Source organism: Sus scrofa, chromosome X (assembly GCF_054392235.1).
Source record: "Sus scrofa isolate SSC_HxYL_T2T_F1_AM1 chromosome X, Sscrofa_HxYL_maternal_Yorkshire_Landrace_v2.0, whole genome shotgun sequence".
In the NCBI taxonomy this organism is placed as follows: domain Eukaryota; kingdom Metazoa; phylum Chordata; class Mammalia; order Artiodactyla; family Suidae; genus Sus; species Sus scrofa.
Window position 1 is genome coordinate 105,087,582 of NC_139401.1, and position 144,179 is coordinate 105,231,760.

Sequence of the window (144,179 nt, forward strand, 5' to 3'; positions counted from 1 at the left end):
GGCAACCCTCTTAAGGTGCCTCTTCATCACATCTGAGGCATTAAATTTCAGAGTCAGGTTTTATAATTTAACATTCTTTAAAGAACAATCGAAATATCAGATCATTATGTTATACCCCTGAAACTAATATAAAATTTTTCTTTCTTTTTCTAATATAAAATTATCCATCAATTATACATCAATAAAAATCTAGTCCAAGAAAGTTACTCCATACCATGCCTAGCTGTACTCGAGTTGATAATGACTATACAGAATATCAACTATTTATTCAGTGTTTTTGATAGTTCTCTCCATTTTCATGGGACACTGCAGTTTGGGAGAAGCTTGGTTTAGTATTTCTCAGTGGTATTCAATAAGTATTTGCTGAATAACTGAAAAAAAAAAAGAACAGTCAGGATTCTTACACTGCCATGTGGAGAAAAAAATAAGTGCTGTTTCCTTGACTATAAAAAAAAAATTTTTTTGAGGTGTTCCGTCAGTGGTTAGTGAACCCGCCTAGTATCCATGAGGACACAGGTTCAATTCCTGGCCTTGCTCAGTGGGTAAGGATCTGGTGTTGCAGTGAGCTGTGGTATAGGTCACATATGCGGCTTGGATCCTGCATTGCGTGGCTGTTGCATAGGCTGGCAGCTACAGCTCTGATTCGATCCCTAGCCTGGGAACTTCCATATGTCTTGGGTGCAGCCCTAAAAAAGAAGTCAAAAAAAAGCTGACATGTGTTCCAATACTTTTCTAAGGTTTAGGGTGGTAATAATTTCATCTATAGAATTTAGATTCTAAGTTTCTATGCAGTATCAACCGCAATGTTAGAGTAAGTTCTAGGTTTCTAAGTTTTCCGACTATCCATGGATCCCCTGCCTTCTCCACCAGGGCCCCATGTCTATTAATACCACACTTTCTGTTGCAATGAGCTAGAGAAAAGGGAAAACTCAGGAACACCCTTGCTATTAGTCCTGGCTCAGTGCGCACAATGCGGTCTCTGTGTTTGCTTCACACTTGCTGAGCAACAGAGGGTTAAAATCTTTTTCAATATGGCCACTCAAATTGCTGTTTATCATCTAAAGTACAGGGTACAGAGTGAGGAGAAAGGCCACAAGGGTCATTATGCTTTGGTGGCAAAAGACCTATCATTATTTTCATTCTATTCAGTGCCAACAAACCATTTATTAAAGGACAGAATTGGAAATTCTCTGCTTTGCTCTTTTTTGAAGACTGTTTTATTTCCACAACCTGAGGAAAAGAAAGAAGGCTTTACAGATGGAGCACTGCAATGGTCAGGGTCTTCTGGTGCCCACAGGCTGCCCTCATCCAATGACACTATGCTCATTGTTGAGACAATTGAATTTCATTTTCCTTATTATTAAGTGGAAACGTTTTAAAGTCTTACTGCTGAAGCTGGCTTCATGAAGCTGTCATATCATTTGTTCGGTCACTGAGGGAAACTAATCGCATGTGGTTTTCAGCCTGGAGGAATCTCTCCCTTCTCTGAAGATTCAGTCTTTCATTTGTACCAATTATAAGGCATTTAACCTTCTATGCTGTGTATTATAGTTGCTTGTGGCTTATCTCCCCTATTCAAGAAGAGACTATGCGATATCAGCAGGGCCCATGTTTACTCATCTTAATCCCTTCATCCAGAACTTCACATTGCATATTGTAAATTCTTGATAAATATTTGTTGGGTGAATGAATGTGTGAACGTGTTTTTATTTTGTACTAACTATAGCTATGGCATGATCATACCCAGATGTGTATCTCAGAAAGGAGGTTTCTTCCCTTTTATTAAGTCAAAATAAAAGACAGCAGTTCTGTTATCTGAAACTATTTAGATGCAGAAAGAGGAGAAACATTTTGGCATTTTCCTCACTGAGAAAGCCTACAATGTAAATAATGCTCAGAAACTAGATTCTTGGGCCCCTGTGGGTTTAGCTGAAGTTACTATTGACTGTGACTGCAGTGTATTCTAAATCTTAAAACAGGCCTCTTATCATCCTCTCAAAGCCAAGTGGTGAAAACTCCAGCCTCTTTGGGATCTCATCCATAATTAGTTGGGTTTTAGGTCAGTCAGTGTGTTTTTGTATATCTGTAGAAAGACTAAAATGTGGCCAGAAGAGGATGACAAACACTGACGGGCTAGAAAAACTACTCTGGAATAAGGGGAGGGGAGATTTAAAAAAAAAGCTTTAATACAATAGCAGGGTAAATAATGCAAAATAAAGTTTCAAAAGGGGCCACAAAAAAAAGTGGGAGGCTAATTTAGAGAAATATCTCTGAGCAGAAGACCAGGGGAATAGATTCAGTATTCAGGAGGCTAAGGACACAATTTGTCATCTGGAGAGAAGTGGTCCCAGATTCCAGAACAAATGAACCTGGATTCGTTACTGATAAAGGTGGGGCGTTTCCATTGTGGCTCAGTGGGTTAAGAACCCAACTAGTATCCATGAGGATGTGGGTTCGATCCCTGGCCTCACTCAGAGGGTTAAGGATCTGGTGTTGCTGCAAGTTGCGGCATAGGTCACAGGTGCCTCTCGGATCAGGTGTGGGTGTGGCTGTGGAGTCAGCTGTGGCTCAGATTCCACCCCTAGCCCAGGAACTTCCATATGCTGCGGGTATGGCTGTAAAAAGAAAAGGAAAAGGACATAAAGGTGGGAGGAAGGGAGAAAACATAAAAAAGACAAGTGACAAGTGACGGACTGAGCAAAAATGGCTAAAACTAGGGAGGAAGAATTGTGGATCCCAAAAGATCAGGGCTAAAACAATGAGTTTAGGCACTCTATTAGAAAATCAGATACAATTTATTTAAATTTTATTGAAGTATAGTTACTTGACAGTGTTGTGTTAGTTTGTGGTGTACAGCAAAGTAATTCAGTTATATATAAATATATATTTTATATATGTATATTCTTTTTCATATTCTTTTCCATTATGGTTTATCACAAGATAGTGAATATTATTCCCTGTTCTTTATAGCAGGACCTTGTCGTTTATCCATCCTATATACAATAGTTTACATCTGCTAATCCCAAACTCCCAATCTTTTCCTCCACCGTTCCCCTCCCCACCTTGGCAATCACAAGTCTGTTCTCTATGTCTGTGAGTCTGTTTCTGTTTCGTAGATACGTTCATTTGTGTCATATTTTAGATTCCAAATATAAGAGGTATGGTATTTGTCTTTTTCTGACTTACTTCACTTATTGTGAGAATCTCTAGGTCCATCCATGTTGCAGTGAATGTCATTATTTCAATGAATTATTGAAAATTATTTAATCAATTAAAAAAGGATACCAAGTACCTACTAGGTACCAGTGACTGTACCAGTTTCTTTTACTAGGCTATCTCACTGAATCCTCAAATAACTATTGAAACAGACTTTTTTTTCTTACACATAGTAAGAAATTGAGAGAGAATTCCAGCTCAGGGGAAATTCAGTTGGTTCCTGACATACCGAAGCCTACGCTCTTTCCACTAAATGAATAGAGTTAGCATTGGCCTGATTCAAATAACTATATATATATATCTACATTTACTACTACATAGTGTATTCGTTACCCCCTGAGGATTTTTTTTTTTTTTTTGGCTTTTCAGGGCTGCAGGTGCAGCACATGGAAGTTCTCAGGCTAGGGGTCAAATTTGAACTACAGCTGCTGGCCTACACCACAGCCACAGCAAGCCAAGATCCGAGCCACATCTGTGACCTACACCACAGCTCACCGAGGTGGCCAGGGATCAAACCTGCATCCTCATGGATACTAGTCATCTTCCTTACCACTGAGCCATGATGGGAACTCCACCCCCTGAGATTTTAATAACACTAGAGTATATTTAATTTTGTAATAAAGTCAAATACAATCCTTCAGAGATGTCAAAGGGGCAGTTAGATTGTTCAGAAGGCATATTTCCAATTTCCTGAAGTTGTGGCAACAGAAAAGTACATACTTCCACTTCCCTTAATCCCTATAGCCCTCAGTCCTCTAATTCAAGGAAATAGTTTAACTTGGTCACCTCTTATAAGTATGTCCTTCCCTCATACTTTGCCCCAATTCTGATTCTAAATGGGGTTGGGGGGGAGTTCACTGGTGGCCTAGCGGGTTAAGGATCTGGTATCACTACCGTGGCTTGGGTCTCTGCTGTGGCATGGGTTCAATTCCTGGCCCTGGGGAATTTCTGTATGGCCAAATAAGTAAATGAGGTTGGGGGCGGTGTGAAGCCTGAGATCTTGGTGGCTATTATATCTACAACACTCAGTGAGACTCAGACCACTGAAAAAGCCTTACAGCTTTGCTCCTTCTCTAATGTAGGTCTGCAATCATTTGTGCTCCTTCTACTATAGCCCTTCAAATGTCGTCCTGCCTCCTCCCTCTCCCCACATCCCTGCCCTCAACTTCAAGTCCTTCAGGGACTGGATTTCTTGACCTTGAACACTAATGACTCTAATGAGTTGCTGGTACCTGGTGCCACATCTTCCAGATGCTGCCCACCACCAGCACTTCTTTTGATTCTATTATTAACAGTAAAACCTATGAACTTTATAAAGCCTTATTACATTTGTTATTTCACTTGGCCATTACAATCCTGTATGCTTGGACACATGTATTTCTTATCCCAGTTGTAAGGATAGGAAGCCCGAAGAGTTGTGACTCACCCTAGGACACAAGGATATTAAGTAGCAGAGCTCCTTTTTCTGATTTTCTGGCCAGTGCTCTTTCATCTATGCCCTGTTGCATTCTGACTACCCTTTCTGCCTTTTGGCTGATGTATTAGTTCCAGATCTATCTTTGACTTAAAGTTCTCAAATGCCTGCTTTTTGGTTTTTTTGCCTCTGTGGGTCCCACTTCTTAAACCAATTTTCCTCTCTGGCCCAGAGATTCTTAAGCTTTTCAGTGCACCAGAATCATTGGGATGCTTGTTAAAATGTGGCTTCTGAGGCCTCCACCCCAAGGGATGTGATTTCGTATGTCTGAAGGGAGGACAGGAATTTCCATTTTAACACTTTACTCTAAGTGATTATGATAGAATGGAGTCCAAAGACCACCCCTTGAGAAATGTCATTTTAACTATTCTGAAATAAGGCTACAATCAGATAATCCTCAAAGTGAAAACTGCTGGGGGATTCTTCAGTTTGAGTGTTGTGTTGCCTTGAGTTACGGAGCTCTTAACACAATGTGAAGTGAATAATGTGGAACATTCAATCAACACAGTTGTTCCCTGCAATAAAATGTCAACATTTCAAGTCCTTTTTTCAAGACTTCTTAAGAGTCACTCTTTCTATACATGGTCCTGTTTAAAAGGAATTACAGCTGCTCCTACTTTTGCAACTAAAACTTCCAAATCTGTCTATAAAATATTTCAAATCAACAACATGCAGCTATAGCTATATTTGCAGCCATGTAGAACAAATCCATTGCTTTCAAAATTATGTCTAACTAATTAAAACTAACAGTAAACTCTACTGAATAAGAATGGAATCTTCAAGCATGGAAGAAATTGCAAATGGAAAAAAAATCAATAGATTTGGACTATACAAAAATGGAAAAACTTAAGGCTCAAAAGCCATTACTAAGTAAGAAAACCTAAAAGACAAGCCACAAACTGAGAGAATATTTTCAACAAATATAAAAAAGGAATGATTGATTTCGATTTTTTTTTTTTTTTTTTTTTTTTTTTTGGTTTCTAGGGCTGTACCCATGGCATATAGAAGTTCTCAGGCTAGGGGTCAAACTGGAGCTGCAGCTGCCAGCCAACGCCACAGGCAGAGCAACATCAGATCCGAGCTGCATCTGCGACCTACACCACAGCTCACAGCAACACCAGATCCTTAACCCACTGAGCAAGGCCAGGGATCGAACCTGTGTCCTCATGGATACTAGTCAGATTCATTTCCACTGTGCCACAATGGGAATTCCGATTTCAAATATTTTTAAAGTTCACAGAAATCAAAAAGGAAAATGGGTAAAGGACAAGAAAGGAGATAAATATGTACATGAGACAAAGTCAAGAACATAATGGATATATTCTGTAGATGTTCACTATTTTAAAATACCAGTGATATTTACTATTTTTGTCGATCAAATTAAGAACTTTTAAATGATTATTTGGGAGAGAGTTCAGTGAAATAGACAGGCACACTCAAACACTGCTGGTACAAACTTTCTTTAAGATACTACTTTTTTCTGGCCACGTCCCTGGCATGTGGAAGTTCCCAGGCCAGGGATCAAACCCAAACCACAGCATTGACAACTGCTAAATCCTTAACAGCTAGGCAAGCAGGGAACTCCCTAAGATACTTTACAAATTCTTATCATGAATGGTTTTTGAAAAAAAAAATCACACACTGAGACCCAGTAAGTCCCTTTGTAGGATTCTAGTCAAATGAAACAATCAGAAATTCAGACAAAGATTACAGAATTATTAAAGTGGAAAAATTGGAATCAAACTGAATGCCCAAAAATAAAAGCATGTTATTTTTAATAAATAGACCATGGTATATTCACATGACAAAATGTTATATAACAATTTAAACTGATATTTTCATATACTTAATGATTCTTTTTTTTTTTTTCTTGTCTTTTCTAGGGCCACACCTGCAGCATGTGGAGGTTCCCAGGCTAGAGGTCCTATCGGAGCTTTTGCCGCCAGCCTACGCCACAGCCACAGCAACACGGGATCTAAACCACATCGGCAACCTACATGACAGTTCATGGAAACGCTGGATCCTTAACCCACTGAGTGAGGCCAGGGATCGAACCCGCAACTTCATGGTTCCTAGTCGGATTCGTTAACCACTGAGCCACGACGGGGACTCCTTAATGATTCTTGAAAATGATTCAGATGTCAGGACACTTTAAAAAGCCAAGATAGGAGTTCCTGTTGTGGCACAGAGGAAGCGAATCTGACTAGGAACCATCAAGTTGAGGGTTCAATCCCTGGCCTTGCTCAGTAGGTTAAGGATCTGATGTTGCCATGAGCTGTAGTGTAGGTCGCAGATGCAGCTCGGATCTGATGTTGCTGTGTCTGTGGCATCGGCTGGCAGCTGCAGCTCCAATTCGACCCCTAGCCTGGGAACCTCCATATGCCACGGTGAGGCGCTAAAAAGCAAAAAAGAAAAGAAAAAAGCCAAGATGTAGCATTATGGATATAATATGATCCTAGTTTTCTTTTAATATAATTTATATAGACATTAAAAAACTGTAAATAACTACATCAAAATGCTAACAGCTGTCATCTGAGTGTTGAGGTTTTAATTCTCCTCTTAGTACTTTTCTATACTATCCATTCTCTGCAATGACCATATGTTACTTTTATAATCAGAAAATGCAACAAATGGTATTTCAAAAGTCCCTCTGAAAGCATAGCATAAAAAAGGAAACGTTGTCAACTTAATTAATTTATAGTTTGCAAGTGACAGAGAACATTCACCACTTGTTTCTGTAGCAGCACTGGAATTCATTTATGGAATGCCAGTGACCTTATATTCTAAGACAACTGCTTATCTGTCTCCCTAATTGAAAGAGGGGGATATGAACTTAAGGCAACAATCTCTGGGAACAGATGTCTGAAGGAAGATAAAACAATTATCAGGATAAAGCAGAAGGGAATTTTTACTAACGATCCTTGTCTAACTATTCTAACTTAGGACTCTTAGACAAAAACATTTCTTCTTGAACAATCCGGTACACCAGTTGACCAACATAACACCATTAATATTTAGGAGTGTTTTTTTTTTTTAACAAGAAACACTTTCCTTTGAGAATTTTAAATGGTAATCATAAGAGAAATCTTGTATTCCTTCCTTGACAATTGGATGGTTGAGTATGGGTTAATTCTGGTAATTAAAAGACTGAAGGAGTTCCCATCGTGGTGCAGTGGTTAACGAATCCAACTAGGAACCATGAGGTTGTGGGTTTGATCCCTGACCTTGCTCAGTGGGTTAAGGATCTGGCATTGCCGTGAGCTGTGGTGTGGGTCGCAGACGCAGCCCAGATCCCGTGTTGCTGTGGCTCTAGTGTAGGCCGGTGGCTACAGCTCCTATTGGACCCCTAGCCTGGGAACCTCCATATGGTGCAGGAGTGGCCCTAGAAAAGGCAAAAAGACAAAAAAAAAAAAAAAAAAAAAAAAAAACTGCAAAGGAAGATAACACAGGCTGGGATACCTGACCCACCCCATCAAAGACCAACTTCGCAGGAGAAAATACTAAAGAATCTTTGACATCCATATGAATTTTGTATGTATCATGCTTGATAGACTGACAGGACAGAGATAATTCTGGTACACCACTTACTAGCTGAATACCCAACTAGAGCCCAAATTTCTTCGTACTAAAATCAGCATGGAAAATGGTCCCTTCTTGGTTGCTTGGCAGGTGCAACTAAAGTGGGAGTCACTTCAGGTAATCTGGAAGGGAGTTAGAGTCAAGATTTTCCTCCCGGGTCCATAGGCAGTCACTACTTAAGCATTCCCAATCTCAAAACTGGGAATTAGACATGGAGAGTTTAATTCTCCATATTTAAAAGTTCAGGTTCAAAACAGGGATTTGTCTAATTTATCACACCTCAGCCCAGGGTTAGACATACCAGACAACACACTGGGTATCCATATGCAGTGTAATTTGAAAGATATTTTAAGGACTATGCATCCAATCTCCCCTCCCCTGTCCCCTCGAAACAGGCTGTCTTTTTTTGCTACAGCCACAGCAATACCAGATCCAAGCTGGGTCTGCAACCTACACCAAAACTCACAGCAACACCAGATCCTTAACCCACTGAGCAAGGCCAGGGATTGAACCTGCATCCTCATGGATGCTAGTCAGATTTGTATCTGCTGAGCCATAACGGGAACTCTGAAACAGACTGTCTTGAAGCCTGATATACTGCTATTCGCCAGGACATTTATATTATAGCTGGATTGAGGGGTTTATTGGGAGAGATGGCAAGGAGTTAGCTAATAATACACCATCAGAGATAAATTTATCTAATTCAAACCTATCATTTGGTACTTAGTGAAAGAAAGAAGAGACTGAAAGCACACAAGGAATTATAGAGAGGGATCCTGGGGTGAAGGGAAGAGTTACTCAAATAATAGAAAAAAAATGGGTGAAAGCCCCAAAGACAGATTGTTGCCTACCTTAATTCAACAGACATTTATTGAGCCAGACACTGTGTTGGCGCTGCAAATACAAAGAAAGGGGCTTTCCCTTAGATTTCATGGTCTAGTGGGGAAGGGGGGAATAAGTGAATTCAAAAGTTTAGTCTAATCTCACATTCTAGTAAAAACTCTGGCAGACAACCCAGTCTCCATCTTTCATCAAACATTTATTTACTCTAATAACCTGCTTAGAAAATAGGGACACAGAGCCAAATAAGGTGGAATCACTGCCCTTAAAGAGCTCCCTATACAGCATGGTGCTCTGAGAGCTAAGTATAAGATGTTATGAGAATGCAGAGATAGAATCTTAGCTCTTCCTTGAAGGGGCTGGAGAACTTATCTCCAAAGACATGTCACTGGATGTAGGACTTGAAGGATGGTTAGGGATCTGCTAGGTTAAAAGGGAACTTGAAAGCAGACCTCACAGAGAGATAGAGGGTAAATGACAGAGGTACTATTTATTAATACTTATATATATTTGATCATTCAGTACCAGTTAACTGAGCCCATGCTGTATACCTGGCACGATGCTGAAGTGCTAATTCTCTGAATTTTCATATGAGGATACCAAGGCATACAGAGACTAAATGACTTCCCCAAAGCCACACAGATAGCAAGAGACAGATCCAAGCCAAGTTCTGACTCTCTCCTAAATACACATGTTTTCTATTCCACTGCCAAAACTGAATTATATAGGTATATAAGCATATTTGGGAAATGATGAAATAGCTGGTTTGGCTAGAATATGAGGGAATGTGTGGGTAGGGTGGGAAGTGGCAGCAGACAATCTGTGGAATGTTTCACTAATTTGCATGTTAAGGTTTACATTTGCATTCAATTTTAGAAAAGGAAAAATAATTCCTTTTTGTGCCTTTTCAAGAAAATCCTGGAACAGGTACAATAATAACTTTTTAAAGTTTTTAGAAACTTATGACCCCACAATGTTGAGTGGGAAAATATACCAAAAAGGAATTAAAATTGATTCTCAATGCAACCATTTTTTACTTGCAATTACATTTTAAAACGTGAATATTTATCACCCAGCTTTCCAGACAATATGCCCAAACCCAACCAAGGATAAGGAAACAGCTGTCTGAAGCAAATATGGAGAAGAGTACCAAATAAAAATGACAGCCTTGGAGTTCCCGTCGTAGCTCAGTGGTTAACGAACCCGACTAGGAACCATGAGGTTGTGGGTTCGATCCCTGGCCTTGCTCAGTGGGTGAAGGATCCGGCGTTGCCGTGAGCTGTGGTGTAAGTTGCAGACGCGGCTCGGATCCCGTGTTGTTGTGGCTCTGGCATAGGCTGGTGGCTACAGCTCCGATTCGACCCCTAGCCTGGGAACCTCCATATGCCACAGGAGTGGCCCAAGAAATGGCAAAAAGACCAAAAAAAAAAAAAAAAAATGACAGCCTTGAAGTTCCCTGATGGCCTGGCAGTTAAGGACCTGGCATTGTCACTGCTGTGGCTGAGGCTGCTGCTGTGGTATAGGGTGCAGACTCCTGTCCTAGGAACTTCCACATGCCATGGGCACAGCCAAAAAAAAAGCAAAAAACAAACAAAAAAAATCAAAACTGAAACCAAAAAACAAAAACAACCACCTTCATCTTGCATCATAACTATGTTGCATTTATGTAATTTCATGTTTTCATTTTCCAAAAAAAATGCCAAATACTGCATACACCTTGAAAATTCATTTCTCAAGTCTCATTAAATGAACTGTTAATGTATTAAGTAGTGTTACAAAAGAAAGTGTTTTGCAATGAAGATTGAATTGTTGAGAGCTGCAAAGCACCAGTTTCATGGGATTTCGATTAAGCTTTCAGGGCAGTAATTGAAAAAACCTATCTTAATGATCTTGGAAAAGAACTGTCCCCTGTACTTAGATTTAAAATGTTGGTCTTAAATTTGTAGATGTTAATGTTTAAGCAAATATTTAGCTTCCATGAAACACCAAAGCATTATAATTAATTTAATGGCTTTTAACAGGTATAACTGAAAACACAGAAATTAGCTCTGAGCATTGTGCTTTCATTTTACATAACTCTAAGCAATTGAAAATAAAAACCTACTAATGGTTATGCATTTTCTGGATTTAGATAATACTTTCACACATGTCATATACATTTTTATAATTTATGTATCAATTTCCCTTTTAGAAACTGAATTGGTATTTCTAATTATCTATAAAATACCATGAGACATTTGGAAAAAAATGTAGTGCTAACCGGTAAGCATTCAGTTAGCCCAGTTTTCTGACCTGCATGTTGGAGGCTGAGAGGTTCCAAACCTTCAGAGGATTTTCTTTCCTCCACAAAGAAAAATGGGTTGATATAAATACTAATGGAAGTATTGATTCATTTTTGAAAAATTTATATTTAATTCAAAATGTATTATAAGATGGAGGAAAGACATTAATGTTCTGAATGACTTCTGGTAAAAAGAATGACATATGTTACTATTTTAAATATTCCAAGATAAATTTTAAAGAAGAAAGGCTACTGGACAACTGGTTCTGCTCTGGCACATCCATCCGTTCTGTGCATCTGGAGAGTTCCAACACATAATCATATGTCCCTAAGGAGGTAGGAGAGGCCGGTATTCATATCTGGGTTTAAAGAAGTATTGCCAACCCTTTGTACAGCAAAAGAAACCATAAAAAAAAAAAACACAAAAAGACAAGCTACGGAATGGGCGAAAATAGTTTCACATGATACAACTGACAAGGGCTTAATCTCTAAAAGATGCAAACAACTTATACAACTCAACAACAACAAAAAAAACCAACAACCCAATTGAAAAGGGGTCAGAAGACCTGAATAGACATTTCTCCAAAGAAGATATACAGACACCTGAAAAAATGCTCAACATCACTAATTATTAGAGAAATGCAAATCAAAACTACACACCAGCCAGAATGGCCATCATAAACAAATCAATAACAAATGCTGGAGAGGATGTGAAGAAAAGAGAACCCTCCTCCACTGTTGGTGGGAATGTAAATTGGTACAACCACTATGGAAAACAGTATGGAGGTACCTCAGAAAACTAAATATAGAACTACCATATGACCCAGCAATCCCACTCCTGTGCATATATCTGGACAAAACTCTCCTTGAAAAAGATACATGCACCCATATGTTCATTGCAGCACTATTCCCAATAGCCAAGACATGGAAACAACCTAAATGTCCATTGACAGATGAATGGATTAAGAAGATGTGGTACATATACACAATGGAATACTACTCAGCCATAAAAAAGAACACAATAATGCCATTTGCAGCAACATGGATGGAACTAGAGACTCTCATATTAAGTGAAGTAAGTCAGAAAGAAAAAGACAAATACCATATGCTATCACTTATATCTGGAATCTAATATATGGCACAAATGAACCTTTCTGCAGAAAAGAAACTCATGGACTTGGAGAACAGACTTGTGGTTGCCAAGGGGAAGGGGGAGAGAGTGGGATGGACTGGGAGTTGGGGGTTAGTAGATGCAAACAATTGCATTTAGAGTGGATAAGCAATGAGATCCTGCTGTATAGCACAGGGTCACTTGTGATGGAACATGATAGAGGATAATGTGAGGAAAAGAATATATATATATATGTATGTATGACTGGGTCATTTTGCTGTTCAGTAGAAATTGACAGAACACTGTAAATCAACTATACTGGGAAAAATAAAAATCTTAAAAAAAGAAGTATTGCCAACCCTGTGCAATGTATTACTTATGCCTCTCTCCTTGATGGGTTTTCTGCTCTAAGTTGAAACTGACACTGACCCAGAAAGATTGTCATTTTAATGAGCAGTACCTGCATCAATCAAGGTAACAAAGAAACTGGAAAGGATAAATAAGGCTACAATCTGTTTGTCACATTTGATAAAGAGAAAAGGTTTACTCTCCTTTAACAGACGAGAAGGACTTTTGTACACTCAACAATGAGCTAAGGGAGAAATGAGAATTAAAGAGGCAAAGTAGGTGAAGTCCTTTCTTTGAGGGGCAGAATGACCTGCCAAGTGACCTCCTTGAAGACATGTAATTGTTCCTTCTGCTGTGAATAATTTACTCCAGCTTCCCCAGGAATAATGTCATGATTTTCATGTCTCTTAGAATCAGAGTAATTAATTAGCAAGCTGACTTAAAGAGCAATCCGAGTAAGAGATCTTTGCCTCGTGTCACCTGTAGGGGGCACTGTCTCGAAAGCAGCAAAACATTTCTACACGGAGCCGTCAGTTTTTTCCTTGCCTTCCCTTGCTTCCTTGTCAAGCCCCCATATTGCATTAGGTCCTTAAAACCTGGATTTTGCATTTCTTTGATCGACAGTGTTCCTGATCTTGGTCAGTCCCAGCCCTACTTTTGCTCTGTAAGGGGAGGGCTTTGGAGACCCACTTACACCCTGCCTGCTGTTTGACCTCAACCAGTACCTTACTGTTGATGTCCCTTCTCCAGGAAATTGACAGCTAAAAGAGACTCTATTCTGCTACATGGCCTGAGTTAAGGCAAGGTCACTGGAATGCATCATTATCTAGCATATTTGCACATCCCTACCTAAAATTGAATTACATAGAAAGATTATAATCCTCAAAATGCCACCTAGTAAGGTAACTATAAAAGGACTTTGAAAGAACCAAAAGATTATGGCAAGTCGCTTTGCTACTATGGGCCTCTCTTACTAATTGGTAAAGTAAGGGGTATGGTCTATGATGTTCCTTCTAATACAAAAATTCTACTATTTTCATTATCAAACTATTTTAGTTTTAAAACTTGATGCTTCAGGAGATCATATATTAAACAAAATTGAGGAAAATGTCAGCCATATGCTAAAGATGTTTTGTCACCAACACATTTATTTTTAGAATATAATTTGTTAAAAACTACCTCCCCCCTCATACACAATGTGACCCATAATTTGAAGTTCATCAGATAGGACAAGTTGAGCTATAATAGTGCATTTTCTGGAAATTTTGATAAATTAGGCCTTTGTCTATGTCCTGGCTAGAGGATACACTGAAACTCTGTTAGTTTTTTTTTTTTGTAACAAAAAAATAGCTTGACTAAGCTTTTCATTGAAATTATCCTATATTTTAATATCCTATAGAATATAGCCTGACAATAAAACACCCTTTGGTTCCAGTCATCATAGTATTAAAACATATATGTTATTAATCCTGGATATCACCTAAAATATTGCCAAAAAGGAAAATAGAATTATATTCTTCCTGCTGCCATCGATATATAAATTTCTATTACATGGATCCACTGAATTACTCTTCAAAGTTGAGCGTGGCATTTGCACCATGTATAGAATTATAAAAATTGGAGTTCCAGTTCCTGTTGTGGCTCAGTGGTTAACGAACCTGACTAGGAACCATGAAGTTGCGGGTTCAATCCCTGGCCTTGCTCAGTGGATTAAGGATCCGGTGTTGCTGCGAGCTGTGGTGTAGGTCACAGACGTGGCTCTGATCCCGCGTTGCTGTGGCTCTGGCACAGGCCGTGGGCTACAGCTCTGATTAGACCCCTAGCCTAGGAACCTCCATATGCCGCGGGCGTGGCCCTAGAAAAGACAAAAAATTAAAAAAATAAAAATAAACAAATAAAAATAGGAGTTCCTGTTGTGGCGCAGCAGAAACAAATCAGACTAGGAACCAGGAGGTTGCAGGTTTGATCCCTGGCCTAGCTCAGTGGGTTGAGGATCTGGCGTTGCCGTGAGCTATGATGTAGGTCACTGATGCGGCTCAGATCTGGCGTGGCTGTGGCTGTGGTGTAGGCCAGCGGCTGTAGCTCCGATTAGACCCCTAGCCTGGGAACCTCCATATGCCGCAAGTACGGGCCTGAAGAAAAAAAAAGAATTATAAAAATAAATACATACTACTATACAAAGCTAACATTAGATTAGGCATAGCTTTAATAAACATGCCTGTTAGCAACAAGGTTTTCCACTAGTGGGCTAAGCAATTTTGCATGGAATTAAGAAGAAAGGTAAAATCATCAGCTGTGTTCCCATGCTTTATTTCTTAGTATACAATATGGTGAATATTTCATGTAAGATCCTATGGTTTTATTCACAAGCTGTGGAGTCAGATACGAGATGCAATATCTCCCCCCCCTCCATGCTTGCACCTCCCAGCATCTACATTACAAGCCAAATGATCTTCAGCAAAAGTTACTAATTCTACAAGCCTTAGTTTTCTCATTTGAAAATGGGGATAATAACCTTTCATTCATGGAATAGTTAATAGCCTTAAATGAGATAAGATACATAAAGTTCCTAGTACAAGTTCACCCACATAGAAATTCGTAAGAGATAGTTTTAGTTGTCATTTTTTCCCTTCTGTGGAATTCTGCCATTGTGATTATTATTTTTTTTTCCTATGGCAGCACCATGGCATATGGAAGTTCCAAGGCCAGGGATTGAATCTGAGCTGTAGCTGTGACCTATGCCACAGCTGCAGCAACACCAGATCCTTTAACCCACCCCACAGGGCCAGAGATTGAAACCCGCATCTCCACAGCAACCCTAGCTGCTGCAGTCAGATTCTTAACCCACTGGGCCACGGTGGGAACTCCCACATTCAAATTTGAAAAGTGGGAGTTCCCGTCATGGCTCAGTGGTTAACAACCCAACTAGTATCCATGAGGACGCGGGTACAATCCCTGGCCTCGCTCAGTGGGTTAAGGATCCAGTGTTGCCGTAAGCTGTGGTGTAGGTCGCAGATGCAGCTTGGATCCTGCGTTGTTGTGGCTCTGGTGTAGCTTGGCAGCTGCAGCTCCGATTCGACCCCTAGCCTGGAAACTTTCATATGCCACAGGTGTGGCCCTTAAAAAGATAAAAGACAAAAAAAATTGAAAAGTGAAAAATAAAAAGGATATAGCCATATCTATCTGTTGGTTGGTATTAAAGATTGTGAAGTCCTAAGATTATAAAGAGCAAAGGGTGCTAATTTCTATCTTAATCTGTTTCAAACCTTAAGCAGTGAACCAACATAAATATACCCCTTTAAGAACACAACTCCATCTAGACACCAAGTCCATATTGGGGCAAGCATAGAAACCTAGACAGAGTCAGCAAACTAAGTGCCCTAGGCCCAACCTGTTGCCACTTGATCTTGTAAAGTTTTATTGGCTCATCACCAAGGCCCTTTGTTTACCTATTGTCTATGACTGCTTCTGTCATAGATGAGCAGTTGCAAGAGACCATATGGCCTGTATGCCAAAAATATTTACTATCTGGCCCTTTATAGATGTTGACTCCTAACTTAGAATATTCCTAGGGGTCTGATCTCATTTCACATAATATCCTTTCCAGCAGACTCCCAAATATTAAAAAAAAAAAATGTGTAGGAGTTCTTGTTATGGCACAGCAGATTAAGAGCCCAACTAGTATCCATGAAAATGCAGGTTCAATCCCTGGCCTCACTCAGTGCTTTAAGGATCTGGTGGTGTTGCAAGCTGCAGTGTGGATGGCAGATGTGGCTGGGATCTGGCGTGGCTGTGGCTGTGGCTGTGGCATAGGCCGGTGGCTGCAGCTCCAGTTTAGCCCCTCGCCTGGGAACTTCCATATGCTGCAGGTGCGGCCCTAAGAAGAAAAGAAAATGTTTGAAGCTTAGTTAGTTATAGGCCTACTCCATTCTATCTACTAAATGAGATATATCTTACCATAATGGTGCCAGTATGTCAAAGGGAATCTTCTCTTTTTTTTTTTAAGTTTTATTGAAGTATAGTTAATTTACAACGTTGTGATAATTTCTGCTGTACAACATGATCGTTATACATAGACACCTATCCATTCTTTTTCAGATCATTTCCCCATATAGATTATCACAGAATATTGGGTAGAGTTCCCTGTGCTGTACAGCAGGTTCAAAGGGAACCCTCTCTGAATGGATAGGTTTACACTCTATTTACACACTTGTTCAGGTGACTCTGTCATATTGATAAAGAAACAAACCAGTGGATGCATTCTTGCTTCTGAATTAACAAAGAGATGTTTGTTGGTTCTAAATGAAACTTCTTGTCCTCAACCCTCTGTGACACTTTCTAAGGATACTCTTGGTTATTTAGACCAAATGTCTAATCTTTCTGCCTGCAATTTATTATGAAAACATTGGTATGATTTAATCCCTAAACCAATATAGTCACATGATTACTTAAAACTTTCTAAAAGCATCAAAGAAAATATCGCTTTTTGCTATTCGGGTTCTGTTTCTGGTTTATTTGATTTGTCGAAAACATTTCTGCAATGTCTAAATCTCTTTGGTAAATTGAAGCACTTTGTCCTTTGCAATGACAGTGATAAACAAGAGAACATGCTGAACAAGAAGTAGATGACTTTATTTTCCAAGGCCCTTTTGATTTCTGAGTTTAGTTTGTCTCTTGCAATATAGATCCTTTCTTACTTGTTTCCTGCCGTCACCTGTCATATCCTCACTAGTATGATTTTCCTGTGCTTAAGCAGCCTAATTCCCTCTCTTTCTCTCTCGGCCGCACCTGCACCTTCAGCCTATGGAAGTTCCCAGGCCAGGGATTGAATCTGAGCTGCAGCTGTGACCTACATCACAGCCATAATAATGCTGAATACTTAGCCCACTGCGTCGGGCCAGGGATTGAACCTGTGACACAGTAGCGACCTGAGCTACCACACACAATGGTGGATCCTTAACCTGCTGTGCTCTTTTATTTAATACCGGTTTTATTGAGATATAATTCACAATACCATGCAATTCACATGCTTAAGTGGTATCTACAGAGTTATGCAACCATAAATTAATTTTACAACATTTTCATGGCTTCCAAAGGGAACCCCTCTAGCAGTAACTCCCCATCTTCCTTCAAATCTGCCCGCCCCACCCCAGCCTCAGGCAATAACTAATCTACTTTCTGTCTCTATGGATTTTCCTTTTTTGTACATCTCAGATAAACAGAATCATACAATATGTGGTATTTTTGTAACTGCCTTCTTTCCCTTAGCATAATGTTTTCAAAGTTCATCCATATTGTAACACTGTCAATCTCTTTAAAGTCACATTTTACATGTTTAGTAGACACAGACTCAAATATTTATGGTATTTCAAAATCCTCTTAATTCCCCCCTTTCACACACACACACACACACACAAATACACAGATATACACTCTTACACACGTTTTAAAATTCACTAAAATCTGGCCTAACATATTCGAAAACCAAACAGTCAAAAATAATAGGCTAGGCAGTTCTCTTGTAGCACAGCAGGCTAAGGATCTTCCATTGTCACTGCTGTGGCTTGGGTTGCAGCTATGGCATGGGTTCAATCCCTGGCCCAGGAACTTCCACATGCCATGGGCATGGCCAAAAGAAAATAATAGGCAAGACCTGACTGTTTCTTTAGGAGCCTGACTAGTGGTATGAAAAGTTATGGATAATCCCTATGAATGTGGGGATTTACAATTTATTCTGAGGTGTCTCTAGTGTATCTTCACCAGGCCCTTCTCATAGGAAACCTCCAATATTTGAAAGACATTTTGATGAAGGTTTAGGTTGGTTATTTCATCCAAAACAATGCTTTTATAACTGAGATACACAAAGTTAGGAACTCAAGATATGTATGTGAGTCAGTACACCCACATACCTTGCCCTATAATTAATTTACAGGCATGTTCATTTTTCCTCTACAAACAAAATGTGATGTAGTCCAATTAGCTCTATAAATATCACAGGGAGGGAGTTCCCGTCGTGGCGCAGTGGTTAACGAATCCGACTAGGAACCATGACGTTGTGGGTTCGATCCCTGGCCTTGCTCAGTGGGTTAACGATCCGGGGTTGCTGTGAGCTGTGGTGTAGGTCGCAGATGCGGCTCGGATCCTGTGTGGCTGTGGCTCTGGCGTAGGCTGGTGGCTATGGCTCCAATTAGACCCCTAGCCTGGGAACCTCCATATGCCGCAGGAGCGGCCCAAGAAATAGCAAAAAGACCAATCAATCAATCAATCAATCTCCCAGGGAGATTAATAGGGCTATATCCAAAGTAACTTTCACAATTGTCCCCAAAAGCAAGACCTTCTGTAATTTGCAGTTTAATCATTATAAAACAAGATTTGGAAATCTGTTTAAGATTTAGAAGTCTGTTCACAACAAATAGATTAAATAGATGAGATTTCAAGCAATCTTTTTTTAATGTTATCATTAGACCTTTAGGACAGGCAAATGTGAAGCTCTTATGCTGCAGATGAAGTAGAAGCCTGGAAAGGAATCCCAGTCCCAGAAACTCAGCTGAAGCTCCCCTTTGCTTTCTATCCAGGAATGGAATGCCTTTCATTTCCATTTAGCCTTACCAAGTCTTATGTATCTTTTAAAGACTAGCTCAAGTCCCATTGCATAAAAGATGCCTTCTCTGACTGCTTCAGCCCAATCATTCTCATTCTTTTCAAAATTCCCACAGCATCTCTTATGTATCCTATCTTGAATGGTTTTCTCAATATTTCACATATGTTGCTTTCACTATTGAATTCTTATTACACTATTAATTCCAGGTGTGCTGAGATCATACTTTTTCTATGTTACTTATAATAATTAATGCAATACTGAGAACATAATAGGCACTTAGAAAAGAATATATATTTAGCAGACTGCCAAATTGGGGGGGCATTTTAATTTTGAGCATTTCCATTGATGATAGTGGCCCTCATGGGATATACATGATAGAAGATTAATGTTGATCAAATATCTTAATCCTAGCAAAGACATTTCATTTGATTTTTTTGTCTTTTATTCTTTTTTTAAGCAAGTGAAAAATCTGAAAATACTCTCAGACGTCACAATAATTTCTTTATGTGATCATAAGATAATTGGCATGATTTAGCAGACATTCAGATTGAAAGTAACCTCTAAGGCTTGAAAAAATATTTGAAAATGCCTATTCAAACAGTAATTAATTTGCACATTAACATATGTACATTTTGAGTTAGAAACAAGAAAACACTCCTTAGTAAACAATGGAAATAACTGTTGGAATTTTTATATTCTGGATCAAAAAAGTTCAAGAATTTTCTAGGTCTATCAAGATTATTTCCATGCCTAATATTTATGGATAAAATAAACCTTTTAAGCTACACTTAATTTTTTAAAAATTTCATGTCACTGGGAGTTCCCATTGTGGCTCAATGGCTAATGAATCTGACTAGCATCCATTACAACACAGGTTCCATCCCTGTCCTTGCTCAGTGGGTTAAGGATCCGGCATTGCCATTGCCCGAGAGCTGTGGTGTAGGTTGCAGACGCAGCTCCAATCCTGCGTGGCTATGGGTGTGGTGTAGTCCAGCAGCTACAGCCCCTATTTGACCCCTAGCTAGCCTAGGAACCTCCATGTGCCACAATGTGGCCCTAAAAAGCAAAATAATAATAATAATAATCTCATGTCACTATTTGCTTTGGATATTAAACTATTTTTAACAAGATGTACTATGTTAAATAAGAAGGAAGAGGAATGGAGGGTCAATCCAGGAACCTAAAATATCATAATATGGAATACAATGATCATATAAACCAAAAGATGAAAGAAAAATAGATTGGTTCTTGGAAATGAAATGATATATTAAGAAGCAATTAATTAAAATTGGTACATAATCATATATTTAGATATTGAGAAAACAATTAGGTGAATTGGAAGAACTTATTTAGTACTGAATTGATCAAGATACTTTATTCCTTACTTCTACTATATAATGGTTGTGTAGCAAAGCCACATTTTAATAAACCATCAAAAGGAGGTTTTTAAAAAATGTATAAAAAAAGATAATTTACCCTAGGGAAATTTTGGGAAAAAAACTCAGACTATGTGCACATAATAAACCATTAACCCAAGAATATTGATTGGAGCTATAGGAAAAAGAGCAAAGAAAATATGCTGGTGGAAAGGAAGAAAGAAAAATAGGTTGGACAGAGATAAAATCTACGGGGGAAATTGGAGCTTCCAATGTTATCAAAGAAATACAGGAAGAAGAAATGGTTTTCAAAATTTTGTGACTTTTTAAGTTATTAGAAAGATATGAGGGGTTACAAATTGGAGATGGAAGAAAAGGGCAAAAACTTTTAGGCTATCGATTCACAGAATCTGTAAGAGATTTAGGTATATAGCTTTTTGTCTTTACAAGAATAGAGCCATAAAATATCCATTAGTTTAACGAATATTTACTGAACTCCAATGTGCCAGGTGCTATGCATCCTGCTGTTAAGACGAATCAGAGCCCATACTATCATCAAAAAGTTGGTAAGGATATAGAGAAAAGGGAACCCTTAAGCATTATTGGAAGGAATATAAATTGATACAGCCACTATGGAAAACAGCATAGGAGTTCCCGTCGTGGCGCAGTGGTTAACGAATCCAACTAGGAACCATGAGGTTGCGGGTTCGATCCCTGGTCTTGCTCAGTGGGTTAATGATCTGGCGTTGCCGTGAGCTGTGGTGTAGGTTGCAGACGTGGCTCGGATCCCACGTTGCTGTGGCTCTGGTGTAGCTCCGATTCAACCCCTAGCCTGGGAACCTCCATATGCCATGAGAGCCACCCAAGAAAATGGCAAAAATACAAAAAAAAAAAAAAAAAAACCAGCATAGAGGTGCCTCAAAAAACTAAAAACAGGACTATAACACAATCCAGCAATTTTACTTCTCAGTGTCTATCCAAAGAAAATGAAAACATTAATTTTGAAAAGATATATGCACCCCTATGTGCATTGCAGCATTATTTACAATAGTCAAGATATGAGAGCAACCCAAATGCCCATTAATAGATGAATGGATAAAGAAGATGTGGTATATATACATACAATGGAATATTACTCAGCCATGAAAAGAATAAAATCTTGCCTTGCCATTTGTGGCAACATGGATAGACATGGAAGGTATTATGCTAAGTGAAATAAGCGAGACAGAGAAAAACAAATACCATATGCTTTAATTTATATGTAGAATCTAAAAAACAGAGCAGGGAGTTCCCGTCGTGGCACAGTGGTTAACAAATCCAACGAGGAACCATGAGGTTGCGGGTTCGGTCCATGGCCTTGCTCAGTGGGTTAAGGATCCAGCGTTGCCATGAGCTGTGGTGTAGGTTGCAGACGTGGCTCAGATCCCACGTTGCTGTGGCTCTGGCATAGGCCAGTGGCTACAGCTCCAATTCAACCCCTAGCCTGGGAACCTCCACATGCCGCAGGAGCGGCCCAAAGAAATGGCAAAAAGACAAAAAACAAAAACAAAAACAAAAACAAAAAACAGAGCAAATGAACAAACAAAACAAAACAGAAGCAGACTCAGATATACAGAGAAAAAAACTGGTGGTGGTTGCCAGAATGGAGGAGGATAGGGGGCTGAGTAAAATAGGTGAAGAGGAACAAGAAGTACAAACTTTCAGGTATAAAATAAGTCAGAGATGTAATGTACATGTAGGGAATATAGTCAAAAACATTATAATAATTTGTGACGGACAGTAACTGAACTATTGCGCTGATCATCTTGTATAAAAGTATTGAATCACTATAGCAGAAATTGACAGAACATTGTAAATCAATTATAAAAATTTTTTAAATATTGAATCGGAGTTCCCGTCGTGGCTCAGTGGTCAACAAATCCGACTAGGAACCATGAGGTTGCGGGTTCAATCCCTGGCTTCCCTCAGTGGGTTGAGGATCTGGCGTTGCTGTGAGCTGTGGTGTAGATCCCAGACGTGGCTTGGATCCCGAGTTGCTATGGCTCTGGTGTAGGCCAGTGGTTACAGCTCCGATTGGACCCCTAGCATGGGAATCTTCACATGCCGTAGGAGTGGCCCTAGAAAAGGCAAAAAGACCAAAAAAAAAAATTGAATCACTAGATTGTACTCCTGAAACTAATATAATATTGTATATTAATGATAACTCAGTGTTTTGGGGTTTTTTTTTTTGCCTTTTTCTAGGGCCACACCCACAGCATGTGGAGGTTCCCAGGCTAGGGGTCTAATCGGAGCTGTAGCCACCGGCCTACCCCAGAGCCACAGCAATGGGGGGGAGGGGGATCTGAGCCGCATCTGCCACCTACACCACAGCTCACAGCAACGCAGGATCCTTAGCCCACTGAGTGAGGCCAGGGATCGAACCCTCAACCTCATGGTTCCTAGTCGGATTTGTTAACCACTGAGCCACGGCGGGAACTCTATAACTCAGTTTTTTAAAGATGGATTAGAGCCTATATCCTGCCTATAGGCTTCTGAAAAGGACCCTAAAGACCATCTGTGCAAACCACTTTCATATATAGGAAAACTACCAACTTTGGGTTACTTTGTGAATGATCCTGTATGAGTTAAATGGATGGTGTGAAAGATCAGAAAGATATGCAGTTTGAATAGAGCTTTGAGTTTAAGTCTCCTTTCTTAGAGCAAAATGCTAACCTCCGAAAAGGCCTTTAGATTTTGGGTAACACAAAAGTAGCTTAGTTATAACAAAATGTGTGTGTGTGTGTGTGTGTGTGTGTGTGTGTGTGTGTGTGTGTGTGTGTCTGTCTCTTTTTAGGGCTGCACCTGTGGCATATGGAGGTTTCCAGGCCAGCGGTCGAATTGGAGCTGTAGCTGCTAGCCTATACCACTGCCACAGCATTGCCAGATCCAAGCTGCACTCACGGTCTACCCCGCATTTTGTGGCAACCAGGGATCCTTTAACCCACCAAGAGAGGCCAGGGATCAAAACCAGCATCATCATGGATACTAGTAAGGTTTTCAACCCACTGAGCCACAAGGGGAATTCCCAAAACAGCTATCTTAACAGTATTTATTAAAATGGAGTTCTACGTGGATTCTATTGTTGAGCTTGTTAAAGGGGAACCTCAACCAGCATCCAAAGAAGTGCTTCTGTGTTTAGGGCAGGTTTTACCTGTTGGAAACTACTGAGGCAATGAGGCATAGGGCCACTGCTCGGGTACTTTGTGATTTTGAAACTATGGGCCACTGCACTTCCATTAAAGTGACATTTCTTAACCACAAACTCTTGCTGAATCCTGATCCTCAGTGTTAGTAAGTAAAGCTTATGTAAGGCTTCTATGTAACTTTTTTTGAATAAGAAAACAGGAAGGCATAAATAGTATATGAATAAGATTCTTAATATTTTGACTTTCTAAATTCTAATACTTCAAAAAAAAAAACTAAAATAGACTACTAAGTAATTGAGACAAAGATATTCATACTTGAAAACTTAGCTTGCCGAGTCCCTTCATACAGACATTCTAGGTCTGTAAATTTAAGGTTTAAAGTAGGTGGAAGGCCTTCAGTGGTGACTTACAGACACCATAACAGGTAGAAAACCAAAGTACTATATTCACATATCTAGAAATGTTGTGTAAAGAATTCCAGAAACCATCTAAACCTTGGGCCAATTATTGAAAGCCAGAAATCTCACTTTGGAACCTCTTGTGAATGTGTGTGGCAATGTACTACACAGTGGACAAAACACAAACATGTTGAAATCAGTATTTTTGTGTTGACCCAAACCTGACCCAGCACAAAATCTCTCACAACAGAAATTTAATATTTCTGAAAGCATGATTGCCCTCTCATTTCTTTTTCACCTTTCTGTGCCTTTCCTATGTTCTTCCAGTTGGTTAATCATTAATTAGTATTTAACAAGGCTTCTTCCCAGCGCCAACTCCTTCTCTGCCAACCTAGCCTTTAGGTAGTATATGAACTCCCCTTTCCTGCCCATTTAAGAAGCTCTGGCACTCGCTATAGGTTAATTTTGCTAAGGAAGTTTGTAAAAGTAGATGAAGCCAGGGTTCCTTGACAAGACCATTCAGTTTTCCAGGCCACTCTTAATTTAGCAATTTTCCTAGCTCATATAAAAATGAGATGTCATTGAACCAATTTTAAATTCTTAAAAAATTTCCACCATACATTTCCTGAACAAAATGGTTGCGACTGAAGCGGGAAAGGGCTTAACCTGTCTCTTCTACAGCTGTCCCCCAAGCCAATCTCTTGACCTGGGGAATCCGTCAAACTCTGGTCCTCTGACCTGATTCTGGACCTGGCTCGAGCCAAAGCACTGGAATGCAGATAAAGAGGGGAAATCCCTGCCCGAATTAAAGAAAGAGGCCAGCTAAGAGGCCAAGAAGAAAAGGTACTCTGGGAAGCAGGAGCACGTCTCCAAGTTTCCTCTGGGGAAAGGAGACTGATGAGAACTGACATCCATTTCCAGTCAAACGAGTGGAACCACGTTACCTCCACCATCCCTTCCCACCTCCACCTCTCTCTTTTCCGCATGGACAAACAGACCAGACAGGTGATTCTGGTCAACAATTTCCTTGGCACGAAGTCAAAAACCAAAAAACATGAGAGCCGCGTCCTGATCTATCCATCTGCTCCCTAGACTTGCTAGGAAAGGGAAGATTGCTGAGGTTTTCCTTCGGCGTTGTTCCTCACGCGGAGCAGAAGAAACAGACTAGCAAGGTCCCTTCCCAAGCCAAGATTCTCTCACGCTTCTGGGGTGAAACTGTACCCTCCAGAGACTTCAATAGGGGCTTCGTGAGGTTCAAACTCTCGCTCCAACATTTTCATCTTTTCATTTATTCCGCACGATTATCTGCAACTTGGTCCCCGAGCCAGGCTCTGAGGACTTCTTTTTAGCCAGGGTGCGGGAGAAACGGGAGTAGAGGACCAATCTCGGCTCCCTGCCGCAGAGTTACAGTCCCCATCCCTTCAGGACGCCCATCCCGGTGCCTCTTCACCCAACTCCCCACCCAGTTGATGTGACAGGCTCGTGGCCCAATCCCCTTCCTGGTTCCCAGGCCGACTGCTAGCACCACCCGAGCCAATGGCGGCGTCCGAGGGGCGGAGGGGGCTGGCAGGAGGGGAGGGAGCGCTGGCTTTAGAACCGCAGCCGCAAAGATTCCGAGCCGCAGAAGTTGTCTGAGTGCGTCGGTCGGAGGCTGTCGGGCCGGATCCGGGACTCTGCGACTTTATGTAAGTGCTTTGCAGGCTCGGGAGGGCACGGAGGGAGCGGGGTTCCTGGGCGTGGGCGGGAGTGGGTCCTGGGGAGAGCATCTCCGAGATCCTCGGCCGGAACGTGCCTGGCACGGGGGGAGGGGGGGAGTGGGGCTAAGAGGGAAGCTGGAGAAATTTCAGTCTTAGCCCTTGGGCGCCAAAGCGGTCGGTCGCATCGAGGATGGGTGGGAGTGACTGAGTATTCCCCACGACCACCACCCGCCGCAAACGTTTTTTGCTTTTAACTGGATAGATGGTGCTTTCTCACTAGTTGCTCTTAACTTGTTGCCAACCTTGGGCTGGACTCCTTGACGCCAACCCTTGCCCTTCTCCCCTTCCGTGGCCGCGGCCCCGAAGTGGAAACCCAGCGCCTAACTTCCCTCGGTCGTCGTCCTTCTCCAGCTTCTGCCACCCTCCTCCCTCCTCCTCCGCCGGCTCCGGACTCAGGAAATCCCGGAGCCGGCCGCCCGCGACGCCTCCAGCCCCCGTTCACCGGCCTCGGGTGACCTCGCGGGCTCACTCCTGCCCCGCGACTCCGCAGGGTGCAGTGGCCCTGGGAAGGAACGAGGCTCCGGTTGCCTGCCTTCCGCCCGCTTCCCTTGCCATTAGCGAGCGAGAGCGTCGCGATCGCATCGCGTCTCCCTATGAGTAAGCACTTTTTTTCCTTTCAGTAGCAGGACATCTCTGGGCCATTAGGGCAGTACCTTTCCGTTCTCCTCACCCCCCCCGACTCCGCGCCACCCGTCCGCTCCTTTTTCTCAGCTTCTCCGGCTCTGCTGCAGGGGCGCGCGATCCGGGCAGCAGCGGCATGGCACTTCTCCGGGCTCCACGGGAGGCAGAGGCGAAGGGGCGGTGGGAGGGGGGCAACGTCCCCCTTCCCCCACTCAGCTGCACTTGCGGGTATTTACTTTTCCCCACCCGCTGTACTTAGGCGCACTAATGAGAGGCCGGGGGACGCCGACCACCCCCGCCCTGGCTTCTGGCCAGCCCCAAAGTTGCCGCCGCCGCTGCTGCTACTTGTTCTGATGTGCTGGCGGCTTCGACCGCCCGGCTCCAGGGCAGAAGATCCCAGCCTGGGAGGTGGGAGTGGGTTTAATGCTTACTGACACTTTCCCCAGTTAGTAACGCTTCCTGCTCCGCACCTGATCTGCACAACATCCCGGGTAGTGCTCAGGGTTGAATTTAGAGCTAACTGGGTTCGAGAGCCTCGCCATTTAGGATCAGATGGATGGGATGCTGGGGATGCCCGACACGTAACCGGGGGCGGGGGTGGGGTGGGGGGAGAGATCCTGACTGGCCGCACAGTAGGTAGAAAACATAGGTGGAATCAAAAACTACTGAGAGGTTAGCACATACTCCGCCATACAGGATGTCCACAGTGTATTTGGGAGCCTAAACTTGATCCTGAAGATGCAATTTACAGTGAATTCCAACATAGTGGCCGAAGCCCCACACATGCCAGTTGACATCACGTGCCCCAAGTCTCTGATGCCCCTAGGCTAATGGTCACACGACTTTTTTTGCCTTTAAAACTGGAATGTAATGGCTGAAGTCCATTTTCCCAAAACTACTGCGACAAAAAAAAGGGGAGGGGGGGTGTGTGAACCAGCCTCTACTCAAGGGAATTCTACTTGGATTTGGATGGAAGGAAACAGAAAGGGAATTTGGTGCTCAGATCTTATCCAAAATAAAAACAGGAGCTGTTTTTAAAATAAGGGCTTGAAATATGTTTGTGCTGAGATATATATCTCCCCTGTGGCCTTTCAATCTAGTTATGGCTTTTCTCAATTTTAAAAATATCTTACTAATTATTTTCTAGGAAAATGTCTTTATTCACGCCCTATTTCATTCTGAAATGATAGATTTGAAGCCATAAGATAGTGGGTTTTTTTTTTTTAAATTGGGCTTTGTCTGTGTCCCTGGGTCTGGCCTATATTCCAATTGAAGTATTCTCTCTATATTAGGCATATGCTTGAAGGTGGTGAATAATCTTGGCTAAAGTTAATTATCAGTCATTGTGGTTCGGATCAGAAATCAGGCACGACAACAGTAGACACTAAATTTGAGAAGTCGAGCTAGTTGGGTTTTTGCCTGTCAGTACCTTAGTAGAATAATGTGAGGTCCCAGAAACAACTCCCATAAAGACCAATACCCACCCATGTGGCCCAAGTTAAGATTGCTGTTGGAAAAGCATGGCAGTTTTGTTATTCAGATTATATATTGCAGAGTACAGAAATGGGCAGAGCAATCTCTGAGGGTGAGAGTTTAAAAGCTTTACTTATTTTTTAAAAAATGGACCCATTTGATGCATAGCCTTGAAAACAACTAGGGCAGCTAAAAATGAAACTGGGAACATTGAAGAGATTTGGGCTTTGTATGGGTTTAGCCAAAAACCCTTTGTCTACTGCAGCAACCTCTGAATGACTTGAGCACTCCATTTTCATGCTGTGCATGGATTTCTGAGCCTAAAAACTAGAACAGCTTTAAAGCACATAGTTCTGACCGCAAGGCTAGCCTTTCCGCACAGATGAGCTGGAAGTGGACTCAAGCTGCACCTGAGTTAATTAGAGTTAACTACACTGGTAGATAGACCCCCCCTAGTGGAAGTGAGATGATAATATAATTTTAGATTGAACGCCTAATAAATATTTAACCTTAAAAAAAAAAGAGTACAACTGTCCAACTAAATTAAAGTGGCAGAGAGATAAGCTCATTTTAAAATAGTATTAACTCATGTCAAAACAGGTTCCTCAGAAGGCTCTCAGTCCACACAGCCTTCCATTGTCTTGGGGTGTTTACTTATTTAAAACTGACTTTTATTTTTTAGTGGTATGATCTAATGAACCCAGGCTTTCATTAAAATTAGGGGATTGTGAGTGTAATTCTTAATTTCTACTATTACATGCTACAAGCTATCAAGTTCTTTCTTTACCTGGGGTGGGGAGCTGAAGAAATTATGCTCTGCCTTGATTTAACACAGACAATCAACACGGGGGTCCAAGGTCTCCAATCTGATGCCATCATTTAGAGTCAATTGCTAAAAATGTCTAGGCCTAATGCATTTGGGGTAGAAGGATTAATTATAACTAGTGAGTAATATTTGGGTTGAGATTAAGTCTCTTCTGCAAATAGTTACAAGCACATTAGACTTGACTGTGACTATTTATACTGGCAGAATGTCAGTATCCAGGGTACTATCAGGAACCGCATGAAATTTTGTTCCTAGGCAAAGAGCGTGACTGTTACTGAAAAGAAGGGGGTTAGTAGCTTGGCCATGGTGCCTGAGCACTAAAGTGATTCTTTTTGGTGAAACTGACAGGGAAGAGGAAGAAAGTCCACTTGCCATTTTTCCATATCGTTTTAGGCATTTCTATTTACCTTTCCAAGAAATTGACTGACATAATATTATTAGCACATAGGATAAATTCATGAATTTGCTATTGTGTTCGCTATTGCTATAATCTAAGTGAAATGTCTATGCCAAACTGTTTTGTTTTTGATGTTTAGTACAGATTCCAAAGGTAGCTGGTACAAAATTGAAAATGTTTATCAATACATGACAACTTGAGTATCTGCTTTGGGAATAAATTTTTTTTTTGTCTTTTGTCTTTTTTTTCAGGGCTTCACCCATGGCATCTGGAGGTTCCCAGGCTAGGGGTTTAATCTGAGCTACAGCTGCTGGCCTACGCCACAGCCACAGCCACGCAGGATCCGAGCCACGTCTATGACCTACACCACAGCAATGCCGGATCCTTAACCCACTGAGCGAGGCCAGGAATTGAACCTGCAACCTCATGGTTCCTAGTGAGATTTGTTTCCACTGCACCAGGACGGGAACTCCAGCTTTGGGAATAATTTTGCACTTGCTCATGTGACATCTCTTTTTCTTTTGGTGAGAAGTAATCCATTTGATCTGTGAAAATAATAAAATTCATTTTAGAAGAAAACAGCTAGATCATGGGGGCTTTCGGGGGGGGGGGGGTCGGTTGTTTGTTTATTTGTTTTTTAGCCATGCCTGTGGCACCCGGAAGTTCCTGGGCCAGGGATTGAGCCCCAGCTACAGCAGTGACAATGCTAGATCCTTAGACCACTGAGACACCAGGAAACTCCTAGACCATGTTTTTAGTTTAGTTTTTTCTTTTTTCTTTTTTTTCCTGTCTTTTTCTTTTAGGGCAGCACCCGCAGCATATGGAGGTTCCCAGGCTAGGGGCCGAATTGGAGCTGTAGCCACTGGCCTACGCCACAGCCACAGCAATATGGAATCCGAGCTGCTGTCTGCAACCTACACCACAGCTCACAGCAATGCCAGATCCTTAACCCACTGAGAGAGGCCAGGGATTGACCCTGCATCCTCATGGATGCTGGTCAGATTCGGTTCCACTGAACCATGACGGCAACTCCTAGATCATGTTTTGAATCTATATAATTATTCTAGAGATTGACTCACCCTATGATGTATATTCAATGTGTTGAAGGTTTCAGAAGTGTTTGGGGGACATTATACTCTTGGAAGGTCTTTTAGATACCAGTGGTCACGACTAGCTGTTTTTAGTTATGAGAGAGCTTTGGTTAAAATTATGGCCTAGAAATACAGTATTTAAAAAAAAACCTGTCTAATCATGAAATATCAGATCTGATGATACTTGGGCCACCTGGTAGTTACGGAGGTAAGACAGTTTCCAAAAATTCAGTGTGTTCAATAACATTGAATTCACCTTGTTAGCACTTGAAAGACAAATATTAATGAGTACAAACTGTTTTAGGGATGAAAAAGCATTGCTGTTAAATGAAAATTACAATTCTATGGGGGACTTGCTTCAGAAGAACTAGAATGTAGACATGGCTCCACCCCTGACTCATAGTTCGACCTTGAGACAGTCACTTAAGATTATTATATTGGTAACTAACATTGAGTACATACATGTGCCAGACACCATACATTTTCTCATTTATAAAATGAGGGCATGGCTCAAGGATTTGGTTTGCTGGGATTTTTTTTTTTTTACAGATATAATCTGGCTCATTTCAGTTATAAGTTGATTTTTTTTCAAATTTTAATGCAGCTATATTGGACCAAGATAAATACCTTGTTGGCAAATTGGTGACTATCCATGAAGATGATCACCAGTGGCTTATTCCGTGGCTAATGTTAGTTCTTTAAAATATAGAGGTGCCATTTATATCATTCCTTATCAAGGATTTTTGGCGCATTAAACCTACTGATTTTATATTATGAGAAAGCCTAATTGTTCTTAACAGTCTAAAAATTTGTTTGATGATGAGGTAGTATTGTTTATTGGAAAAGGGTCTTTTTGTCCTCTGTCGTTAGAACAGATAGACCATCTTAAGTAAATCATGGAAGTTCTCTGTGTTCATATCTGGATTTTACTTTATTTGTAAGCCATCTGTTTCCAATCTATGCATTTCACAGGCATGCTGAAAGGATAAACGAGCTATGTAAGCCTTGGCTCTTCAGCAGACAGGTGCTATATAAATTCAAAGTACTGTAGCAGTATATCTTAGAAACACTAAAGCTTTAACAAGAGTTTACAGAAATGGTAGAATTCTCATCACTTAAGTCTTGCCACATTTTTACTTTCTGTAAATGTTCTCCAGCCATCCGCTTTTACAAGCTAAGGAGAAATAAAGCCAGACATTATATAATGAACAATAAGAGACATGGCTGATAACAAGAGAATAAAAGCCTATATGTGTAATACTTTCTTATATTTTTTCCTTCAAATATTATGCCAAGTAGCCGGTTAAAGCCATTAATGTTTGGTGGTATTTTTTTTTTTCCACCTTTCCCAAGTAAGTATTGAGCAATATTTTGGTGTTCATTGGTAATCATTAAAAAATACTTTGGCTTATCATACTTCATTCTTAATTTTGATTGCCTGTAATAGGAGGTTTTGTGTAAAGTTGCTCATGAAAAGTCAAATGTTTCTCCTTGTAATTGCACTCTAAAATTGCATATGCAGGTATGGGAAAGCGCATAATGGAGGGAGATACTCTGTATATTTAAGTGGTATGCCTTCATTAACACAGAAAAATCAAGAAGTTAACGTAGATCTTTATTTGAAAAACAAACATGAGAGGCTGGCTGATTTCGAAGGGGGTCATTTTCAGGCACCACCCTGAGAAGTACTAACTTGGAATTAATTTTCAAAGTCTGTTCTCATCTTGCCAATTACACGATGGGTCTTTAACGTTATCCTTTGCGTTATTGTGCATTTTTATCTTGTTGGTTAAAATTACGTTTGATAATGTTTGTTAAAATATCATTTGCCAAGTGATTGTACTTAATGAAAATTACATAAGGAGAAAGTCCTGAGTTAAAGGACTTTTGAAATAATTTGGTATCATATGACTAGTTCTGAAGAGAGGGTTCTTCTTGCTAATGGAAATAATTTTCTTCTGTAAAATCTGATCTCTTATTTATTTCTACCTTCTCTGGTTTAAAAGATTGAATAACAAATCTTTTTTTGTAGTCTTATAACTCACTCATTGAAAATATGACTGATTCGCTTAAGCTGTTTTTAGTTTGTATGTATATATTTATATACAAAGTACATATATAAAAATTTCATTTCATATAAAAGAGAATTTGTGAGGTCACTATAATAGCTTTGAATGTTCATATTATTGCATTCTACGTTATATGCCCTTACTACATAGTGTTGCACTCAGATAGACATTCTGTTATTGATACTGAATTAATGCATTGTCCTTTATGAACAAATGTAATTTTTAAGCGTTTTTTCTATATTTCTTGTTGTATATTCCCATTTTTGCCACTTCTTATTGTTCTTTTTGATATTTTGGACCTTGTATTTCAGGTCAAGGAGAATTACCTTTTAAGACTGTTTTCTCATGGAGTTCTTGTAGTGGCGTAATGGTTAACGAATCTGACTAGGAACCATGAGGTTGCCAGTTGGATTTCTGGCCTCACTCAGTGGGTTAAGGATCCGGCATTGCCTTGAGCTGTGGTGTAGGTCACAGACGCTGCTCGGATCTGGCATTGCTGTGGCTCTGGCGTAGGCTGGCAGCAACAGCTCGGATTAGACCCCTAGCCTGGGAACCTCCATATGCCTCAGGTGTGGCCCTAAAAAGACAGAAAAAAAAAAAAAAAGACTGTTTTCTCAGAGGTGAAAATAATTAGAAATGATTCCTAGGGTATATCCTATTGCTATAATAGTCAATATGTATATTTAGTTAATCTGCTGGAAAATTGTCTTAAGTAGTGTATACTTATGTTTCTAATCACCTTGGATTTAAAAAAAAATACAAGGCCATTGTAAGAATTTTAGAAGAAAACAAAAGCGTTTATAAGGAAGAAAAGTAAAAATTACATAATTGTACCACCTTGTTTATATATTTAAATCTGTTTCCTGTGTAGAAAGTTAGATATTTTAAAAATCGGGATCATACTGTATATACAGTTTGTATCCCATTCTTTTTTTTGGCCACACCCAAGGTGTGTGGAGGTTCCCGGGACCGGCATCAAACCCTTGCCGCAGCAATGACCCAGGCCACTGCAGTGACAATGCTGAATTCTTAACCCACTGTACAAGAGAACTTCTCCTATTCTTTCTACTTATTATATTATGAACATGTTTTCATGTAATCAGATGTTTAAAATTACTACATGATATTTGATATAGTGAATAGTTCATAATTTATTTCACTAATTCCAGATTGTTGGAAGTTTGTGTTCTTTCAGTATCTTACAGATAATGCTTCAGTGAACATCCTGGGGCAAAAACTATTTTGTGAATCTGATTATTTCTTTGAGATAAATATTTAGTAGCAAAATTGCAAAGAATTTTGTTTTTAAAGACGAATTCCTTTGGCGATCTCTGAAATTTAAACATTGGCTTTAGCAAAAAGAGCTTTGACTTCAGACAGTGGCACTCCAAAAAAAAGGGCCGTTCTTTATATAGTGTTTCATATGTGACTAAACTGGAGCTGGTTTAGGTAAAGTATATGTCTTGGAAATATTTTGGTTTCCTCTGATCTAGTTAGCAGGTGCAAAGCAGGATGAAGTAGAATCCTGTGGGGTATACAATCAGAGGAAGTTCTCTTTTTTGAAACGGGAACTGATAATGGGGGAAGGGAGGCAGGTTTGTATTTAATTAGCCTTTAGCTTTCAGATAGCTATAAAACCCATTTCAGGTATACAAACCTTATTTGTGAACGTCAGTATCCTAAAGAAACTTTTAACCCTGAATTTGGTTAAATGGCTGTTTGTTGATAGGCTTTTTAATCTCAGGCTGTGGGTCTCTTGAGGTACAGCCATACCTCATCAATATCTTAGTCGGATTCCAGACTATAAAAGTAAAGTGAGTCAGCATTTTTTTTGGCTTCCCAGTGCATATAAAAGTTACATTTACATGATACTGTAGTCTATTAAGTGTGCAATAGCATTACGTGTTAAAAAAAGGCTAGTTATCATCTGAGCCTTCAGTGAGGCCTAGTAACATCAAAGTTCACTGATCATTATAACAATATAGTGATAATGAAATTTGAAATATGGTGAGAATGACCAAAATGTGACACAGACACAAAGTGAGAAAATGCTATTGGGAAAATTACGCTCATCGACTCACTTGATGCAGGGTTGCCATAAAGCTTCAATTTGTAAAAAGTGCAGTGTCTGGAAAGTGCAATAAAATGAGGTATCTCTGTACTTGGCCAATTCTCAATAAACTCAAAATTTTATATTTCATTCAGGTTGCTTAAACACACTAAACTGAGGTCCAGTAGTGCTAAAAACTTCTGATGCCATCAGTTAAGTTGTGCCCAGCTTCAGTACATGGTGAATCGCCAAATTACAGCAATTGCCTTAACAAATATTTCGTATATTTGAACGGCTCGTTGTACACTGCATCTCTCTCTAAACTCATCCCATTCTGCCTCCCAGGCTCTTCCCAGATATTTGTCTCCTTCCCTCAGTTGGCATTGAGGGACCATCTTAGTCTGGGCGTCCTATGATGACCGGAATTGATGTGGAAAGTTTTGTCTGGACCAGACGACTCGTTCTCACCACCTCATTTTTTTTGTTCTCAGAGGGATCAGGTACATGCTATGTATCTCATAGGCAGAATGGATTTTAGCATAAAATGTGGGTTTTACTATTTTATATCTCTGTGATATCGGGGAAGTTCTTTAACTCCCGTAAACCTCAATTTCACTGCCTGTAAAATGGGAAAATATCATTTGTTGTCGGAGTTGTCCTCACAGTTAAATGAGAACATTTATAAAGAAACGCTCAATCAGCTTTCCCATGTATAGGTCAATTGATGTTGCTGCAGGTGATCTTTATCAGGTATCTGTAGCTACCTCTTCATTTTCCTCTAACTTAAACTTTCTATCCTGAAGTATCGCCATCGAAGATAAATAAGCTAGTTGATTTTTTCTGTTTTAGTTAGTGATACTGTGAAAATACGACTTTCTAATGCTTTTCGTTAACAATGTTCCAGGTTAAAGAAGCTTCTTGGCTTATCTAAGAAACCTCTTTACCATTTCATTTATCCTTTTATGAGGCTATGCCATCCAACAGTCTGAATTCACTCTCCAAGGAAAACCGGAAACATGACTCTTTAATACATTAGAGAAACGTTTATAAACTCGTTGCCACTAACAAATACAGCTTAGATCAGGATGAAAAGTAATTAACGTAGGTGATGTCAATGCCTGTTTTGAGGGGGAGGAAAAAAAGCTTCAAGTTCTTCAGTGTTTCTACAATAGTAGAAATAGTATAAATGTGAATATCAAAAAGTTTACCTTTGAAAAAATAGGAGAAAAGAGAAAATAAATTAGTGGAAACTTAAAATGTCGGGGAAGGCATCTTTCCAAGATGACATGTAGCCTTTAGACAAGGATGAATCCAAAACATATTAATTTTAAATTTACGATGCCCATTATTTCCTCCAGTGGAAGTTTTCAAAAGCAAAAACCAGGAAATGATGAAGGACATTGACACATTCGACAAATATTTTGAGCAGTTTGTGGGTCTCCAGTTTAAAGCTACAGTGGAATCATTTTTGCAAGTGGTTATAAATAATTAAAATTTTATGTTTGCTCTTATGATAATTAAAAAACAAATATGGCCAAGTTACCATTAAGTATAGATAGCCAAAAAGTAATACTGAAAGATTTACAGGTTTTAAAATATAAGCCAACCTAGACATTTGGTTATCTTATCCTAAAATTACTGTGTTGCAGCATTAGTTGCCTGCCCCTGCCCCCCAGCCAGAGAAGGTTTGTGTAAAGATGAAGGGAAAGTTGCTTTGTAAACACCTTGAAATATGTAAGGATCATATAAAAGAAAAGCCTATAAGCCATTTATAAAGAGATGGAAAACTTTAAAATGCTCCCAAAGTTCTCAAGGATATATTGAGATGTACAGACTACAGATGGAACAGTAGTTAGCCAAAGATAGTAAATTGGACAATGCCTTAATTAGTTTATTTGTGGAATAGCTTCATCATTAAACTAAGTTTAATGAAGACTGTTAGGTGCTAGAGTCACAACGATGGATAAGATACTCCTGCAGTCTAGTAGAAGAGAAAATGTAATACTGGATTTCATGAAACTTAAAAATATTCTTACTTGTAGAAAAGGAACTTAAATATGGCCTTTTTTCCTCAACATAAAATAATTTCTAAATTTAAACCTTGTGTGAACAAAGACATTCGGGTGTATAACCCAATATAATCAGATCTAAACTAAGAACAAATCAAATTTAAACATTGTTATTTCTTTGCAATAATTATTGCGTCCTAAAAAAAGTGCCCACCATGAGTTAATTTTACTTAAATAGAGCATTGCTCAGCCTATAAATGAAGGTCAGCAGACACCAGTGTCTTGGAATAAAATAGCCCTTTGGCAAGAAAGTGAGCCACACCCCATTTAGTTTTTACAAAAATAAAATTCTTTCCAGCTTTACTAAATTGTAGATGTTGTGCACAGCATGTCCTTCTGCAGTAGCTGGTTCTGCAGCTGTGGAAATATCCATGTATGCAGAAGCCCTAAAAAACATTGATTCGCCATTACTTGTACTTGTGGCTCTCATGCTTTCTGTAGAACAGCGTTCTGTTAAGCTTTAACTGACTCAAGAAAAGCAAGTAACCACAGGTGTAGCTGACGCCTTAATTTTCTGCCTGGAATTTCTTGAATGCCTCAGACTTTAAAAAGAGCAGGAAAACCGAGGGTTTTCACTTTTCTTTCTTTCTTTTTTTTTTTCCCCCTTTTCTAGGGCTGCTTCCCACAGCATATGGAGGTTTCCAGGCTAGGGGTCGAATCGGAGCTGTAGCCACCGGCCTACACCAGGGCCACAGACACGCAGGATCCGAGCCACATCTTCGACCTATACTACAGCTCACGGCAATGCCAGACCCTTAACCCACTGAGCAAGGCCAGGGACCGAACCCGCAATCTCATGGTTCCTAGTCGGATTCGTTAACCACTGCGCCACAACGGGAACTCCGGTTTTCCCTCTCATTGTGAGAACTGCTTAATGTTAGAATCAAAGAGGAGATTGGGACATAGTAATACTTCTGCCCTTTTTAAAGCAGTTTTATTGAGATATAGTATTCATATTCTGTACCACCCCTGTAAACTGTACAGTTCACTGGATTTTATTCAGTATATTCACAGGCACAACCATCACCAATTTTTGAACATTTTCATTGCCTTTGAAAGAAACACCCGGGTCGTCCCCTTCCCCCAAGTCCCCTCGATTTCCCCCAGCTCAGTGGGGCTTCATCTCTCCGCCTTGCTGCTTGGCCCACATCTAGGGGATCCCCGACCCCCTTGCTCAAGGTGCCTTCTCGCGGGCATGGCAGCTTCTGTCCTGTCGGCTTCTGTACTGTGGACAAAAGCTGGCCTCCGGCGGCGGCGGCATCATCCTCAAAGCCTGGGGAATGATCATGTCGATAATTCTTGGAATCTTTTTCAACGTCCATTCCGCCGTGCTCATGGAGGACATTCCTTTCACAGAGAAAGAGTTTGAGAATGCCTCCCACAGCATACACTTCCTCTAGGGGCAAGTCAACCGTTTCATGGCCCGTGGCCTTGCCCGGGGCTTTAACGCTTCTCTCTCCACCAAGTTCCTGGGGTTCAGTAAGCTCAAGGAATACAGGGTGTGGGGCGCTAGAGCACCAGCGTGTTTCCCCTCTCCAGCCCTCCCCGCTGTTTACTCTCCTAACCCTGTCATCCCCTGCCCCCCCCCCACATCCCCCATTCTGGCGCCTTCTGTAGAGGGGGTTTCCCTGGCTAGAGATGGAATCACTTCTTCTCCAACCTCTAGCGCCTGGCTCCAGTGGAGGGAGGCTGGGGCTGGCTTTCCGTGTCCCTCTGGCGTCCTTGTCTTGGCCGGTTCCACAATAAAGAGAAACTGCTAGAAAGAAAGAAAGAAAGGGATGGAGGGAGGAAAGAAGGAGGGAGGAAAGGAAACAGGAGTTCTCAATGTGGCTCAGTGATAATGAAAAACCCGGCTAGTATGCATGAGGATGCGGGTTGGATCCCTGGCCTGGCTCAGTGGGTGAAGTGCCCCTGAGTTGTAGTGTGTGTAGGTCGCCGTGGTAGCTCAGATCTGGCGTGGCTGTGGCTGTGGCATAGGCCAGCAGCTGCAGCTACAGCTCCCATTTGATCCCTAGCCCGGAAACTTCCATATGCTGCAGGTGCAGCCCTAAAAAGACCAAAAAAAAAAAAAAAAAAAAAAGAGAGAGAGAAAGAAAAAAGAGAAAGAAACCCCATATTCTGAAGGTATCCCTCTCTCTGGCATCCTATCTCCTGACTCCTAAGCAATCGCTAATCTACTTGGTGTCTCTATAGATTTCCCAATTCTAGACCTTCATGTATGAATGAAACTTACGGTCTTTTGCGACTGACCTCTTTCACTTAGCATACTGTTCTCAAGGTTCATTCACATTATAACGTGTGTCAGTACTTCATTCCTTTTTATGGCTGAGTAATAATCCAGTGTGTGGATATACCACATTTTGTTTATCCATTCATCCATTGATAGACATTTGGGTTGTCTCCACTTTTTGGCTATTATGGATAACGGGACATATTAACATTAAATGTCTAACAGGTCAGCTAATGGGTTAGAAGTGGTACTGACAAGATAACATTTCATTTATCACTACTCTTGCTGTTTATGTAAATCCTTACTTTGAACAGTATTGATTTCTGTAAGTGTAGCTAAATTATTCTTGTTTGCTGATGCCTAATAGTTTATTATCATTAAGTTGTTCCTAATACTACCATTTTCCGTACTAATGTTTTTACTTGACTTATGGAAAGCCAGTAAAAAGTGCATAATCACCCTTTTTAAACTTGTATAATAGATTTATCCAAAATTCCTTGTTTATGCATATTTATCAAATACCTAATGGAAGGAACAAAAGTAAGCAGTATTAGGTATTGCAGAAGTAAATGATAAATGCTTTGAAATACCATGTCAACCTACAGCATTATTGAGCACATCAAATATATTTTTTAGTTTACTCTTCAAATATGAAATGTATTCACAGAACAAAATTCAAAAGTTATGAGATCATAAAAAAAGGAAAGAAAACTCCTGCCCCTGATTGCAGTCCCCCATTTGCCTCCCCAGGAGGTGGCCATTAGTACTAGCTTCTTGTGTATCCATGCAGAAATAATACTGAGTACATTTGACACTTGACATTTTTAGAAGAGCTTGGTGTTGTACAGTTAGAAAGTACAGCAGTGGGAGTTCCTGTCATGGCTCAGCGGTAACGAACCCAACCAGTGTTTATGAGAATGCGGGTTCGATCTCTGTCCCTGCTCAGTAGATTAAGGATCCAGTGTTACCAAAAGCTGTGGTGTAGGTCACTGATGAGGCTCAGATCCTGTGTTGCCGTGGCTGTGGGGCAGGCCAGCAGCTGCAGGTCTGATTTGACTCCTAGCCTAGGAACGTCCATATGCTACAGGTGTGGCCCTAAAAAGCAAAGCAAAAAAAAAAAAAAAAGTACAGCATTAACTTTTTGAGGGAATCTTTACTTTTTTGGCTTTTTAGGGATGAACATGAGAAGGCAGGATTATTCAAGAGTGAGTGAAAAGAATCACCTTCAGTTACAGATCAGAGTTTTTTGTTCAAGCGCCCTTCACCCCACATTCACCTGCATAGCATCAGGTCAGAATAGCTAACGACACCTAGAACTGACCTCTGCCATTATCTTTTGTATCAGCCCACAGAGAAATTTCTCGACCCAGTTCCCTTACTCTTCTGGGCAACTGGCACCTTGCAGGCCCACTAGAAAAGGATAGGCGTCCCTCAGAGAGGAGGGCTGTAGTTCAGTTAAGAAAAGATACAATTTCCAGGAGACCCATTTAGAACTTCCTATTTAATCACTTAATTGACTTAACAGGCCTTTATTATCACAGTATTCTAGGCACTGTTATCACTAATGTAAATAAAATAATGTGCCATCATTTGAAGAGCTCAGAGTCTGGTTAGCCACTGATTTTTACAGATGAGGTAAATAGAGATCTAATTGATTTTGATCACTCCAGCATGCAGTGGTCAAGAACAGTGCTGGGGGATGGGGTCTCTTGATGGCTAATACATCACTCTTCTTGCCATAAAGTTAAACACCTCATCCAGAATCCAACGTTGTTTAATAGGAATGCTTATTCCTCCCTGAATCAACTTACACTAACTGGAGTTTTCTTTTAAATGTTAACAAAATGGCAGGTGCCATGTCATTAAAGTCAACACAAACTCTGAAACTCACTTCACCTATAACGTAATCAGCTTGGTTAAACTCAACCAACTCTTGCATCGCTAATGGGAAGTTCCTTAGTAATAGCTTTAAAATGGTAAATTATTTTCTAGGTTTTATCTTCAAAGGACTCTTATGCTTACAAGCCTGCCGTCCTAATCACTGATCTTAAAGAGATTCCTACACTGTCTTGATCCAGAAGATTTTGAGGAGTTGCTGCTGTGGCACAGTGGATTAAGGCATTGGTCTCTGTGGTGGCTGGGGTCACAGATGCAGCTCAGATTCGGGTTTTTTTTGTTTTTTTGGGGTCGTTTTGTTTGTTTTGTTTTGCTTTTAAGGGCCATGGTATATGGAGGCTCCCAGGCTAGGGGCAAATCCGAGCTGCAGCTGCTGGTCTACACCACATCCACAGCAACTCGAGATCCAAGCCAAGTCTGTGACCTACAGTGCAGCTCACAGCAACACCGGAGCCTTAACCCACTGAGCGAGGCCAGGGATCAAAACCGCATCGTCATGGATACTAGTTGGGTTCGTTACTGTTGAGCTGCAATGGGAACTCCTGGATTGTTATTTAATATTGAGTTTTGAAAGGTATAGTTTTGTACCTATTTCCTCCTAGTCTGTAGCTTGTCTTTCGATCCTCTGACCAAGGTCTTTGACACAACAAAATTATTTATTTTGACAATATTTCCTTTCATGGATTGTCTTTCTGGTGTCATGTCTAAGGCCTCCTCATCAAACATGGTTCCTGATGAATTTAAAAAATTTTTTTTCTAAAGTTTTATGGTGTTATGTTTCACATTTAAGGCTGTGGTCCATTTTGAGTTAATTTTTGTGTGTGTTTACACAAAATGAGGTTTAGCTCAAAGTTCTTTTTTTTTCCTCCTTATGATTGTCCAGTTTCTCCAGCACCTTTCCTCCACTGATGTGCTTTTGCACCACTGTCAAAAATCAATTGAGCATATTTTTGTAGGTCTATTTCTGTATTCTCTAGCCTGTTCCATTGTTGTGTATCTGTTGCTCTGTAACCACACTATCTTGATTGCTATAGCTATACGAGGTATGACAACACCAGGCAGAGTGAGTCCGCTCTATTTTTTTTTTACTATATTCACCTGTTCTGTTTCCTTTCATGTAAATTTTTAGAATAAGCTGGTCTATAACTGCCAAAAAACTATGCTGTCGATAGGAATTGCATTAATAAATTAGAATTTTGAGATTGCATATATAATGCTAGTGAAGTTAAAATGGTAATTCTATAAAGGAAGACAATTTAATTTCTTCTGTAGTCTCATGCTAGGTCTTTTTTTCTAAAGTGATGCCTATTTTGTATGATTTTTAGGTCATTGAACAAGTGTTAATTGGTCATTTCTCTTCAGAGATAACATGGATGTCTTTTTTTTTTCCCACTGCCAAAATTGAAACTTTTTTTCCCCCAAAGGAATGACATATTCTTGATTCAGATATATAACTTTCAAGTTCTAAAACATTGATATGTTTTTGAATTTTAAAATTATTTGGGAGTTCCCCTCGTGGCGCAGTGGTTAACGAATCCGACTAGGAACCATGAGGTTGCGGGTTCGGTCCCTGCCCTTGCTCAGTGGGTTAAGGATACGGCGTTGCCGTGAGCTGTGTTGTAGGTTGCAGACGCGGCTCAGATTCCACGTTGCTGTGGGATCTGAGCCCACAGCTCCGATTCGACCCCTAGCCTGGGAACCTCCACATGCCGCAGGAGCGGCCCAAAGAAATAGCAAAAAGGCAAAAAATAAATAAATAAAATAAAATAAAATAATTTGAAGAGTTATTTCCAAAATTTTTAAAGGCCCCTCCTACCCTTATTTTTCTGTTTACAAGACTCCTGAACCTATTGTTCCTCCTTAAGGAAACTATAGTTTACCTCTTCTGTTGTTGCAAACAAGTGCGTTTCCCCAAATAGCAAAATAGAATGTACCACTTAATTACTGGGCTTTAGGGTATTGGAGTTTGGGATGTGTTTGTTATTCGTGAATAGTAAATCAAAAGTTTTTAAGGGAAAACTTGTGTGCATTCTCATTATTTTTCAGAATCTTTGATTCTAAAAAATAAAATCTTAAAACATAAAAAGAATCTGGTAAACCTCTTAATTCAAAAAGGGCACTTAAAAACTTTCTTTTGGGGTACAAAAAAAGAGTGAGAGAACTGTTAAACTGATTAGGACTGAAGAAGCAAGCAAGCAGAAATGTCACCTTGTTGCTTTGGGGTGTGGCAAAAGTAAAAGAGATCATGCTTTCACTTCTGTCTTGCTTTCTCAAGATAAAGCTTTTCCACCCTTCTTTCTACTTCATGGTCCAGGATGGAGGCACCAAAAAACCTGGCTCTCTTTCCCATCCTGTTTATAGTCTAAATTGGCTTTTATTGTTTTAATAAATATATCACTGGTGGCCTATAACATTATGAATATGGTATTAAGTGGTTACACTCATAAAGCAGGAATTTGAAAATCACAGTCCAGTTAGACTACCTTAAACACAATACAATTCCTTCTCAATCAGGAAAACTTACCTAAGTTACCCTGTGTGGCCGATAGTTTTAGTGTAATTATTTCAGTGAAATTTACTACCAGTAAGATCAGTGATTTGTTTCTTCCCCACCTACTCCTAACTTTGTTGAGTAGTAGTCACAGCTACAGCAAAACCTGTCTTGAGGTGGAAAAACAGTGTAAATTTAAGGAAGAGTGCCGTATAGTGGTACTCTTCATAAACAGATATTCCAGATTTTTTTTCTGCATATGTAGCTTATATGCATTTTTTTGGTATTTGATCTGATGAGAGACTTTTTTTTTTTTTCTTTTTTAGCCATCCCACGGCATATGGAGTTCCCAGGCAAGGGTTCAGATCTGAGCCACAGTTGCCACCTAAGCAACTGCTGATCCTTAACCTGGCTCCTTAACCCACTGTGCTGGGCATTGAACCTGCATCCCAGAGCTTCCAAGACAAGGCAGATCCCATCATGCCACAGTGGGAACTCCTAATGAGAGACTTTTAAAAGCTTATTCTCTAAAGCAGTGAATTCCCAGAGCCAGTGAGCCCATCATAGTCTACCCCATCAAAAGAATCCTGCTATGGAGTTCCTGTCGTGGCGCAGTGGTTAACGAATCCGCCTAGGAACCATGAGGTTGTGGGTTCGATCCCTGGCCTTGCTCAGTGGGTTAAGAATCCGGCGTTGCCATGAGCTGTGGTGTGGGTTGCAGATGCGGCTCGGATCCCGCATTGCTGTGGCCCTGGTGTAGGCCAGTGGCTACAGGTCCGATTAGACCCCTAGCCTGGGGACCTCCATATGCCGCTGGAGTGGCTCAAGAAAAGGCAAAAAGACAAAAAAAAAAAAAAAAAGAATCCTGCTAATGGCTTTAGCCAGTTTCTGAAGTACCAGGGAGAGGGAGAAGCTGGGAGAAGGAAGAAGTTGCTCTCTTGTATGGATGACTTTTTGCTAACAATATGATTTTTAGCAAATGAAGGCCACAAAAGCCGATTGATTGTGGCAGAATTAGTTATAATGAGACTGTTTAGCTGTACCAGGTTAGCAGACTGCCAAATAAAATACTGAGCAAGCAAGACTGGTCAGTTACAATTCAGCCTCTAGAAATCTGAGCCAGCATAGTGTTATGTTTATGGATTCAGTTCCATCCTCAAAGAAATACAGTCGGAGTATCTCAGCAAAAAATAAAATAGAAGTTATGGAGCATCTCCCAGACATTTGAATAGTAAGGGCATATAACACTGTATGAGACCACGCTATTTTTGCAGCCAATCTTAAGCATAAATCTACATTGTATTCAGGATGCTGTGTTGGGCCAAACTTAACAATGACCATTATGTGTAGAAAATAGCAACCATTGTTGTTGCATTAAACTCTCTGGAGATTAAAAAACATTTTTAATTAACCTAATAAAACCTTAATGGCAACATGAGCAAAGGAATTTACATAACCAGAGAAGAATGGGTAGAAGTAGAAAATATAGTGCAATTGTTGCCTTATACCAGGCAAAGGAACCCTAAGCCATGTGACGCTGGTGACTGTTTATTTGCCTAAAAAAGAAATTCCAGAAGTGTGCACACTCACACACATATTTGGATTTTTCAGCTAAATCTTTAAATGGGCTGTTAGATGACAAGCTCCCAAAGAAATGGAATTAATTTGTGTTGTGTTTTGAAAGTATATATGAATGTGTTTGCAAGAATTACGTGGACGATAAATTAGACTGACAGTGCTTGGTGGTTCTTGAAGTGAATATTGGCGATCTTAGAGACATTTTATTCGACAACAAGGCAACAGTTTTTCCCTGGGAACATGTCTCCACAGTAAAAGCGGAAGTCAGAAAATATTCCACATGCAGATATATCTGAACCTCTTCATTTAACACTTTGAAGTGATAGCAACATCTGGTAACAAGTAGAAACCAGCGCCTTATAAACGATGGCTTCATGTTACCACTTCATCTGAATTAGTCATTTAAAAGGGTTTTATAAGTCTTCCTAAGAACTGAAAAGGTTAATCTTGGACCAGGGCAGGCAGACAGGAAATGCTGAAGCGGCTCTTTCTTTTGAAGATTTTGTGATTCCTTGTGAGGTCAAAAAGTTGTTTTAAAATTTAGAAAGCTAAAGCATTGAGATCTTGACAGTTAAGTGAGATTTTTCTTCCTTTTTTTCTTTGTGTGCAAGTCTGGGGGAAAACTTGATGAAGTTTGGAGTTCTTTATACTTTTGATTCCACTTTTCTCTGAAATGCCTTTATTTTCTAAAAGTGGAGAATTAGAAAATCACTTCAGTTGCCAAATATGATCATGGATTCAGTGCCATTAGAAAGATGAAACCTACCATTTCTTTGGCTAGATTAGCTCTCAGGAATCATCCTATTCCCTAGAGTTGCCCAATGGGACAAGAGTAGCTCTCTTTTATGTTTATGTGATTTGCATTAAAAGTGCCAAAAGTTTGCTCTTGATTATGTAATAAACCACTATAGCAACTGACAGCTTAATTCCTTTAGGGTGTAATGTTGTTATCATATATTTAATAGATACTTTTTTTAATTTGAAAGTAAATATTTACTCCTGAATTTTTTCTTTGATCTTCTCGAGACATAATTGACATATAGTACTGTTTAGGGTGTACAGCGTGATGATTTTACTTAACATAAATCGTGAAATGATCATCACAGTAAGTTAAATGAACTTCTGTCATCTCATATAGGTACAAAATTAAAGAAATAGAAAAACCTTTTTTCCTTGTGATGAGGATTCTTAGGATTTGCTCTCTTAACTTTCACATATAACATACAGCCATGTTCATTACATTTCTTACATTGTACCTTACATCCCTAGTACTTATTTATCTTATAGCTGGAAGTTTGTACCTTTTGATTGCCTTCATTCATTCCCCTCTCCCCCAACCCTCCTTAACAGATTCTTATCGAGTGCCTACTGTGTGCCAGGCACTCTTCTAGGTGCTTGAAATAGATTGGTGAACAAAGACAAATCGCTGTCCTCATAGAGCTTAATAAATATTAAAGATGAAAACGGTAGAGCAATTTTCAATCATTTAATGCTCTCACTCAACTTTTAAAGACCTACATTGAATGTGTTTTGAGAACTCTTGCATATTGTACCTGAGGTTGGACTAGGGAAAAATTGACAGTTTGTTTGAAATATATGGCAATAAGCTGGAAGCTGATTAAAATTAAAGTCCATATTTGATTTTTTGATTCTGGCTTTTATTTTTCATTTATCAGCATTATAAATGGACTCCTAGAGTAACTGAAGAATGTTACTGATTTAACCTGTGGATTTATTCCTTAGGGTGGTCTTAATTTATAGGGGGGGGAGGGTGTTTGTGGGTGGATACAGTAGCCGTGGAAATTAAAACATGGCATTCGTGAACATCGTTTTCTGTCACTTGAAGAATTATAGAATACTTAATGTATTCGTGTTCACTATGGAAAATGAATGTATTACTCAGTTATTTTTGCATATGTGAGTAGTACAAGAGCTGACTCAAAGGAGATGACATGATGGTTCCTGTCCTGAAGTGAAATAAGATGATGGGGTTGTGTTGGAAAAATGATGTGGTCATGCCCATATTTGTTCACATCGCTTGTTCCTTTCCTTTTATAGAGGAAAACCAAAGGGAGTCTCATTTCTTATTTTTTATGTTTCCTTTTTGTATTTTCATGCCATCCCCCCCTTTTATTTCCCCTTAAAATTGCACTATCATGATTTGCAATTCAGTTTGCACAAGTCGTGCTTTGCTATATAAAATATATAAGTACCTCTTAGAATGGTCATAGTGGAGACATTATACCCATTTTACGGAATTGATTATATATGTGGACACAGCCACTCTGAGCTCCTTGGGTATAAAAGGCACGTTTCATAAATCTATTTCCCGATGCCATAGCGAAGTGCCTTTTACAGCATAGATGTTCATTCAGTGTTTGTCTAATGAATGGATACAAGTCAGGAATTTTATTTTTGCTTTCCAAAATACCAAACACTTTCTTATAAGCGCACAGAACTTTTTAAAAACTTTTCAAAAAAATTCTTATGGCCACATCCATGGCATATGGAAGTTGCTGGGCCAGGGATTGAATCTGAGCTGCAGCTGCCAGCAATTCCAGATCCTTTAACCCACTGCACTGGGCCAGGGAGCAAACCTGTGCCTCTGCAGCAACCTGAGCTGCTGCAGTCAGATTCTTAACCTACTGTATCACAGCAGGAACTCCCTTTAAAACTTTATGGGGAGTTCTCACTGTGGCTCAATGGGTTAAGGACCTTATGTTGTCTTTGTGAGCATACAGTTTTGATCCCTGGCCTCATTCAGTGGGTTAAGGATCTGGCATTGCTGCAAGCTGCAGCATAGGTTGCAGATGTGGCTCAGATCCAATGTTTCCATGGTGTGGCATAGGCCACAGCTGCAGCTCCAATTCAACCCCTAGCCTGGAAACTTCCACATGCCACAGGGGTGGCTGTAAAAAAAAAAAGAAGAAGAAGAAACCAGCGATAACAGAAAAAATAAAAATCATTATTAAAAAAAGAAACTTATTTTTATGGAAAACTTCAAACATAAGGACCCCCCCCCCCAGTTTCAACAGTTTATCAATAGTTGATGTTCTCGTATTTCATCTTTTCTTTCCTCTTTTTTATTTCTTGAGATTTGCTTTAAAATAGCCCGCATATTATTTTAAACATAAATAGTATGGTGCACTAGTATTTACTAATTTAAAATAGTAATAATATAAAATATAATTTCTGCATTTCATACAGAGTTTAACTTCCAAACCCTTTCTGTTCTAGTGTATGTGTCAGAGAAGGAAACTTACTGATTATCAGAAGAAAAATATGGTTTGCTACATATGAGCTGAATGTTTTCAAGTAGTTTTGTAACAAATATATTGCCTTACTCTTTTAAAAAGCGTATTAAATGGTGTGAAATCACCATCACAACCAGGATAATAAACATACCCACCAACCTCAAAGAAAATGTATTAAATGGGTGTTCCCCGGTGGCCTAACGGTTAAGGATTCAGCATCACTGCTTATGGCTTGGGTTCAGTCCCTGGCCTAGGAGCTTCCATGTGCCACAGGCACGACCCCCCAAGAAAAGTATTAAAAGTTTCTAAAAACTATACTCTCATGATAAGTTACTGTCTTGTGGGCATGAAGCTGATTCTGCAAAATATTCTTTTTTTTTTTTTTTTTTTTTTTTTTTTTGTCTTTTTGCCATTTCTTGGGCCGCTCTCGCGGCACATGGAGGTTCCCAGACTAGGGGTCCTACGCCAGAGCCACAGCAACGCGGGGTCCGAGCCACGGCTGCAACCTACACCACAGCTCACAGCAACGCCGGATCCTTAACCCACTGAGCAAGGGCAGGGATCGAACCTGCAATCTCATGGTTCCTAGTCAGATTCGTTAACCGCTGCACCACGACGGGAACTCCTGCAAAATATTCTTTGGAGTAGATGAGTTGTATAGATTGGTCCCCTCAGAAGTGATATTAATCAATTTTTCTTTTCATAATTCAGCACCACAGAATTCACAATAAAACCTATTCTGGTAATTGCATTCTCAGTTTAAAATTTTCTTGTTAAAAACCTATGGACCTTATGTTTTTTGTCCCTCTAAAATTGGATGGCTCCATCATAAATATTGCTAAATAAAGCACCAGTTCTCAATAAAAAAAAAAGTATGTCATCTAGTCCCTTGGAGATCAAAATTATTTGCATACTAACACTAAGATGTTCTTTGCTTTTTCACTGTATTGACAAAAGCCATGGTAGTTTTGCTGGTGCCTCAGAATGCAAGGCAGCAGCCCTACACTGTATTAGTAATCTTCAACACCATACCCTTCCTTTTAGAAAAGGACCTACAACATGCAGTTCATTAATGAATGTTCTTGATGAAGGAGGAAAAAAATAATTTTATTAAATCTAGACTCTTGGGTATACATCTTTTCAATATTCTGTGTGATGAAATGGAAGGTACATAAAAAGCATTTCTGCTGCATATGGATATACAGTGATTGTCTTAAGGAAAAGCACTCGTGCAGTTGTTTGAGTTGCAAGCTAAACTAGCCGCATATTTAAGTAATAGAAAATCACTTTTACTTGCAAGATCGAATGACACATTAACTGATTATTGGGACCCGAGATAATTTTATCAAAAATGAACCAAGTGTGCTAGTCACTGCAGGGAAAACAGTTGAGAGTATTTGTTGCCAATGATAGAGATTTCAAGCAAAAATGCAAATTCTTGAAAGCTTGCATCAGCCATCTTGCATCAATACTTTAATGAGATTGGTGGTGTTTTTAATGACAGTGATTTTGTTAGATATTGTAAAATGAAGCGTGACAACATTGGGAAGATCTGTATTGGTCAAACAGTATTGTTCCAGATGAGCAGTGCATGATGTTATGAAATCAAGCATGGGTAAAAGGTCTATTTAAAGTGCAAGATAAACCAATGGATTTTAGTGCAACAGAGTGCCAAAGAAAAGTCATTGATCCAGTATCAGATTCCACACTGCAACTAGCATTTAAGAAACTATCATTTCTCCGGTTTTGGCATAGTCTTATAATGAAGAATATTGGTAATTATCTGGAAAGGCTCTTAAACCGCTCCCTTTTTCAAAAAATCTGTGGGAGGCCATGTTTTCTTCATATACTTGAATCAAAACAACATATTGCAACAGACTGAATGCAGAAGCAGATAGGAAAATCCAGCTGTCATTGTGTTAAATTAGGCAAAAATGTAAACAATGTACTCTTCTCACTTTTCTTTTTTCTTTTTTTTTGGCTGCAAAAAGCTTTGCTGTTTCCATTTGGTCTACAGCTTGGGTGAGGGCCCCAGGGTGATTGATTACAAAGCTGCCTACTGGCTGCAGGGAAAGGCCATTACACCTAGGGGGCAGAGGGGCCCCTCAAAGGCTGCTGGGCTTCAGAGGCTCTGGTCTCTGTAGGAGGGGGAGCCTTTCTACAGCACTGCCTGGGGGCGGACAGCCTAGAGAGCGCGGGGTGGCGGAGGAGGAGGGGGTGGGGGTGGGGGTAGGGGGGTTGATCAGGTAGTCGCCATCTTCTTGATGCGTTTCACCTGCTCATCCCGAAGCGGCTCTCCAGGAAGTCACAGAGTTGGGGTTGTGCAGGCTGGAACCCAGGCTGTGCAGATCCACAAGGGCCTGGCTCAGGGACTTCTCCAGGGCTGTGGCAGTTTCCATCGTGTCCGGGGTTTTTACCCCATTCATCTTGGGACAGCTTCTGCACCTCCTGGAAGAGGGCGTGGCCACCACACTGGTTTTGCATCTTCAGGAGACACTGGGTGCCCTTGAGCCACTCCTCAGCTGAATCACAGAAGGTACCCACACCCTCTACAACCACATCACCACGGTGGAAATAGAAGCCCAGAGAAAGGTAGGTGTAGGAGGACCCAGATGCAGGTCGACCCCGCAGTTGACCGCAGCCTCCAGCCTTGTGGAATAATTCTGACAAATATACGAGCTCATGGTTGAGCAGCCCTAAGGAGCTCAGCTCCAAAAAACGGTGTTGGCCGGTTCTGGAGACTAAGGAGGGCTGAGTGGTTGGTTCCTAAAGTTGCTACTTCAGAAGTTCAAGGGTAATGGGAGGCTGGAAGAAGTGGCATCCGTGGGTCTCTTCCCTTCAAACACGGTTGAAGCAAGAGACAGATCCCCAGGGGCTTGGCCTCATCCCACTAAATATTTTACAAATAGATTTTTCACTTAAATGTTGCATTAGCATGCAATGAGTTTACTGTTGTTTTTCCAAGAAATATCTTTAAAATATTCTAGTTGTAGTTTCTAATATGATAAAGCCACTGATAGATCTAAAATAAACCACATATCCAAAACCTCTTTGGGGTCCTCACGTTCTGAGGCCAAAAAATTTAGAAACTGCTGAGTTGAGTTGGTTGGGTTTTTAAAAATATTGTTTCTGGTCCTTCTTTTCCTCTTTCCTATCTTTTTTTTTTTTTTTTTGAATGAGAGAACCTCAGGATAGGAAGGTGTAGAATATATGAGTTATTTCTTTGTATGATTTTATTAGCTATGACCAGAACACAGATGTCTCCCCCAGTTTCATTAAGATATAATTGACATATGACATCGTATTATGTGAAGGTGTACAATGTGATGATTTAATATATTTATATATTGTGAAATGATTACTCCAGTAAGTCTAATTAACATGCACCACCCCACATAGATATACTTTTTTTGTTGTTGTGAGAACTTTTAAGATCTACTCTTAGCAACTTTGAAATAAACAATTCACTATTGTTAACTCCATATACTCACCACAGATGTCTTTTTAAGTCCGTTCCCTACCCCATGTATAAAAGTTGATAATTTTTGGAGGACCTGTGCTTAAATCCTTCTATTTATTTCAATTTTTTGTTTTAGTGCGTTAGGACAAGGTATATAATTTAATATATAATAAGACATGCTATTTTATTTTTGACTTTCGTCTTTTTAGGCCGCTTCCCGCGGCATGTGGAGGTTCCCAGGCTAGGGGTCCAATTGGAGCTGTTGCTGCCAGCCTACGCCACAGTCACAGCAATGCCAGATCTGAGCCGCGTCTTCGAGCTACACCACAGCAACACGGGATCCTTGACCCACTGAGCGAGACCAGGGATTGAGCCCATAACCTCATGGTTCCTGGTCAGATTCTTTTCCACTGTGCCAAGACAAGAACTCTAAGACATCCTATTTTAAAATGTGGATTAGTTTATTATGCAAGGACAGAGCTAATTAACATTTGCTGTTGGGAAGGCATCCCTTGGAATATTGAATTTAAGGTATTTTGTGGCTTATTTTCCCCCCAGATCATCACATAAACTAGATCTACTTGATTGTTAAAACTGACCCATCCACACAACAGGAAGTTTGTACCTAATACTGTGCCTAGTATAAATCCTAAAATTTCCAGTATAGTCTGAAATTACAGTAGGGATATCCTCTGTGTTAATTTGGTGCTTATTTTATGTTGGATCCCTTTGCTTCAATGGTTTACACACTGTGGGTGTTATTTTTTTGTTTGCTTTATAAGTCATGAAGATGGGTAAAATCTTGTCCCATTAAAGGACAATAGATCAGTGTTATTGAGGTGTGGCATTAAACACAGTGGGAGAGGCCTCCGTTGTACATGTCACACATGGAAAGAATATACACAGTACTGGGTGTGGTGGGGAGAGCATGACATTTGAATGAAAGTTGGAAGAGACTTTTAAACTACTGTGTCTAGGTCTTGTATCCTAACTGCGTATTACACCGATATGTCCGTGAAACTCTCATGCAACTTTGGGTGTGCCTCTTTCTTTCCTTTCCACCCTGAGGTGTGTGTGTGTCCAAAGGTGCATGTGTGTGAACTTTTAACTTCACGGATTTTCTTTTCTTTTTTTTTTTTTTGCTTTTTTTTAGGGCTGCACCTGCGGCATATGAAGGTTCCCAGGCTAGGGGTCTAATCAGAGCTACAGCTGCCGGCCTACACCACAGCCCCAGCAAGACCAGATCCGAGCCATGTCTGCAACCTGTACCATAGCTCACGGCAATACCGGATCCTTAACCAACTGATAAAGGCCAAGGATCAAACATGCAACCTCCTGGTTCCTAGTCGGATTCATTTTAGCTGTGCTACTTTGGAACTCCGATGGATTATTTTTTTGTAACATCTGAGATAGAGAGCGTTTATGAGCTTTATGTGTACAGATAAAACATAGGTTGAATTCGGAGTTCCCTGGTGGCTCAGTGGGTTAAGGATCTGGCATAGTCACTGCTATGGCTCTGGCTCAGATTGAATCCCTAGCCTGGGAACTTCTACATGCTGTGAAAGCAGCCAAAAGAAGGAAAAAAAAAAAAAAACAAAACAAACATGGGTTGGTTTCTATCGGCTTTCCCCAACATTCATCATGATAAATTTGGAGTGCGATGTAAAAGTTGTTTTCATTCTGTGGCCTTCTTATAAAAATGTGAACTGTATTACACAACTCTGGCCACCGTCTTGTATTCTTAAGCCAATTTTCATTACCTGTAGTAAAAACAGAGATGCTGTTCACACACAGTCACACACATGCACATACACAAACACCAGTGCCCACCCCCCTCGGCCCCACACACTGCACTGGCTGAACTATTGATGTGATAAAAAACAGTCTTTTAGGAAATGCCCTGGTATTTACTAAGTGGAAGATGTCCCTTTTTAAAGGGCGTCTCCATGCCTAGAACTTTTACCACAGTAGTTTGCAGTTGAAATGAATTCTGTTTTGTTAATGGTGAATAGATGCTAAAGTCAGTGAATGATTTGGTGTCATTTCATAGTAATCAAACATTAGTCTTGGAGTTTGGAAAGCTAGAAAATAGATATTCCAGATGACCAAGAAAGGGAAACTCAAGGATGCTGTTTCTGGGTAGCAAGACATTGAAGAAGTTCATAGACCTTGGGACAGACCCATCTTAGTATTTTGAAGTAGCAAGGATGGCTAAAGAAAAGGTAAGGCTGTGGAAACCCAACATTTCTGGTCTGATACTGATACTGTCTTCTTACCTGAGGCAATTGCGTGTGTCCCGGTTTTCTCTGGAATTGCAGGATAATAATAACACGTATACCCTTTCTTCCAGTTAGTTCAAAGTGCTTTAGCGTTATTTCCTACCTCACATAGTCCCTGCTGGGCCACAGGCAGCCAGTGCTATGCTTGTTTTTCAGATGGCGAAACTGAGATTTGGGAACGTTGAAGAGGCTTCACATAGTGAGTCAGCAGTGAAGACAGATGGAAAAATACTTCCTCTGGCTGCTGAAGCTCTATTCCTTCTGTTCTGGATTGTGTTGCCTTTTGATACTTCATGCAGTTTTTGTGATTGATGAAATAAAGTGCTCCCATTAAGGAGACAGTGTAATCCAGTGTCTGCTAATGGTGGTTAGTGATGAGGACAGGAGAACCCTTTGCCTCCTAATGTAGGATATCCCGATCCTTTTTACAAGTGGTCACAATGTGAGTCACCTCCTATTCTGAGAATTCAATACGTTGTCATAAAACGCTTTTCTTTGTTCTATATTATTCATAAAGGACTGGAAGATCTATTATCTCACTTTCGTAGAGCAGACGGTACTATGCACATTACATCCCAGGCAGATTATAACAGTGGCCACTGCTTACTGAGTACCTTGCTAGAGCCAGACCCTCTTATGCACTTATCTCATTTAATCATCATTGCAGTCCTGTGAAGTATGTGGAATTAGCTCCACTTTTATGGATATGAACCTGAGGCTCAGAGAAGCTGAGTGATTTGTTCAAGGTCACGCAGACTTCAAGTCTGTCAGACTCCTAAGACTGATGCCCCCATTGCGCTCCATTTCCTCTCCAATGATTGACGTGCCCTACGTCAATATTAGAAATGGTCTCCTGAGCTTAGCACAGTTCTCCTATTGATTTGTTTGCTGTTCATTCCCACAAAGGGCACTCACAACTAACCCGTTGCTTCATTTAGCAATTAAGTGATTAGAATTGCTAGACCAGTTAAAAAACAGATTTCAATAATAAGAATATGGCGGTTATCACATATCTCATGCTTACCATGTGCCAGGCTGTCGTCTAAAATTTGATCAAGTCATTTAAGCATCACAGCAATATACAAAATAGTTACTATTATGTGATGTAGTTACTGTTATCATCCCCAGATGAGAAAACAGAGGCACAAGAGTGTCAACAATTTGCCCAAGGACAACGTAGAAAATTGCGGAGACAGGATCTGAACCCAGCCCTGGCTCCAGAGCTCTGAGCTACTCGGTAGTACTACCTCGCAATAGAAAATTCGGTTCAGCAAGTGTTGGCTTAGTTCCTGTATGCTGGGCTGGTGGAAAATATAGTTCCTACGCTTAATAGCTTACATTTTGAACAGAAAATAAGACGTGGGTAGTTGCAAGTGAATGCTCCAACACCTAGCATATGCAATGTGAGTGTCGTATGAAGACATGAATAAGTATGGTTTGAGATGAATAACAGAACGTAAGTGGTCTGAGGCAATTCGTTTGCCTTTCTAAGTAATGTACTTTCCTACGGGTGAGTGACTTGGTGTCTGGGGAGAAGCTGGTTCCATGTGTTCTAAAATAAGCAGGTTACTTGGCGAATGTTCAAACTTTAAATAGGTATGTGGGTTGTAGCTATTTGACCTGAACCAACTTTAAATTCCCTTGTGTTCTTGCATGATTTCAGTGGAGCTGGAGTGAACATATTCATTGCTCTCTAAATGTTGTGAAGTTAGAAACTATGAATACTTGGCAAAATACTGGGAGGCTGACTGGAAGGGGATTCATAAGTATTGTATCATTCTTTTGTCAGGGTGTTCTCCTTCTCTAGCAGGAAGTGTTATGACTTGCTTTCTAAACTTGCAATTCTGAGAAGAATGTTGGGTTTCCAGATTGGCGTTCTGGGCGTGGGAGGTTCCTTCTATTAGTGCTGCGGGAAAGAAACAGGTTTGCTCTCGTCCCAGAGGGTAACGATTTTAATATTATTTGGTTAGGTTCAGACCTTTATATTATGGAATATTTACCAGAAATCTATTTAAAAATCTTAAAATCCTTATTATGTGTTTGGGTAAACATTTGGAGACACTTTCTAAATCTTAGGTAGTCAGGGAGAAGCAAATTGGTTTTATGAGACATTTTTGAAGTTTTGGATCTAACTTGTTATCTATCTATTTATATATAACCTGTCTTGGGAAATATTTTAGGGACTTTTTACTTTTTAAAAATTGATTTCAAAATCCTAATTCTGTAGTGGTATCTATCAAGTTAGATGTCCAAAGGTTTAGGTGACTGTTACTTTGTATCTTGGGATGGGGGTGGAAGTGGGGGTGGGGATGAGATTTCAAATGCCTTTGCTCCCTGTTAAATGGTTATTCAAAATTTTGTGAAGTAGATGTGGAGGGTAGCTGTCAGGACAGACCATGACAAACAGACCGGTACTCTTACAAAGTAACCTATGACAAAGAGTTGTCCTCGTGTTTATTCAAACTTTGCAAAATACATGGAAATCGCTAGAGATGAGATTTTGGTGGTGTTCTTATAACATGGTAATGATAGTGATTTCTGCTGCTCAGAAACTCACCAGGGTTTTCCATCACGTGGTCATCAAATGTTTTATTCCCATTTTAATATAGGTAGATAGTTAAATCTCAACTCTGAAACAAGGGTAACCTCTCAAATTACTTGTACTTACTATACCCGTATTAGGTAAAAATTGAAGTGTGAAAGAAAAGAATCTAGTTTTCTCAGTTAACAACTACTTTTTTTTTTCCTTTGCTTTTTAGGGCCACACCTGTGGCATATGGAAGTTCCCAGCCTAGGGGTTGAATCAGAGCTACAGCTGCTGGCCTGAGCTACAGCTGCTGGCCTACGCCACAGGCACAGCAACGTGGAATCTGAGCCACGTCTGTGACCTACACCACAGCTCACAGCAACGCCAGATCCTTAACCCATTGATCGAGGCCAGGGATGGAACCTGTAATCTCATGGTTCCTAGCTAGATTCGTTTCGGCTGTGCCATAACAGGAACTCAAACAACTACTATATTTGAGAACTTACATAAGCAGGGTAACATTGCAGGAGGCAATTTCAGTGACTGATAAGCTTTCAGCTTCACTCAAAGTCTAGGCTGAAATTTTATCTCTAGTGATTTCTGAGTTGTACATCATACCATTTTGTTTTGAGTGAACTAGTCTGATCTTGCCTTGTGAGCAATATATATACCTAAGGTTGCTCTTGGCTTCAATGCTAATTTTCATAGGGAAAGCGAATGGAAATATTCCTTAGATATGAAGGTTAATTAATTTCATTAGCAGCAGATATGCTTTTTCATAAATTAGTCCTATATTTTTGGAAAGTGTAAGCGTTTACTTAGTAAATAAGGAAAGGATTAGACTCTCTAAAAGAAGAGTATGCTATTTCAATCCTAGGAGTTAATACTTCATAGCTTTGTAACAATGAGGGAAGGAGAGTTATCACTTTGTTGTGTCTTTGGGTTTGAAATAGTATTCTTCATAACAGGAAAGGGGGCTTTTAGAATATGATTAAGCTGTACATTAAATATATACAAAACTCTTTGTCAAGAATTTAAAGAATGTCTCGAATCTGACTTAATTGATTTGAATGTTTCTATTATTGGAAAATTTATTAACCTGTTTTAAAATAGCCATTGCTTGAAGAGCTTATCTTTTTTTATTAAGACAAAAAAGAGGAAAAGAAACTTTTACTTAAAATGGAAGTGTTTGATATTTCTCCAGGAAATGACACAGGTTTGGGCACCCTTTGGGGCTTAAGTGACTCATAGGTATATCGGTACTTGAAAAAAAGATCAACGGTACTTGAAAAAAAGATCAATTCGAATCTAGCATAAGCTAGAATAGAAAAGAGGTATTTCTAGAAAATGAACTCATTTAATAGCTATGTAAAGTGAAATCACAGGATGTCTGGGATTTGCTTTAAAATAATTCTGGAGAGACAGAGGTGGGGGAGGAGCGGGGGGGTGAGAAGAAGAGAGAGGGCAGGAAGAGAGAATCATGGGAAATACCTGATAAATAAATGTAGAATCTGGATGATAGGATTTATGGGTATTTGTTGTACTATTTTCTCTTATTTTTGTATTCATTAAAATTTTTCATAATAAAAATTTTATAGTTTTAGTTTGCGGCACTTTACATTTATTTCTAAATGATACTTTTAGCTATAAACTGCAGGTTTGTCCAAACATGATTTGTGCATGATGTGTGTTATTGTAAAGGTGAAATGTGCTGCATAATTGCCAAGTAAAAACAGTTTCTGAAAAAAAAGTTCTGTTTGACTTTCGGCTAAATTCAAAGGATAGGTGGCAAACATCTTGAAGGGTTTTGTAGTATCTTGAAGTATTAAACAGGAGCAGATAGTTAAAGCATACCAACAGGCCAAGTACATGTGAAGAATGTGGGAAGATTCCAGCTTTCACTATAGAGTATGCATTTTTAAATCCACGTGAGATGACTGTTTAGCCAGCGTTATGTTTAAGTCTGTTCACTTTCCCTACTTGCCAACATCGGAGTTTATTTATTCAACAGACCTTTAGTAGGGGCTTGTCATGAGCCAGGATACAAAGTCAAATAAGATAGCAGCTCTGCTTTCCAGAAGCTCACAGACTAGCAGACTAGATCAAGAAATAGATGGTCATCACACTGCGAGGGGCCGCTGGAACTGGGGAAGGGCAGTGCCTGATTAACAACCAGGACCCTATGCTGCACCTCCTTTAAAACAATCCAGGCAGAACATTTGAGGTGGTTTAATTGATCATACGTGTTCGACAAGTAGGAAGAGGGCTGACATAGCTTGGTTTAACTCTGTGTAGACCTCTTGCGTTACTTTGCAAATAATAGCCTTCTCTGCTTCCCTGCCTTTTTTTTTTTTTTTTTTTTTTTAGGGCTGCATCAGGCATATGGAAGTTCCCAAGCCATGGGCTGAATCAGAGCTACAACTACCAGCCTACGCCACAGCCACAGCAACACAGGATCCAAGCCGAATCTGCAACCTACACCACACAGCTCACAGCAACGCCGGATCCTTAACCCACTGAGTGAGGTCAGGGCTCGAACCCCCAACCTCATGGTTACTAGTCGGATTCGTTTTCATTGCACCACGACGGGAACTCCTCCCCTGCCCTTCTTAATACACATTTACACTTCTCATGCATCCCCAGCTGTTGTTGTAGCAGTGTACATGCAAGAGTTAGCAATCCCTTCCTCAAACTAAATAGGAAGCTAATGTTTAAATCTCCTTAACGTTTTCGGAAACATCCAAGGCAAAATTACAGTTATGGATAGACAGCTCCTTGGGGTTGGATAAAAAGGAGAGTTAACCTTCAGTCACCAATAGAACCTTCCAAAGTTCACTGCTCAATTGATTTGGAATTTAAAACATAATTTGGCATGGAAATAGTAGGTATGGTTTTTTTACGTCACTTCACAAATGTCGCTGAAATGGTGTGCTGCATTATCGAACCAATGTTTTGTGTTCATATTATTTTAATCTAAATGAACTGTAGAAGGGTAGTTGCAAAATGTATCCAGCTGTGTGTCCCATCAGCCAATTGCTTTGTTTTCTAGTCTTGAGTCTTATACAGCCTAACAGCGTATACAATAGTGCCTTGTGGGAAAAGATTGTCAGTTTTATTTGGGGTTATCTAGCCATGTCCAATGTTTAGTTGTACCCATGCCGGGCTGAAATGTCAAATAGAATTACTAGAGGATCTAGGCCTTGATAAACAACCTCGCTAAGTATGCTCCTACCTATTGAATATTGCTTTCATCATAGGCATTTGCTCTCCATGCTGACCATAGTGAGCAATTTTTAATAATGCCGAGGTACTAGAATAATTAACAGAAAAATCTTTCACCACTTCTTCCTGCTGCTTTTACCTTTCCTAAACTTTCAGGATTAACTAGGAACCTGTCACAGGTGAGGGCCTTTAGAATTTGACTTGCTTGTTTTGACAGAGCAACAAATCAGTAAATTGAGAAAGACATATATTATAGTTACTCCTTTATCAAGATTCAATTGAAGTTTTCTAAAAGGAAGCAAACAAAACTCCAAAATGCTTGCCCCTTGAGAAAAAGCAGCTGTAAGGTTAAAAACTAATCATTAAAAAAACTGTGGGGTACTAGAGCGACAGCTTATGTATGAAAAAAAAATCCTATAATAAAAAGCAAATCACATTGATACTTGAGTGTTTGGTAATATTTATTTATACCAAGTTATTAGCACTAATACAGTGGGAATTGTTTAGTTTTTAGCATATAAGAGGCTGAAATTAAGTGATTTTTAAATACAGGGAAGCAGAAGCTTGTCATGTATAGCAGCAATTATGTGCCACAAGAGAAAGTAAGCATTCATGTCCTTTTCTTTCTTTTTTTGTTTTTTGGGGGGGGGTCTTTTTAGGGCCACACCCACAGCACATGGAGGTTCCCAGGCTAGGGGTCCAATCGGAGCTGTAGCTGCTGGCCCATGCCAGTGCCACAGCAATGCCAGATCCAGCCGCATCTGTGACCTATCCCACAGCTCATGTCGATGCTGGATCCTTAACCCACTGAGCAAGACCAGAGATCGAACCCGTGTCCTTCTGTATGCTAGTCGGGTTCGTTACCGCTGAGCCACAACAGGAATTCCTCATGTCCTTTTTTAGCACTTATGCTTTGAAGAAATAACTTCTATTTATTTATTTGTTTGTCTTTTCTAGAGCCGCACCCGCGGCATATGGAGGTTCCCAGGCCAGGGGTCTAATCGGAGCTGTAGCCACGAGCCTACGCCAGAGCCACAGCAATGCCAGATCCGAGCCGCCTCTGTGACCTACACCACAGCTCACAGGCCACGCCAGATCGTTAACCCACTGAGCGAGGCCAAGGACCAGACCCGAAACCTCATGGTTCCTGGTCGGATTCGTTAACCATTGAGCCACCACGGGAATTCTCAGAAATAACTTTTAGAACTTTCTCTATGTAGTCTTCACTGAACCTGTTGCCAGTATTCTGTATATTTTACACAGTTACAGTTTTGGTGATTTCAATTCAAGGATTAAGTGAATCCCTGAGTAATAAAAATGAATTGGCATTAGTCAGAAGTGTCACTGTCTACATTATCACAACCATTTGTGTGTCTCAATACCACGGTCACATGTGTCTCTAGGAGTTTTTAAATTCTCTTACATAGAGTATAATAGGCATGAGCCTTCTTTCCACAAAACAGTGTGTAACCTCTTTGTTTTCATTTTTATGATAAGAGTAGTTAATTACCCTCTCTTTCACATACCCTTTTTTTTTTTTTTTAATTTTACCTTTTCTGTATAGTTCTGTCTCTTGAGCAAAGTCACTTAATTACCCCAGGCACTTGTTTCTTCCCGAATAGAACTTCAGTAATCATTGGATATTGGGCATGCTGGGGGAATTGTCACTACCCTCAAAATATTGCAGTCAGTTGGAATATTTTTTGAACCATAGCTCCATACCCAGCATCCAGCAGTGGTTGTTATTGTAAGAATATCCAAGAGGAAGATGAAGTTTAGACTCTGTTCTTGAGGAACAAACAATCTTGAAATAAGACTGGCAGAGCAAGTAACTAGACAAGTATTCGTTTGCTGTTGATGAAAGAAATGATTCTCTTTGCTTGGGGGAGATTTTTCTCTTTGACCAAGTTTCAGAATTTATGTGGAGGAGGCAAATGAGCTGAATCAAGTAGGATGATGGATGTCCCAGGCAGACTGTCCTCACATCCATTTTTGTAGCTATAGGAGGAAGTCTATAATTAAATTGCTACATTTTGTGACAAGATTCTAAATCCTGTGGGTGTTGAAGAGAAAGATCAGCAGGGGTGTGGAGTCCTTGGGAAAACATGGTTGGGGAGAGGATGAGGCCCCTGCTGCAGCTTTTGAAGGATGAGTAGAATTTGGATAAGTAGACTAAAGGAATAAAGAGGTGGGCATTACCTGAGAGGTAGGTACAGAGAGAGGGAGTTCTTTCTAGGAGGGAGGAAAAGAGGAAATGGGGGCAGGGTAAAACAGAAGCTACTGATGTAGGTGTTAATAGGATATGTTTAGGAGGATGGTTGTGATCAAAAAGCTAATTTAGGAGTTCCCATCATGGCGCAGTGGTTAACGAATCCGACTAGGAACCATGAGGTTGCTGGTTCGATCCCTGCCCTTGCTCAGTGGGTTAAGGATCTGGCGTTGCCGTGAGCTGTGGTGTAGGTCGCAGACTCGGCTCGGATCCTGAGTTGCTGTGGCTCTGGCGTAGGCTGGCAGCTACAGCTCCGATTAGATCCCTAGCCTGGGAACCTCCATATGCCGCGGGAGTGGCCCAAGAAATGACGAAAAAACAACAACAAAAAAAGCTAATTTAGAGTGTTGTTCAAAGGGTAAATGGGTTAGATGTGACTAGTAGGAACACTCTAGAGGATCAGGAATATCAGGCACAGATTAGCCAAGCTGTTTGGACATAGGAAATTCGAGCTTCCTGAAATGGGACTGACATAATCAAAATAGTTTTGGGTACTAGATACAGACCATTTTTGATGCAAGATATTTATTGAGAACACACTGTGTCCCCGCATTGTACTAAGTGCTGTGATGAATACAAAGATAAGTGATCTATGTTTCTACTTTAATATGTTTATAGTCTTGTTGGGGAAATAAATTCATTCACTAAGCCGTGGTGGAGGAAGCTCTAATAACGATTGAGAATACTGGCTTTCTTGTCAGGCAGAGTTGGGTTTGAGAACTGGCTCTGGCTCTCTCTAACTGTGTGATTTGGGGCACGTGACTCAACTTCTCTAACCCGGTTTGCTCTTCTGTAAAATGGAAATAACAATATTATGCGATTCAAAGTTTTTCTGAGAAGTAACTTATCAAATGTATATAAAGCATTTGGCACAGTGCACATAAATAATAAATCCTTCATAAATCTTAGCTGTTGTAGGAGTTCCTGCTGTGGCACAGTGGGTTAAGAATCCGACTGCAGCAGCTCAAGTCATTGTGGAGCTTCCCCAGCCCAGTGCAGTGGGTTAAAGGATCCAGCATTGCTGCAGCTACGGCTCAGATTCTATCCCTTGCCCAGAAACTCCCATATGCCAAGGGTGCGGCCGTTTAAAAAAAATGTTAGCTGCTGTAATATAAACTTAAAATGATATGTTATTATATTATCTTAATTATTACTACTGTCTACTCTGTAGGCACTGTGATTGGGGCTTGGAATATGCGGATGAATGGGATACCATCCCTTCCTTCAAAGAGTTTTTGTATAAGAGTATTAAATGCTATCCTTGTAGTGACTATATTTTCCCATTCAAAAATTGGTACATATGATCTGACAGCAAAACGAGGTATTTAAATTGGATCTGTCTGGACAGATCCAGCACTGGCTGTAACAGAAGAAAACACACAGTTCTGTGAGAGATTTTTTATCTTAGGTGGGGACAGTCTCAGACTTTCTCAAAGGTGCTTTTGGAGAGTAGGTAGAAGATGGGTGAAGAGCATTCCACTGAAGAGAACTAAATGGAGATGGGAAAATGCATGACCTGTTTGGGGAATAAGGTATCTTTACAGAGTGTGACTCCAGGGTGTGCAGAGCGTGTGATGGGAAATAACATTGGAGAGACAGGCGGGTATCAATACAGAAAATTCTAGGGCTTTTAGATGTTGTTACTTAAAAGTTGGCACTTGCTTTTGTAGGCAATATACCTTAGATCTGCTCTTCAGGAAGTTAGCAGTGTAGAGATTACCTTGGAGGAAGACAGGAGTGTAGACAGATGTGCTAAAATCAAATGCCTTTGAAAACGGCCAGACATGAGGTGATAAAGGGGTATCATGGAAGAATCCAGAAGGTTTTCTTCCATCTACCTTTGTTTCTTGTGGCCAAACTTCAGTCTCGAATTTCTAAACCTAGAGCCTGAGGAAAGTGGGGAAGTCGAAGTGACCTGATTTGACCAGCAAGATATTTGAAAAGGGGAGAAATAATGTGGCAATAAGTTCATATGTGTGGACACTTAGGCTTTCCTGACTGGAATTTTCGTCACTGACCTTCCTTCTCCCTTGGCCAGAGGGTCAAGTCCAGATTTTGAGTGTAGCCCTTCTAAATTAGACCCTGACCTTCTCTCCAAATGTGTCTGTCACAAACCGTAGGCCCAATGCTCAACCACACTTTCTCCAGCTCCAGAATATCATCTTCCCTTTATGCCTCTGTGCCTAGAATGCCTTTACCAGTGATACCTGTCTGAGGAATTCCTACTTAGGTTTTAAGATTAAGTTCAAAAGTCACCTTCTCTGGAAAACCTTTCCTGAAGCCCACCACTGTCACCCCACCTCTCAGTGAATATGACAGTAAGAGCATGACAGTGTTAATATTATGTCTTTGTTTTTCCATCTTTACACCTACTAGAGAATAAGGTCTGTGAGAGGGGACTTTGGTCCTAATTCTTTATATCTACAACACCCACCACAGAGCAAGTACATACTAAGCCTTCAGTTAAGGCTTGAATATAAATGAATCAGTGCGTGAATATGATAGACATTCAAGTTGAAATATTCTAAAGTCTTTTGGAAGCACTAGAGCTTGAGTAATTATCGCAAGAGCCTTTAGCTCAGAGTGATCTTTAACTCAGAGTGTTGCATGCCCATCTGACCTGGAGACTCGTGTTGTTGACTTACCTACCAGGGAGGAGGCAGGGCGGCAGTTTCTGTTGGTACCGGTAGGTATGTGGAGTGTGGGTGTGCCAAAGCACTGCCTGTTTTGGACAGGGGAAGGTGACAGATACACAAACACAAATAATGTATTGTTCCATGTTTTGTCCACCCTCTCCTCTTCATGTGATGAGCTTACCAGCTTAAGTATGTGTGGCCAGATCTCTGATGTAAGTTGTTAGGTTCACTTTCCCAGTTCTATTTACCTGGCATACTAGTGGCTGGATCATGTCTATGGCAGCCATCCCCTGCTTTTATCTTTTAGTTGCTTTCAATTTCAAGGGAAAAAAAAAAGTTCATAATCAACTCTTGATTATCCATGGTCGAGTTTCCCATTTTGTGTGCCTTGCCTCCTGACCCATGTGGTTCTGAATGACACACAGTAGTAAATAGATTGTCAGCTGCATTCCTAAAATGACTCACCTTAGGGGATGAAAACAAGCACCCCCCCCCCCCATCTCCATCAAATACCTTTTAGAATTTGAGTAATAGTTTCAGGTAGTTGTAGGTACACCTTTCTCAGCAAAGATTTATGTTCAGGGTTTAAGTATAGTTAAATGAGCCAGTGGAGTGGTTTCATAATTGCCATAGTGTTAGTCAAACTCTGTAATTAGGGATGACTTCATAGGCATAAGATTCCTCCGTGGGTGACGCCCTGAATTCAGACCCAGTTGTACACCATATCCTTTTAAGACAAAACAAACAAACAAGGTTTTGTTTGCTTTTGTTTCATTCCCTTATTTGAAAATCTGTTTTCCTATGTCTCAGATGGTTAGGGAGAGAGAGGGTTGGTTTGCTTTTTTCCTGCTGCTTTCCCTTTATAGAAAAAGACAGGCTTAGGAGCTAGAGACGAAACAGAATTGGGGACAGATCAAAGTGCTTTGCAGATGAGAGAATTCAGAAAAATGCAGAGACTTTGGAAACTTAATTTTGATTGGTATTTCATTTGGCTAATTTTAAATGAAGGGAAAATATATTCTTTCTTCTCCTTTTTTTTTTTTTAAATATCAGTTTCCTCTCTCTCTCCATGTAAATAAAGTACATTTTTGTGGGAAGACAGACTGGGGAAAAGGACACATTTCAACACATTTCAAAAGTTAGACTATCTTTTTGCCTACCAGTCCACATACCGTGTAACTGAGGTTATACTTTTTACCTCTTCACCTTTTATTTTGCATTGCTTATTAAAAAAAATACGCAAAGTAGGAGGAATGTGACAATATTGACAAGCTGTTAGCTTTTTTTTTTAAAGTGGACCTGATGGAATGTAAAAATTGTATTTTTTAAAAAATCTCCTGGCCGTTCTTCAAGTTGTGTTTAGAAACTGGCCTTAAGCAGGAGCCAGATTGAGTCATGGGCAAAAAGTGGCTGACAGGTTTTTGTTAGTCCCATCCTTCTTAAGTTACTTTGACTTAAAGGCTTATAATTTTTATATATGAAGGAGATCTGTTATACTCTGTAGTCAATAATTATAGGGCAAATGACATAACTTTTCATATATTCCATTTAAAAGGTTCTTAGTAGAACTTATGCCTTATATTTATATGGCCTCTCGCAATTACTTAGGCATTGATTTATTCCTCATCTTCTTTCACTAAGGATTTGAACTTGCTGTATAATACTTTATAGTTTACAATGTGCCTTCACATGCCACCTTTAATCTTCATGAGGACCCTGGAGAAGTAGGTATTATCATCGCTGTTTTCCAATGAGGAAACAAACTTAGATTAAATAAACACACTCATAGATGCAGGGCTAGGAGATAGCAGAGCCGGCACTAATTTACATTTTCTGATTGCCCATCTCATAGTTTTCCTGTCATAACAATACTCCATCTGTGGGTGGGGAACAAGTTTGCAGCAAGTGCTCACTATTGAATCAAGGTGTCTACAGGGCCATAATGACGTCAGATCCTCCGTTTTGCTTTTTAAACCCCGTCTGGGATGTTTTACTTGCTTTGAGAGGAAAATGGCCTAAAGTACAGTGAATGCCCCATGAAGAAGGATAAGGCTGCTTTTAGTAATTTTAATTTATAGCAAGTTTTCTAGGAAACTAGAAATACAAATTTATCTAATGCAAGGTTTCTGCAAACTCTGATGCTCTTCCCTAAATTATTTAAATGTGATATTTTCTCCCAAGATAGTACTTAATTGCTTGATTTTCCTAAAGATTCCATCAAGCACCTTTGAGTAGTCTTAAGAACAAACCTTTTTTTATGCATAGTGGGGAAAAAATCTGCACTCAATAGCCTATTTAAATATTGTAGTTTATATCAACTGAAGTTGATATGGTAAGCCTTTTAAATTTCACTTTGTATTTCTTTGTTTTAGTTCAGGTACTTCAGGGTAGCATTTATTTATTGACTTTCAAGTAATTATAAGTAAATGAAGTTGAGATAAGTGAGAGACTCCAAAATGAAACTGTTTTGTTATCCCGGACCAAACAGTTGTTTTGGAAATGTGTGTTCCTACTCTTTTTATTTTTGTTCAGTTGTGCCTTTTCATGTCTCCTGCGGATGAAACATCTGAGCTATAGGTGTAAGAGTGGTCACTGTAGACTTTTATTATGGTAATTAGACAGGAATAAGAAATTAGAAAACTTGATATATTTGGGGTTTTTTTTCATGCAGTGTTGTATTAATATTTTTTAAGTAAACAAGTACCTTGAAATCATTTCCATGAGATCTAAGTATTTCCTAATTTTGTGGGAAGAGCAAAAGTACTACTTTTGTGACCTGCCTGAGGTGGAATTAATAATCCTTAGAGTCTCTAGAGTCTTTCCCCTTCTCTATCTTTTATTACAGCCACTGATTTACTTTGTGCCAAATTGTAATTATCTACGTCTTTGTCTTCCCCAGATTGTAAATTCCTTGGCAGGAACTAGGCATATAACAGATGCCTAATATGTCAGTAAAATTGTACGAGGTTAAAGGTGTGTGTGTGTTGGGGGCGGGGCATAAAGAAGAGGAAAAGAGGTGTCTGTCCTTTTCAGCTGCCTGCAAAGGAGTGAAGTGGGAAGGATTGAGTCAGAACCTGCTGGTCAGCAGGGGTGCGTGAAGGGTGCAGTCGGTAGGGCAGGGGTGTATCTCTAGAACCGTGTTTGTCTGATTCTTTGTATAGAAGTGATACAGTTGTATGAGAATTAAATTGTCTTTTAAAAAAAACCCTCACATACTTTATGTTTTAAAAATTTATTGGAGTATCGTTGACCTCCAAAGTTGTGTTAGTTTCAGGTGTACAGCAAAGTAAGTCAGTTATACATAACCTTTAGATTACTATGGACTCACAAATTGCCCAGACGCTCTTAGAAAGGACTTTTAGAAATAAAGGCAAGGCCACATGTTTTAGATTTTCTGAGACAGTCTCATTTCCAGACTTTCCGTGCCATTGTTCTGCATGGCATAGTCACTGAAGATGGGCAATAATTTTGTATTGAAAACATGATTACTTTAAAATATATGTAAAGAAAATCTCAGTAAATCCTATATAGTATTTGTAATCAGAAGTGTTGAACATCATATTGGCAAAATATAGAATTTTTTTAAGCATTGTCATTAGGTTGCAGCTTAGCTTATGAAAAATCCTTTTTTACTTTTAATCTTGAAAATGATTGCCTTTGTATCTAACTGAAGACCTTTCTTTACCTTATAGAGCCTGAGCCTGTTCTGAAAAGTGTTTTTACACAACTTACCTACTGAGACATTTTCTGTCTTTAGTGACGTTTTAACACCATAGGTAAGAAAGTTTTATGAGCAGACAAGTTCTGTTTTATGTTTTTAAAAATCTGTTTATATTTTATTTTTAAAAATATGAGTCATTATGAATTTGTGTTGCGTTATGGTGGAAACTTAGGTCGTAAGTATCATACAGTCATTTTAAAACTTCCCAGGGATTTGAGAGACCTGAATTTAAATGCCAGGTCCATGGTCCTTTGAGACTAGGCTATCTAATAAGGAAAAAAAGGGGGGGGTATGAATATTTACCTCATAAGCCTGTTATGAGGGTTCAGGGAATTGCTAGAAATATGAATTTATCTAATGTAGGGCTTAGCACATACTTGTTGAATGGATGAATTTACGAAAGTATTATTTTATTGAGTCCCTTACTCTGTGCCTAGACCTGTGATAAGTTCTAGAAGTGAACTAGCTCTCTTGAGCTTCTCTGTACTAGGTAGTAGGCATCATTACAAAATGATGAGTTAGCAAATCATTTTTTTAACTTTTAATAAAAATGTCTAGGAGTTCCCGTCTTGGCTCAGCAGTTAGCAAACCCGACTAGCATCCATGAGGATGCAGGTTCGATCCCTGACCTCGCTCAGTGGGTTAAGGATCCGGCGTGGCCGTGAGCTGTGGTATAGGTTGCAGATGCTGCTCGGATCCCGCATCGCTATGCCTTTGGTGAAGGCCATTGGCTACAGTACCGATTGGACCCCTAACCTGGGAACCTCCATATGCCGCAGGAGTGGCCCTAAAAAGAAAAAAGACCCCCCCCAAAATGTCTAAAAGGGATAAATATAAGTTCTCAACTTTGTATTTTGTATAGTTTATGAAATTTAACACAAAGACACTTTTTTTGAAAAGGCAACAACACATTTAGGGCTGTGAAACTATTCTGTATGATACTATGAAGGTATCAAAATGCAGAATGTGTACAATGCCAAGAGTGAACCTGAAGGTAAACTGTGGGCTTTGGATGACAGTGTCAATGTAAACTGTGGGCTTTGGATGACAGTGTCAGTGTAGGTTCATTGGTGGTAACAAATGTTTCACTCTGATGGGAGGTTGGTAAGGGTGGAGGCTGTACATGTGCATGAGGGCAAGAGGTATATGGGAACTGAATTCCCTGTGCTTTCTGCTCAGTTTTGCTGTGAATTGTTCTAAAAAGTCAAGTCCTTCAAAAAGATCAAGAGAGAGAGAGAAAAAGGCAACACATAATCATTTTCATTTCCTTCCATCCAAAAATTGTTAATAGGTTTAGATGTGGGGATTTTCCGTTGTGGTACAGCCCTCCTTTCTCTCTTGCAGGGCTCGGTCACATTTTTCTGTAAAAGTCCAGATCATAAATTTTGTGTGCCAGGAGGCAAAATAAGAATGTTGTATTATTAATATCAAGGATTTAAATGTTATTTTCACAAATTTTTACTGATAAAATTTAAAATATAATAATACCTGAGTAATTTTTTTTTGTAATACAAATCTGAAGAGAAGAATGGAATTTGTTCTTCTGGGATAACATTTCCATTAATTGAAGTTCAAATATTTGACTGTAAATGTTTATCTGTAAAAACCATACTTAGCTTGGGAGTCGTACAAAAATAAGCAGTGGTCCACATTTAACCCACAGGCTATAGTTTGCCAAACCCTATCTTACTGGCTATGTAGGTAAAATAGGGCCAAATCAAAAAGAGTATAAGCTTAAGTAATATTAATAAGTCATGTGCACAAAGATGTGTTGATTAGCGTGCACTTGTATTTCTGTATCCAAACCAAAAATAACTTGTTTTTTTGGTTGATTCCTCCCTTAATGGGAATGATTGATAGCTGTCAGCGTGCTGTCTGAAAATCAAGTTTCTTTGCAATGCATGATTTTTTAATGGTTAAGTATGTGAGGTGATGGATGTGTTAACTTTATTGTGGTCATCATTTATTTATATATCTATAAAATCATTACAGTGTAAACTTTCAACTTACACAATATTATGTTACTTATATCTCAAAAATGATAGAAAAAAAATGTAAATAGCCAGTAAGATAGACAGATTGATAAATAGACGGGGAGATATAGATAAATGCTGAATGGAAAAATTAAATTTTACATGAATCTTTGGACACATAATTATGACTTAGTTTTGGCACATACGACCAAGAATTTCAGTCATTGCTGTGTCCCTTGCCTGTTTTTTACACTCTTTGAACATAATGTAAGAGTTTGTTCTTGAAAGGAAGATTCTGGATAACTTTTGGTATATGATGACATCTCATTTGTTTCCTTATGGCTGTAGGTAGAAATATGGAAACCTGTTGAGGTGGTTTTAGTAGTTTGCATTTCTGTCTAAATCATCCCTAAGATGAGAGTTCGCCGGAATGCTTGTAATATATTCATCACAATTTTTTTTGTCTTTAGAAATTTTCCTCGCTGTGTAAGTTTTAGGTGAATGGCCTAATGATTTTGTTTGTTTGTTTGTTTGTTTGTTTTGTCGTCTTTTTGCCTTTTCTAGGGCCGCTCCCGCAGCATATGGAGGTTCCCAGGCTAGGGGTCGAATCGGAGCTGTAGCCACCGGCCTACGCCAGAGCCACAGCAACACAGGATACGAGCCGTGCATGCAACCTACACCACAGCTCACGGCAACACCTGGATCCTTAACCCACTGAGCAAGGCCAGGGATCGAACCCACAACCTCATGGTTCCTAGTCGGATGGATTCGTTAACCACTGCGCCACGACGGGAACTCCGGCCTGATGATTTTATTTACATACATCATAAAGTGATTGTCACAGTAGGTTTAGTGAACATCCATCATCTCATATAGATACAAAATGTTAATTCTCTTGTGATGCGAACTCTTAGGATTTACTCTGATAACTTTCAAACATAACATGCAGCCGTGTTAGTTATGTTTATCATGTTGTACATTTCATCCCTAGTACTTATTTATCTTATAACTGGAAGTTTGTTACCTTCTGCCTGCCTTCATCCAGTCCCCTCCCCCACCCTGCCACCCCACCTCGGGTAACCACAAATCTGATGTCCTTTTCTATGAGCTTATTTGTTTGTTTATTTGTGATTTTTTTGAAGTACAATTGACCTATCACACAATGTTCGTTTCTGTTACTCAGCACAGAGATTCGGTATTTCTGTACATTTCAAACTGATCACCAGGATAAGTCTAGTTATGTCACCATACAAAGATATTACATAGGTATTGGCTATATTCGCCACATTGTACATTTCATACCAGTGACTCTTATTTTGCAACTGGAAGTTCGTACCTCTTAATCTCCCTCACCTATTTCTTTCCTTTCCCCCATCCCCTCCCCTCTGGCAACCACCTGCTTGTTCTCTGTATCTATGACTTATTTCTGTTTAAAGTCTTGAAACTTTTTGGTTTCTCTTTAGATCTTCTTTAAATGGATGAGATGGCTACCACCCAGATTTCCAAAGATGAGCTTGATGAACTCAAAGAGGCCTTTGCAAAAGTTGGTAAGTTTTTTTTGTGGCGTAACTACAGTAAAGCACTTTGATTTTGGCCCTAAATCAAAGTTTTTTCTCTAAAAAATAATATGAATGGTTAATCATGAACCTTAGGGCAAGGTAGTTAAAATCAGTGGGATAAAGTTTTAGAAGCTACACGTTAAACCATGTTATTCCTAATTATATCTAGTATCTAATATGGTCAAAGGTTTTTAGCCCAGGGTGCCAGTCTTTAACTGGGGGCTGCTGTTGCTCCTGAAACTTTTAGACAAATTTTGTGTTGTTACTGTATTTCGTATATCATATTTTTCTGAGGAGAAGATTTGTAGCTTTTGTGGTGTTCCCAAAGGGGATATATGAGCCCTGAAAATGATAAGATCCTTTAGATGATGTTTTGCCTTTCCTTAATTAGCTTGTGTTTATTGCCTTTTTCATGAACTCTCTGTGCCTTTGGATAATGCAGACTGTTTGACCTTCTGAAATTAAATTAGTGTCCATATAAGATATGAAGGATTAGCATGCCATTTGATTTAATCCTTTATCATCATATAACATGTCTTTGGATTTAGCAGCCATGGGTGCAGTTTATAGTATTTACATTCCAAATTTCAGTGCTCAGGCCATGTCAGTAGAAGATAATGAGAAAACAGGTAAGACCTGATTATTGATGTGTGTACTCACAAGTCAGCATGGGCTTAGAGAGGGAGACTATTACTATTTGGTATCCCCTTGATGAAAGGGTATAAAGTTAAATCATAATGATTTGTTATTTAAATCAGAATCTACTCTTTGACCTGTGTTAAAAATCCCATTAACGGGAGTTCCCATCGTGGCGCAGTGGTTAACGAATCCGACTAGGAACCATGAGGTTGCGGGTTCGGTCCCTGGCCTTGCTCAGTGGGTTAAAGGATCCAGCGTTGCTGTGAGCTGTGGTGTAGGTCGCCGTCACATCTCAGATCCCACGTTGCTGTGGCTCTGGCGAAGGCCGACGATTGGACCCCTATCCTGGGAACCTCCATGTGCCACGGGAGCAGCCCTAGAAAAGGCAAAAAGACCAAAAAAAAAAAAAAAATCCCATTAACGAAAAGTGAAGAAGCATATACATCTCTATTTCCATCCATTTATGAGCACCGTTCTCTCTGAAGCCATTCAGTAACACAGTATGCCTTGTGAAAAATAATGACCCCCCCCCCCCGAGCCAGAATGACCATTCATACTTCCATCAGAATTCTACCTGGGAAAAAAATTGAATAGTCCTGAATCTAACACAGTTTTGTGTGTGTGTATGAAAAAAAAGGCAGTCAGTTAATTTGCCGTAGATGCCACTTACTGTAAGAAGAGTACTACTCAGTCTAATATTAAATTAATTATGAAAAAACAGCAGGTGATTTCTTTTTTTTTTTTTTTTTTTTTGGTCATTTCTTGGGCCGCTCCCGCGGCATATGGAGGTTCCCAGGCTAGGGATCGAATCGGAGCTGTAGCCACCGGCCTACGCCAGAGCCACAGCAACGCGGGATCCGAGCCGCGTCTGCGACCTACACCACAGCTCACGGCAACGCTGGATCGTTAACCCACTGAGCAAGGGCAGGGATCGAACCCGCAACCTCATGGTTCCTAGTCAGATTCGTTAACCACTGCGCCACAACTGATTTCTTGATTGTAATGCAAGACTTTTTAAATCATGTTATTCTGTAGATTGTAGATTCTGGAGATTGTTCTTGTCATAATTATTTCAGGATCATATTTCCTTTGAACCTTCCATCATATTCATCTTTCATTGTTGGGGACAGCCTAGTTTGTTTATCTATAAATAGAATTTTGGGGTGGGGACCTTATTATTGCTATTGTTTAATCTTTAAGGCCTCACCTCCTCAAATCAATGTTTATTGTTGAACATAGGCTTTGTTCTCATGTGTAGCATCTCAGAAATATGTGTGTGCAATATTTTTTAAAAACTAAAGCTAATTCAAATATTGTTTACCTGATGGCACTGGAATACTTTTATCAGCAAAAGAGCTTAATTGTTCCTTTAAAGTTTAATGATATGGAGTTGACCAGTTATGTCCAAGGAGGAAACAGGGCTAAATTGGACTAAGTGAGGGATCAATTAGAGCCTGGACTGCAAAAAAGGGCAATTGTGGAACTACTGTCACACTTTAAATCATACATCTTGGAGGATTTAGGGTAGGCAAAGACCTTCCCAGAGGTGGGAGATTGGGCCATATGTCTTATGGAAGCCCTACAAGGCATATATATTCCTCAGTAGGAATTCTGGAGTCCATGGAAGTGACCTGGAAAAAGAAAAGAGAACTGAATAGATGAGTTTTCTCACCAGGCGATGGGCTGTTATTTCATACCACCTAATATCCTTCTAAGTACCATCAGAGGTGTACACGACACGCTAATAGATCCTCAGATTTAAGGGCACTGAAGTTATGAAGTAGGGGTAGGGGCTCCCTTCACCAACAGTGTTTCTGCCTCCTTGAGGGAGACATAATTTCCCTTGCATATACCGAGTATAATATTGAAAAATATAATTTAGGAAAGAATATTCAAAAAAATTTTTTTAAATAAAACTAATTAACTTATTAAATAGTTTTGTTTTGTTTTGTTTTGTTTTGTTTTTTGGTTTCACCCACACCATGCAGAAATTGCCTGGCCAGGGATTGAACCTGTGCCAAAACAGTAACCAGAGCCAGCAGTGACAACACCAGATCCTTAACCGGCTGAGTCCAAAATTTCTGCCTCTTCTACATATTAATCGTCTGTATTCCCCCTCAGTGTCTAGCTCACTGTTGGCTCACATGTGAAGTTTTCAATAAATAAATAGTTGATTGACTGAATCCCAAGGAACTATTCTCTTTTCATGTATTGGGACTTTGTCGTTATCAACTGGAAACTCAAAGGATCTTTGTTAATGAAGGTTTTCATCATGGCAGAATTTATTGTTAAGGCTTTGGCTATTACAGCATAACACATAAAATTTATATTTTTCAGCATATTAAAGGCTTGTGTATAGTCTGTCTTTTAGAAGAGTGTTTGAGACCCCAGTTACCTGAATCTTTTGATTTTCCTTTAAAATCTTTGTGGTTTTTAGTTCTTATTTACAGAGCCCTCAGGCAGCTGTCAAAGGTGTTATGGAAATCCTTTTTTTTTTTTTTTTCATTTAGGAAACTTGATTTTAAAAACAATCTCTATAACTTATTTTCCTGACTAGGACAATTCTTTCTTATGGCATAGAGAGGGGAGAGGACAGAGGACTACTTTGTCTCAGTTCAGTTGTGACAAAATATGGAAATCATTATATGATTTTTTCCCCCATCTATTAACAATAATAGCCTTGATTATCTCTTTAGAAATTCACCACAATCATAGTGTGTGGAAAAAAATCTCTGTAATTACCACTAACCATAGGTTTTGTTCAATCAATTAATAGTCCTTTGAAACTCTTTACCAGCAATAAATAGGGTATTAAAATTTAAAGTTCTCCTTTCACTTACTTTCTGCACCTGCTTAGTGTTAAGTTCTGAGCAGTATATTTTCATTTAATTATTTTCATTTTCTCAACGTTTGTTTCTAATATTTCCCACTGGAATAGCAAGAAGCCTTGGTGCTCATTTTTTCCTACTTCATAATGTTTCTGTTTTAATTTAAATACTGCAGTGCTGCATAAGTTCTTTCTAAAGAAGAATACATAAAATTTTTCAGAACATTTAGGAAGTAAATATTTTACCAAGTAGAAAGTGCCCTTTATATTCTGAGGCTTTAATCTTGTTATGGAAGCTAGAGGTCATTTGAATGATTACTTGTCATAAAGATAAATTTGTGTAATGTAAATCTTTTCAGAGTGCCTTCAGTCCAGCAAACACATCTGACTTTTTTCTCTCCTAAGCAATAGCCACTGAGCTTTTTTTTTAAAAAAAAAACAAAAAACCCACAAGTTCAGCACTTTTGAAATGAAAGAATAATGGGGTTTCATAAATGACTAGCAGTAGTGTGGGTATATTCCTTTGAGGCTGCCCACGAAACTCAGGCCAGAAAATTTTGGTCATGGTGATTGTAGCTGTACCAGATTTTCTCATCTCAGGAAGTCATTTCAAATTACTTGATATTCTCCAGTATACTAAAACCACATCAGGATGATGCCGCAAAAAGCATGGTGGTTTTCGTTTAATTCACTTGAATTCAAGAAAACGACACCAGTGCATATTTGTTTAATTATGCCTTAAAAAATAAAAACTACAGCCCAACCAAAAAAATAAACAAACCAGTGCTCTTTCACTGTGCCATCTGGTTAATTATCGATGGAGTATTAGAAGTGAAGGTCTCAGAGTATCTGAAAACCATGTTTTGACGGTGTGGAAGACAGGAGTACCGATATGGGGGGAGGTAAGAGCAAGAGCACACACGTGTGAGAATGTGTGTGTGTGTGTATTTTTAAAGTGGGAGGATGGTAGCTGGTGGGAAATGATGGCCAGACTGCTGGAAATTTTTCCTTGGAAAACAATTAATAGACAACATTTTTGATTGCCTTCTCTCAGCCCTCTGACCTTGTCCAGCCTTTAGCTGTACTTGACCTCCACCTTTGGGGATCCACTATTAGGGTGAACTCTTAGGTCACAACCTCTAATCTACCCTTAGCTGGGACTCATTAAGCTGCCTCTTGTAGGTATTTGCTGGAATGAGGTATCTCAAAAGGTATAGGCCGTGAAAGGCAAAACCTGTGTTTAGCTAAGCATCTGGAGATGTTTAGCAGCTGCCTTTTCTAAAGTTTTAATGCCTAATGAAAGCTCGACTTTATTGCCTAGATCTTAGGTTAGAGTATAATCTAAATTCTTCTGCACAAGTCTTTTGGCTGAGTCTTTTAAATTAATATTTTGTGTGCTTTCTTAGGCAGTGAGGATCGTGTGTGTGTGTGTGTGGTGTGTGTAACCCATCGTTAGATAGATATAAATTCCTTTTGTTATTTTTTTTTTAGTGCAAAAAACTTGTGGAATATATTGGTTAAACTAAATGAAACTTTTAAACCCAGCTTTTCTGAAAGGATGTGCATCTGCACTTGGTTTTCTTAAGTCCTAACAAGCACTGACCATAGTGGCTTAGTTAGTATTAAAGAGGTTGCATGTGTATTGCAGATGAGGACACATATGCAACCTCTTTGTAAAAAAGACAGTAGATTTAGGCAGATTCGAGGACAGATAAAGCAACACACACACACACACAACCTGGGGGTCAAAGGAAATCCAAGTCTTTCTCACTGTCAGATTTATAAGACAAAGTAGCACCCCAAAAGATGTGTTTGAAGTGATAGATTGCATCACATACCACCTGCACATGGGCAGTGTAAAACAGCAGCTAAAATCAAAACCACTTGAATTCTGGCTCAGCTTTCTCCAGACAAGTACTTAAAATAGCTTAAATAACAGGATGCAAGGGGAGGGAAAACATTTCCTTTTAAGGATATGCATTCTTGGTGTGATTCAAACTTCTGCAGGAACATGGCTGTGTAATAAGTTTATTTACTTTAAGGTTCCTTGGGGGGAGGGTTTGGGGAGAGTTAACTGGCATCTAAAATAATACTCGGTAAGAGAGCATAATGAGGTTTCTTTTAAAACAGAATGCAGATGCGAACATACATGTGTCATCATAGAGACAGACAGACAGAATCTGTTGTTACAAACGTTTGGTTCCTTTCTGATAAATTCAGCAGCCAATATGAAAGACACAGGCCTACTCCAATATAGATAGCATTGGGAACATCTTAGTGATTTTTTTTTTAAGTATGTGATTTTTTTTTTTAAAATGGAACACTTGATCAATTTGTTGAAATTTAGCTATGGACTCTCTGCGGGAACTTTGTTCAGTGGGTAGATGGAGTTCTTTTCTCCTGCAGCCTGTGAATGTCTGCCCAGACTGACCATATTTTCTGAACTAAAATGTTGAGACCTGTGCTCACAGAAACATTGAGAATGTTCTAGATAATACAGACTATATGATAATATCTACCTCATTGGGTGGTCTGATGTATGACAGTGGAACAAAGGAGTCTTCGAAGGGCAGAACCCATTCCGCCCCACGCCAGTGTTAATGAAAAAGGGGCAAATGAGCCAGAAAGGGCCTCCAGAATATTGGCAGCTTTAATGAGAGAATAAAGGACTGCCATCATGCCAGGAGGTTGTGATTTCAGTAAAAACTGTTTTCAATCCAGGTCTGTGTTTTTTTGGTTAGTTTATTATTGAATTTTCATGTTTTTGTCAACACTCAGAATAGGAAAAGTTCACCCTTAAATATCTTGAGCTCCTGTTTAATAACGTCACTGATGAGGTGGGAGCTTTCTAAAATGCCTTTGTGCAGTCTCATATTCAGGCTTTCTGAAGCACAGCACATTAGATCTCGGATACTGCTTATGAGTGCGTGTGTGTGTGTGCGCGCGTGTGTGTTGGCTGGGGCATGAAAATAAAATTAGCATAAAACTCTTTAAAAATAATTGCACCCTATTTTGTCTTTCAAGGACTTCGGCAGCTGGGAGATTTTCTAAAATTAATTGCAAGCTGCCTTTTTAGGCTCCCTCTGCCTTCTTATTGAAATTAAAATTGTTTTCTTCAAAAGATCTGATTTAGGAACTCTAAGAAAACCTTGCAGTAATTTACCAGAACTAACACTAAAATGCCTTGGATCTCAAGAGGTAGTACAAACCAGATCTAATGTTAAAATATGGAGAAAAAGAGAGTAGGTAACACTTTACAAATATGTAAAAGTAGATGACACATGGTCAATGATTCGTTTCCCCTATCAGGAAAGGAGTGGAAAGTGATTTAAAAGGACTCCAGATTTTTATAAGGATTTTGAAGCCCAAGTGAGAACCAGAAATTCTCTGATTAATTCCTGTGTCTTTGGTGTCTAGTACAGTGCCTGCCACGGAGTAAGTACTCAGTTTGCTGCGAAGGTTGGCTAAAGAAGTGCACAGGTGTTTCTTAAAGTCAAAGCAGGTTTCTACATTTAGAAAGCGAGGCCCTGACCTGACAGCCTTCCCTGGTGCTCTACTGGGATACTCCTTGGTGGGTGTGTTCACTTAGAAAACCAAATTACAGATCTGAAGGCTGCTGGGTGGGGACAGGATTAGAACAAAGGGAATGAGATTGAATGTTATTTAAGGGATATTTCTGTCCTCAGGGTTTCCTGATGAATTGCCATTCAGTCGTTCAGTGCTATTTCTGCTTTTTTTTTTTTTTTTGTCATTGTTGTATGCTTAGCTCTGTTTTTAAAATGCTCATTAGGTTAGAGGGTTCTTTTCTGGTCTAATATTTGAGAATCAGCGATCTCACAAAAATAATTTTTTCTCTCTGCTTATTCTATGCAAGATACTCTGCTACATATTGGGATGGGAGATAAAAAAAAATTAGAAGAATCTTTATCTAGAGATTTACAATCTCATAAGATTGACAAATTTTTATTCCTCCAAGCCCCTTTTAAAACTTTCCTGCCCATTACTAAAAGCATCTGTTATTGCCACTCTTACTTCAAAATAGTGTTTCCACATGTGGTTATTTTATGTTAGTTGTATTTTAGGGTGGCTCTTTCCTGGCATCTTTTAATCACATCAGTGAGCTTCTAATTAATGCTTGAGAGAGCTTATTTCAGAGAGGGGAGTTCCCCCACCCCTTGCCCATACCTTTCTTCTAACCTAAAGCAAAGAAACTACCAGATAGACTAGACTCTCAGGACCTTTGTCGGTTCCATCATGTAGCTTTGAATTCATGATAGTTCTCCAGTGTGTATCTCTACCTTCTACTTATATTACTGAGAATACAAAAAAGAAGAACATGCTGGATCTAAACTGGAACCGATAATACAGTTAAATTTTGCTCAGCTATGTCATTTCAGAAGTCAGGGGAAAGTAAAAGAACATTTTAAAATATCTTTGTATCAGAAATTGCTAGAGTGGACAAAGTTTTGATATTTGCAAGAAATAAGCTATCTCCTTCTCTAAGGATATCTTAAAATGAAGGATGTTGTGTTTAGATAGCAAGGTATAGTAGTGATCAAAATGTTATTATTCTATATTTGTTTTTAATGTGTATTTTGGGGGGGTTTTTTGGTCTTTTTAGGGCCACTCCTATGATATATGAAAGTTCCCAGGCTAAGGGTCAAATTGGAGCTGCAGCTGCCAGCCTACGCCACAGTCACAGCAATGCCAGATCTGATCTGTGTCTGTGACCTGCATCACAGCTCACGGCAACTCCAGATCCTTAACCCTGAGCAAGGCCAAGGATTGAACCCACATCTTCACAAATACTAACCAGGTTCATTACCGGTGAGCCGCAGTGGGAACTCCCTGTATTATGGTTTTCAGTATATGGTTTTCTAGTTTTTAGAGCTAAAAAGGGACCTTAGAGATCATTTGATCTAAAGCCTTCCTTTTACAGATGAGAAAACTAAAATCTGGAGAGATGACTTGGGCAAATGAGCAGCTGAGATGAAATTATATACTGTGTCACATTACTCCCACTTGTGTCCCTTCAGCTATGCTGTGTATCTTTCATTTGGTCACACTTACTTCCTTGTGTTGAGCTTTCTTTTAACTTTTTAAAGAAAATGACAGAATCAGATTTGTATATGCATGGGAGAAGGTGTATTTAAACCCAAGAATTTCATTCGCCCAAAGTTGCTTAAATCCTGACACAGTGCCGTATGGATTACTTTGTTCCAAGTTCAAAGCAAGGAAAGTGAAGATGTGCCCTAGTGCACCTGGAACCAAAGGAAATATTAGTGATTTTCATAGGTGTTAGGTAGTTTGGGGGTGATGCTTTAAAAATATAGATATTTGATAGATTTAAAATATGGTGATCTATATTTAAGAATATTTGACTCTATATACTTCATTAAAACTAAGCATATAATTTCATCAGCTTTCAATATATTGGGGAAATGGTTTCATATAGGGGGTTTACTATTTCGCTAATTGACTCAAACTGGCTACTACGAATTATGCTTAGATCACACTTAGAATAAAATCCAAAGTGTGTACCATGGCCTGTAAGAGCTTTTATGATCAGCTCCCTGACCTCATCTCTCATTTTCTCCTTTGCTCACTCTGCTTAAGTCATACTGCATCTTTGTGGTCCCCCAAATACACCAGATACTCTTCCACATCACAGATTTTTTGCATTTGTTCTTTCCTCTACCTAAAATCTTTTCTCATAAATATCCACATGATTTTCTTCTTTACCTCACTCACCTAAGTCTTCATTCAAATATAACCTTATCAAAGTGTCCATTCTTGACTATTTTATCCAAATAGCACTCCTCCATCATCCATCACCCACATCCCCAGCTGTCACTGTAACCCAGAGTTCCTCAACTTCAACAGTGTTGACAATGAGCCACACAGTTCTTTGTTGCAGAGTGGAGGTGGAAGGGGGAGTCATATGCATTTTAGGATATTTAGCAGCATCCCTGGCCTCTATGGACTGGATGCCAGGAACATCTTCCCCACAGCCAGCTGTGTGTGGCAATCAAAAATGTCTCTAGACATTTCTGAATGTTCCCTGGGGAGCAAAATAGCCCCCAGTCTAACCCCCTACCTGTCTTTATTTTTCTTCATAGCCCTTATGTTGTATTATATTTTATAATCATACCTTATGTTATATGTTATTTGCTTATTAGTAGTCATTTAGAATGTGAGCTTTTGTACAGCAGGACTCTGTCCTTGGTTGTAGTTTCCCCAATCCCAGGAGCAGTATCTGGTATAGTTTGTAAGGAAGGTATCAAATAGATGAAGTACACAGAACATTTTCTTGATTGGTGCTGTGGTCAGCTGGAATCATTTCTCTATTCCAGTTGTTTCCTTTTATTACAATAAGTAAATTTATATATGAAAGTCAGTGGAGGAACTAAGGGAAAAAAAAGCATTTTTGAAAAATAGGTATTCGAAATTGCTGGTAGAAGTTTTTCTTTATTAAAAAAATAAGTGATTATAACCCTCTTTCCCAATAAATTAACTTTTAGTCATTGATCATTTTTCCCCATTTTTAACAGTTTCAGAATAAGCATCATCAGCACCTAGGTACATACTCTGTTGAGATTTGATAGCACAAAAATCAAAGTTCTTTATAGAGTCCATTTAAATATTTGCATTATTCATGTCAGCATTTATATTTATGAACTCTGTTTGTTTTGGATTAACGTTTATTTACATTAACTCGTGAAAAAAAATGGCACTGAAGATAGCTTGATTTCAGGTGTGCTTGTAATGTAATCAATATTAATTCATAAATGTTCTATTAGACTACAGGGAGAATAAGGGGCATAAAACCCTTATATAGCTACAGTGAAAGTTGTTTTATACCATGGCAGATGGGTATATCATCTAGTAATTCTTTAAAATCCTGTTAGCATCATGATTTAAAAATAATTGTATTAAACAACTATACTTTCTTAATATTAGGGATGCTGTTTTTAAGTACAGCTACTTATACACTGTTTAAGTATAAGAAACATGCTGTGGAGACACACAGTTTTTGGGAGGCACGAGCCTGCCCTGTCCCCCTTTGCTTGGCAAAGCAATAAAGGTATTCTTTTCTCCTTTACCCCCTTCCAAAAAAGAAACGTGATGTAAAACCATGCCCTTTCAGTTAAAATTTGCATTTCTGTTTCAAACATCCTTTGGTTCCAAACAATAAGAAAGGAAAACATATTTCGGTTAGCTTCTGAACTGAGCCTCAAATGAAGAAAAACACTAATGGGTTATTTCCTAAAACTTTGTTTCCTTTTTTGCTTGCTCTCCCTTTTCACAAAGATCTCAACAGCAATGGATTCATTTGCGACTATGAACTTCACGAGCTCTTCAAGGAAGCTAATATGCCATTACCAGGATATAAAGTGAGAGAGATTATTCAAAAACTCATGCTGGATGGTGACAGGAATAAAGATGGGAAGATAAGTTTTGATGAATTTGTTTATGTAAGTATGTGGAAATCTATGATTATTAGAAGTGATCATTGTTCCTCTGTCTTGTGGGGTCTTTTAGTAATAAGTCCTATTAAGTTCCTAAACAGAGTAGTACTGCTAGAACTAATAAAATTTCTCTCATCCCACCCATTGCATTTAGTTTGTTCTTTTAGCCATTAGAATATCTTAAAAGAACTTCTAAAAGGAATCAAAGACATAGTACTCCGATCCATCGCTAAGGTGAACAGTCCCCTTTGGGGGCATCATTAAAGGGCATTTTTCAAGGTGCAAAAGGACATCCTTGAAGTGCTCTTTCTCTCAGGGAACAGTGTGCTCCCAAATTTTAATCATACAGCCTGACTCACAGTCTTGGAAGCTTCCTGAGTTGAACTTTCTGATTAAAAAGACGTTTGCTACTCTTGTGGTGGTTGTATTTAACTGTACCATTTTCTCTAGGATAATAATTTTGATAATTAAAAGTTAGAAGCGTATCTTTTCAATCCATTGGAAGAGGTACTTAAAATTCTTGTTTTCTTCTGTAGTATCATCAAATGCTCTTCAAAGTTGGGGCTGATTTCTTCATTATTCTACCCTCAAGCACCTAGTGTTCCATACTCAGAGCTTGAAGAGTGTATGTGTGGCACTCACTATTGAAGTCTAATGCTTTTAGCTGCTAGCAGGTGGGGGGGTCAAGATTTTTCTCGACACGTGCCATTTTCTGTCCATATTCATTGACCAAGTATTTAAGGTATGTTAAAGAATAGCTCTTGCCTCTTCCCTCAATTAATTAAGAACACTATTGATACTATTTATTATTAATTTAAGGCTGAGTATATATATGTATCTATCTCCGATAGGTAAGTAGAGCCTAATGCTTATTACTTATCACAGAAGTTATACTTATCACAAACTTCCTAGCACTCCTGTCCTTTTCCATGGTTTGTTTTTTCCCCAATACACCTGAAATGATAGCATATACTGCCATCAGTAACCGTGGCTCGATGTAGCAAGCAAAATTCTGATATGTTTTCTCTGATTGGAACGAATCCCTTTAGGATACCTTAAGAGTTTCAGAAGCAAGTTGACTGAGTAGTATGATCTACTCAGCTGATATCATTTGGGGGTGGGGTGGGGAGGAAGGGAGTTGTACTGTTTTAAAAATGAAACATATGTCATAATTATAATGCTATAGTTCTTGCCATCGTCTTTTGAAATACTGATTTCCTCCCCACCGTTTTTTGTCTCCAGTTATTGCCAAAGCCTTTTGTTTTGAATCCTATGTTCAATAGTAAGTTGTAATTGAGTTGCAATATGAGCACTTGCATGTCCTCTGATGTATAACTTGCCACCCTTGTAACTGCATGTTTGTGAATTTAAAGCAGCTTAGAGCGATAGTTCACATGATCACTTGTTTTTGTTTTTCTGCTCAGAATTTTTTAATCTAGAAAGAATAGCCAAATAATATGATTTGCAGTGTGCCAGTATTTTTAAGAACACGGTTATGAAATTGTTTTTGAGAAAAATCATTTAATTTTGTATATTTTGAAATGTTGCTGATTCCACACAGCTGTTTGTGGCTTTTAAGTGAGGTGTGATTACCTTAGTATTTCCTTAAAAGGTGAATAACAGGCATAATGATTTTAACATCAGCAGGGATTTTTTTTTTTCTAAAAAATAAAATACTAATGAGGACTTGTGTTGGTTAAAATGTATATTCCAATTCCTTCCAATTCGGAAGGAATAAATATGCTTCTACTCCTTCATTTTTCAAATTAAAAAAAAAAAGCCCAGGCTCCTAAAAAAGGAAGCGACTTGCCCAGCATCACACATGGGACTAGTGGCTTTTTCGGGGTTACCGCCCTTCAATTCAAGAAATTTGAAACGTGAAGGACAGTAAAATAACCTACCTGAAGTTTCAGAATGATACCACCATGACTGTACTGAAAGAAAGATGGGTGTGTAACCAAATAAATGTCTGTCCATTCCCATCTGCCTTGTCATCAATAAAACATCTTACAAATTGTCAGACGAATAGCCAGTGGGTAGATTCTAGTTATCTGAGAAAGAGGAAACACATTATTCCTGTCAGAGATTAACATAAGGAAATAGAAGTAAACATGTTCTTGCATGTTAGATATTTGCTTTTTATTTGAATTGCTGCTTAAGAGATGTTAATTGCAAACCAGGCCATAAACAAAATGTTTTTATTAATTGTGGAGCAGAATATGTATATGGCAGAAAAGAGTCCCCAAATTTATATAAGCTTTACATGCTAAAATTAAATATACTGACTGGTCTTGTTTCTGCTAAGTATTCAAAACTAAATTACTGGATTTTTGTACTTAAGGTAATGGTGGTTTGTTTCTTGTGTGTTTTTGTTTGGGTTTTGTTTTATTTATTTATTTTTTTTCCTGCTCTGTAAAAAGACCTGTATGACAGTAAGTTCTTTCAGCAGAGATGTCTGATTAAACTCTTATTTTCATAGTGAGAACCTTGCTCTTAAATAATGGTAATAAATTGTTTTAGAACCTTTTCTAATAGTACCGACCTCGTAGGATTAAGTAACTTTATGTAAGTGCTTAGAACTGTACCATATGACAGGTGTTGGTTGTTGGTAGTTATTTCTATTTATTAAAAGGGCAGTGTTCTTTTCCTATTATTAGCAAGTTTAGACCTATATCTAAACTTAGATTCCCCCAAACGTAAAAATTCAAACCTGCTTCTTTGGAAACAATCCTCAAACACTGGAAGCCAATCAGTATTTTTTTTGCAATTCTTTTTGAAATCTTTCCTTCTTAAGTCCTATACCTCTGCATTGCTTTGGTTTGGCCACTAAAGCTGATCTGGGACAGTTATTACACTTTTAAAAGAAATAAGAAACATATATGTTCCGTAAAGGAGACTAGAAAAGATGTGTAGAAGGAACCAGAGTGAGCAGAGTACACTAAAGAGTTGTTCACACAGGATAAAAGCAAGTCCTTCCTCATGGAGGGAAAACAGCATGAAACAGTGAGCTCATTAGTATCACAATGGGCAGCTTTGAAAAGATTCATTGACAACTCTCCAGCACAGTGGTTGGCCTAGAGTTATCAGAGATTCTTGTTAAGCCAAGGCTTCTACTCAAATTGCTTTATCATCCACTTGAACGATTTCTTTACTAAGGTAGAAAATAAAATGCAAATTCTCATGTAGAGAATCTATTTAACAGGTACAGAAATTTTCAGTTATCTCTTAATATTTTTTTTAAATCTAAAGAGGCGAGGAAAATGCTATGAAACTGAAAATCTGAGCTTAGCTGGAATAATTTATTTAAAAATATTTAGAAAAGGAAGGTCACGTAACTTTTGTAAGACAATTGAAGATGAACTAATTTAATTGCAACTTGCACATCATTCCCAAGCATCAGGAGTTGAAGTAGAGCTGTATAAGTAATTGCATTAGAATATTGTACAGCAAACATCTTTTTAAAAGATTATTATTCTTTGGAGTTCCTATTGTGACTCAGTGGGTTAAGAACCCAACATCGGCTCCGTGACGATGCGGGTTTGATCCCTGACCTTGCTCAGTGGGTTAGGGCTCCGGTATTGCTGTGGCTATGGTGTAGGCTGGCAGCTGCTGCTCTCATTCTACCCCTAGCCTGGGTACTTCCATATGCCACGTGTGTGGCCCTAAAAAGAAAAAAAAAAGAAAACTTTATTCTTTGTAGTCTTTTCCGTGATGTATACAAATTTGGATTTATTTTTCAGCTGTAATTGTGATTATGAAAACAATTTAATTTTTAAAAGCTAATGATCCTTAAGGCAAAAGCATTTCGAAAATATGTCATCCTGAGGCAGTAACTCCGAGGCAGTCATATTTTAGACATTTTTTTTTGTCATTCCAAAGATTTATGGTATCTCTGTCAGAAGAAAAGCACACATTTCAGATTTTAATTTACTAGACAATGTTCTATTGAACGAAGTAGAGTTCAGAATGAGGTAGAATAGTGAATATTGCTTTTTCACTGAGCAGGTATATGTTATCAAAGAGGGAACTGTGGGAACAAGATGGATCACAATTAAGACAGCTACATTACCAAGGAATCATCTTGTTGTATAATCTTGGCTTGAAGGTAAGGTAAATTAAATGAAATTATAGTTGGACTAAAAAAAAAATCTGTGAGTAAAAATAATGTAAATAATTTGAAAATTATGCAGAGTACATGAGTCAGCTCCACACTATTTTTTTTTTTATTTATTTGCTTTTGCTTTTTAGGGCTGCACCTGTAGCATATGGAAGTTCCTAGGCTAGGAGTCAAATCAGAGCTACAGCTTCCAGCCTACACCACAGCCACAGCAATGCAGGATCTGAGCCTTGTCTGCAACCTACACCATGGCTCATGGCAATGCCAGATACTTAACCCACTGAGCAAGGCCAGGGATCAAACCCACATCCTCACGAATACTAGTCGGGTTCATTACTGCTGAACTACAACGGGAATTCCCAGCTCCACACTACTGATATTTAACAAGAGTCAGTATAAAGGCCAGAGAGGAGGAAGAGTGATTTCATTGGTTGTGTGTAACATTTAGAGTAGTCAGTGTGTATGTGTGTGTCTGTACATATATAGACATAAACACACGCGCACACACACCCCCATTCTAAAAGTCTACATCTAAAACTACAGATAGAGCACAAAATCACAGCTATGGAAACTGAATAAGCTTGAATTCGTAAAACTTACTGCTTACTATTTTCCTAAATAAAATTGGGTTTATAAGTCCAAGGAAGGCCAGGATTTAAGAAAGGTAACAGGAAAAGATGACCTCATGATGGGCCTATAGCAACGTTCCTACCAGTTAAAAAAGTCACTCTATCTTGGTAGATGAATTACCAAAAAAGTTACCTTCCTAGAGAGACTACATATAAAAAGGCACTCCTGTTTCAGCCTCTCACAGTCTTGCACAAGACACCAGGCCTGCTTAGGGGAGCATGGGCTGGGTTTCAGTTTCTTTCTCTTCATGCCTGCTCTCCCAGATACAGCCTGAACTGCTAGATACCATGACCCTGTTCTATGAACTTCACACATAGGCTACACCTCCTGAGGTGTGTGTGTGAGTTATGTGCTCATCCGTAGTGCTAAGGCCTTTGTGTTATCTTCTATTTGTTTAGCAACTTTTCCATTAGGGCCCAAAGTTTCTTTTGATAAGTCCGCTTATGTGTTTGAAACACCTCTTAAAGAAGTGTTTGAAAATGTTCCGTCTCACTCTGGCTTCACTGACAGTGGTTAATTTAGCCGTGCACATTGGTAGATCAGAAACAGATTGGAGAATAGGTAAGTTCCAGTATTTCAGGCATATATAGGCAGACCTTTGGTCATTCAACCAAGGAATTAGAGTAGGGTGTGAAATTTGCTTTGTTACAGCCTGCTTTTGTACAATTAGAGTGTACAAGTTAATTTCGTTAGCCATGTGCCTTATTATAAAGAGAAGCTCGGTCATTGAAAAGCCTCTTCTGGGTTTATTCTCTGTAGTCAGTAGTCATTGCTCCCAACTTAGCACATTTTTCCCCTTTATTATTCTATTCTAGCTCTTACTGAACTACCTGATTATAAAAATAGATTTTCTTTTGGTTGAGCCATAACATTTTCATCTTTCTTTGCACTACAAATTTTGCTTAAAGGAGAAAGAATCCTTTAGCCTTTTCTCTCCAGGAAAAGAACAAAGCCTTCCTTGTTCTAGAAAATTAACATATTTACCTGTGCCTTTGAACTACACTCAGTTTTGGCCTAAAGGGGATCCAATGCATGTGGCACTTAATGTTTTTGACAAGTGTGTACAGTTGACTTTCTGGCGCTTCATTTTCAGTAGCAATATTGTAGTACTTGTTTAGCATTTTAAAAACCCAGACCCAGTTTGCCTTATCTGTTAACACTCATCACCTATAGAGGAAAATGTAGGTTGCCAGAATATAAAAGAAGATAAATATGCTTATGGTTGTGCCTGATTGAAAATTGTGAATCAACCACATATTTTCGTTAATAGATTTTCCAAGAGGTAAAAAGCAGTGATATTGCCAAAACCTTCCGCAAGGCAATCAACAGAAAAGAGGGGATTTGTGCTCTAGGGGGAACTTCAGAGCTGTCCAGTGAAGGAACACAGCATTCTTACTCAGGTAATAGTTTCACCTGTGTTAACACCATGAACTAAATATGGTACCTGCTATAACGTCAAGGAGTGTCTAGAAAAACATTGCCTCCTAATTAAGAATACAGTCAAGGTCATCGTGACCTGTATTTGGACTTGGGGCTAATACTTGCCAAAAGGCATTTATAGCTATTTATTGTATGGTTTTGTTAGCTTGGAAGAACTGTGATAGAATATGTGCATGGCTGGGCTTGGTTATAGCAGAACTCTACAGTAATAAAAATAAAATTTTGTAACTAACTTCTCCAAGGATAAGTTAACCCTGCCTGATTCTTTTTGTTAATTTTGTAACTTCTAATAGCTACTGTGTGACATTCAATTGTCTGGGTTTCCAAAGAGGGTAACTACATGCCTGTGACACATCAACGATCAGCACTCCTCAACAACTGTTTCAGGCTTTAGAGTCAAATATTTACCTAGAGTATGAACTAATGTCTTGTTATTCCACATAATTTTAGAGGAAGAAAAATACGCTTTTGTGAACTGGATAAACAAAGCTTTGGAAAATGATCCTGATTGCCGACACGTCATACCAATGAACCCAAATACCGATGACCTCTTTAAAGCTGTTGGTGATGGAATTGTGCTTTGGTAAGATTTCCAAAAATAGTCTTCCACATAATTGATAGAGTTGTTTCTAGATGCTTGACAGCCTTATCTTGAGAAATAACTAGAAGTGAAAATTGTCTAGGTTCTGCCCATTTCATTTCATCTCCAGGTCTGTCCATGAAAGTACCACTAACGGTGAATCTAAAACATAGTCATTTAGACCAGGGACCTCTTCCTAGGGAAGCTCTCAGCTTCCAATTTCTTATCAATGAGAAACCAAAGCATTACAACTTTGTTGAACTTTTTAACTATCTCTTTATTCTCAAGTACCATAGCTTCCAAATGATTGAGAAGAGGCCACGTGTACTTTTCACTCCAATTCCTTCCTTCTGAAAAATGCATCTGTCACTGCTGCTGACCCAGAGGCAGTGGTATCTCAGCAGAAATGGTAGAAAATTATCAAGACTTTGTCAGTGGATGCATCTGTTTTTTGAGGTAGTAGAACACAGTGGTTAAGAGCATGCTTGATAATCAGCCTGCCTAGATCCTCTTCAGGCTCTGCCACTCAGTAGCTGTTCAGCTGTAATCAAGATACTAAGACCTTTGACCCCTCCTACTGTTGGTGGACATGTAATTTGGTACAGCCACTATGGAAAACAGTATGGAGGTTCCTTAAGAAACTAAAAATAGAATTGCCGTGTAATCTAGCAGTCCTGCTCCTCGGCATATATCCGGAGAAAACTATAATTCAAAAAGATACATCCACCCCCATGTTCATTGCAGCACTGTTTACAATAGCCAAGACATGGGAACAACTTAAGTGCCCAGCAACAGATGAATGGATAAAGAGGTGGTATATATATCCATACACATGCCTGCACATACATATACACACAGTGGAATATTACTCAGCCATAAAGAATGAAATAATGCCATTTGCAGGAACATGGATAGACCTAGAGATTATCATACTTAGTGAAATAAGTCAGAAAAAGACAAATATGATATTACTTATATGTGGAATCTAAAAAAAAAAAACAGGAGTTCCCGTCGTGGCGCAGTGGTTAACGAATCCGACTAGGAACCATGAGGTTGCGGGTTTGGTCCCTGCCCTTGCTCAGTGGGTTAACGATCCGGCGTTGCCGTGAGCTGTGGTGTAGGTTGCAGACTCGGCTCGGATCCCGCGTTGCTGTGGCTCTGGCGTAGGCCAGCGGCTACAGCTCCGATTAGACCCCTAGCTTGGGAACCTCCATATGCCGCAGAAGTGGCCCAAAGAAATAGCAAAAAAAAGACAAAAAAAAAACGCCAAAAAACATAAATGAGCTTACTTAGGAAACAGAAACCTACTCACAGACATAGAGAACAGACTTACAGTTACCAAAGGGGAAAGGGAATGGAGGAAGGACAAATTAGGAATTGGGAATTAGTAGATACAAACTACTATATGTAAAACAGATAAACAAAAAGGTTCTGCTCTATAGCACAGGAAACTATATTCAATATCCTGTAATAAACCATAATGGAAAAGAATTTTTTAAAAAGAGATATTTGATCTCTGCCTTTTGGGATCCATCCATTATGATCCCCATAGTACTGTACTTGCCTCACAGTGCTATTGTAAGCATTAAGTGCCTACAAATAGAGCACTGAGAACAATGCTGTAGGTATATTTTAGAAAACAATATATAATATATAAAATTCCTTTTTCTTTCAGCGAGTTGATTTTGATTGTTTGAAAAGCTGATTTTTAAAATGTGAGATTATCTCCTTTCTTGCCATTTATAGGCTGTAAAGAAATAATTCCCCATAGGTTTTAACAGAGAGCATCATATGGTACTATTCATTTAATATTTAAATTTTACATGGAAAGAAGCATGGTTTTCCCTATGCAAGGTAACATGTTTTAGGGCAATATTATAAACATCTGAAATATTAGATGTTATATTAAATTTTATGGCGTTCCCGTCGTGGCAAAGCAGAAACGAATCCGACTAGGAACCATGAAGTTGCGGGTTCGATCCCTGGCCTCGCTCAGTGGGTTAAGGATCCGGTGTTGCCGTGAGCTGTGGTGTAGGTTGCAGACGCAGCTTGGATCCCAAGTTGCTGTGGCTCTGGCGTAGGCCGGCCGGCGGCTAGAACTCTAATTAGACCCCTAGCCTGGGAATCTCTATATGCTTTGGGTATGGCCCTAGAAAAGACCAGGAAATAATTAAATTAAATAAATTTTACTGAATGAGGGAGTTCTCTGATGGCCTAGCGGGTTGAGGCTCCTGCGTTCTCACTGCTGTGACTCTGGTTGCTGCTGTGTGGTGTAGGTTCAGTCCCTGAGGCAGGAACTCCCACATACTGCCTGAGTGGCAAAAAAGAAAAAAAAAAAACAAAAAAAACACCCCAACAACCAAGAGAGAACCTGAAACAAACATTGCAACTCTCATTAAAAAAAAAAAAATTACCAAGTGAGACTCTTCCTAATAAGTCAGACTCTAACCTAATATAACCTTTCTTTCTCTGTACTGTCACCATATTTCTAGCACCAAATATGGTACCTGTTGCATCGTCTGGGCACTCTAAGTATTTGGTGAATGAAAGGATCTCATGGTCAACTAATTTTACCTCTTTGTAGATAAATGGTGATTGTAATTCTAAATTATATAATCTAGAAAAGAGAATGAATTTCAGTGTGGGACATTACCTGTTTTTAACATTTTTTCAATAAAGTTTTTTTCTTTTCTTTTTTTTTTTTTTTTTTTGTCTTTTTTAGGGCCACACCCATGGCATATGGAGGTTCCCAGGCTAGGGGTCTAATTGGAGCTACAGCTGCTGGCCTACGCCACAACCACAGCAACGCCAGATCCGATCCACATCTGTGACCTATACCACAGCTCACGGCAACGCTGGATCCCTAACCCACTAAGCGAGGCCAGGGATTGAATCCGCAACCTCATGGTTCCTAGTCAGATTCGTTTCCACTGTGCCATGACGGGAACTCCCAATAAGGTTTTTTTCAATACTCAAGTAATTCATTCTTCTAAAAGAATGTGGAAGATACAAAAAAAAATTAACTAAGACAATCCTCAACCCAGAAATACTCAATTACTGTAAACACTTCAGACTTTTTTAAAATTTGCGTTATATGTATAGTTGTTTGTGATCAACATGGTAAAAGTCATATATTGCATTTTTTGGTCTTTTTGCCTTTTCCGGGGCCGCTCCTGTGGCATATGGAGGTTCCCAAGCTAGGGGTCTAATCGGAGCTGTAGCCACCAGCCTATGCCAGAACCACAACAATTTGGGATCCAAGCCGTGTCTGTGACCTACACCACAGCTCATGGCAACACTGGATCCTTAACCCACTGAGCAAGGCCAGGGATCGAACCCACAACCTCATGGTTCCTAGTCAGATTTGTTAACCACTGAGCCACGACGGGAACTCCAATATATTGCATTTTTTCAGATTACATGAGAGATAGTTATAAGCCTTAAAATATTTGTGAATATTTATAGACTCTTTAAAAATAAATCAACTCATTTAAAAATTTTTATTTCAGTAAAATGATCAACCTTTCAGTTCCTGATACAATTGATGAGAGAGCAATCAACAAGAAGAAACTTACGCCCTTCATCATTCAGGTATGCGCTGTCTTCTCCTTCTTCCATGAAACTACTATTTAAGAGCCTGTTCTGTAGACCATAGGCTCTGCACTTTGCATCTTCTCATTTAATTCTTATAACAGCTCTGAGTTTAGGATTATTTTCCAGATTTCACAGAAAATAGATCTTGAGACTCAAAAAGCTTTCTGAACTTGTTCAAGGTTAATGCTGTAACTAAGTTCAAATCCAAGTCTGACTGCAAAGCCCTGTGTTCTTTTTATATTACATTAGTGTTCAAACACACAGAAATAAGCAAAAATATTTAAGCTCTTGATTACTCAGATGCTTAAAGAATAGAGGGTTTTTCTTTTCCATGAAGTGAGAATTCGATTGTTAGCAAAATTTCCGCAGGCAAGAGTACCTCTTAGGATGTGGAGATTGAGAACTTCTAGAACTCTCAGATGTATTCAGTAGACCTCTCATTTAGGCATTTTTAGAAATATGACACTTAACCCACATGGATATATTTACTCTAGTAAGTCAGCCTTTCCTTTTAGTGTCAGTGTCTTTCAGAAGGGAACAAATAGAAAATGCCAAGTTAATGTCCCCTGGAAATCTGGAAAAGACAATAACAATAAGGCTGAGATTTGTTTTAGCTATGCTTTTAACACCAAAGTCTGGGTATTTTTTTCTATGGATCGTGTATGTGTAAAATTAATACATAATTTCTTTACTGAATATTATTTTTAGTGAAGGGAGAAATAGATCTCAAAAAAATGGAAATGTCAAAAAGTAAGTGTTGTAAATTGGCTGTCTTGCAGGAAAACTTGAACTTGGCACTGAATTCTGCTTCTGCCATTGGGTGTCACGTTGTGAACATTGGTGCAGAGGATTTGCGGGCTGGGAAACCTCATCTGGTTTTGGGACTGCTTTGGCAGATCATTAAGATCGGTTTGTTTGCTGACATTGAATTAAGCAGGAATGAAGGTAATGGAACACAGTCATTATTTTGAAAGCTGTTTATTGGCTATTTTTTTCTAGTCATGCGGACTGTCATGCTTTCACTTAGTTGAGGTCATTAGACGATAACTAGAATTAACATAAGGTAATGCTGTAGTGTTATTCAGGAAAACAGCCTAATTATACCTTTTTTTAAAAATAAGTTTTTATTTATTTTTTTAATTTTTTTGTCTTTTTCTAGGGCAACACCCGCGGCATATGAAGGTTCCCAGGCTAGGGGTCTAATTGGACCTGTAGCCAACGGCCTACGCTAGAGCCACAGCAACGGGGGATCCGAGCCGTGTTTGCAGCCTACACCACAGCTCACAGCAACGCCAGATCCTTAACCCACTGAGCAAGGGCAGGGATCGAACCCGCAACCTCACGGTTCCTAGTCGGATTTGTTAACCACTGAGCCACGACAGGGACTCCAATAACTTTCTTTTTAGTAGTAATTAACATTGGTCTGACAATTTATTTTTTAATAGTTTTTTTATTACTCAAATGAATTTATCACATCTGTAGTTGTATAATGATCATAACAATCTGATTTCACAGGATTTCCATAACACAGCCCAGGCACATCCCCCCACCCCCCAAACTGTCTCCTCTGGAGACCATACATTTTTCAACGTCTGTGAGTCAGCATCTGTTCTGCAAAGAAGTTCAGTCTGTCCTTTTTTCAGATTCCACATGTCAGTGAAAGCATTTGATGTTGGTGTCTCATTGTATGGCTGACTTCACTTAGCATGATCGTTTCTAGGTCCATCCATGTTGCTAAGAATGCCGGTATTTCGTTCCTTTTAATGGCTGAGTAAGATTCCATTGTCTGACACTTTAGAATTGAATTCACAATAAAGACAGGAAAGCACAGAGTTTAAGGAATTACCCAAAGTCCCCAAATTTGATACCTGTTCTTTTCTGTTCTATCCACACAGTCCCCACCCCATCACCAACTTCAGTTCCACCATTGTATACCATCTCCTTTTGTTTTTTAATACCTTTCCTATTCTATCATAGATTTAGACCTCTTCAAAAATATTCTAACCTGCCCTTGGTGGGCATGTCATATTTCCTGAATCAGCAGAAGCATCATTCTTACAGCATAGGTTTTAATACCACACCATAGACTTCCAGGATGTATAAGCATCTGTGGATACAGTTGTCATGGGGTCCTAAGAAGTACTGCATTATCCTCTCCAGAAGAAGTTGAAAATATTAAGCGTCACTCCAAACATTCACATTTTATTCTGGAAATCACCATGTCAATCCCCAGTTACTTTGGGAGAGGAATATATATTGGAGGGTCCCAGTATTTCCCGGTCTCACAAGGCTTGTCAACAGTCTTATTTTGCACAATCATCCAAGACTTTATTATACTTAGACTTTTAATCCCCTCAAAGGTGCCTATATTTGAGCAAATAAAATTTTTCTAATTGATGGCCTCTCCACAGCAGTGTTTGTCTTGTTAAGGGAGTTGAAGTCCATTGAAAAAGGAAAGGAAGACAATAAAATTAAATTACATTAGCTCATGTAATAAATCAAATGATTTATCTTTGACAAGGTCTCAGGTGCATAAATGTCAGTCTGTTTAATCGTTTCCAGCCTTTGACTTGGAGATGGGGCGCAGAAGGAGGTTTCTGTACTAGTGACCATGTTACCTCTGCTCTGGCTTAAATCCCCTGGTGCCAGAGTGACAGGGTGTGAAGCAGAGTCCATGAAAGATGAAATTTTCCTGATAGAGGCAGTTTCAGTGTTCTCGTTCAATATAAATCTCCTTTTATGAGAGGTAATTATTGCATAAGGATACACAACTTCTTCATTTAAAAAGTGCTTAAATTTAGACAGTTCTCTGTGCAGACACCCAAGGTGCTACTTCTTACCTCTGGGAATATTTACTAAAAAACACTGGGCTTCTTCTGCACATGCAATTCAACAACAACAAATTATTGAGCAGCCTTTACATATTAGGTGCTATGGAAAACTTACGGTTGAATTATATTCCTTTAAAAATATGTTTAACCCTTCAAGAGTTAATTAGTTACACTTAAATACTGTAGGGTTTGTATACTCCTTTAATCAAAAAGTCAAGTTAAAGGCAGAGTTCCCATCGTGGCTCAGCAGAAACAAATCTGACTATCCATGAGGACACAGGTTTGATTCCTGGCCTCGCTCCAGTGGGTTAAGGATCCGGCTTTGCCGTGAGCTGTGGTGTAGGTCACAGATGTGACTCAGATCTGGCGTGGTGTGGCTATGGTGTAGGCCAGCAACTACAGCTCCAATTTGACCCCTAGCCTGGGAACCTCCATAATTTTAAACATACTCCCCCACCTCTCTGATTTTAATACTATTTAAGAGCAATTTATGTAAATATATGATACAATGTGAAAATGTTCAGCTTAAAAGCTAGTACTTATTTGGTATTTAGAATGTGGAGAGTAATAAAGTATACATTATATATTTGCTGTGTATTCTCATAATGCAGTGTTTCTATCTCTATCATGTTAGTTGTCTACAGTTATATATATCTTTATTAGACGGTGAGTACCTGAAAACCAAGAGCTAGGTCACAGTAGTTTTTAAACCTCTGCTATGCTCTATAGCAGAGTGTCAATAAACTTGTAACGACCATTTCATATAATATATTGGTCTTGGGTTTTTGTTTTTTTTTTTTTCTTATAGCCTTGGCCGCTCTACTTCGAGATGGTGAGACTTTGGAGGAGCTTATGAAATTGTCTCCAGAAGAGCTTCTGCTTAGATGGGCAAACTTTCATTTGGAAAACTCGGGCTGGCAGAAAATCAATAATTTCAGTGCTGACATCAAGGTAACTATACAGTTATTCTATATAGGGGATATAATGACTTGGGAGATTGCATGCCAGCTTAAAGGAGGAAAAATCCTTTGAGTATATCACCTAGTCTTGTTGCCTCTTGACCCTAACAGTAGATTTCAGTCAGTAGAAAGATGGAGCCATGTAAGGAACGCTAGCACCAGGTCTAGCTTTTGTTTTGCGGAAAGCGGTAGAAGTATTACAGCCCTAACACGTTCTGTTCTGCCTACTGTTCAACATGAAGTATGAAAGCATGGGTGGCCATGACTCTTCTGCTCCTAACTGCCTTTCTCAGGCCTTAGTGTACCTGTCGATCAAGACCTAGAAAAGAGAAAGGGCTCAAGATGCCCCATCCCCTTTCTCATTTGGCTCCTCTCCTGTCATGCGCTCCCCCCTTCAGACCTCGAGTTCTTGAGAGTAGTTATCTGCTCTTATTTATGTCTGTCTTCTACCTCAGCCCCCCGCCCTAGCGCCCTCCTACTAAAGCCCACCCCAACACAACACCCAGCCCACAGAAGACCCACAAGGATTTCTTGTGTTGAGTTGAATCTGGGTACTCCCTGCTCACCATGAGCAGTAGGGAGAACTTGCACGAGTGGGAGACATTGGTAGCTATCATTTACCACTCATTCATTCCCTCTGGCCTCAGGGAGAGGGGGCCAAAATCACCACAGCAAATACCATGGTGTTCTTATTAACTGACTTGACTCTCTCCAAAATCCAGATATTGGAACACAGGGAACAAACTCAAGGATCTTCACCAGATGTCACTGCCCAGCAGGGCTATGAAAATAGTCTATGACCATATCAGTTTGTTCAGCGGTGAGAGGAAGTAATGGGATATTCCCATTCAATGCATTACTGATTTCATCAGTGCAAATTAAAGATGGGAGAGTTCCCATCATGGCACAGAGGAAACGAATCCAACTAGGAAACATGAGGTTGCAGGTTCGATCCCTGACCTCACTCAGTGGGTTAAGGATCCGGTGTTGCCGTGAGCTGTTGTGTGGGTCGCAGACATGGCTTGGATCCCGTGTTGCTGTGGCTCTGGCATAGTCCAGCGGCTATAGCTCCGATTAGACCCCTAGCCTGGGAACCTCCACATGCCGCAGGTGTGGCCCTGAAAAGACCAAAAAAAAGTCAAAAAAAAAATTAAGGATGGCCCTAGAATTATAAAACCAACTGACCCCACCTCTTCTTTAAACTTATGCAACAGGTTTACCCAGGTATAGTTAGCTTTATGCATTAGATATGTTCCCCAAAACCATTCATAAATGGATTTTATGTTCTGAGATGTGATTTAAATGTACAAAAGGAAATCTTTAAAAATGAAGACAGCTTTAAATATTTTTTAAAAGCAGACAGTTTGGGGGCAATGCAAAAAGAACTTTTAATTTATCTATGTTCAAGTTCAAATTTTCACCTATAAAGCCCCTTTTCAGGGTTGTAAATACAGACTCTGTTGATTCTGCTCTTTATCTTTGTCAAGGGCAAAGGGTTAGGTTATAGTTTGTTTCTGCACCTTTAACAGGTAATTGTGAGTGAAAGCACTTTGACAACTGTAATGCACTGCTGCTTAGAAGGAGATACCCCTGTGCCCACCAATGGTAGGATCTGGATTTGCAGTCCATGAATTTCTCTGAAGTGGCTCGCTCACCTGATTCTCCCCGTTCTTAGAGACATTTCTGGCGACTTCATCAAATCCTCCTGTTGTGGAAGCTGTTTAAGATGTAGCTTTCTGGGCAACTCCCAGAAATCTGCACTTGGTAGTTCTGGGGTTGGATCCAGCAATCTGCATATTGAACAACTTCCTCAGGGTATTAGGATGCACATGATCCATAACGTGCCCATAATCCCTGAAAAGCATTTCTTTACAGCCTCTCTGGACTGTCAAGGCCCAGTAATAGCAAACTATCATAGCTACGAAGGTGGTCTTCAGATAAAACAGGGTTAAGGAATCTTTGCTCCAGTTCCTATCCTGTGGTATTCTAGAGGCAGAATTTTACTTGACATGTGTGTTTACTTACTAAGTGTTTACCTGGTACAGTGGCTTTCGAGTTATGTTCTGTGCCATGTCCTCACAGCCTGCCCAACCCACATCTTATATGAGCAGGGCCATTTTGTTTTAGGTATTAGGATTCCATGTAAAAATGTTTAAGTGATGAAAGAATTCAAGGGCTTAAAGAGAAGCTTGTATGGTTAAATACATGCACAGGATTGAGGGTTTAATGTTATCTCATCAACTCAAGTGTTACTCATTTAAAAATTTTGTCATTTAAATGTACAGTTAAATACATCTTTAACACAGCTCATCTCTTCTCCATAGGTTATATAGTATATACTTATTGTGCTTTGTAATGATGTAACCTGTTTATTTTCTCTTTCCTTATGCTTCCTGGATTTCTGCTGTCCTACTTTTTTTTTCTTGATTGTTTATCTACCAAGCTAATTGACTTCAGTAACTCAGTGAAGGTACAGAACTAGTTGTATGTTTACTAGCATTATCGTGTTAATGACTTCAAGAAATTGTAAAGTCATGACAAAATCCAGTTCATCCATAGTCAAGGAGACATAAGGCCAGATAGGTGGGCTTTTTCTGGGAAAGGAGCTGTTAAGTTAGAAGACAGATTTGTGTCAAGCATTCTCACTAATTCCCATGCAAATATCCTTCCAAACATGGGACAATAGGATACATTCATTCTTGGTAAATGTGATCTCACTGGCATTTTCAATTCATTTGTAGGATTCCAAAGCCTATTTCCATCTTCTCAATCAAATCGCACCAAAAGGACAAAAGGAAGGAGAACCACGGATAGATATTAACATGTCAGGTTTCAATGTAAGTATAGGTGTTCTTTTGAATTCTGCAAGCTTACAGAGTTGTTGTCAATTTCTTATAAATAATAAGAATCTTTATAATTGCATGCAGTGCTATTGACAATTGTAAGCATTATTTTAAAATTTATCTGTGAATTCAGAGACAGAAAGACTAGCTTTGATTTATGTTAATAATTTATTAGTGAGTTTGGTAATTATGGTGCTTTTGGTTTATATGGATGGAGTAAAATATTCAAAGGTAATGTGGGGAATAAGCACTAGAGACTAAACTTTTCCAAGTATTTGGATTATAATTATAGCAATAAATTTAATGACTAATATGCATATTTACATCTATAAAATTCCTCTGTCGAAAATAATGTGAATATATTTACAAACTCATGATCCCTGAAATCCAATTTGGGCAATGACTGTCATGGACTATGTTCCCCGGTTACATCATTTATGTGTTCAGTGTCCTTGGACAAGTCCAAAACTGGATCTCACTTTGTGCATACATGAAGAGTTGGACTAGACTATTGAGTCTCAACTTTCTAGGATCCTGTGGTTCTCTGTAGTCATTAGATAAGGAATGCTTTCTACTGATTTAAAAAAATCCACATTTCTAGCATGTTCTGTAGTAGGATTGAGTGGATTACACTGACCAAACCATTTACACTGCTCTCACCAGAACTGAATTTGTAACTGACTTGTGTGTTTATATTTCTGTCTGTTTTTATTTATTTATTTATTTAGTCTGCGCCTGCGGCATGGGGAATTTCCCAGTCCGAGCTGCAGCAGTGACAACACCAGGTCCTTGACCTGTTAGGCCACCAGGGAACTCCCTCTGTCTGCTTTTAAATGTGAACCTCTTCAGTTCAGGTCACTCTTGGCATGGGTAAGGGGCCCTCCTGGGTGCTAAGGGAGCCGTCTATGATGACTAGTCAGGTGATCTTATACCTGGGTAGGTGGCCCCAGTATGGTGATGCTGATTCTGATTCTGATACAGCTCTTCTCCACTTACTCCTCCCCAGTTGATCTTAAAACACTCTCTTCTTTGTCTCTTCCCTCCTCAGAATCCTTCAGGGATTACCCATTGATTCCAGTTCAGTCTGAAATGTTCTGCTAAGCATTCTTAAGGCCCTACTACACCATCTTGTTCCATCTCCTCTAGCTAGGGCAATTTGCCACTACTCTGTACCCTCCACCACACACACATACACACACTCATTTTATCTCTGAGCCTTTTCTCATGCTTTTCCTTTGTTTTCCAGTGTCCTTCATCTTTTTTCAGCCTTACATCTTCCTTAGGGAGATGTGTGTGTGTGTGTGTGTGTGTGTGTGTGTGTGTGTGTGTGTGTGTGTATCTCCATCACCATACCAAGTTTCCTCATGATCCTTTGTAATTCCTCCCTGCCCCCATACTCCTTCATACTAGGCAACCACTGATTTGCTTTCTTGCATTTTAGTTTGAATTTTTGAGAATCTTATATCATGCAGTTTGTACTCTTCTTTTTTTATCTAGCATCTTTCACTCAGCATAGTTATTTTGAGATTTTTCCATGTTGTTGCATGTATCATAAAGGCATTCCTTTTTATTGCTGAATAATATTCCAGTGAAAAAAATATGCTATAATTTGTTACTCCATTCACCTGTTGATGAACATTTGGATTGTTCCCACATTGGGGCTGTTGCATTACAGCTGCTCTGAGCATTCATATACAAGTCTTTGTATGAGTGTATGCATTCATTTCTGTCTGATAAATACCTAGGAGTGGAATGGCTGGGTAATATGGTATGTATGTGTTTAACTTTTTTAAGCAGCTGCTGAGTTGTTTTCCAAAGTGGTTGTATGTTGCCACCAGCCGTGCGTGAAAGTTCCAGCTCATCCACATGCTCACTAACGCTGTAGTGTGTGGTTAGTCTTTTAACAATCATTCTAATAGGTGCTGAATGATGTCTTATTGTGATTTTAATTTGCATTTCCCTAATGATGTTGAACATCTTTTCATGTGGTTTTTTGTCATCCATATATCTTTGTTTAAACACTTTACCCTTTTTTTTTTTGTTTTTTTTGTTTTTTTTGTTTTTGCTTTTTAGAGCCTCATCTGTATATGGAAGTTCCCAGGCTAGGGGTCAAATCAGAACCGCAGCTGCAGGCCTATGCTACAACCGCAGTAGTGCTGGATCCAAGCCATATCTGTAACCTACATTGCCACTTGTGGCAACATCTGATCCTTAACCCCAAACCCACATCCTCACAGACACTGTGTCAGGTTCTTAATCCACTGAGACTGAGCCACAACAGGAACTGCACTTTACCCATTTTTAATTCCATTGTTTTCCTATTATCAAGTGTTTTATATATTTTGTTTTGAGTGTTTTATATATTTTGGATACAAGTCCTTTAATTGCATATATGATTTGCAAATATTTACTCCCAGTGGCTTTCAAAAAACAAATGTTCTTAATTTTGACAAAGTCAGATTTAGTCATTTTTTTCTTTTACAAATCATGTTTTTGATGTTGTATCTAAGAAATTTTAGCCTAACACAAGGTCACAAGCATTTCTCCCTATGTTTTCTCCTAGAGGATTTATAGTTATAGTTTGGGGTTTTACATTTAGTGGAGAGAGAGAGAGAGAGAGAGAGAGAGAGAGTGTGTGTGTGTGTGTGTGTGTGTGGTGTGTGTGGAGTTAATTTTCAATATGATGTGAGGTAAGGGGAAAAGTTCTTTTTTGCATATGTATATTTTTAATTATTTTTCATTTCACTATTCCATATTTGATTATTTGGATTTTTTGACTAATTTAAAGCTTCCTTCTATTCCAGTATTATTATTATTTTTATTATTTTGTCTTTTTGCCTTTTCTAGGGCCGCACCCACGGCATATGGAGCTTCCCAGGCCAGGGGGGTCTAATCAGAGCTATAGCTGCCGGCCTTCGCCACAGCCACAGCAACGGGGGATCCCAGCCGCATCTTCGACGTACATCACAGCTCACAGCAATGCCGGATCCTTAACCCACTGAGCAAGGCCAGGGATCGAACCTGCAACCTCAGGGTTCCTAGTCAGATTTGTTAGCTGCTAGGCCATGATGGGAACTCCCCTATTCCAATATTATTAATTCTTTTTCTTTAAGAATGCCAAGATGATCAATAAAGAAGGGATTTTTTTTGGACCATACCTACATCATATGGAAGTTCCTGGGACAGGGATCGAACCCACGCCACAGCAGCACCCTGAGCCACTGCAGGGGCACCACCAGATCCTTAATCGGCTGAGTCACACAGGAACTCCCAAAGAAGGGATTTTAAAGTAAAGATGTTAAATAGCATAAACCAAACAGTATTAAAATAACAACTGACAGGTTACATGAAATAGAATAGGCTCTATGAGAAGAACTTAATAGGCTTACAGAGAATCCTGAAGAACGACTGAATCCCACTCAGCTGCCCATCTGTTGGTGGTTACTGACTGCTCTGCAGCTGGTAACAATGAAGGGTAACACAATAAATATGCATTGTTCTGGAGTCCTAGGTCATCAAGGCACCTCACTGGAGATTAAAACACTAAAGACAGCATCACCCATCAAAGACAGTTAAGACTATCAAACTATACATTCTGAACAGTGTTACATTCCTCAAGTTTTCCTTATCTTTATGTCCCCTACCACCCCGCCCCCTGCATCCCCTTGCCAATTATAAAATCCCTTTTCACATAACACTGTTTTCCAAAAGAACTATTTTTGCCCTGGGGCAAACTGGGGTGGAAATGTCTGTAGTAGCTGCCAATAGCAGTCTAGGGAACAGGTCACTAAAAATGGATAATCCAAAAGCAACTGCTACTCTTGCAGCTCCAGGTTTTTTACTTTTATTATTGGGAGGTGGGGATGCTGGGCACCTGGGAAACTATTTTTACATTGGTCTGAAATCATCGGATCTATAAGTTAAATTCTTCACCAAACCCTGTGTTAATCAAGATCAGGAGTTCTCTTGTGGCTCAGCACGTTAAGGATCCAACATTATCACTACAGTGTCTTGGGTTACTGCTGTGGCTCAGGTTTGATCCTGGCCCAGGAACTTCCACATGTCATGGGCACAGCCAAAAAAAAAAAGAGAGAGAGAGAGAGATCAGCATGCACCTTTCCAAGAGGAAAAAAAAAAAAGACAAAATAGGACAGAAGATAAGTTAGGATTCCTAGTAATTACTTGAAGGAGTCTTTTACAGAAGTGGACAACACTGCTTGCTTCCTGGGTGGAAAAGTTAAGTAAAACAAGACAAAAAAAGAAACAGTTTAAAGAGAAAAACTACAATTTGAAATACGCAACTTAAACCTGAAATAAAATTATTGGAACGTGGTATCCTTGATTATTATTTATTTATTTATTTTTGTAATTCCTTCGTCTTTTTCAGCCTGACATTTTTCTTTCTTTTTTTTTTTTTTTTTTCTTTTTAGGACCGCACTAGCGGCATGTGGAGATTCCCAGGCTAGGGCTCTAATCAGAGCTATAGCCGCTGGCCTACGCCACAGCCATGGCAACACCAGATCCGAGCCATGTCTTCGACCTACACCACAGCTCACAGCAACACTGGATCCTTAGCCCACTGAGCGATGCCAGGGATCGAACCCACAACTACATGGATCCTAGTCAGATTCATTCCCACTGGGCCACAACTCCCAGCCTTACATTTTCTTTAGGGTTTAATTTAAAAGTGTGAACAGGAGTTGCCATAGTGGCTCAGTGGGTTAAGAATCTGACATAGTTCCCATGAGGATGCAGGTTCAATCTCTGGCTTCACTCAGTGGGTTAATGATCTAGCATTACCACAGTGGTGTAGGTCACAGGGGCGGCTCAGATCTGGTGTTGCTGTGTCTGTGGTGTAAGCCTGCAAGTTGCAGCTCCAACGTGACCCCTCTCCTGGGAACTTTCATATGCTATAGGTGTGGCCATAAAAAGAAAAAAAATCAGAACAGTTTTTGCTCTTTTATATGAATTTTGTCATAAGAGAAGCAATCTCAATTGTTAAGTGTATTGTCCTTCGGTATATGATCTGGTGCCATCTAGGGTATTTTTAAGGTAGTGCATATCCACAGCTAAATTTTTATATTGTTTTTTCCATTCAAAACAATTTTATAAGTACCATATGTTGGCTAAGAGAAATTAGAATTGTATACCAGGTCTATCATTATAGAGAAACATTCCTATGTTCTTAGTGTAGTCTTTTTAAAAATGTCTTACTGTTTTCTTCAACAGGAAACAGATGATTTGAAGAGAGCTGAGAGTATGCTTCAACAAGCAGACAAATTAGGTTGCAGACAGTTTGTTACCCCTGCTGATGTTGTTAGTGGAAACCCTAAACTGAACTTAGCCTTTGTGGCTAACCTGTTTAATAAGTACCCGGCACTGACTAAGCCAGAGAACCAGGATATTGACTGGACTCTCCTAGAAGGTAACTAAAGGTTTCTTAAATTATATTTGGGGCTACAGAGTAGAAATACATGGTCCACGATGATTTCATAATCTTGACTTTAGTAAGTTTCCTTATCTACTTTCCTTTAGCAACTGTCTGCTAGAAGTAGTCCCAAGGGCTGAATAAAAAGTGGCAGCTGATAGAAAGGGATGATACAAGGGAACTTTTAAAGTAAGGTAACCTAGGGTCACTTAGTTAAGGCCGCTTAGCAAACCAATGTTTTATTTTAATATTTTAGAATTAGATCACTTTTTAAACCCCTCACCAGAAAAATGCACACATGCAATAAAATATTTATGTTTCATTCTTCCATAATCACACTAATTGGAACAGGCCCCAGTTCTTTTCACACTTAACCTACTCGTAAAAATAATAATAATGCATGGTGGTTGTTTAAGGTTCCAAAAGGCAGAGTTTACCTTTGCCAGATTATATGGGCATAAAAGTATAGTATTTAAAAATTAACACATGCGAATAGTAATACATTGAGTATCTACTAGCATTACTAGAAAATCTTTCAGTTTTATGCTTTTGAAGTTTCAAATAATTTGTTGCTATAATAGAGTCAAGAAAAAAGAGTACTCATATGTAGCTTAGTATTTTCAAATGGGTAGAGGGAAGATGTAAATTAGTATAGAGGTTTATATGACCATAGCAAAATTTTAAAGTATAAACTAAACTGATAAAATCAGTTACTTTTGAGCTATGGGGACTTGGGGATATACTGGAGAAGGAGAAGGTAAACCTCTGAGTTGTTAACTGGTTATAATAAGGTTGTATTCTTTACTTTTAGAATAAATTCAACCAATTAAAAAAGTAAGCATGTATCTAGAGAGAATGTTCGGAGATTCATCTTGGAGAAAGCCTCTAGATCTGTACAGAGGAAATAAAATAATCTTATATGTGGGTTGATGATATATGCACATATGCAGGGTGTTTAATGAGTTATAAATACCGTGAATATTTTTAACAGGAGAAACTCGTGAAGAAAGAACCTTCCGTAACTGGATGAACTCTCTTGGTGTTAATCCCCATGTAAACCATCTCTATGCGTAAGCCTTCCTACTGTTATTATAAATGGTTACGAATATCATGAATGGATGCTACACAAATAATTACAGCTCTAAACATTTCCTAAATGTCAGTTGGTAGCACTTATTTGTATTGGAAAATGTTGAGTGGTGACTTCCAGTATCATTTTCCAAATACACAAAAGCCCAGATTATTCTTTACATGAGTTTGAACATGACGTGAAAGAATACATAACTGTCTTTCTAACACCCTAGGGAACAGATACTTTATATTTTGAAACAGAGACCAGGGAGTGCCTTAAGTAGACCATCCATGAGGCCTTTGTGTTCACTGTTCTCCCAGACTGGAATGTTCTTTTCTACATTTAATGCCTTATTCAGATCCTGGCCACCACCTACCACCCCCTAACCCCTAACCTCATTCCTTTTTTTCCCTTTATGAAATTAAATACACCCCCAAGTCATATTCTGCAATTGTCCGTGTACTTGTTTTTTCTCTCTTCTCTCTCTGTCTGATTCTAAAGGCCAGGGATTTTTGTCCTTTGTGCCCAGCTTCTAGGATATTACCTTGCAAACAGTAAGCTCTCAGTAAATATTTTTAAGTGAATAGGATGGTGTTAGCTCTGTTTTCATCACAGACTGATACAAAATATGAATCCTAGGAATAGTCTATCGTTTTATATATCTTGTTTGACAGGGTAGTGTTATTCTTTTTAAGTAAACATAGGCCCAGCTGTCTGAAAACACTGATCAAATTCTTTTTAAATCATTAGTGACCTGCAGGATGCCCTGGTAATCTTACAATTATATGAACGAATTAAAGTTCCTGTTGACTGGAGTAAGGTTAATAAACCTCCATACCCAAAACTTGGAGCCAACATGAAAAAGGTAGATAATTAAGTTGCTATACACATATTTGTTACAGACCGTTCTTAGTCTCACTTTGTTTCTTTGGTTTGGGAAACTTTGAGTTGAGCTTCTTGAGGATAGGAACTGTGTGTCTCCTTTATTTTTTGTGTGCTAAGAAGCTAGCATCACACACATGCATGTGCACACATATAGGTTAAACAAATGAAAATCTCTAAGCATTTGCTTTTGTGTGTTTGCAGCTAGAAAACTGCAACTATGCTGTTGAATTAGGGAAGCATCCTGCCAAATTCTCCCTGGTTGGCATTGGAGGGCAAGACCTGAATGATGGGAACCAAACCCTGACTTTAGCTTTAGTCTGGCAGCTGATGAGAAGGTATGGTACACAATTTTAGCTGTTTAAGCTTCACTATAATACAGGTCTGTGAGCTAGCCATTATTTTTTAGCAAGCATATCAGTGACTACACTTTTGAAATTTTTGTGTTCAGACTCTCAAATGAGCTTAAGTAATGAATATGTGTTGGATGTTCAATGGGAGATGCCTTCTTGAAAGCTAGGCAGCAGAACTGTAAATATTTCCTTTTTTCATAGGAAGGCTGACCTATAGACTTGAGCATCATTTAGTATCAGTGAATTGAAAAATAGTGAAAATTATGAACATCCCATGTATCCATTTGAGAAAGATCTCTTAACTATAATGCTGAAAAGCATTCATTAAAACTGGGTACCAGCCAAAGCACAGCTTAATTTAAGTCCTTACCATGGTTGGTCTAGTACACAGCTTGCCTGCAGTAGACTGCTGGGCTTACTCACTAGAGCGCTGAAAATCTTCCCCCCACCAGTGGAAAAGGCAGCTCAATGGCAAGCTACTACTACTTGAAATTTTTTTTTCATGTAATGTGCATCTCTTTCCATGAAATCTTTAATCTTTCAAACCTAAGTAAAAGAACTAAAAGATAAAGCCTCTTTCTAATATTTGCCTTTTTTTCCCCTAAAGTAGATCAGGACGTTTTCTTCTGCCTCTTCTTTTATTACGGAGTTGTATGAGCTGTTTGTATATTTTGGAGATGAGGCCCTTATCTGTTGCATCCTTTGCAAAGATTTTCTCCCATCCTGTGGGTTGTCTTTTCAGTTTTTTGATAGTTTCCTTTGCTGTGCAAAAGCCTTTGAGTTTAATGAGGTCTCATTGGTTTATTTTTGTTTTTATTGTCATTATTCTAGGATGTGGATCAAACAAGATACTGCTGTGATTTATGTTAGACTATTCTGCCTATGTTTTCCTCTATGAGTTTTATAGCATCTGGCCTTACATTTAGGTCTTTAATCAGTCCATTCTGAGTTTATTCTTGAGTAAAGTGATAGAGAAGGTTCTAATTTCATTCTTGAACATGCTACGTGCTGCTTCTTTTAGATACACCCTCAATGTCCTAGAAGATCTTGGAGATGGTCAGAAAGCTAATGACGACATCATTGTAAACTGGGTGAACAGAACATTGAGTGAAGCTGGAAAATCAACTTCCATTCAGAGTTTTAAGGTAAGAATTCCACATTCGACTATGAAACATGTTTGCTATAGAAAGTGGAAGGATAGCCTTTAGTTTCTTTGTGCGTGAGAATCATCGTTGGGCTAATAGCATGATTCTTTTTTTAACTCACTGGGCTTTGTTTTTGGCATCTTTATGTACATAATCACATGTTCATCTGTGCGCATTGAAATTCTCAGCTGTGTTGTCCTTTTACACTAGGACAAGACAATCAGCTCCAGTTTGGCAGTTGTGGATTTAATTGACGCCATCCAGCCAGGCTGCATAAACTACGACCTTGTTAAGAGCGGCAATCTATCAGAAGATGACAAGCATAATAATGCCAAGTAAGGGATGCTACCTAATATTCTGGCAAGAGCACAGGCATTGTAGCCTGGCAGATCTGCATTTTCATTCAGGTTCTGCCACTTAAGAATGGTGTCACCTGGGGGAAACCTCTTCTAGCCTCAGATTCCTCATCAGTAAAATGGGAGCAGTAATACTTACCTTGGAGAATTTGAAATGAATAAAATATATAAGAGCTTAGAATTATACCTGACCTAGTTGGTGGGTGCTTAATGGGTTGTTGCTTAAGTAGATTAGAGAAATAACGCATGTTTTAAGGCAGTTTAGCTACAAACTTTCAACAAGTGAAAAATGAGCTAAGAAAAATCATGCTTTAGATGAGAGCATTCTTCTGTTGCACTTTTTCTTTTTTGGCTGCACCTGTGGCATGTGGAAGTTCCCAGGCCAGGGACTGAACCCACACCACAGCAGTGACAACACCGGATCCTTAACTGACTGAGCCACCCGGGAACTCAATTGCACTCTTTGTGTTGTTGTTGTTCTTTATCAGCTGCATCCATGACACATGGAAGTTCCCAGACCCCCAGGCCAGGAATCAAATCTGAGTCACAGCTGCAACCTACACCATAGCTGCAGCAACACCAGATCCTGTGCTGGGCCAGGGATCAAACCCATGCTGCCTCAGAGATAATGCCCAACCTTTAACTACTGCACTTCAGAGGGAACTCCTAATTGCACTGTTTCTATACACACATTATCCACTGATGTCTTCCTTACTGTGTAGAGAATACTCTTAGTACATAGGTTGAGTTCCTGATCTTGGTCCCTAAGTGGGGAGGATGCTTAACCCGCAGCTGAAACTGCCTTGAAAGTTTCCTACATTTCAACAGTATTGAGAAGTTCTTTTCCACTTGTCTCTTCCTTCTTCTCCAAAGACCTAGACTATGATCTGGTTTCACAGGCAACCCATGAAAGCTTTCCTAATATGCACTGAAAGTCAGCCCCCAGCAGGGCTTCAAAGGATAGCTAAAAAAGCATTACTGCAAAACTTTGGAGTTAAGTATGTCATTTGTTCCCTCTTAAAAAATACTTGTAGCATATATGATTTTTTTTTCCTTTTTGGTCTTTTCTGGGGCCGCACCCACGGCATATGGAGGTTCCCAGGCTAGGGGTCTAATCCGAGCTGTAGCCACCGGCCAACGCCAGAGCCACAGCAACATGGGATCCGAGCCACATCTGTGACCTACACCGCAGCTCACAGCAACACCAGATCCTTAACCCACTGAGCGAGGCCAGGGATCGAACCCGCAACTTCATGGTTCCTAGTCGGGTTCGTTAACCACTGTGCCACGACAGGAACTCCCTGATTATTTTTAATATCCATAATTTATAGAGAACTCTCAAGACTTCTTTTTTCCAGAAACTTGATCATCTCTAAAGATTCCTATTATAGAACACCTAGAAATACCTCATATATTAATTGAGGGCTGTTCCTGCAAATTTCCCCAGCTGGACATATCAGTTCTTTTCTCCCTTCCTTTTTCTACCCTTTCCATTCCTTGCTTTAGTCACTCTGGCCATGTAGCATGTAGACTCTCTCCCCTCCCTTGAATGTGTGTAAGTATTCACCGCATCTACCAACACAACTTGTATTTTGCATCTGGCATAATTTTCCACCCCATATTTCTAAGATCACATGAAAATTTGTTATCTTATTACGTGCTCAACAAGAATATCAACAAGTCTGGGTAATTATATAATGTAAAAATATTTTTTTCATATAAAATCAGTGTTCCAAAATTAATTCTGATTTCATATTGTAGAAAAGGAGTAAATAGTATTAGACCTAAATAGTAGAGCTTCAAAATTTGGTGTCACTTAATAGTGACCTCACAAACAAAACAAAATAACGAACAATGAAATCATTCCTATTTGAACTTTTGCTATAGAAGTGCATCCCAGGCAAATGACTACATCAGGGGAAATAGACGTCTCATGTTGTGCCCTTGACTGGTAAGAATTTCGCCTTAATTTTCCTTTCCTCCAAAAACAGGTACGCAGTGTCAATGGCAAGAAGAATTGGAGCCAGGGTGTATGCGCTCCCCGAAGACCTTGTGGAAGTAAAGCCCAAGATGGTCATGACGGTGTTTGCTTGTTTGATGGGCAGGGGAATGAAGAGAGTGTAAAATAACCAATTCGAATAGAAACAGCCTTGCTCCCAGGTGCATGATTAGCAGGTCAGGCAGTTTCTAGGTGAAGTGCTCATGGCTTAAGGAACTGTTGGTTATTTAAAGGACTTTTAGTTTTAACAAGACTAAGCTCATCATGAGAGAGCCATCAGGGGAAAGAGTTTTAATAAAAACAACCCCTCTTTCCCATAGTCAAGGTGGATTTGTCAGGCTCACCTGAAATGTGCTCATAGCCAAATCATTTACTTGCTTCTCCTAGATTGCTGCCCTTGATGTTTCCATTGCTGTGTGTATTTCTCTCTATGTTCCCTCTTAGAATTTCCACCTCCTGGGACTTGCTTAGATGATTGGATATGAATATTATTAGACAATAATTTTGCTTTCCATCCAGTATGCTAGTTCTTATTTGAGAACTGGGGTCAGAGGGTATTTGGATATGAGTATCCTTTGCTTATCTTTCTAGTACTGAAAAATCTACAGAAGTAACTGGCTGTGCAGAATGTAATAGAAGCTTTTCGTATTCTTTTATTCTTAAAATTAGTATCTTTTTACAGTATTCTTTCTACATGATCCTTTTTTGTACATTTAAGAATATTTTGATTACATTAAATAAGACTGCTGATTTTGCTACTTTTTTTAAGGGGTCTTCAAGTAAGTAAAAAAACATACATTGTAGGTAGAGGAAAAATGTACCTAGAATTTCCATCTTCCCTCTCACACCCAACCTGTAAACAATTGACATATTGGATCCTAAAACACTTGGTTCAAATATGCTTATTTGTTTTAAAACCCGTATTATCAAATTCTCTCTTTAGATTTAAAATGGTGTTGAATATGACACTTTTGAGGAGAGGGTATGCTCAGAACTTAGGCAGGATACAGTAGGCCAGGTATGCTAAGTGTATAATAAATTTTCTAATTTTACACCTAAAATAAGGAAATGTGGTCACTAAAAATAAACATATATGTAGGACTTAATGTATGTACTCTTGCTTTGTCAAGCTGTTTGCTCTAGTTTTCAAGATCATAATGTTACTCTAACTCTGAAATGTGATGTAATCTGGTAGCAGTGTATTAGTTCAAATAAAGGCATTTACGTAATAATTAGTCTCTTCATGCTTCTGTCCCTTAGTAGTATGCTAATAATGTTTGTCAGGTTTTTCCTCTAATATTCTAACTTTGTTTCTTTTTTTTTTTGTTTTTTTTGGGCTGCACCCATGGCATATGGATATGGAGGTTCCCAGGCTAGGGGTCCAATCGGAGCTACAGCTGCCGGCCTACACCACAGCCACAGCAACGCAGGATCTGAGCCGTGTCTGTGACCTACACCATGGCTCACAGCAATGCCGGATCCTTAACCCACTGAGCAAGGGCAGGGACCGAACCCACAACCTCATGGTTCCTAGTCGGATTCGTTAACCACTGCGCCACAGCGGGAACTCCTCTGATGTACTTTTTAAAATTATGTTTGTTAAATTTAAGATATTGAAGCTGGGAGTTCCCATTGTGGCTCAGTGAGTTAAGGACCCAACATTGTCTCCGTGAGGATGTGGGTTCGATCCCTGGCCTCACTCAGCGGGTTAAGGATCCAGCGTTGCTGTGAGCTGTGGTGTAGGTCCAAGACGTGGCTCGGGTCCTCTGCGGCTGTGGCCTGCAGATGTAGCTCCGATTAGACCCCTAGCCTGATAACCTCCGTATGCCATGGGTGAGGCCCTAAAAAGCAAAAAAATAAAATAAAGGAAAAAAGAACAGATTTTGGAGCTGAATTACAGGGACAGAGTTAAGGATACCATCATTGGGGTAAGATGGTTTATTTCAACTTACCAAAATTTCCTTTTCCAATTTCTTCCTTTTTCTTTCTTTTCCATCTCACTAAATCTTTTCATTGTTCTATGACATTTAGAAGATTGACCCAATGGGGGTGCAAACAACCAGGGAGGAGAGATGGTTTATGACAGATTTTCTCAACCTCATTACTTTTCACATTTTGGCCTGGAAAATTCTTTGTTGGAGGTGAGAGGGAGGCATCCTGTGCATTGCAGAGGGTTAGCTGTATCCCTACATGTCAGTAGCACACAGGCAGGTCTCCAGACCTGGCCAAATATCCTGGCGGGGGGTGGGGAGGCAAAATCATCCCTTGTTGACAACCTATTGGTTATGGTACCATTTCAAGGTTTTGTGTGAATGAATAATATGAAACACAGTCCTTTGAGGAACTGCATGGTGATGATAAAAAATATTTTGTATTTACAGTCTTAGAGGAAGAAAGACCTTTCTTAGTATGATAAAATCCCAGAGACATAAAAGAATGATAAATTTGGTAATTCTGCTTTTGCAAAAAGAATATAAATAAAGTCAAAATATAGATGACCAAGGAAAAAAGTTTAGTTCCATTGTCTTAGTCCATTCTGGATTCTATAACAAAATATCATAGACTAAATGACTTACAAATAACAGAACTTTATTTCTCACAGTTGTGCAGTCTAGGAAGTCCAAGATCAAGGCACTGGCAGATTTGATGTCTGGTGAGGGCCCACTTTCTGGTCATAGATGGCTGTCTTTTAGCTGTAACTTCACATGGTGGCAAGGGCCAGGGAGTTCTCTGAAATCTCTTTAATAAGGCCACTAATCCCATTCATGACTCCACCCTTATAATTTAAGTCGTTACCTACTAATACCTTCACACTGAGAGATTAGATTTCAACTAATGAAATTTGGAAGAAACCCAAACATTTGGTCTATAGTATCTCTATGATGGATTTTCTATGCTGGGTTTTTTTGTTTTGTTATTTGAGGGGGCCATGTTTTTTTTGTTTTGTTTTGTTTTTTGGGTTTTTTTGGCTGCATCCACAGCATGCAGAAGTTCCTGGGCCAGGGATGGAACACACACCACAACAGTACCCAGAGCCACAGCAGTGACAATGCCAGATCCTTAACTACTAGGCAACCAGGGAACTCAATATTTTCTTAATATAAGAGCACTTTTTTTTTTTTTTTTTGTCTTTTTAGGGCTGCACCCGAAGGACATGGAGGTTCCAGGCTAGGGGTCGAATCAGAGCTGCAGCTGCCGGCCTCTGCCACAGCAATAGCAACATGAGATCCTAGCTGCATCTGCAACCTACACCACAGCTCATGGCAACACCAGATCCTTAACACACTGAGCGAGGCCAGGGATCAAAGCTGCCTCCTCATGGATAGTAGTCAGGTTTGTTACTGCTGAGCCACAAAGGGAACTCCAAGGACACCTTTTATGAATAAATGAAAGACAAGTCTTCTCCAAACATATACCAAGGTAACTGATGAGATAAGGACAATTGCACCTTATGACCTGTCTTCTATCTTATTTTTCCTATGCTTATCTGCATTCCTCTCCTTCCAAGTACAAAAGTTCTCTGTAGCTATGTCCCTAATGCCTTGCAATGCCTTTGAAGCAAGATTAAAGGTTTATTCCATTTTGTCCTTTATTCAAAAAAGGAGATGGTTTCTTGGGTGGTTCACTGTTCAAGGCCTATAGTCTATAGGAATGCACTTTGTCTTTTTTTTTTTTTTTTTTGGTCTTATTAGGGCCGCACCTGAGGCATATGGAGGTTCCTAGGCTAGGGGTCCAATCGGAGCTGTAGCTGCCTGCCTACACCACAGCTGCAGCAACGCCAGATCCTAGCCATGTCTGTAACCTACACCACAGCTTATGGCAACACCGGATCCTTGACCCACTGAGCAAGGCCAGGGATTGATCCCGCAACCTCATGGTTCCTAGTCAGACTCGTTTCCACTGCGCCATGACAGGAACTCCAGGAATGCACTTTGGATAGTTAGATATTCACATAAAGCAGTAGGCCTGAATACACCATTTCTTCCTTCCACCAAATAGAGGGCTAAAATCACTAATATATTAAGAGGTCTAACAAATCTATAAAAGAAAGTTCCATTAGAAAAATGGGCAAAATAGATAAATATCCAATTAAAAAACTATAACGAGGAGTTCCCATTGTGGCACAGCAATTTGGCAATTATAGTCAAAATGGAAACTGACATACCCTTCAACTCTTAAGCCAGCAAGTATTGCAATGTGCCATGATATATATTACACAATGTACAGTGTAATAAAGGATTGGGGAAGTAAGTGTGGTCCATCTACACAATGCAACATAAATATTATGGAGTCGTTGAAAAGGCTGCCGTGGATCTATATATACTGACAAGGAAAGATGTCCTGTGTTATCCTATTTTTAAAAATAAATGGCATATACAGGAGTTCCCACTGTGGCACAACAGGATTGGTGGCATCTCTGCAGTGCCAGGATGCAGGTTTGATCCCCGGCCCGGCATGGTAGGTTAAAGCATCCAGTGTTGTGACAACTATGGCATAGGTCACAACTGTGACTCGGATCTTATCCCTGGCCTGGGAACTCTTCCATATTGTTATGAGCCAGTCAAAAAAGAAAAAAAAATGGTAGTATATAGAGAGAGTAAAACCTTGGAAATTACATAATTATGTTTGTGTAGTTACACTTGGAGAGGTGGAGTAGTAAAACAAAGGGATTTTGCTTTTTTTTTTTAATTAAACTATAGCTGATTTACCATGTTGTGGCAAATTCTGCTATATGGCAAAGTAACTCAGTCATATATATATATGCATATATAAGAATTCTTTTCTCTTTTTTTTTGCTTTTTAGAGCCGCACTTGTGGCATATCAGGTTCCCAGGCCAGGGGTTGAATCGGAGCTACAGCTGCCAGCCTACACCACAGCCACAGCTATGTAGAATCTGAGCCGTGTCTGTGATCTACACCACAGCTCACAGCAATGCCAGATCCTTAACCCACTGAGTGAGGCCAGGGATCAAACCCATAACCTCATGGTTCCTAGTCAGATTCATTTCCACTGCACAACAGGAACTCCTGAATTCTTTTTTATATTATTTTCTATCATGGTCTAGGTTTTCACTTTTTATATTACGTATTTCCATAATGTCAGAAAAGTTAAGATTAAAATATGCTATTACCATAGGCGAATAACAGGATTTTTTTTAACTTACAGCGAAGTTGAATGTCACAGTGAAACCTATATGTAGTCTTTATAAAGTTTTTACCTATATTCCCCAATTGTTAACATGTTGACATATTTGTTTTGTATCTGTGTTTTTGCTGAACCATTTGAAAGTAAGTTGTAGACATCATGACATTTCATTCCTAAATACTTGAATGTAAATCTGAGAATAAGGACATTCTCCCACCTAACTATGATAATAACATTGTCATATCTCTAAATCATATCTAATACACAGTATAAATTCAAGTTTTCCAAATTATTCCAAAAGTATCTTTTTTTCTTTTCTTTTTAGGGCCAAACCTGCAGCATAAGGAAGTTCCCAGGCTAGGGGTCGAATCAGAGCTGCAGCTGCCGGCCTACACCACAGCCGGGGCAACACCAGATCCAAGCCGCATCTTCAGCCTACACTGCAGCTTGCAGCAACACCAGATTCTTGACCCACTGAGCAAGACCAGGGATTGAACCTGCATCCTCATGGACACTATGTCAGTTCTTAACCCACCAGCCACAATGGGAACTCCCAAAAAGTATCTTTAAAGATGTTCTTTTTTAGTGGATTAAGGATCCAGTGTTGTCACTGTAGCAGCTTGTGTCGGTGCTGTTGGTGCGGGTTCAATCTCTGGCCCGGGAACTTTTACATGCCTCAGGCGTGGTAAAAAAAAAAAAAAAAAAAAAAAAAAGGTTCTTTTTAATCCAGGACACAATAAAAATTTACACATTACATTCAATTGTCAGGTCCCTGTTCTGTCCTTTAAAATTTAAGATCCAAGAGCAATCTGTAGCTTTTTTTACCATCTTTTGTGCCATTGATATTTCTTAAGAATTCAGATCAATTTTGTAGTTGGATGACCCACATCCGAATTTGTCTGATTGTAAAAAGAAGGAAAAAATGTTTGTAATTTAGTCAAAATAATATTTACAAAACATGGCATAAATGAGCTCATGGTATGAATTCATAGGGTTTGTTTTAGGTGGGTACAGTTGAAAAGGTGACACGGCTTTTTTTGGGTAGAGTCATTTTACATTTTTATTTTTTGTCTTTTTAGGGCCGCACCCACAGCATATGGAGGTTCCCAGGGTAGGGGTCCAATCAGAGCCGTAGCCACCAGCCTACACCACAGCCACAGCCATGCCAGATCCGAGCCACGTCTGCGACCTACACCACAGATCATGGCAAAGCTGGATCCTTAACCCGCTGAGCGAGGCCAGGGATCGAACCCGCAACCTCATGGTTCCCAGTCAGATTCGTTTCTGCTGCACCATGATGGGAACTCCAACCCTCAATTTGTAAAAAAGAAAAAAAAGCACAATGAAGCCAAGTATGCCTATGATACAGTATCTAAAACCAGGTGAGTGAAATGGCTGAAGAGGGTCAAAATAAATATGTCATGGGGATATCATGTAATGACTACAGTTAATAATATTGTATATTTGAAAGTTGCTAGGAGTAATGAAAAGTTCCCATCACAAGAAAAAAAAGTTTTAACTACATGTGGCGACAAATGTTAGACTAAACTCTTGATTATTTTGCAATATATACAAGTATTGAATCATTATGCTATATACCTGAAACAAATACAATGTTATGTCGGTTTATTACCTCAGTTTAAAAAAAAAAACAGGAAATTGATATTGATACAATCCATAAAACTCATATTTCACCACTTTTTCATGCATGTTTGTGTGTGTGTTTGTGTGTGTGTACAGTTCTGTGCAATTATATCCTGTAGAGTCATTGGAAGAATCACAAAAATCAGTGTTCCCTAGTGCTACCCCTTTAATAGCCACACCTCCCAGCCTTCATCCTTAACCCTTGGGTCTACCTGTGCGTTCTCTATTAAGTTCCACTGATCTAACCCTTTGCTGACACTACAGTGTCTTTATTAATGTAGCCGCATAATAAGCCTTAACATCAAATCAAGTGATTCCTCACACTTTTATTTTTCTTTTTCAAAATTGTTTTAGCTATCCTAGGTCCTTTGCTTTTCCACATACATTTTAGAATAAACTTTTCAATGTTGAAAAAGAAATTTTTGCTGGAATTTTTATAGGAGTTGTGTGAAATCTATAGATAGATCAATTTGGGGGAGGATTGACATCTTAAGATAAATCTTCCAATCCATGAGCATAGTGTATCTCTTCATTTATTAAATTCTTCATTGATTTCTTTAATTTTTTCAGTATACAGAGTCTACATTTTTTTCTAAAGTTTATACCTAAGTGTTTAATTTTATTTGGAGTTTTTTTTAGTAAGTTCCTTGAGATTTTCTACATAGACAATTGTGTCATCTGCAAAAATGTGTTAAGAGGGCAGATCTCATGTTAATGTTCTTACCACAATAAAATGATTTTTAAAGATAAATCATTGCCAATTTAAGGGGAAGCATTCCCAGAAATGCTGCATGGGAAGATATATTTTAAGGATCAACAAGATGGAAGATATATTTTAAGGACCAACAAGACAGACACTTACTGGAAAACTAATAGTATTGGTGAAAGATTTTTAAATAAAACTGTTCAACACCAGGTATAGGAACTTGCAGTGACTCATGAGGGATTTATCAGATTTTGTCCACTTTGAGAATGTCCCTCAGTGAATAACTTAGGACTTTAGCCTTTCTCTTTGCTCTTTATTCAGCATACTTTCTGTGGATAGAGAAGTTTTCAAAGTTACATTTTCTGTTAAAATATTTCCATTAATAATTAATTAAACAATATCGAGCACCTGCTTTGTCACAGCCTTTTGTCTAAGGCCTAAATAAGATAAAAGACACATTGTTTTCTTTGAGCTCTATAGTTCCTGATCCAGGACTTAAACACTTACCATTAAGTGTGACAGTGCAAGTTTATATCAGGAGCGCAAAGTCAAAAATGGTGAATTTGAATGGTGGTATTATGTGTGTGGGTTGGGCTTGAGTTGGCAGCAAAATCCCCAATGCACGGTGATACTTTAGCTGCTGACTCATTTCTTACAAATTTGACTGTAGATAAAAGGGCCCAGATGAGTTTTTAAAAATCCTGCAGGCTTCTTCTTGAAGTCCATATTTGACACATACTTTCTCCCTGGTTTAAAAATCCTATTACAAAATTGCTACATTCATTAGATTTCATGGAAGTGGCTCCTTGTAAGGCTTGACAGCTGAGACGAAGTATAAGTAAGACAGTCCCCTCACAGTCCATTCTCACTAATGAGAAAGAGGAAAATAGCCCCTGGCATATGGGAGCTGGCCTGGCACTCATGGCTCAGCCTGTTGTCCTAGGAGCAGAGAGAAATTCACACGCCAGTGCCTGACAAGACTTCTCTGTGATGGTGACAGGACAGAAACAAGATTACTGCGTAATCATGTCTGAACATAGACAAAACATGAATGTTGTCCAAGTACCAGAAATGAACAAACATCCTCCCCTCCTGGCTGGTATCAGGCATTGCTGCTACTTCTTTTCCCCCCAGTAGTTTTAGCCTTGGTATAATCTAATATGGTTTTAGTGTTGATTGTAAATATTTCATGTCTTTAGATACTTAAGACTTACACCTTATCTCCTCCATTGATTTTCCATTTCCCAAATCCAGGCTCCAAATTCAGAATAATAAAATTATTAAGATATCTTTTATGCCCATATAATCTGTGGGTTTCCTGAAATGTCCATTAGGAAATATGAAATTTTTCTTCTCAATTATATACAAAAAGGACAATAAGAATAAAATTTTCTACCTTTTTAATTAAGTCCAAACTGTTATAAGAGCTTTTGTCTGCCAAATGTAAAAATAATGGTGATAATAAACTTGAGAAATTGAATTTATCCTTCTATGTTAGTTATGCATAAATAAAATACCATAGTTATATCTTTCAATGAGTGAATACATTTCAAGTTAAAAGAAACACATTTAAGGAGTTCCCATTGTGGCTCACTGGGTTAAGAACCTGACTAGTATCTGTGAGGATGTGGGTTCGATCCCTGGCCTCGCTCAGTGGGTTAAGGATCTGGCATTGCTGTGAGCCATGGTATAGGTCGCAGACGCATCTCGGATTCAATCCCTGGTCCCAGAACTTCCATATGGCACAGGTGCACCCCCCTCTCCCAGAAAAAGATTGATGCAATGACTCTCTGTCAAACATTTTCCCAGGGTTCTGGATTCACAAAAAAATTTTATATTTTGTTCAAAATATTTGTGGCTACACATTGGGAATACAGGTCAGTTACGTAAGACACATGAGGGGCCTGCCTATTGCTTAGATCCAATAACCAAGACATATCCACTTTACAACTGTAACAACAACAGCAAAATATGTGAAAATGTCAATAAGCTTAGTTCTAAGGTCCTCGTCAAATGTAATGCTTCTCATGCTGTATACACCCTTCTTTGGAAGAAAAGTGCTCACCATTTTTCAGCTAGTCACCTAAGAAAAATTATTGCAATATTCCAAAGCCAGCTACTCTCCTTCCTTCACCTCAAACAGAAAACCCCCATGGTTATGTCTTTTAGGAGATTACCTATGCCCTGGACAGACCTTCCAGAGACTCTCTTAAATAACTATGATTTAGTTGTATTTATTAACAATTCAAACAGAAAAAGTAAAACCAAAAAATTGCTATATAGGATATGCTATTACAGACTTAAATGTCTCCTTGAAATATAAGCTTCTTGTAGAAATTAAATCAGTTTTGATGGCTAGATTAATTGTCCCTGCTCAGACTAACCGGCCAAATATAAAAGAGGATATTTTATACTGATAGTAAACATTTGATTTTAGGTTAGTTCCATGATGTCGACACGGTTTAGAAACAGATTTCCTGACGTCTCCAAGAACCCATATAAAATAAATGGTGACTTAAAAGACCTTGAAATGCTTTGCCATTATCTAGGACGATAACTATGATAAAAATAGATTTTAGCAAAAAAGTTCGTGATACCACCCTCAATAACAGAGAGAGTTTGGCCACAACACTGAACCAACAGGAAATGGTAAGAGGTATTGCTGAGGATGTTTCCAGGGGATGTTGTTGTACCTGCAATCTCGCAATCTTGAAAGTCTGTAAAGATAGGATGTGGACAGGTACCAAAGCCTTGCGTTCCCCTTAAACAGCTCCAAATGGGTGATGAGTGTGCTCTGGTTATTGTGTATTCTTAGGGTGGGTTGAGGCTTCTCCTTGCTGGAGAGCTGAGTGAAATGATTTCCCACTCCTGATAGGGGAAACCCCAAGCTCTCTCTCTCTAGTAACAGGGGCACACATTTTGCTGGTGTTGTCATTTTAAAATGTTTTGAAGTATTACATTTTACTCAGAAATTCCTCTGTACATATCATATTCAAATTCAGGAAAATAAAATTAAGATAATTCTACAATTATAATTTTTTTCTATTTTCTTTTTTCTTTTTTTTTTCTTTTTCTCTTTTTTCTTTTCTTTTTCTTCTTCCTTTTTTTTTCTTTCTCTTAGGGCCACACCTGAAGCATATGGAAGTTCCCAGGCTAGGGGTCGAACTGGAGCTGCAGCTGCAGGCATATACCACAGCCACAGCAATGCAGGATCCAAACCCCATCTGCAAACTACACCACAGCTCACAGAAAGGCCAGATCCTTGACCCGTTGAGCAAGTCCAGGGATGGAACCTGCGTCCTCATGCATCCTAGTCAGTTTCATTTCCTCTGATCCACAACAGGAACTCCTAAAATTCCAATTTTTAAACCTTTCAAAAAACCTCAGACTTCTCAGATCCAAAGTACTGCCATTATCCCGATGGTGATAAATTCAAACTACTCAAGGATCCACAAGTTTCCTCCTTACGTTAATAAAAAAATGCCTTGTGCATTTGAGAATTTCACTTCCAATCTCAGAATCACTAGCTAGTGTGACTGAATATTCCAAGAGATTTATAAAAATATCTCCAACTTTATGACCAGTGGATATAAGATACATCTTCAAAATATTTGCCTAAACATCCTCTGTAAGATCTGCCTCCTAGAGGTTTGGTCTTCCGAAATAGGTAGCAAAAATAAAACTTTCTTTGAGCCTCAGTGAAAAGAATATTATTGGTACTGTTAACAACTGATGTATCAATACATCTCCAAGGTGTTTGTACTTAGATTTTTTTAAGTACGTAAAACTTTTAACTTAAAAGACACACATTATTTCCTCCCATACTACTGGACATTCATCAGAAGACCTTAAACTGAGGATTCTTAGGAATCCCCCGGAAGCTGCTAACATCAAGAGTGGATGGCTTGTGCCAGAGGCAACACAGGCTTGTGCCTTCAGAAGCAGATATGTTCCACCCAAGATGACAGAATGAGATTAATTTTCTCATTTTTCACCACTCTTTTTCTGTCCCTTTGCCCTTTTACTAATATTACCTATTATTAGATTTTTTTTTTACACCCTCCAGAACACTAATGTTTTGAACCTCTATTGCCCTCTTCTGCCACCTCAGGGGAAACAAAACTCTTCTACATGATTTTCCCAGGCCATAGCTACTGCTCTGAACGTAACCGATTGCTGGATCGAATATGCTCCACCAGACCCTGCTGACATTAATGTAATATCAATTCGTTCAAACATCTCTGAAGGCAGATTCCCTTTTATAGACCCCTTCTGGCACTTAAGCTTCCCCCATCATTAAGTCCAACCTTCAGCCTTATGAAAATGGACCTTGACCTCACATTATCAGAATGCTTCTGCTCAGGTTATTATAATACCATCAGCAAGACCTGCCAATCAGGAATAGACAATAATATTGAGGTTTTCCTGACCACTGCAGTCCGTTCATCCTCTTCAGAAATCATCCTGCTTTGCTGAACTATTTATTTAGCTTCATTTAAAAAATTTGTCAACTTCAAAGGACAGACACCAAACTGGCTTACCCCTGTTGTGATAGATGATAGATTTCCAGTACAGTTTACCCTCAACCAGGGTACCCCATCTTATATAGATAGGCTTACACACACTAATTTATCCTGTGTACTCAGGATAATTGTGAGGCACTTTTAACTATTTAAAAGTATCATCCTTCCTGTGGATCGTGTTTCCCTGGGAAAAACATTCCCCAGAAACCTTTAAAATGTGGTGCATGCAAGCTTATTTAAAAAATCAAACGCAGAAGGTGTAACTGACTCTGCTTTCATGCATACTGTGTAAGTGTTAGGGATAATACTACTGACAAACATGGCTCAAAACTTGCCTCAGATCCTAACAAAAATCATAAGTAACACAAATTCAACTTTGAAAGACAAACTAGACGAAATCCATTAGTTAACAATTGTCATGGACAATCGCATAGTCCTTGATTACATCTTCACTAGCCAATAGGGAATTTATGCTACAGCAGACACTCCTCATTGTACCTACTGATAAAGATGATTTGTATATTGGGACCCACAAAGTGAAGTGGCCAGGCCCACATTACAAATCTAAACCTAAGTCAGCTGGAATTTACAGGAAACACATGTCAAGGAAGCTTAACATACACCAATCACTACCCTCCAACTCAGCTTTAGCCATTTACTTTAGACGACAGGACCTGCTAACCTTATAAGGAAATCCCTGACTTCCTAGCCAATCACGAGCTGCCTCTTCTCACTCTATAAAGCCCACTCTTCGCAGAAGTCTCTCAGGAAGAGTACTCCGTTATTTGTGAGGTACTATACTTCCCCCAATCCATGGACTGTTTTTTCTTAAACAAAGGACATGAGACATTAAATTAGTCTAGTTTGTCAATTGACAGTTTTGGCAGTGGGTTGAGACTTGAAGACAGTTGCTGAAGATTCCGTGAATGGCACCAAGCCATAGGCGAAGATACCCACAGAGCCCTTTTGGGTTGCTTCCTCTTCAGCTGCTCTCTAGGATCTCTGGTAAGCTTCTCTCAGACTGAGCTCTGCTTCCTTCATGTTCTGGTTCTTTGAGTTTGTCCTAATCTTTCTGAGTTGAAAATTGGGGTGTGAGAAACTCCGGATTCTTCTGGGTGAGACTTATTGGGCCACAATATTTGGGTTTGTTGCCAAGTTCATCTACAATGTAAGCTGCCTTCAGGAGGTCCTGATGGGTCTCAGGAACTGTGCACGGGCAGCCAGAAACAGTATGTCTCATTGAATTGAGGAGGATTATTTCAACAGGGGAAAATAATGGGTGCTCCTCAATCTAAGAAAGCAAGATGGCAGCTGTTAGAGGATTCAAAAAGTGTCAGGGTAATTCCATAGCATAAACCAATGGGGACTTGGGAAATAAGTTAAGACAAGAAATTCAGACTGTTGGAATTCCCAGTTGGCAGGGCAGGTTAAGGAAACGGTGTTGTCACTGCAGCAGCTTGGGTGGGTCACTGCTGTAGCATTGGTTCAATCCTTGGCCCAAGAACTTCCATATGCCATGGGCATGGCCAAAAAAAAAAAAAAATCAGACCGTTTTGACCAATGGCACTTCACAATGTAAGTAGGCACAAGTTGGACTACTACAAACCATTAGCATATCTGCCACTAAAGAAATCTCCCCAAAAGAATTATAGATATATTGCTAATGGGCATCTTGAAAGCCACATCTGCAAAATTGGTGAGTATAAGTGAAGCACTTAAAAGCTATTAGAGTGCTTGCCACTTAGCTCTAACCTCTCCCACCAATCTGAAGAGGTTCTATGCAAAGAGGTATACAGTAAAACACCACAAAATTCCCAACCCAGTGGCACATTCTCTTAGCTATTGATTTGGCTCTGAGAGACCCAAGACTTAGCTAAAAAATGGGATTTTCAAGTTTCAAAGAATTAAGCACACCATTTTCTGGCACACCTGCTAATTCTATTTAAGAACTGTAGTCCCAGAAGATGTTGATATCTACAAAAATGGCATCATCTTACTAAGACCACCTAGAATTACAATGGTCATTATGGGGTATGTTCCCATTAGACAAGAACATTCATTTAAGAAGTGTACTTGAAACTAAGGATTCCTTGACATAGTGTCCGTGAAGATGCAGGTTCAATCCCTAGTTTTGCTCAGTGGGTTAAGGATCCAGCATTGCCACAAGCTGTGATGTAGGTCGAAGTTGTGGCTTGGATTTGATTCCTGCCCCAGGAACTTCCATATGCCACAGATGAGGCTGAAAAAAGAAAAATAAATAATGGAAAACCTTGGCAAATTCAAGTAGATACTGGAGCTACACCTCTAATCCCCACTTGTCCTGGAGCCTGTGAATGGATCCTGTAGATGGGGTCTTGGGAAAATTGGCAGAAGCCAGTGAAGTATAGCTCATAGATCTCTTCAATCCAGAAAGGAAAGTAAAATTTCACATTGTCCCTTCCTTTCAAAATCCAGACCCATTAGTTATTGATCCTTTCTCTCCCAGGGAGAGCTTATTGCCTTCTTGTCTTGTTTTGTGTCCTAAGAACATGGCTTGGAAATCAGGTTAAGAGTCCCCAAAACATGGCCAGACTGAAATGTGGATTGTGCTCCATTTTGCAGCTAGGGTCCTACCAACTATTGCTGACTCTCAGGGTAATAGTCTGTTTTTCTTTTGGCTAGCTTTAGGAGTGGTGCTGGATCTTGGGAGGATAGTATCTTTTGCACCCTCTTTGGAATGTCTCTTGAGTCAATGGGGTTTTTCAATACTGCTAGGAACATTTACTGTTCATCTTGGCTGAATCCTGGCAAGATAGGGGATTTTTTGGCCACACCTGTGGCATGCAGAATTTTCCAGGGTAGAGATCAAACCCATGCCACAGCAGTGACAACACAAGATCCTTAACCCGCTAAGCCGTCAGGCTACTCCAAGATAGGATTTTTGGAAGTAGCTCTATGGTCAGAACTTGGTCAAACTGGAAGCACATGCACAGAGCCTGATAAGATTTTTTGTTGTTTTAGCCCTTTTCTCCTAAGCCAAATGCAACTATGTACCCAGAAGGAAAGAAAAACATTCCAAAGACAAACAGTTCTAAATCTAGAACATAGGAATCTTTTGATTCCAATCTTAGTTGAAGATCTTTTTCCTGATCTAAAGAAGATGATACAGTTGGATGGGTGAGTCAGCCCTTTGGTATCATTCAGGTTACAACCCAATTCTTTGAGGAACCTAAAATAACTGTCTTTATCTTATAAATTGAGTTTTTACAAGAACACAAATGCAGCTCTGGAAGCAATTCAAAGCTCATTTATCCGTTTTGCCCTTCCCATAACTACCCCCCCCCCACTAATCTTGAAAGGCTTGTAGATATTGTAAAAGTTCTGGACCTTCTTGGAGGACCTTGCATTCCTTTCTCTGTGCATTTGGAATGTAAATGTTCTACCTGGTCTTCTCTAGAGAACTGAGGTCCATCTCTGAAAATGCAAACTTCAGGGAGGTAATTCTTATCAGAAAGTATTAATCTAACAAAAGCAGGAGAGACTATTTGAAAACTAGGCCTAAGAAAAATGTTGTATTCTTCACAAATATTAGTAAAAAGATTAGCTATCTGAGTAGGGAAACTTAACTTATTCCATCTGCCAGAATCACAATTTGGATCCAACTGTTCTTTTTTTTTTTTTTTTTTTTTTTTTTTTGTCTTTTTGCTATTTCTTGGGCTGCTCTCGTGGCATATGGAGGTTCCCAGGCTAGGGGTCAAATCAGACCTGTAGCTGCCAGCCTACGCCAGAGCCACAGCAATGCAGGATCTGAGCCGCGTCTGCGACCTACACCACAGCTCATGGCAATGCCAGATCATTAACCCACTGAGCAAGGGCAGGGACCGAACCCGCAACCTCATGGTTCCTAGTCGGATTCGTTAACCACTGCGCCACGACGGGGAACTCCAAGGATCCAACTGTTCTTTAATGAACTAAAGAGTTTAACAATGACCGTACCTTTCTCACAGTACTCAGTAAGATTCCTGAATAAAACTGAAACTCACAGCTTTCACATTCTGCATTTTTTATTTCAATTGACAGTTTTGGTGACCACTAGAGGACCCAAAGCAGACATCTCTCCTTTGCTTGAACTCTAGGAGGGTTTGAATCCTTGGTAACAGCTTGTGCCCATCCTCCTTCCTGGTGAGTCCAGACAAATTTTGGTGAGTCTCTCTTGGTCTTGGATTGCCCATCTTGGTTGACGATCCTGTTTTTGGTGTGTTAAATGGCACCTGACCTCTCAGTTGAAATATACTGAAATTATGTACAGTTGAAGGACCCTAAGTTTCTCTGTAGTTAAAAGACACTGGGAAGATTTTGCTCAAGTTGGAAGACATCGAGGAGGTTTGGACTGGGTGCATAGGTAAAGACCTGCTTGGTGTCCTTCCTTGAATTTGCTGTAACAGAGTTTGTCGGAATAAAAGTGAAGATACCAAATGAGAGCTTTTAGCTCCAAAGATAAAGAACACAGCTCCTCCTTGCTAGTTATGGCCTTCTCAAACTACTGGGAAATCTATGAGGTGGTGTAGGTGAGTCCTCATACTGTGCAGTGGTCTCATAAAGAAACCCACTGATTAGCTAAAAACCTGATCATCTGGGGACTCGTCATAAGGTTTGACCATCTAGCGTTCTGAGTGCCCATGGTGGTTTTAGGTTGTTGGGGGAAGAAACAGAGACACGTGAAAGCACTGAGATGACTCTCAGGTGATACCTAGGAGAATTAAGCTCACCAACATCCCACCTGCCCGCCACACAGTTTTCAATAGTCATTTTATTCTGACAAAAAACAACTTTAAATTGAGGAATAGAGTCTCCCAGCTGAAGTAAAAGGGGTATCGGATAACCTCTGATTAATACCTCAGCTGGGTTTATGCATGCACAAAACTTATACTTGCAAGTACTTATTTAGTTTCCATTTGTATGGAATGCCTTTGTCCGTCCCCTCATTTTCAGTCTGCGTATGTCCCTGGATCTGAAGTGAGTCTCTTATAGGCGGCATATATACCAGTCTTATTTTTATATGCATTCAGCCACTCTATGTCTTTAGGCTGGAGTGTTTAATCTATTTACATTAAAGGTAATTATTGATATGTATGTTCTTACTGCTATTTCGTTGTTTTGGTTTATTTTTGTAGGTCTTTCCCCCTCATTCTTCATTTGTTCTCTTGTGATTTGAAGACTACATTTAGTGTTATGTTTGGATTACTTTTTCTTTTTTGTTTGTATATCTATGATAGATTTTTGGTTTGCAGTTACCATGTGGTTTTTGTATAGCAGTTTATATGTATATTACATATATAATATATATATTTAGACTATATATATGTGTAGACTGTATATATGACTAAGTCGCTGATTTCTTCATTTCAAATGCACTTGAAATACCCTGCATTTGTACTCTCCTCCCCTTGCAATTAGTTTTTGATATCACATTTTACATCAAATTGCTTTGTGTATCCCTTAACTGCTTATTGTGGATACAGATGATTTTACTGCTTTTGTCTTCTAACCTCCCTACTAACTTTGTGTGTGGATGATTTCCTACATTTGCTGTTTGTTTGTTTGCCTTCACCAGTGAGCTTTCTCATTTTGTAATTTTCTTGTTTCTAGTGTGGCTTTTCCTTTTAACCTAAAGAAGTTCCTTTAAAATTTGTTGTAAAGCTGGTGTAGTGGTGCTGAATTCTTTCATCTTTTACTTTTCTGTAAAGTTTTGATTTCTCCATCAATCTGAATGAGAGTTTTACTAGGTAGAGTATTTTTGTGTGTGTGTGTCTTTTTGCCTTTTCTAGGGCCACTCCCGTGGCATATGGAGGTTCCCAGGCTAGGGGTCCAATTGGAGCTACAGCCGGTGGCCTACACCAGAGCCACAGCAACGCGGGATCCAAGCCATGTCTGCAACCTACACCACAACTCATGGCAATGCCGGATCCTTAACCCACTGAGCGAGGCCAGGGATCAAACCCGCAACCTCATGGTTCCTAGTTGGATTCATTAAACACTGAGCCTGACAGGAACTAGAGTATTCTTGGTTGTATTTTTTCCCCATTCATCACTTTATATTGTGCCACTCCCTTCGGGACTACAGTTTCTACTGAAAAATCAGGTGATAGCCTTATAGGAGTGCCTTTTGTATGTTATTTTTTGCTTTTCCCTTGCTCCTTTAAATATTCTTTTTTTAACACCTTATATTTGGCATAAATTTTTAAATTGAATTTAAAAAATTTATAGCTAATTTACAATGTTTCAGGTGTATGGCAAGTGATTCAGTTATACATAATACACACATAAATATATCTACTGTTTTTCAGATTCTTTTCTAGTATAGATTATTACAAGATATTGAATATATTTCCATGTGCTATAAGTAGGTCCTTGGTAAGTTTATTTACTTTATATGTAGTAGTGTGCACCTGTTAATCCCAATTTTTCCCTCTCCCCCTTTGCACTTTGGAAACTGTAAGTTTGTTTTCTATGTCTGTGAGTCTATTTCTGCTTTGTAAATGAGTTCATTTGTATTTTTTAGATTCAACATATAGGTGATATCATATGATATTTATATTTCTCCACCTAATTCCACTTAGGATGATATTCTCTAGGTCCATCCCAGCTGCTGTAAATGGCATTATTTCATTCTTTTTTATGGCTGAGTAATACTTCATTCTAAATCTATACCACATCTTCTTTATCCATTTATCTGTCAATTGACATTTAGGTTGCTTCCATGTCTTGGATTTTGCAAATAGTGATTTTCATTTGCATGGAATAACTTCTTCCATTCCTTCACTTTCAGTCTGTATGTGTCCCTAGAGCTGAAGTGGGTTTCTTGTAGACAACATAGATATGGGTCTTGTTTTTGTATCCATTCAGCCAGCCTATTCTTTTGGTTAGAGCATTTAATACATTTACGTTCAGTGTAATTATTGATATGTATGTACTTATTGCCATTTTGTTAATTGTCTTGGATATTTATTTTAGGTCATTTTTCTTCCTTTCCTCTTTTGGTCTCCTGTGATTCAATTACTATCTTTATTGTTGTATGTGGTTTGCCCTGTGTGTGTGGGTGTCTATTGTAGCTTTTTGTAGTTCCCACTAGATTTTTTTTTTTTTTTTTTGCTATTTCTTGGGCCGCTCCCGCGGCATATGGAGGTTCCCAGGCTAGGGGTCTAATCGGAGCTGTAGCCACCAGCCTACGCCAGAGCCACAGCAACGCGGGATCCGAGCCGCGTCTGCAATCTACACCACAGCTCACGGCAACGCTGGATCGTCAACCCACTGAGCAAGGGCAGGGACCGAACCCGCAACCTCATGGTTCCTAGTCGGATTCACCAACCACTGCGCCACGACGGGAACTCCCCCACTAGATTTTAATATAGCTGTCCATATATGTACAGAATTGTTCTTAGGTTGCTGGTCTCTTAATTTCAAATGCATTTTCAACACTCTGCATTTGTACTCTCCTCACAATTGCTAGTTTTGATATTGTATTTTTCTGTGGATGATTTCCTACTTTTATTTTATGTTTGTCTTTACCAGTGAGCTTTCCCATTTGTAATTTTCTTGTTTCTAGTGTGGTTTGGCGAAGTTCCTTTTGCAGTTGTTGTAAAGCTAGTTTGGTGGTGCTGAATTCTCTTATCTTTTGCTTGTCTGAAAAGCTTTTGATTTTTCTGTCAAATCTTAATGAGAGCCTTGCTAGGTAGAGTACTCTTGGTTGTAGGCTTTTCCCTTTCATCACTTTAAATATATTATGCCACGCCCTCCTGGCCTGCAGAGTTTCTGCTGAAAAATCAGCTGATAATCTTGTGGGGGTCCCTTGTATGTTATTTGTTGCTATTACCTTGTTGCTTTTAATATTTTTTGCTTGTCTTTTATTTTTGTCCATTTGATTAATATGTGTCTCAGCATGTTCCTCTTTGGATTTACTCTCTATGAAACTCTCTGTACTTCCTGGAATTGTTTCCTTTCCCGTGTTAGGAACGTTTTGGGCTATATCTTCAAATATTTTCTCAGGCTCTTTCTCTCTCCTCCTTTCGAGACCCTTATAATGCAAATGTTGGTGTGTTTAATATTGTCACAGAGGTCTCTTAAACTGCCCTCATTTCATTTCTTTCTTTCTTTTTTTTTTTCATGGCTGCACCTGCAGCATATGGAAGTTCCCAAGCTAGGGGTCACATTGGAGCTGTAGCTGCCAGCTTATGCCACAGCCACAGCAGTGCCAGATCCAAGCCACATCTGCAACCTATGGCAACACCAGATAGTTAATCCATTGAGTGAGGCCAGCAATCAAACCCACATCCTCATGGACACTATGTTGGGTTCCTAACCCACTGAGTCACAACAGGAACTCCTTCATTCTTTTTTCTTTATTCATTTCCATGGCAGTGATTTCTACCTCTCTTTATTCCATCTCACTTATTCATTCCTCTGCCTCAGTTATTCTACTATTGATTCCGTCTAGAGTTTTTTTCACTTCAATTATTGTATTATTCATCTTTGTTCTTTAAATCTTCTAGCTCTTTGTTAAATGTTTCTTGTAACATCTGAGATCTTAGACCACCCTTACTATTAATATTACTATTACTCTGAATTCTTTTTCAGTTAGATTGCCTATGTCCTCTTCATTTAGTTGTTTTTGTGGGTTTGTACATTGTTCTTTCCTCTAAAACACTTTTTTCTGTCTTCTCATTTTGTCTAATTTTCTTTGTTTGTTGTCTCCTTTCTGTAGGCTGGAGGAATGTAGTTCCTTTTACTTCTAGTGTCTGTCCCTGGGTGGATGAATTAGTCCAGGGGCTTGCACCAGCTTCCTGGTGGAAGGGACTGGTGCCTTCCCACTTGTGAGTGGAGCTAGGTCTTGTCACCCTGATGGTCATGGCTGTGTCAAGTAGTAGGTTTAGAGGAGGCTGTGAGCTCAGGATGACTTTAGGCAGTCTCTATGGGTTTAATATTTTTTGGTGTGAGGGCTGTTTTTAATGTGGATGCCTGCCGTCTGTTTCCTCAGTGTATGCTGGCCATTATCCCTTTCATAGTATGTGTGGCTGATGCTGTGGTTACCAAGGCCTACAGTGGATATTGAGTGGGGCCTCTTCTGTGCCCTGCGGTTGTCACTGTTCTGTCAGGGGCAGGGTATGCACCCTAGATGTTGGGGTCGTAGCCTCCCAGATCTGTTTCTGAGCTATGTTTCTGCTCTGTGGTGCGAGGTAGGCAGGATTGGAGCACTCCCACTAAGAGAGGAGCCCTTGAGTATCCTTCCACTGAAGTTGTTCATCTGTTCTGGTGTGTCACCTTTCACTTGTGCAGGTTCACAAAGTACACCGTTGTTGGCACTGCTATGCTGGCTACTGGCCCTGGTGTGTGTCAGGCATTGTTGCCACCAGGCCATCAGCTCATATCTGATGATGTCAGGTCCAAGACTGCAGTAGTGGTGCCCCTGGGCCTGCTGTAGGAGCTATGGAGGCAGCTCAGACTCTGGCCTGGACCAACCGCTGTGTGTATGTATTCACAGAGCCCAGAGATGCTAAAGCCAGACCTGTCTCAACTGTGGAAGCACTTATTGTCTGATGTTCCACAGACACTGAATTTACAAAGCCAGCATGTAAATCTGTGGTTCTCTCAGCTGGGAGGAGATATTTCATCTCTTCTTGCTTAGTCACAGGGCCCCTGGAGCTCAGCTGTGGTTTTAGTCCTACCTGTGTATGTGGGTAACCCACCAGAGACTGCTCTTGAGGAAGCAGGAGCACAGAAGCCTATCCAGATGGGAGAGGTAGGAGGTGCCAATCAGGCACATGGGCTCACTCCTGCACAAAGGGACAGAACAGAGGTCGAGGTGAGCAAGCCTGCCTAGTCAGGACCCTCTCTCAGGGCCTGCAGAGGCAGGGGCCTGCATGGGGAAAGAGGTACAATGGTGGCCCCACCTCTCGCATACACTTAACAATGGCACTTAGCCTCCATGGCCACCCAGGTCTCCTGCCCAAATATTCCCAGTTGTGGCACTCTGCCCTCCAGCCCCTCCAGGCTGTCTCTGTACAGCTGACTGCAGTTGTTGTCTCCCTTGTTTTTGTTCTCTAGACCCTCATTCCAGCACCTAGCATCCAGCCCCCACCAATATCAGTGGTCACGTGTCTTAGGCTGGGGTGCACAGTAGGGTGGCACAGACCCTCTGTGTAGGTCTCATTCTGTCCTGCCTGCCACAGACCAGCTGCTGTGATATCCTCCAAACCTCCAGAGCTCCCTTCCTGTCCCAGCTGATCTTCCCATTGGTCAGGGGGCTCCCCATAACGTGGAGACTTCAGCTCCCTCCCAGAGGTGCAGGTCCCGACCTGCTTCCAATTCTCTATTCTTTTTTCTTTCTCCCTTCATCCTACCTAGTTACGGGGAGACCCCTCTTGTCCTTTCAGGTGTTTGTCGTCTTCTGTTAGTGTTCAGTAGGTATCCTATAAGGATTGCTCCATTTCTATATGGATTCCTGACGTATTTGTGGGAAGAGGTGCACTCCATGTCTCCTACTCTGCCATCTTGAAATATCAGAACCTTGAAAGAGTTCTTATGTGTGAAGACAGAATGCGAAGAGGACAAACTTGTTCAACGTGGAAACAAGATGATCAAAATTATGCTTGCTAACATCATTATCAAGATAAAGATATGCTTGGGAAGATCTCCTTTCACTAAAACTTAGTAAATTCCTCTTCCTTTGTTTGTCTGGAGCTCCCTGGTATATCTGGAGATAGATATATCTCGAAATAGATCTGGAGACTGGAGACCGATCTGGAGATATGTCTGGAGATATTCAGAGCAGGTAATGTTATACTCAGATTGAAGAGGCCCTGCCCTCTAGTGGCTAAATTTCATAATGCAACTTGCTTATTTAAAACTGAACGAGACTTCTATTGTGGCTCAGTGGGTTAAGAACCTGACATAGAGTCTGTGAGGATGTGGGTTCCATCCTTGGCCTCACTCAGTGGGTTAAGGATCCATTGTTGCCACAAGCTGCAATGTAGGTCACAGATGCAGCTCAGATCCAGCATTGCCGTGGCTGCGAGGTAGGCTGGCAGCAGCAGCTCTAATTCAACCCCTGCCTGGGAAACTTCCATATGCCACAGGTGCAGCTGTACAAAAAAGGAAGGAAGGAAGAAAGGAAGGAAGAAAATTGAACTGTAGGCTTATGGAACCCACTGCCAGAACCATGCTCCAGGTGCTTGGATGAAATTGTAACAAAGTCTTATTTCAAGATGCAGGAATACTTTAAACTCTTGGGAAAGCATCTGCCTTTAATAGGAAAATAAAAGTCTTCATCTGGGGAGGATTTGGACTTGACCTTGAAGCTGAGGTTCTCTTTAATCCTAACTATGTATGACCATGTGTGTGGGTATTTGTCTTGAAATCATGATGGGATACATTCAGGCATCAGTTCTGAGAGCAAAATACATGAGCATGTAGATTTCAGGAACAGTCTTTGCTGGCCTAAGCCTCTTCTGCCCCCTACAAGGGTGCAGCAAAGCATGAAATGGCTGAGATTTATGGCCCAAAAGGCCAGAGAGAATTGTGGAGTTCCAAGGAGATGCAGGAGCCATGGGAGTGAGCTGGATGCATTGAGTATTGATCTTATAAATCAAATCTGTCCACAGGCAGGAGTGGGGACACTGAGCCCAAGAAAAATTGGAGAGAACAGGAACAAGTCAGAAACCAGGTCAGGATGGTCCTGGCCTATGGCTGAGAAAGGAATTAGAGTATACTGAGTTCACCTTTGTGGGCAATGAAACTGAGCAGGCCTTGAGAAGGGGAGTTGCAGCTGGAGCTGAGGCTGGGAGTCTAGAATTATCAAGTGTTAGGAGGTCTGCAGGTCAAGTTGGTCTTTCCTCTGTAGGGGAACAAAATGTGCCACCCCAACATGTCTCTTTGGCATGTAGATTATTTCAAGCTGATGACAATCAAGGATCAAATGACTCAGGAAGAACTTCTGACCTTACCCCTAAATGCCTAAAGAATGTTCCAGGAAGGGAGCCCTCACCAATGTTACCGGAAAGATGGTACCAGAATCTGGGTTCTTGTTCATGGAACCGAACCAAACTTCACGAACACACAGGCAGCAAGCAAGCAAAAGTCTTTATTACAGGAGCGCAAATAGCTCCCTCCCAGCACAGACACTGGGGAGGGGGAGGAAGAGTCACCTTTTCTATTGTTCCACGAGGTTTTTATTTCTTAAAGACAGGAGTACCAACATGGGGTCCAGATAATCAGTTCTTTTTTCCACTGGCCTTGCCCAGTTTACCTGTATCAGTCCTTGTCCAGTAGGGGTCTTAGAGGTGGATATGCCCCATAAGTTTTATGGTTTCTTTTGCTCTTCTTTCCCCAGACTTAAGAGTCGCCACTCTTGATATTCTTTTGCTAACAGTTAAATGTATAGGTCAGGGGTTATTTCCCACCTTGACGTAAAACAAATGTACTTTTAATAGTTAGTCTTCTAACAAGCAAGGCCTGTTTGTCTTGATTAGTTTTTACAAATCTTAGACCATGGACATTAATCAGGGAATATATCGAAGCCCATGTTCCTACACTAACCACCCGGATTATTATGCTGCCTCAACCATAGGTAACTTTAAGTAAATTAGGTGTGATAGATGGAGGGGAACCTAGCAAAGTCTGCTTGTTAAAATTCCTTTCTGTGGAGTTCCCGTCTTGGCTCAGCGGTAACAAACCTGACTAGTATCCATGAGTATGTGGGTCTGATCCCTGGCCTTGCTTAGTGGGTTAAGGATCCAGCATTACCGTGAGCTGTGGTATAGATCACAGACATGGCTCGGATCCTGCGTTGCTGTGGCTATAGTGTATGCTGGCAGCTGTAGCTCTGATTCGACCCCTAGCCTGGGAACTTCCATATGCTGTGGGTGCTGCCCTAAAAAGACCAAAAAAAAAAAAAATCCTTTTTGTGTCCCATTATCTCTGCCTGGCCCAGTTGTGCTGCCCTGGCATTGATGTAGAACCTATGGATTTCTTCTAAATGTGTTTCTTTGAAAGGTAGTGTAAGGTAATAGAAAATATATATTAGTCTCTGCCCTCAGTCTGGCACAGGACTCCTAAAACCCTTATAAATTTTTAACTGATAACAGCCCTAGGAACATCTTTTGTTCTGATGAAGTAACTCTGGGTGGGCTCTTCAATAGCTCCTGGATAGGGGCTGGTCACTAGAAAGACCAAGCTATGATTAAGAGTTAGGGACTTTTCAGCCCCACTACCACATCCTCAGGAGACGGGAGAGGTGCTGTGAATAAAAAAAAAAAAAATGTTGCCTGCATTATTAGCAAACAAAGGATGCTGCGTCCAGCAAGCCATCAGCTACTACCCCCACCCCCAATGGTGAGCCCTGAGGGAACTCAGGATGGGGACAAATGGGCTGCTGGCTGCCAAGCCCTCAGCCACTGCAGCCACCCCCAATGGTGCACCCTGAGGAGACTCAGGGTGGGAAAGCACAGGATTACTGTCCTTAGGTAGCTCAGGTACATAATCTGAATGATTTCAATAAGCCCAGACTCTAGCATGTTCCCATACACAGAAGAGCTCTAAATTCATTAACTTGAGATGTCCAGTTTCCTTTAATTAACAATAATCTTTTAATGTTCCTGACTACTTGATTTTTGCTGCAAAACTCCTACATACCTCACAGCTCCTCCCTTACCTCTTTGGAACAGTCCCTCAGAGGTATATAAGAGGCTTCCTCCCAGGCTTGAAGTCCTCAGAAAGTCTGCTGAATAAAACATAATTATCAGGTTTGGGGAGTTCCCATTGTGGCTCAACAGGTTAAGAATCCAACTAGTATCAATGAGGATATGGGTTCAATCCATGGCCTCACTCCGTGGGTTGACGGTGTAGGTTGCAGACATAGCTCAGATCTGGTATTTCTGTGGCTATGGTGTAGGCTGGCAGCTGTGGCTCTGATTCAGTCCCTAGCCTGGGCACTTCCATATGCCACAGGTACAGCCATTAAAAAAAAGGGAGGGGCCATGGATATGATCATGAATTTCATAGAAAAGGAAATATAAACTATAAATACATAAATATACATTTCATCTGGGTAGTGCTTATAGACATATCTTCAAAAACCAACACTGATCATTCCCCTATCAGATTGGCAATGGTTAAAAACAGATTTAAAATTCTTTTTGTTGTGAGGGTGTATATAAATGGGAACTTTCATGCAGTGTTTGGTAGGATATGCATTGCAATCAAATCTCTGTGGTATCTTTTGGCAATTCTCTATGACATCTATGCCTGGTTTAAGGGTTAGGTATAGATTCTGGAGGCTCTTCAAACCCTGATGATGATAATAATAGTCATAATCAAAACAAACACTTAATATAGTGATTTCTGTGTGTGAGATCATATTCTTAATACTTTATATCTATTAATCATCCCAGTAATCCTAAGAGGTATGAAACTATCATCACTATTTCACAAATGAGGAAACTGAGGCACTGGAAACTTAAGGGATTTTCCAAAGTTCCCACAGGTAGTAAGTGGCAGAGCCAGATTCTGACTCCCAAAATGTGGCCTCCTAATCATTTTGTGTATTGCCTCTCAATTCTCTATCTATATTTCTGAGCACCCTGGTGATACTGTTGTTAGGTAGCAATTATGGCCTAGAGAAAATCACTAAATTTCAGTGGTAAATGACAGTAAACATCTTTTTTGCTCATACATCTGCAGATTGCTTGGTGGTTGGTTCCATGATTTGAGCTAGGATAGGATCAGCTGGGAGGCCAGGCTATAAGCTGCACATTGGGTCTGGGTGTGCTCCGTGTGTCCCTTGTTATCTTAGACCCAGCAGGCTAACCAAGGCATGGTGATGGCAGAGAATTAAAGAGAGCAAGTGGAAAAATGATGGTGTCTCCTAAATCCTAGTGCTGAGAACTGGCATGTTGTCATTTCTGCTCAGATTCCACTGGCAAATGCCAATATAACAATAGGTGGTAGGGAATACAGAATCCAACTCCCAGGAGAGAAAGTGTAAAGTCACACGGCAAACAGTGTGGATGTGGCAAGAGAGTGAAGAATTGAGACCGATGATTCCAATACCAATGATTCATGGCTGTTTTCATTTCTGACTTATCTGAGCCTGGTTCCATATGGCATGACATCATATGAGAAGTTGTAATCACCTGTAGTATATTATCTGCCACATACTTGCTTACATATACTTTTATATCTTTCACTGTTGACCCTTTTATCAAGGAAGTCTCTTCTTATACAGGTCAATCCCTTGTGAATTGCCACATTCATTTCCCCCTCTCTGTTTCGACATGTACACTGACCACCATATACAGGCCAATGGCTACATGAAATTCCAGAGGAATACTTTTTGCTATTTTGGGGTTCCTATACTTGAACATTCCCTTATCACCAAGCCTATATCCTTTGGTAGGCTCTCCAAATGAAGGCAGCTGCCTTTTGTTTGTATAACATTTGATCTTGGATATGGTCCTTCCGCTGTCTATTTGGAACCTTACCATAAGTGATTTCTGGTGTCTCTGGTTTCATATTTAAATGTTTACTTGTGTTCCAGTTTCATTTTATTAGAAGGTCCATGTGGCTGTTTGATTCATCCTTATCCTCAAGAAGCTGACTCTCAGATTTGTTTAATAAACCATAATGTGATGGCTCAGAGGCAAATGATATCCAGTCTCAGGCAGAAGCACCCATCCCCAGGCTTGAATAAGTACTTATGCTAAGTGAAGTAACCTAGACAAAAAGGGCGAATATTATTAACTATTATATGGTTCCACTTACATGAGGTACTTAGAATAGGTACTTATTCATACAAACAGAAAGTAGAATGGTGGTTATCAGGAGCTAGACAGGAATGTCTGCATGTTGTGGGCGTGGCCTAAATAAAAGCAATTATGTTTTTTTCACCTCAGACTGTTGTTACTCATGCCACACTATATGAAAGTTTAAAAATAAAGAGAAACATTCTCTAAGTACAAAAATAAATAAGATAATAGAGCACAATAACAAAAAAAGTATGTTTATGCCTAAGAATGTTACAGGACTTGAAGTTAAAGATGGTAAAAAGAAACAAAATTGCTCTTAATTTAAGAATGTATATCCTGTATTATTGTAGTGGGATGTATGGTGGTCTCCAAAAGGACATGTCCATTTTCTAATCCATAGAACCTGTGAATATTACCTTATGGCAAAAGATGTGATTAACTTAAGGATCTTTAAGAGGAGGGGCTTATCCTGGATTATCTGGGAGGGCTCTAAATGCAGTCACATGTATCCTTTTAAAAGAAAGGAAGGGAGTTCCCGTCGTGGCGCAGTGGTTAACGAATCCGACTAGGAACCATGAGGTTGCGGGTTCGGTCCCTGCCCTTGCTCAGTGGGTTAACAATCTGGCGTTGCCGTGAGCTGTGGTGTAGGTTGCAGATGCGGCTCGGATCCCGCGTTGCTGTGGCTCTTGCGTAGGCAGGTGGCTACAGCTCCGATTAGACCCCCAGCCTGGGAACTTCCATATGCCGTGGGAGTGGCCCAAGAAATAGCAAAAAAAAAAAGAAAGAAAGGAGAAGGGTACAGACACACAGAGGGGATGGCCGTGTGAATATGCAGCAGAGAGAGATGTGGCCACAAGCCAACGAATGCCAAAAGCTATTAGGAGCTAGAAGAGGCAGGGAACAGTCTCTGGAGGGAGTGTGGCCCTGCCAACACCTTGAATTTAGACTACTAGCATTCAGAATTGACAGAAAAGTTTGTTTTCTAAAGCCATCCTATTTGTAGGGATTTATTACTGCAGCCTTAGGAAACTAATACAATTATCTTTACATCACTTTTTAAATTCTTCTTTGCCTTCTAGATGAATTTCGTATTCTCTAACATATCATTTTTACATACAGCAATGTAGTTTTCATATACTAATGACCTCCAATGGCCAGAACATACCGAAAAACTCTAAAGTTTTCCCTTTGATGAGTTGATTCTCTCAAAGGAGAATCAAGTCATGCAGTTTGAGAGTCAATATATAGAGTTCTAGTTTATACATTTATGCTTTATTCCATTAAGATAGAGCAGGTGGTAATCCTGGGGGAGGAGATCCTCCCAACAAAGGTGATGGTGGTGGTGATGGTTTACCACTTATTCTAGGTAAAGAAGTCAGAGGAAGAAGAGCAAGTGTTTTGGTCAGAGGAGGCGCTGGAACTGGTAGTGAGGATGATCATCTTTCTATCTGCCTTTAGACCTGGTAGAAGAGGTCCTGACATTCACGAGCAATCTGAGGGCTCATGTTCTATAATATAAATAATCCAATGTTTAAATGCTTGTAATAAGATATACAGTAAACACTTCATAACAGTAGACATTTGTGTTTTCATAGACTTTTTTTATGGCCACACCCGGCATATGGCATATGGAAGTTCCCAGGCCAGGGATTGAATCTGAAGCCCCAGCTGGGCCAAGGCTTGAACCTGCACCCCACAGCAACCTGAGCCAGTGCAGTCAGATTCTTAACCCACTGTGCCACAGAAGGAACTCCTTTTATTTTTATTTTTTGTCTTTTGAGGGCCACACCCATGGCATATGGAGGTTTCCCAGGCTAGGGGTCTAATTGGAGCTGTAGCTGCCAGCCTACACCACAGCCACAGCAACACCAGATCCGAGCCGTGTCTGCAACCTACACCACAGCTCACGGCAATGTCAGATCCTTAACCCACTGAGCAAGGCCAGGGATTGAACCCACAACCTCAGGGTTTCTAGTTGGATTCGTTTCTGCTGTACCACATGGGAACTCCAGAAACTCCCTTTTATAGATTATACATTATACTGTAATATACATAGTATATCTATAAGAGATATACATTTGTCAACATTCAAAGACTTCATAGTATAATGCAAAAACTTGGATATTTGACAAGCATTTTAAACACTACACAATGACTACTTCTGCTAACACTCTAATGCTAGGACAGTTGGCACTCTCATCAAAGGCTTTGTGAAATACGATCCCAAAATGATGGAAAGTTACATTTCATGATAAACATATGCAAAAAATTATTCTATATGGCTTGGCCATGTTAAGGCTAAGTTGGTTCAGGACTTGCCACAGTGGTTCAATGGTATGGGTGGTGTTTCTGGAATGCTGGGATGCAGGTCCTATACCTGGCCCAGCACCACTGTGTATTAAGGATTCAGTATTGCTACAGCTACAGCATAGGTTGCAGCTGCGGCTCAGATGTGATCCTTGGCCCAGGAACTCCATATGCCATGAGGCAGCCGAAAAAGAAAAAAAAGAAAAAGACTAAATTGGTTCAAATATGGATAGATTTGAGGAATCGAGCTTTACACCGAGTCTGTCTCAGTAGCAATGAACTAGCTGTCTTTTAATAACATAATTAACATCCATTTGCATAGTAATATATTCTTACAAAAATTTTTACAAGTATTATCCCTTTTAATCCTTATTATCACCTTCTAAGTTTTTTCTCACTTCTTGTGGACAATGAAAATGAAACTGCGATTTAAGTGACTGAATAAAGTTAACACAGGTAGTGTGAAACATGAGTAAGATTTTTTCTTTTAAGGGCCACACCCACAGCATATGGAGGTTCCCAGCTAGGGGTCGAATCGGAGCTGTAGCCGCCGGCCTATGCCACAGCCACAGCAAGGTCAGATCCAAGCCACATCTGTGATCTATACCACAGCTCATGGCAATGCTGGATCCTTAATCTACTGAGCGAGGCCAAGGATCAAACCTGCATCCTCATGGATACTAGTTGGGTTCATTAACCACTGAGCCACAATGGGAACTCTGAAACATAGGTAAGATTTTTTAAAAAAAATTTACAGCCACACCCATGGTATACGGAAGTTCCCCGGGGCCAGCTGCCGCAACACTAGATCTTTTAACCCGCTGCACCGGGCCAAGGATTGAACCTGTGCCTCTGCAGCAATCCAAGCTGTTGCAATCTGATTCTTAACCCGCCATGCCATGGTGGGAACTCCTTGACTAAGATTTTTTTTTTCCCCACTGTACAGCAAGGGGATCAAGTTATCCTTACATGTATACATTACAATTACATTTTTTCCCCACCCTTTGTTCTGCTGGAACATGAGTATCTAGACAAAGTTCTCAATACTACTCAGCAGGATCTCCTTGTAAATCTATTCTAAGTTGTGTCTGATAAGCCCAACTTAGTGTCTGATCCCTCCCACTCCCTCCCCCTCCCATCAGGCAGCCACAAGTCTTTTCTCCAAGTCCATGATTTTCTTTTCTGAGGAGATGTTCATTTGTGCTGGATATTAGACTTGACTAAGATTTTAATGCAGTTCTCACACCTAATTTATTTCCCTTACTATTAGAGCAGACTATCTCCTCATGAATGCATATTATTTGTCAAGAGCTGAGAACAGAACCTTGGAGAAGGCCCCATAGGTAGGTACAAAAATGTAGTAACTGACTTCTCAGAGATGTGAAAAAGGAAGTAGAAGGATGGGAAAAAGGGAAAGCTTTGTTGAAATTATAAATTTTATAGAAAGGCCACGGGATTGGGTCATTTGGAGTTCACTGGTGACTTTTAACATTACTTTTTAGTAGAATGTGGAAACAGACCAATTTAAGAAACAAACACTTATTGAGGACGGTACTTGATCAGTGTACAGTTTAGACATTGAAAATTTTTAGGTATATATGAGAGCTTTTGTCAAAGGTGGATATATAATGTTTATAGATTTTTAAATTATGGCAGTCCAGGTTCTCAGAGATCTACAGAGGGCTTTAAGAAATCATTAAGATGAGAATTTTCTTTTTGAAAGGAAACACCATGGACTTAAGTATTCACATCATCATGAAAACTTCCTCTCAAAAGCAGTTTTGCTTGTGTGATATGTTCTATCACAAAATATTCAGGGTAGTTTAAGAAACTAATGCCTGAGTCTTTTCCATATTTGATAATGGTTTATTGTCTTACCAAATCAAATCTGTAGAGCTTTTTAAACTCAACTAGACTAAAATGTTGATTTTAAACTAACTGCTAATTTGCCAGAAAGTCTGCTACTGGTCACATTTTCTACCATAGAACTTATTGTATCATGACACTATATATATATATACACACACACATACATACACACATAGCTTCAATACCTGGGTTCAGTTTTGCTGGAATTCTGTTCTGAGTTCCTTGATCTTTTCTTCCTTCTTTTGCACCTTGGCTTAAGTTTAGAATTGAGTTCTGAATTCTTCATTTTCCTACAATGATCACCACCATAAATGTTCACTTAATAATATTATTTCATGAAAGCTTTGAACAATATTACGTATGAAATAAATAGAGCATTAAATCTCAGACCCTAAGTCATGATATTTTCATGACAATTAAATACCCATGTGGGAGTAGAGCTAGTGCTAGTGGTGGTAATAATGAAATATGTCTCTAACCAAAAGCAAATAAACTCATTTTCACTCTTGGGAAAAAAAAGAAAAGAGAAAAAAAATGAGTGGACCAAGGAGTTTTTCTTGATTTATCATGAGCATGTTTAACGTTTAGATGTTGAAATGTAGATCTTAAAAATTAGTATGGTTTTTAAATGTTTCATACCATATATTTAAGTTTAATGAATTAGAAAATGAAACCTAAAAAATATGTCTGCCAATAGATGCATGGATAAGCTGTGGTACATCCATACATGGATTAAAAGAAACCAAGAGAAATCACCGATTAAAAGAAATGAGCTATTGGGAGTTCCCATCGTGGCACAGAGGAAACAAATCCAACTAGGAACCATAAGGTTGCAGGTTCGATCCCTGGCCTCGCTCAGTGGGTTAAGGATCTGGCGTTGCCATAAACTGTGCTGTAGGTCACAGACGCAACTTGGATCTGGCGTGGCTGTGGCTGTGGCCATGGCTGTAGGCCGGTGGCTACAGCTCCTATTCGACCCCTAGCCTGGGAACCTCCATATGCCATGGGTGTGGCCCTAAAAAGACAAAAAGACACACCAAAAAAAAAAAAAAAGAAAAAAAAAGAAAAAGAAAAATGAGCTATGAAGGCCAAAAAAGTAAAAAAGACAAGGAGAAACCTTAAATACATACTGCTAAGTGAAAGAAACCAAACTGAAAAAGCTACATACTGGAGGATTCCAACTATAT

The 144,179-nt window shown here is 39.6% G+C and overlaps 1 protein-coding gene and 1 long non-coding RNA gene across 11 annotated transcripts in view; both read left to right on the plus strand.

The window, feature by feature from the left end:
• The first annotated feature begins 26,031 nt into the window (after nucleotides 1-26,031).
• Nucleotides 26,032-112,253, plus strand: PLS3 (plastin 3). 9 transcript variants are annotated; one of them, XM_085008260.1, is made up of 18 exons: nucleotides 26,032-26,763; nucleotides 68,297-68,380; nucleotides 71,762-71,845; nucleotides 82,635-82,798; nucleotides 88,810-88,939; nucleotides 89,430-89,562; nucleotides 93,069-93,150; nucleotides 93,933-94,098; nucleotides 96,793-96,935; nucleotides 99,387-99,413; nucleotides 99,685-99,780; nucleotides 105,016-105,211; nucleotides 106,206-106,284; nucleotides 107,037-107,151; nucleotides 107,373-107,506; nucleotides 108,543-108,666; nucleotides 108,877-109,001; nucleotides 111,014-112,253. In XM_085008260.1, the coding sequence occupies exons 3-18, from the start codon at nucleotides 71,773-71,775 to the stop codon at nucleotides 111,144-111,146; spliced, it is 1,920 nt and encodes a 639-aa protein (XP_084864386.1). In that variant the 5' UTR covers nucleotides 26,032-26,763; nucleotides 68,297-68,380; nucleotides 71,762-71,772; the 3' UTR covers nucleotides 111,147-112,253. The 9 variants fall into 9 exon arrangements, with proteins under 9 accessions (XP_084864386.1, XP_084864388.1, XP_084864384.1 ...); XM_085008262.1 differs by having other exon boundaries at nucleotides 26,032-26,094; nucleotides 68,297-68,962; nucleotides 71,018-71,845; XM_085008258.1 differs by having other exon boundaries at nucleotides 26,032-26,094.
• Nucleotides 112,254-121,660: 9,407 nt separating this feature from the next.
• LOC110257707 (uncharacterized) overlaps nucleotides 121,661-144,179 on the plus strand; it is a 50,764-nt gene continuing 28,245 nt past the window's right edge. Inside the window, exons 1-2 of one of the 2 annotated variants that reach the window (XR_014835543.1) lie at nucleotides 121,661-124,045; nucleotides 127,100-127,221. This is a non-coding gene — a long non-coding RNA (uncharacterized LOC110257707). The remainder of the gene's footprint in view (nucleotides 124,046-127,099; nucleotides 127,222-144,179) is intronic. The other variant, XR_014835542.1, reaches the window with a different exon arrangement.

Bases quoted from the DNA above. Each gene is read 5' to 3' on its own strand.
- PLS3 (XM_085008260.1), top strand. From the start codon at position 71,773: ATGGATGAGATGGCTACCACCCAGATTTCCAAAGATGAGCTTGATGAA. The intron at 89,563-93,068 runs GTAAGATTTCCA...TTTTTATTTCAG, and splicing joins GGTGATGGAATTGTGCTTTG to TAAAATGATCAACCTTTCAG. The intron at 96,936-99,386 runs GTAACTATACAG...TTATCTACCAAG, and splicing joins ATTTCAGTGCTGACATCAAG to CTAATTGACTTCAGTAACTC.